Consider the following 144,179-nt stretch of genomic DNA (forward strand, 5'->3'; position numbering starts at 1 on the left):
AGGCAAATTATCCAAACTTTTTATCGGTCTGGATCTTCTTCGACAATTGATTTTATAATTATCCCCTTAAACTTTAAGAATTGTGTGAAGAATATATTGGTGCAGTTAACTGAATTTAGTGACCACGCTTTATTTCATTGCACCTTTTTTTTTTGCCCATATCCTTTTAAATCAAATACACTTTCTGTCCCTAAACCGCTTTTAATTTGACAAATGGCTGCACTTTAAAATGGTAAAAAAAAAATGATTCATATTCATTTCTCCCGTTGGTGGTAGTGGGAATGTCACAGGAGATTCAAACCTTTGTAGACCCACAAACAAGTAGTTCACAAGTGGTGGTTGCTTTTAGCAAGATTTTAACTTCCATAAAAACCGCACTTTTTCGACCAGTACCTCAAAAGATCCCACAGCCTAACAAATGGTTTGAGCTTAATTGCTCCCAGGCATCACGAAATTTGACAAAAGCCCTTAACATACATCCTAAAAATCAAATACTGATAAGAGATCTGAGGGCAAAATATAAATTGGCAATATAGGAGAGGAAGAGGCAATTACGGAAGGAGGCATGGGAAAGTCCAATTTTTTTTCTGCCAAAGCAGTCACAGTTTCTGAGTTAGTTGCAGGTGGTTGTGCGTTGCCCTTTCATTCTTTTCCACTCTCTGGTTTTCCTGACAAGTCCACTCAGTTTTGCTCTAAATCTGCACTGGATTCACAAGGGTACAATTTTAATATCAGAACTTCCCGTGCATAGCAGGATTGGCTGAAATCATAGCTATGCGTGTTCACTCAACTTGCACCTCACTTACTCCTGAGTATGATCAACATCGCAGGCAACCCTCAGGAGTAAGTGTGGTGGACACGCGCATTAGGAAGGTTTCTTAACACACACAATGGTAAGACATTGTGGGTAGCCACCAGTTTCCCAAAGAGCACCTTTTGGGGTCTGCTCTGAAAAAGACCGTTACCTCTCCTAGGGCCATATGTATCAAGCCAAATTGACTTCGCAAATGCAATTTGGACAAATGGTATGTATGAAGGAAATGTGTTTTGAAAATATGGAATCGCAAAATGTGCAATTCCTTATTTTGCGATTGCATTTAAGGAATCGCAAATTTTGAGATTCCTTAAATGCAATGTAAGAAGCCAAAAAATTCGCAAATTGCCCTTAAGGAATCGCAAATGACCACCAACTTCTAGTTGGTGGTAAGTTGCGAATTCCTTTCAAAATGCATATTTTTTCATTTTTCAAAGTGTCATGTTATTATTATTATTATTATTATTATTTATTTTTATAGAGCGCATAGTCACCCTGAAGTATCCCAGTGCTAGGAACCCTAACTCTACAGTTCAGCGGGCCAGGGGCAGAGGGAAGGGGAGGGAAGTGGGGAGGGGGGACAAGGTTCATGATAAGGAAAAAAAGCATAAAACATTAGGGGAAAAGATGAGTCTTTAGCTGCTTCCTGAAGCGCAGGTATTGTGATTCGAGTCGCAGGCCGCGGGGGAGCGAGTTCCAAAGGCGTGCAGCTTGGACCGAAAAACGTCTTCCTCCTGATCGGGCTTTCTTGAATCTGGGGGTGGTAATGAAATTTTCGGTATCTGAACGGAGGGATCTTGTAGCTTTATAGGGAGTGATGAATTTACTGAGGATTGGGGGGGCTTGATTTTGCAGCGTTTTGTGGACTAGGCATAAGGCCTTGAATTTGACTCGCTCCCTTATGGGGAGCCAATGGAGGAGTTTGAGAGCCGGTTTAGCTGAGGTTCTGGCGGGGGTGTTTGTGATAATCCGGGCCGCGGTATTCTGGATTCTCTGAAGCTTGTTGAGGGTCGCTTCGGGGGCGCCTAGATAGATCACATTACTGTAATCCAGCCTCGATATAATTAGGCCTTGGATTAGTAATTTTTGGGATCTGAAGGGTAAGAGGGGTAAGACTTTCCTCAAAGATTTCAGGAGGCCGAAGCAGGTACCGGCTACCTTCTTTGCCTGTACAGTGAATGAAAGGTCAGTGTCGATCCACACACCCAGACTTTTTACTTTGGCTTTTGGGTCGGGGGGGGCCCAGACAGGCTGGCCAGATGTTCGGGGAAAGTGGGATTCCTTTCGGGCCAAGAAGAAGGACTTCAGTTTTCGTCCCATTTAGTTTTAGGGCTGACCTATTCATCCAGTCGTGGACCTGCGTGAGGCAGTTGAATAGGTCAGCTGTTTGTTGTCTGGGATGGGACAGGGACACCACTAGTTGTGTGTCGTCAGCATAGCTGACGACGCTCACTCCGAATGGGGTGATGACTTCCTCCAATGTGGACATATAGATATTAAATAATGTGGGGCTCAGGGAGGAGCCCTGAGGCACACCACATTGGAGGGGCATTTCGGAGGAGCGGGCGTTCTTCTCCCAGATCTGGTAGGTCCGTTGGGCTAAAAAGGATGACAGCCAGGATAGGGCTGAGCCTTCCACACCAACTCTTTTGAGTCTTTTAATAAGGAGTTGATGGTTCACGGTATCGAACGCCGCGCTTAGGTCGAGGAGGATCACGTGACGTACATACATACCCTTAGGGCATGTATGTGCGCCACATGTGCACCCATGCAGATTTCAGGGGTGCAACAGGGTGTCCTTTGGACACCCCTGCACCCGTGAAAATATTCTCAATTTGCGATTAGCAAATTGCGAATCGCAAATTTCCCCTTCATTCCTGTGGGCCTCCTGGCCCATAGAAATGAATGGGAAATTACTCCTTAATAGCAATTAGTAATTTGCTAATCGCAATTAAGGAATTTTAAGAAATCGCTAAAAAGAAGCAAATTTCTACATACATACCATTTTGCGATTTCTAAATAGCGATTCCTTAAAAATCGCTATTTAGAAATCGCAAAATGGAATGTTGATACATATGGCCCCCAATCCTGTACTTACAACTGAGAAAAATCCTCAGTTGAAGCAGATTTTCACCAATGGTAAAATGTTGGGTGGGAAATTGTGCGCATCCATATACTTTGAACCAAGGTTATGTTTTTTCTGATAAGAAATGCTAGTTTGGGACGCTTTAGTGAAGTTTAAGTGCAGAAAATGTCTTATGAATCTGGCCTTTGGTGTTTTCAGGGTTGCGGGTGCTTTTCGCGTGGAGGGAGTCGAGGATCGCGAAGGTTGGATTGGTGGAGATGAGATGGCCTGGCTGGTGCATGGGAGGAGGGTTAGAACCTTTATTGACTTCTGCTGCAACGGTGGCTCTTTCACTGTCTGCCCTTCAGCAGGAAGGGCAGAGCTATTTAGCAGTACATGTGCAGTGATTGACAGTTGCTGCTGGCCGTCCGTTGATTAATGGTGTCTCTGTAGTAAGTTATTTAGAAGTATTGAGCTCTGGAGACCGCTCTCTTTGAGTTGTGGCTGCATAATTAGTCTGTTCTTGAAGACCTCCATACCTCTCTCTTCCTTCCTCCTTCCTGCCCTCCCATCCCTCCTTCTTCTCTATCTTTGAGGGATGCATTATTATATTATGTTATTTTCATACTGAAACATTCACTGGTACTTTTGGCCTTTTTATGTTGTCGGTGGCTGGCTGAGGTCTGTGATTTGTTGTTTTTCGCAATTAATGCCTTCTGTGGGTTAAAGGGCAGTCCACCCACCCCCGACTTTCTCCTGTCCTGAGTGAGTGTGGTTTGTGTTGTTGGTTGTTCCTGGGAAGTGTTACATCACTTGTGGTCCTCCACCTCATCTATGTCTGGTATAGCAGTCTGGTCCCTCATTAACCCCTTGCCTGCGGGGCTGATTCCCCCGCTGTGCTGGGGGGAGAGGGGCACGCACAGCGCACCTGTGCTCGTGACGAGCTCAGCTCCTCATGAGCCACGGTGGTCATGTGCTCATGACAAGCTGAGCTCGTCACGGCCACACTCGTTTCTGTAGAACGCTCGCACAGCAGGGGAATTAGCCCCGCGTGTGAGCGTTCTAACCGTTATGACGAGCTCAGCTTGTCATGAGCACACGGAAACCGTGGCTCAGGATGAGCTGAGCTCGTTTTGAGCATGGAAGGGGTTAAGGCCCTAAAAGCCCTCTGCATGGGCGACGGGTCTTGCCTTCCTCTATATAAACTACGTCAGAACATGTAAGCGTTAGGGAGGCATGACCTCCCTTCCCGTTTTTGGCAGGTTTGTCCCACATTTAGGTGGTCTATCTCAGTGCCCACTTTTAGCTGGTGTGGGACTCCGAAGGACTGCGTTTTAGCTGCTGATTGGCCAGTAGAAATGCTCCTCAGGAGGATTCAGGCTGCCTGTCGGGACACCGCGAGCAGCCTGTCGGGGCATAGTGCCCACACCATCATCCGCTCCCCCCTTGCATTTTATACACTTGCCCATATAATGATTACACAGGACACATTGTTATGGGTAAAGAACTGCTGCAGGTATATTTTCATACAACCAAAAGTATGACGTGTTAGTGGGTTATCTTACGGGCGATCCAGGGCAGGCAGCCCCTCGCCGCCCCGCCCGCCTTATGAGCCAGCCGGCACGGTGGGTCGATGCCTGGACAGTGCAGCCTTTGCTGATCCCCTTATGGATCACGTGATCATGTCTTATACTCTCGCCCCTTTCAGGGTGGAGCGTGGTATGGCACACCCCCGGTTGGTCAGGCCCCCCAACCGCCCGAAGGGCTAACGGGGCGCTGTCGCAGTTTACCTGGAACATCCCTGCGGCTCCAGGTCTTTGGCTCAGGCACCCTTACTGTGCCAGGCAGAGGTACCCTTACTGTACCCGTCTGCCGCAGAGGTACCCTTACTGTACCAGTCTGCCTCCAGATCGCCCTGTAACTCCGCCACTGCTCTGGAGGAGGCTGCCGTCGATGACAGAGCCCCCCACCTCAGAGTTCCCCACTTACATCCCGCAGCTTCCAGTGCCTCCCACACGACAAGGAGAAACATATCCATCCTGACCATGCCACATTGACCAGACACTTTCATAGTTATGTTCAAATTCTCCCTGACGCCCCTAACAATGGGGTCACAACAGGAATGAGGGAATAGTGCAAGGTTTTCCTCCTAAGACATTGCACATCTTGTGAAGTGCCAACCTACAGATGGCCGGACTCTGTATCCACCTGTGACCCTGGTTACTTATACCAGTACTGGAGTCGAACTACCAGATAGTGGGTCACATGTCTAGCTATAGCCCTTCCATGGTGGATTCACTGGGAACCCATCTATGTCCCTGCCAAAGCTGTTTCCCCCACTCCGGCCCTATCAGCCCTAGCCCGTCCCTAAAAGACACCTCACTGCCTGCTATCCCCCACTGCTTCGTGATGGGGTTTCGGGCCATGCACCCGATGTCTATGCTCCTAACATTTATGCACTTACAGGCTCCAGCTAGGGTGAGCAGCTGTCCCTAAACAGGCGAGGCGCACAATGGCCATCTCCCACCTTGGGGACTGTCCTGCCATTCTGGCTCTGGCGCAGGTGTTATTATCTGACTTGGGTTATCTTATGGGCGATGGGCTTGAGCATCCATTCCTCACTGAATGCTTGCAACCTTAATGTAAACCTTAGTTGTGTAAGCCCCTTCCTGGCAGCAAGCTTAGCTGGACCCCTGTTGAAATCACCTGCCTGTGCATGCCAACCAAGCTATCTCCCTTGGCGTCCTGCCCCGAGCTACAAGGCTTACCTCTCTAGGCATGTCACTAATTGTCCCCATCATGCGTTTAGGGCTCTTCTGAGATCTGCTTAGCCGATCTTCCTTCCCGTACCCTGTGCAGAGTGACTATTATGTCCGTCTCGAGACCAGTCACCCCTATTGGGCATACATTGGATCCCAGGCGGCTGTTTGACAAGCACCCTGTTCAGATGTAAAATCCAGTTGAGCAACTTGGGAAACTATTACTTTCCCACTATGCACTTTCGGGCATGTAAACACCGCTCAAGATCTCCCCACCCTAACCTGAATACCACTAAATAAATCTGACTCAGGCTGCACGCTTACTGGTGCACCTAGCCCAGGACCCTCCACTGCGTGTGAACCCTGCAGTTTGCATTAAGACTGTTGTTATTACCTGCCCACGTCTAGACATGGAGCACACATCTTCACCCAGTCCAACTGTTTGCTTACTGCATGCTTCTTAGTTGCATAAAATAAATAAGCTACCAAATAGCGCACACTCCCCTGGAGATCAGAGTGCTTTTGCTATCACACCAGTCGCATTATGGATAGATTTTTAATTTTGAGGCTTTCAACTAACTTGAACCTAGGTCCTCAGCTTCATATTCGGCCGCCCTAGCCATTAAGCTACCCTCGAAGAGTCAATAGCTTCCTTGCCTAGCTAACTGGGAGCTAGCCGCGCTGATCCATGTCCGCCCAGGTCTCAACTGCCCTGTGGACATTTCCATCCTTTCGGTGCATTATGAGTGACATTTTAAGGCTAAGAATGACACTTTATTGCTGGCAATAAAACAATGAGGATGCGGGAGACCCCTTACAGTAATCACTCCCATTTGACCAGCAAGAAACTCTAAGAAGACCATGGTTTGAGGCAGCTTTGTGAGATAACTCACCCTTGGTGGAGTGTGCCTCCCTGCAATACTTCACCTTGTGCCCTGTGTTCCCCCCATCATCACTGAAAGGTGTCTTTTGGATCAAGTCAAAAACCTCCTATATGCTGGTTGGTAGAGTCACTTACTAATTATAATACTATTGGTGAGCTGCTGCTGTGTTACCGCACAGCAAACAATCACCGAATATTCGGTGCAAACACATTTAGAAATTGAGGGTGTATGCCCATGGACTGTCAATAACTCTTGCCAGCGTGGGCATGAGAGAGCTGGCCTGTATCAAACCCAAGCTGCTCCAAACAGGGGGGGGCCCCAACTCAGTATTTACCAAGGGGAATTGATAGTCATACTCCCTGTGCCGCGGCACACGAGAATGCATCCCTACCCTCAAATCTTACAAAATGCAGCATAAGAACGTGCCAGGTCCCCCCAACATCCTGAAAGCGACTGTGCGCTATGGTATTTACTGATCTGCAGGGACTTTTAAAGCGTTTGTAATCGTGCAATTGTATTATGGCAATAGCTAAGTTAAACCTGCCTCAACGAATAACAAAAACCTATTCCAACCACTTCTTTAGGAATGAAAGAAGCACGACAATCCAGGAATTAATGCGGGGTACCTGACGACGTCCAATATTATTCAAATACTTAATGATCAATAACTTAAGACAAAGCAAAGTCCTGAAACAGTTTGAAGCAAAATTACAATGCCAATCGCTCTGTTAACATTTCCGTAAATAACCCATGTCGAGAGTTAAGAATATCCTTAGTAGTATGGCCTTAAGGTACCCCTATCAGTCCTCTGCTTCCTTCCAAAGCCCTTTATGAAAGATATTTAGCGAAATCTGGAATCCGCTGCATTAGGGCAATGGTCCATCCTAATTGCATGGAGCTCATTATGCTTTGCAATAACTTTTATTTCAGTCTAGAATTGTTTGAAATAGAGGGTAGGCCCACTGATCCTTGGTTCGTGCTCACTTGGATTACTAGTGTACCAACCTGTACAGGCATCAGTTCAAATTTGCAATCGCGGACACATTCAGTGCTGATTCGTTAAAGGTGTTGTGATGTATCTCGTCCTAAAATGTGTTTCCCACTGTGATATACATAAATGTACTAAAGTGTGCCTTATGCGCTAACACTCACGAAATAACCTAACATAGAACGACAAGTTTGCAATTTAATAAACAATAGGTAAACTAGCATTAAGGTGTGCAACAGCATTGCATTGGAGTTTGTAATATGCAACCATCCATCTCACCACCTAAACTGAAGATGTGTGTTCATGGCTCATAGAATTAGGTGCTAGTCCATTTTCCAAAAACGCAATCTTTGACAATCATTTATGGGCACATTTTTCACTGTACACACACGTGTCATTTGATAAATTGAGAAATCAAGTGGGTGAAAGGATATTTTGATGCATATTGCCTTAGATTGTCTCCACAGCCATCAGCCAAATGATTTTAGTCGACTCATAAGGTGTGGTTATAATATCTGTGCCCGCATTTACTTTTCTGGGTGTGTCTGGAGCAGGGGACACCTGATCACTGCTGTTAATCGTTGCCTTATTGGAGTCAATCTCTGCCAATTTTCTGGATATTCATTTGAAATAAATGTACTAAACGAACTATAGATGGAGCAGTGCACACAGCCAATGTTACTCGCAACGTCCGACTTGGGAAGGGCCACAGGCCCACTTTGGCCAATCAAGAACTATACGATAATATAATGTATACGTTTTTTTTTGTTTCAATATTTTAATAAAGCTCCTAGTGTAACCAGGCTGCCCTTTAGGGGCGCTGAAGATTATGTACAATATTGACAGGCCTACATAAAACCTCTACATATATTTGTAAGGCCTATGCTATAATTGTTTATAACGAATACACTTCCTGGTTGTGCACAATTTCCTCTGGGACAGTTAAGCACATACTGCACCCACTTTGCTCCATCCCAGCTCCGGTGTCGGAAGAAAGCTAATCCCACCTCAAGCCAAAATCTGCATTATGAAATGAGTGGCCAAGCCAAAGCTAAATGTTGGCATGACAGCAGCATCAAAGAGACAAATCATGGGGAAATGCAGGGCAAACCACCCGCTCCCTGACATCTTGGCGTCGGGGGGAGGGGGGCCACCCGTCCCTGGGATACTACGCGCAGCCCTGTTCATCCCGAGCATGTGCCCAGTTTTAGAACAAGAGCTGCTGACGCCCCAGGCAAGGAAGGATGAGATGAGGGAACCCATCCCTGTGCACTCTGGCCACGTTTTGCAGTCAAGGTTGCGTTTCTGCTGAGTGCATCACCAAACGACACCGCTGCATCTCTGCGTGGAAGGACTCAGAGCAGCTGAGGAGACCAAGGCTTGCTACCCTGGGCCCATGCACAATAATCGCTGTGCCGGAGCGAGCAGACCGTGACAAAGCCATCTGACTGTCATACATTCTGAACATTAATACGCGTCCCCTCGGTTAGAGGCGGCCGTGTGATGGTATGCGCCCGCCTTTCAATGGAACAATCGAGGGGAAAGAATGTGAGGGGCGCTCGGGCTGGTGGATAAGTATTGAAGTGGAAAAATTGTCCGGCGGCATACTTCACAAACTTCTCCTGCTTAAAACCGAATGCAAAGAATCCAAGGTAATAAAACTAAAATGAACGGCATTTATGGAGAAGGCAATGCAGCAGGAATAAACAATAAAGGCATCCCCCACAGCACCTACAACACAGCTTGCAGCACCGAAGAGCACGGCACCTCGCCAGCTCAACCCGTCTTCCACATAACTAAAAGCCCCTGGTGGCACTAGAGGTGTCAGAAGCCAACCCCTGCATCTTAAGTACCAGTTTTCTAAATTAAATTCCCTCTAAAACATTTCTTTCTCAAAGCACATCTAAGCCCCACACACCCAGGCCAAAGGCTAAGCCTCCTTTCCAGCTTCAAAACATGCCACCTTTAATACAACATAGAGGCCAATAGCTGCATATCCTTTGCAGTGGCGGTTCCTCCGCTGGAGTGTCGTCCCACTGCTTTTAGCAGTGGGAATGGGAATGCAGGAAAAATAAAATGATACTAACTCGAGGTCACTATAATTTTATTTATTCTTAGGTCTTTGTGGGGTGGGGCTGCTCTGCTCTCAGAGCAGAGGAAGGAATGGTGGGACACCGTTAATTGTACATGACTGTTTGACCGGCCCTTCCGGGCCCGCCACACAGTCATGTGCACTTTGCATTTGCAGCGTGCATGGAGAACATGCCCAGACCCCAATTCCCTATCTGAGCGCCAATCCACGATGCTCAGACTAATCACAACGTTTCATTGCAGCATTGTGATTGGTCAGGAGAGACTTGCTGCTTCCTCTTCCGACTAGAGTGGAGGGACGACAACGAGGGACGCTATGGAGAAACACAAGGAGGTAAGTTTTATTGTTTTTATCTCCATCCCACGCCCACTCCCCAACTCCTGATCCGTGCCAGCCGCTACTGCTAATAGGGAAAGTTGACACTTGCAGTTAAACAACTCTGAATGTGTTAATGAAAACCCTGCTGGGGCCGCTCCTGGGATATTCCTTTGATGGTCATTGCTTTAACCCCTTAAGCGCTGCCGTCGGCCAACGGTCGTCGCGTGCACTACCTTGCCAGTGCTGCGCACGACCGTTGGCCGACGCGGCCCCACCCGTTTTTCGAACGTTCCGCACTGGGCGCTGAACGTTCGACGCTCTAAACGGGTTAACAAAACATCATTCACACTGTGCATACATTGGCAGAGCATAGGGCAGTGGCCCTAGGAGAATATGTTATGTCCAAGATCAAACAATTTGGTAAATTTGGAGACCCTATATTGTAAATCAGTACTGCTTGTTCCAAAAGCAATTACATTACCACCATCTTACATTTTAGTGACTAGACCATGAGAATAGGCACTGTCTACCCACGCTCCCACAACGCAATATCAGTACAGTTGTTATTATTCACAAACGTGGGAAGAGTTTTTAGATTGATTCAAAATAATCCTGATCTTGGGCAAAAAATGGGAGGTGAGGAATAAGTTAAAAAGTTGATTGAGAAAGAGCACATCATTTTGGCCAAATGGTAATGTTAGAATTAAAAACCATGTCTCCTTTGTTCCAGTTTCCAGCAAGGCCACCAGGCCACAAGGAAGGAAGTGATTGTGATGGAAAGAGTCTATCCTTTCAAGTGATAAGTCACTCTACTATGTGCCTTGTCCGGTTTCTTAATGCAGTGTTTAGAAGAAGGACATTTAGGTAAAAATGTAATGCCAGAATTAGATGTCAAGGTTAGTGATGATGTCTGGCCACCCCAGAGACCCGCCTTGTTAGGAGTTCTGCCAAGGTGTTTATCTATAGAACTTCCAACTTATACTGTACCTATTAAAAAACACCTTCCCCAATATTTTCACGTAATGGGGAAAAGGAAGAAGTAGATTGTAAGTTCTTTTCTTTAGGTCTTAGGGCAGTCTATGGTTACTGAACAGTATCTGTGGTTGATACGATTGTTTACTATTAGTGCTTCGGGTCTTTCGACCTGGATGACAGTTATTCATGTTGTAAATGTGTTTCTCCAAACGTGCCAATAGGGACCAGTCAGGGCTTACTCCAGGAAGTGATACATGGATTGGAACTCAAATACAGTACGACACAGTAATCACACTCAATATGTTAAATCTTTTCAATGACCTAAATGCACTCTACAGCTTGTAGTCCCCCTATCCTCAAAACATTTCTTCTGATGTCTCTGCATGCTCAAAGTGTCTACACAAGTGAAAAGTGTCTCCACACAAGCACAGTGTCCTACAAAGTGATGTGGGAAAGTCAGGACCCTAGTAAGTGTCTTTGTTGAACTGGGCTTCATTTCTGAGAGTGTTTAAGTTTGTAACATAGATTTTGTTAGTGTCTGTTCTGCCATGTCTTCATTTTCCTCCTCTCATTTTCCTTAGGCCTAATGTGGTCTCGTCTCTTCCTGCACCCTGCCTGATGCAGCTCCTTTCTGAAAATATCCGTACTCAAGCCCCTTTGGTGTGTTTTCTTGAATTAGTTCTGCTATCTATCTTCCTAGATCTACTTCTTCCTCCATGCTCAGAGGCTGTTTGGTATAAATGACTCTGTCTGTGTATTTCTTTGTCCCCCCTCCCTATGCTCCGCCCGGTGTGTGGCCACGCCCGGGTATTGTAGCAGACCCGATGATGAAGCATGTCCCACACAGTGTGTGCGAGTGAGGGTAGTTTTTCATCACTCATGAGTGTGCCAATGCTTGCACACTTTTGTTGATTTTGTGTTCTTTTTTGTCGTCTCCACCCCTTTTGTGTGTATACTATAGTGACATAGGGGGTTCGGGGTGGAAGATTTGTATATAGACCCTCTCCCCTTTTGTGTGTGAGAATATAATGGTATAAATGACTCCCCATCCCCAGTGTCTTCCTCGCCCATCTGTTTCCACAGCCTGAGGCACTGCATGATCCATCCGTGACTCACTTGCGTACTTGAGTCCACGCCCTAGTGTCTTCCTAGCCCAAGGGTCTCCCCGTCCCCAGTGCCTCTCTCACAATGGTGTCCTTCTCGCTCCAGTTCCTTCTTTTAAAGATGATTTTGATATAATTAAATGTGTTTTTAACATTATGAAATTCTCTGTCCTTAACCAAAAGCACTGCACTTGTAAAACCGTCTTTTCTTGTGCTTGGCTAAACTAGGCAACAATTAGGCCTCACTTCCGTTTTGGAATTGAACACAGCCATGTTGTGTGTTTTCATTTCTCATTCTAGCACCGCATGCAGAAAGATGTGCACTGATGCTTTGTACTGACATGCTTGCTGATCTTGAAGAACTACCGAGGAAGCATGTTGCTACATTCAAGTCTCTTCCTGCATATGTAACTGTACGATTAGTCATTTAAGAGACTTCCATTGTTTTGTGTAACTAGATTTTTGCTGCCACATCTGATAACATGACGGGAGAATAGAATGAATTAATATTCATTTAGCGGATTGTGCCAGGATAGTGGCATTCGGTGACGTGTTATTCTGTATTGTTATTTCTTTAGCTTTGCTCACCTGCTCACATACAATCACTGAACGGTTTTCATTGACTTCTATTGTGAATGTTCTTATAGAAGATGGCACATTTTGGCGGTGAGCCAGTCTGGTTTGCACTGACTCTAGAGACTAAATCCTTATTGTTGTATTGTTTTGTCTCATGCTTTGGACTTAGAATACTTTTACTTTGACTTTATATCATTCTCTTGTTGCAATTAGCAGTATACTAATTCCCTATATTGATTTACTATGCACTTTGATCATTACCATTTTGTCTTCTGTATTGCACCTTCAAATATTTTTAAAAACCTTAATGGGTTACAGTTTACTACTGACTACAGGGGCTTATTTTCTCCAAATGATAATTATTCAATGTGTGTTTGGGTGCCATTTAGGGAAATATTGCCTCAGACATACTTGAGGTTCAACACCAAACCCAATCCTCCCTAGATGATTCATCTTGATTATATATGAAGATAGTGTCAAATCATACTAGTTCCTATGTGCTCCAGCCCCAGTGTCTTTCTGCCCCCTTGCCTCCCAGGCCCTAGGACCTCCCTGGCACCCCTGTATGCCTAGCCCCAGGGTCTTGCCAACCAAAAAGCCTCAATCGCACTATTGTCTTTAAGGACTGTTAGAACCGGCTGTCTCTAGTTGGCAGAGGTATACACTTCTGACAAATAGGGACACACCTTTTCCAGTCAGGGCAAGGGGATCACACCCTTTGATAACCCCTGCTCACCCCCTTGGTAGCTTGGCAGAGCAGACAGGCTTATCTCAGAGGCTGTGCGTTAAGCATTTATGACCACATACAGTAATAAAGTGAATACACTACAAATGGACACGACACAGTAGTATTATAAAAATATGTATTTTTATATAAGGCTTAGCACAAGACCAAATAACGACAAAAATATACACAATCTTAATAAATACTCTTGGAAGGGAAAATAATAGTTCAAATGCAGTTTCTTCTTTAGCACAAAGTCTTTCGTATCAAAATCAACTCTTCTTCCTGGAAACATAGTTCTTGGCAACAATGTAACCCACACGGGAGTCACACGACTTTGAGGCAAAGTTAATCCAAAGGGTTCGGCGTCGACCGCGAGGAGCGCTACGTCGAGCCCAGAGTCACACGGACCCCCAACGACACAGTACCTTAGGAAAATGAAGCACACGATGATCAGCGGCGTCGAGCAATCCGGCGTCGCGTCGTCGGTGTCGATCAGGCCTCAGTAGTCGTCGATGTCGATGATGCTGTTGCAAGAGTGAGCAGCGCTCACGGCGTCGAGAGGGCTTCGAAGTCGATGCGATCAGCAGCGGTGCAGACACGAGGTCCCTTGGAGCTGGAGCCGAACTCACTACTCACTGGCGTTGCTGCTGGCGTCGATCGGGCCTGGCGTCCGGCGTCGAGGAAGCGGGTCACTGGAGCCGTTACCCACTATGTCGAGCTGGATTCGGCGACGTCCGTTGGCGTCGAGATTGCTGGATTCTTTCAAAGGTGCTGGATTCACAGGTTCCAGCAAATAGCACTTTAAGCAGATGAAGTCCTTTAGCCCTGTGACTTCAACAGGAGACTGGCACTATTCTAGTCCTTGGAGATTTTCTTAGAAAAGTTTGAGAGTACAAACACAGTTCCTCTCTCCTGGTTCCTTGGCAAAAATAAAGAAGCAATGCAGGATTCCCCCCAGCAAACAGCACACTGGCAGAAGGGGTAGGCAAGTCCTTGGATCAGCAGGCTTTTTGTCCTTGGTTTCAGGGTTCCTTGTCAGAAGTGATCTAAATTCTTGGTTCAGGGGTCCATCTCTTATACCCCTTTTTGCTTTGATCCCTTTGTCCATGCAGGGGGATTTCCCAACATCCTGGGTCTGTTGTGGGTGGAGCCAGGCAGAGGCACCTGGCTTGTTCACTGAGCAGGGCTGGGTCCTCAGACGCCCAGCAGGAGGTGGAGCCAGCATTGTCACTGGCAGGAGCAGAGCTATCGGCCTCCTGGTAGGAGGTGGGGCCAGGATCGTCCATGGCAGGCACAGAGCCATCAGTCGCCTGGCAGGAGGTGGAGCCAGCATTGTATCAGGCAGGGCAGGCTATCAGCAACTACTCTCCCCTTACTCTCAACGCAAATGTCCCACTCATCCCACACTGACTCATCCAGACCTCTGGAGCCACCCAGCTCCTGTCACACACACGCCAAACCAGCAGAAACCAGAAATAGTTAGACAAGAAAATAGCCACTTTCTAAAAGTGCTATTTTCAAACCCAGAGTCCAAAAACCATCCACACCAACGGATGCGTAATTAAACCCCGAGTTCAGGGATACCAAACTCGACATTGCACCATGCTCCCCGAGCCAGCTAGGATTATAGCATTAATAATCCTGGCAGCCCATTCTAACTAATGGAGAGCAGGTTACCTCGCAATAGTGAAAAACGAATATGGCGGTGATTCACTATTAGGACATGCCAACTTGGTCAGGCCTGTCCTACCTTATACTTAAACGCACCCTGCCCGTGGGCCTACCATAGGGGTGACTAACGTGAAGTTAAGGGAAGGTTTAGGGACTGGCAAGTAGGTTTACCTGCGCAGTCAGCGTGACAATCCTAGACTGCACGTGGGCCTGGCAATGGCAGACCCTCAGACATACTTTTACTAGGCCGCTCTTGTGGGTGGCACAACATGTGCTGCAAGCCCACGAGCGGCATTTGTATTTACAAGCCCCGGCACCCCGGGTGCACTAGACTAGGGACTGACAGTAAACCAAATAAGCCAAACATGGAATTCAATCAATACAGTAATTTAACATAGGGAGCACTTGCACTGTGGCACTGATCAGCAGTGGCACAGTGCCCAAAGCATATACCAGCAAAAACATCGTAAACAGAGGAGGCAAACAGAAAAAAATGGAGGAGAGACTCAAGCCAATGATGTCAGGTCTAACAAGGACCCAACGCCTTCCTAGTCCCAGTGTTTCTCTGAACTTTGTGGCTCCCAAGCCCCATTGTCTCTCTAGTCTGAGGGCCAGTGTCTGCCTGGACACAGTTACTCTTCTGCTCAAACGAATTCCAGATTGAAGGGTTGTGTGGCATGGGATAGTGTGCTGTCCTTGCATCGTTTGATATAGTGTGATGTTGTGTATTGTGAGGTGGTGTAGGAGCTGTTTTGTTTTATGAAGAGGTGTGTTGAAGTATGGCGTGGTGTGTTGTTGCAGGGCATGATACGATGTGATTAAGTATGTTGCTGAGGTAAGTTGTCATTTGATGGTGTTCTAAGTGGTGATGTATCTTGATGCAATGTGGTGTTGGTTTGGTGAGGTGTGGTGTTGTATGGTGATTGTTTACGGTGGCTTATTCTGTGTGATGTGATATTAGGTTGTATAATGGGATGTTGTTTGACGTAATGTGATGAAGGCAATGTTTAATTTTTTGTTGAAGACTATTTTTCATCGTCAGAGCGATCGAGAGCAAGGGAGAGAAAGGTGAAAGAGTAGGAAAAAGGAGAAAAAGAAAAATAGAAAAACGCTGGCAATATTAAAGAACCAGAAAAATAAAGACTGCATCGAGATTTTCAAAGATGTCAGTTTCCCGTTCTAGGCTCTGTGATATCCGGTGATAAATGTGCTTACACCACGGGGATCCGCTGTGCTTCTGCCATTTAAATGTGAGAAGCTCTGTATACACCCTCCCCCGTTGTATCGCTAACAAATCTCAGTTACTAATGACCTGTCTTGTGGAGTTTTACTCTCATGTAATAGGATTTGTGCGAGGCTTGAAAAAGAATCAACCTTTTTATTTCGTATCGTTAGCTCCTTCCGTGCAATTGCTCCGCTATTACCCCCACTGGGACAGGCATATATCCTTTACGGTGTCTCTTTTCCAGCATGCTTTAGCTTTCTGAAACATCTGTCTTGCATAATTCTTGGAAACATATCTAGAGATTTGTATTTTTTTGAAACCCTCAGCCTCTCAAATCGATGGCTATTTGCATCATATTTCTTTCCTCCGGTACTTTAGGAAAGGGTTTATATGTCGCTGGAAAACAATTCCTCAACTAAATACTGTGTATCATGACAGATTGATTATGATAAATGTTTCATATGCAAATATCCACTTCCAGTTTCTCTTTAAACTGTATTTGCAAGCCCCGGCTCCCACACAGTGAGCGTCTCAATTTGGCATAGATAGACCTCCTCCCTTGTGCCACTACCAAAGAACGTTGGGCCATATTATCAAGAAAGGGCGATTTGCCGCTTTTATCAGCAGGAAACTGCCGCTATTGAGACGACAATGGGCTTGATAATATGCCCTTGTGAATTCCCATAGAAGCCCAGGTTAACACCAGAACTTGGGCTTCTATGGGAATTCACAAGGGCTTATTATCAATCTCATTAGCGCCGCTTTAGCGGCAGTTTCCTGCCGATAAAAGCGGCGATAATGTATCACCCTTTCTTGATAATATGGCCCCTTATCCGCACTGGATAGCGCCTTCCATAAAGAGCACTGCAGCGCTTTCTTAATGGGGATGCACTTTTTATACAGTTCTTGCATTTGCATCTATTGGTTTTGTTGCTTCCGGGTGCACTGTTAGTAGTGATGTGTTCAGTGTTTCCTTATCAATGGTTTGTGTTCTTTGAAGTGAAAGTAAAACAAGTCTGATAGGCCTTAGATCCTAAGTTGTGTTATCTGTGTGTAGGAGCGTGCTGAACGACTTTGAGCTGGGCGTCCTTTGCTGCTGTCTTTGGCCTATGCTGAGCTACAAAGCACTGCCTTGTAATGGTGCAGCCTGGAAGCTTTAAATTAAGAAGACAGACTTTGTTGTGGTGTTGACGGCAGACTTGATTCTGTAGTGCATATCTGAGCGTGGTCTCCCAGGGTCAGCTTAGAATCATGGAATTCCACACTTAAATAAACAAGTGAACATTGAAATCGGAAATATTCTAAACTACACATTAAAAGCATTGCTAGTCAAGAAAACAACTATGATGTAATCTGTCCATAAGGGTGTGGAAAGTAAAAGCTAACTTTTGGACTTGGCCATTTCAGCAGGGTCATCCCCAAACTTTTTGCTTTCACTCTCCTATTTTCTGGGCAGTTTTTGTTCGTATTTAGGACTCTGCACACTTAACCACTGCTAACCAGTGCTAAAGTGCTAGTGCTCTCTCCTTAAAACATGGTAAAATTTGCTTACACCTAATTGGCCTATTTAGTTTACTTGTAAATCCCTAGTAAAGTAGTACTACATGTGCCCGGGGAATATAAATAAAATGCCAGGACTAAACCTTCCTTTCTAATACAAATCAGTCACCCTAGGGTAGGCCCTGAACAGCCCAGCTGGCAAGGTGCAGTGTATTTAAAAAGAAGGTTATGTATTATTGAATTTTGCATGTCCTGGTAGTGAAAAACTCCTAACGTTGTTTTTCACTACTGTAAGGCCTGTCTCTCCCATAGGATAATATTGGAGTTACCTTATTACATTTGATACGCTGGCACTTCCATTTGGGAGCATGTAGTGAAGTTGGGTTTGGTATCTAGAGAATTGTAATTAAAAGCCCTCTTTAATGATGAAGACGGATTTTCAATCACAATTCTGAAAATTCCGCTTAAAGAAAGTTGGCTTTTTTGTCCTAACCAGACATCTCAGACAAGGGGACGTTAGGTGTTGGCAGGATAGGCCATTCTGAGTTACAGAGGGGGAGGAGCTATCACCTACCAAACTTGCACATCACAAAGGCTCTGCCTCCGATGCCCCACCCACTTTATTTTTCATATATGAGTTAGCCTGATGTGTCTAACCAATGATTTATTCATTTACGCATTTATGTTTGTACTCTCCATTTCATGATTCATTTATGCATGTACCCATGATTCTTTATGCATGTAACGATATCTAGTATTCTTACCTTAGCTTGTGTGCCACCATTTTGGGTGTTTCTCTCAGTGCGCGAGTCGCACTCGCTCATTCCCCCTCCCGTAGGAATAGAAAAACCCTGAACGCAGCAGTTTTCGTTTCTTAGCTAATTGTGACCGAAACTGGCAACAAAACTCTTATCTATAATGTTCGCAGGCTCTGGAGACGCTGAGGCCTGGCTCGGTGGCCATGGGCAGAGATAACCAAATGTTGCTATTGCAGGTGCAGATGCCTCTTGTATGAGGCCATTGTTCACCCTTTCCGGGGTCCAGTACTTTTCCAGTATGGGCGTGTTCTTCTCTGCTGTACCATGTTATAATGTATTGCTGTGGTGAGATGCGGCAGTCCTCTCGGCGCACTCTTAGGGTTGAGGTCAGACAGGGCCCTCTCATATGGGAGTTTGTGGCCTAATACATACTTTATTTCTTCTCCACTGTCCGGCTGACTTCTTACTTGGTAATTATAGGTCAGTGCGGTAAGTCACTCAGGTGGATTTGAGCCACGCTTATCAGATGGCGCCCGAACAGGAACCCCGCGATAAGGATCTTTCTCACCCGTAAGTGGGTAGCAGAAGGCTGGGGACCCGCTGATCGGCAAAGTGGATTCGGGTACCCACTTTGATGCCGAGCTTGGTTCTCGCAGCGCTGCCCCACCCTGCTGATCGCGAGAGGTCCCGGCTTATGATCCTGCGCTGGGGTCCAGAAGGCGAAACTTTGGAGCTGACCGTGTTGGTCCCAGCAGCCGGTGGTGGAAAACGGTAGAGGCCGGTACCGCGTACAGAAGGCGAGTGGTCCGACTGTTAATTGAAGGAGCTAGGGTGCTCCAGAGACCGGTGTGTCTCCAGTGATTAAGAGGCCGGTGTGTCTCCGAGACCGGTGTGTCTCCAGTGGTAAAGGAGCCGGTGCGCTCCTAGGGCTAGTGTGCTCCGGGGAACTCAGAGTGCGAGTGGTGCTCTGACAGACTTAACGGAGGTTGGGTGGACGTTTGTTTGTGGTCATCCGACCGGGTGGTACTGTGGTGGAGGCGTGGCTCATTGCGGGTAGGCTCCGGAACTCACCCCGAACCCCTAGGGTGGTGGTTCGGCGGGAGTGGGTCCTTGGTCTCCTGTGGTAAAGTGCGCAGCGATCTGTAGTGCCGCCCGGGTGGCGGATGTGTCCTCCAACCTCAGAACGGTTAGTGTACTGTTCGGTCTGCGGTAGAGTCCAGGTTCTCCAGGACTTGGTCGACGGGCCTTGTCCCATTTGTGGTAACACGTGTTTGGTAGGGATCTTGATACATAGGAAGCGTGAATGCATATGTGTGCGTGGGTTCTAGTAGTGATTGGGTGTTGGTGAAAAGATAAGCATGAATTTTGTGTTGGTGCGTGATTCAGCGTGAATTTTGTGTTGGTGCGTTATTGAGTGCGTAAAAGATGCCATGTTTCAGTAAGTTGCGGTGCCTCGGGTGCTGCTGCAACACTTCAGATACTAGATTGGCTGAGAGCCAACCCGCCCCGGTGGAGGGCTCACCGAATTTTGAAATGTATGTCAAACATGGATTGACTCCCATTTTGTTTAACACTTTGTGGCACAGATACACTAATGACAATGTAGATTTACAATGGCCATTGACTGGTTCTTTTGATGTGGCAAAACCCGATTATTTACAGGAAAGATTGTTTGCTAAGCGTAGCCGCCAAAGTATGTTTGATTCTTTGAGAGTGTGGCAAAAAGAAGTAAGGGAACGACAGATCAGAGAGGAGAAGTTGGCTCAGAAGAGGGCAGTGCAGACTATGGTGCAAAAGGCGAGAGAACATACTAAGAAAGAGAACGAACAACAGATTGAGCGCGCAGACAGACTCCACAGGTTGCAGGTAGATAAAAGCTATGTCATAAGAGAAGAGGAGCGAGACGAGATGGAGGACGTTTTGAATGCCCGACCCCCTCCCCCGTCTGCTCCACAACCGTTGTACCCTGTGCTGACCAATTCTGCTTCCCCTGCTTCCCCTGCGGTGGTTTCAGTTCCACAAACAGTTGATGCGCCCCTGCTCGACACCACCACTTCCTCTGTTTCGGCCCCTGTTTTGTTAAAAGATGTTGCATCAACATTGTCTTCCGCGGCTTCTTCCGTAACTGCGCCTCTGATTTCTTTCTTGACGGCGAGCCCGCCTGTGCCCTCAGGGATTTCTTCTGCGCTCCCCACTACTTCTGCTAGTGTTTCCCCCCAGAGTGAATTGATGACCCCAACTCGGGGTGCCGGAAGTGGGTTGCTTACACAAGTACGTAAATTGCTTACGCGCTCTACGGTTGGGTTGGTTGAAAAAACAATGGTGGCTAATCGGGCTTGTCAATGGGCTAGGAACCCTATTTATGTGTTGGAAGACATTTGGTCCACAATGAAGGATTATGAGCCCCTGATGCAGCAACATGCATTGTGGCATATGTCAACTACATTGATAATGTTGTGGGAACAGGGTTTTGGTGGAAAGGCACCTCGGGTTCTTTATGACATTAAGGACAGAGCCTATAGGGCTAATACCAGACTGAAGGATGTACTACAGAACTTACGGACTTTGTTGGAATATAGAGATGAATTGCCATCGGTGGGAGGGACCCCCTTTACTGGAGCGCACCCCATGCGGGAGGTGCACCCCATTTTTCATCCCGAAATACCTGCAGTGATAGACCCAGTGACCCAGAATGTGATAGCTAATTTTCAGGAACAGTGGGTATATACCCCTTGGAAACAGAGCGAGGTGTTGGCGCTGAAGGCACAGTTACCCGACTCTAGAAAAAACCCGACTGCTTATTACAAAGAATTGACGGAAGCTGCTTCCTCGACGGTTATGACTTTAGCTGACATAGAATTATTCTTTGGACTGTTAGTTCCGGCAGACGTGTGGAGGGAGGTGAAGGGTACAGATCATAAGGAGGAATTGGGAGGTACTTGGGAGGAATTTAGAGACTGGGATAAGGAACGGAAACCAGGAGACAAACCAAAGGCTGAGATCTTGGCATTACCAGGGCGAATATTAAAATTTATGCATTCCCTTATTCCTCCAAAGAAGGTGGATTGGGATAAGTTGACTGCATGCAAGCAGAAAAAGGATGAAGCGGTTTCAGATTTTTTCACTCGTTTTGAAGAAGCCTTCTTGGATTTTAGTGGTCAGGGTCTTTCTCAGGAAGGAGGCTTGTGACTTTTTGTGAACAGGTTTGTTACAAACTTGTTACCAGAAATAGCCACTAGATTGCAAGCATCGGAAAGTTTGTGGACGACGTCCACTCCCTCTGGTATTTTGAGTATGGCTCAGTATTATGAAAATAGGGAGAATGAAAATAAAGACAGACAGGAAAAGAAAGCAAAGGATTGAAGACGAGAGTGTTGTTGCAGCAGGTGTCGAGAGGACAGGGACGGGGAGCCCCACCTATGGTAGGAGGTTGAGGTGGAAGTAGCTATGGAAGGTGAGACAGAAGAGAAAGGCTGGGGCCGAATCAATGCGCGAACTGTAAAAAGGAGGGACATTGGTGGAAGGATTGCCCGGAGCTTAGGTCCAATGTTGGACAAGGTAGAGGCAGAGGTCATGGTGATTATCGTAGGGATGACAGGGACAGACATAGTAGTGAGGACAGGCGACCGGGAAGAAACCATTTTGATGAGGAGAGGGATCAACAGCATTTTCAGACTGAGGGTAGCCATGACAGTGACAGACAGTACTACAACCAGCGCTACAATGATGCATACAATATGGATGACATGACCGGCTTCTCCCATAATTAGGACAGCGTAGGACAGGGCATGGGACCAGTTTCTGTGGATGTCGATCAACGAGGACCCTATGTCACTGCGAACTTGTTGGGGTCTTCTCGGAAATTTTTGGTAGACACGGGTGCTATGAAAAGTTCTGTGGCACGTTCTGAGGTCCCAGGGGCGGCTCTGTCTGGAAGGAATAATATTTCCATTGGGTTCTCAGGTACTCCGGTAATTAGCCCGATTTCTAAACCATTACTGCTTACGATTGGCCCTTTCACCATTGACTCTCCTTTCCTCCTGACTTCCAATTGTGGTGAGAATCTGTTGGGTTTAGATTTGTTGAAGAGACTGCATGCTACAATTTACTGCTCCCCAGACGGTGTGTATGTTACTTTGGGTTCTCATGTAGCGTTAGCACAACAGTGCTTCTCAAAAGACGAGCCCCTCCCAGTTGAATTTGAGGGGATCCCAGAGACCTTGTGGGCCAGTAGTGATACTGATGTGGGGAAGGTGGATATTGATCCCGTGTCAATAAAGGTTAAAGTGGGAGCTCGATTGCCCAGAATACCGCAGTACAAAATATCAAAGGATGGGGAAACGGCTTTAATACAAATAATACAGGATTTGAAACGGTCAGGTGTGGTGGAAGAAACAGCCTCTAACATTTGCAATAGCCCCATTTTACCGATTCTTAAAAGACCCTCTGCCGATGCAGGTGATGGTGCACCTGACGTTTACCGTTTTCTGATTGATTTGCTACACATTAATAAAGTGGTTGAGCACCAATACCCAGTGGTTACTGATATCACAACAATTTTGACCATGATCACTCCCACCGCCAGATATTTCTCTGTTCTGGATCTGAAGAATGCTTTCTTCAGTATCCCGGTACACCCTGACAGCCGTCTTCTCTTCGGAATCTCATTGGCTGGCCGAAGTTTCAGATTTTGTAGAATTCCTCAAAGCTATACTGAGAGCCCCAGCATTTATAGTCAGGCTTTGAAGGCTCAATTGGATGATTTGGAACTTCCAGAGGGCAATGTTTTATTGCAATATGTGGACGATCTTTTGATAGCGTCTGACACGGAAGATGGGTGTCGAGATGCTACGGTTAAGTTGTTGCATCATCTGGCTCGGAATGGACATAAAGTGTCCCTTCCCAAGTTCCAATACTGTCGACAGGAGGTTACCTACTTAGGTCATCTCCTATCGAAGGAGGGGAGGAGGTTGACACCGGAGGGCATTAAGGCGATAACTAACATGGCTGTACCTAACACGCAGCGAGAGGTGCGCGCGTTTTTGGGCATAACTTCGTATTGTCGCCAGTGGATACCTAATTATGCTTTACTAACCAAACCCCTTCTATACCTGACTACTAAAGAGGTGCGCGAACCCCTACCCTGGACTCCAGCATGTCAAGAAGCTTTTGAGTCACTAAAAACTGCTTTGTGTTCTGCGCCTGTTTTGGGAACTCCTGACTACCAGAAGCCTTTCGTGCTTTATGTACATGAGGCGGAAGGTTGCGCGTTGTCTGTCGTAACTCAATGTTTCGGCGGAAAACAGAGACTCTGTGCTTATTTTTCCGCTATGCTTGACAATGTGGCGAGAGCGTTGCCGAGCTGTCTCAGAGCTACAGCGGCTGCTGCGGTCTCAATTAGACAATCGGCGGGGCTCGTGTTGGGTTCTGACCTCACAGTGATGGTACCGCACGCTGTGGACACTTTATTGAACAAAATGCAGACGCAGCACTTAACTACTGCTCGTCTCACTGGCTATGAGCTCACATTATTTGCACCCCATGTCACCATTAAAAGATGTGCTACTCTGAACCCAGCCACATTGCTACCCATCCCTTCAGATGAAAAGGACGATGAAGTCCATGATTGTTTGTTTCGGACAGAGGAGAAGACAAAGGGACAAATAGATTTGACGGACACTCCCCTAGGCGATCCTGACGGGGAACTGTATGTTGATGGTTCCTGCTTTAAACTTGCGGACGGGACCGCAACTGCAGCATACGCAATCACAACATTAAAGACAGTGGTGGAGACTTCTAGGGTCCCGTACCACTCAGCTCAAGCTGCAGAAATAATAGCATTGATGCGAGCGTGTGAATTGAGTGAAGGACTGGACGTGAACATTTACACTGACAGCCAATACGCCTTCGGTGTGGCTCATAGTTATGGGCGACTGTGGGCAGAGAGGGGGTTCTTGACATCACATGGACAAAAGATACAGAATGGCCCGTTGATACTACAATTATTGACAGCATTGACACTTCCTAGATGACTGGCTGTGATCAAATGTAGTTCACACAAAGCGGTGGTAGATGATGTAGGACAGGGCAATGTGTTTGCAGATCAGACAGCTAAGGAGACAGCTAGGACGAAACTCCCACAAATGTTTGTGGCAGGACCAGCTAGGTGGGTACCAGACGTTGACATGTTTGCGAATACTGTGCAAAGTGTGCGGAACATACAAGAAAAAGCGACTGAGGACGAGTTGAGAACATGGAAGGACGGCGGGGGACGGTTGGATGAGAATGAGTGTTGGACAGATGTGTCAGACAAAAGACGATGGTTACTCCCGGACGCATATGTCCTCCCAGTGGTGACAATGGCTCATAGACCAGCTCACATTAGTGCTAAAGGAATTTGTAAATTACTAGATCCAGTGTGGAGTAATAAGAACATTTCTAAGACGGCCACATATTTAGTGCAGCAGTGCATGGTTTGTTTGAGACATAATCCTGGAAAGGGAACACCTGTCCCGGATGGAAATTTTGCACCTCCTTCTTTCCCTTTTGAAGTGATCCAAATGGATTATATTGAGATGGAAAGAGTGAACAACCTCAAATACGTACTGGTGGTGGTGTGCTCTTTTAGCAGATGGGTGGAGGCTTTCCCAACTAAGGATTGTACAGCTAGCTCAACAGCCAAAATGTTGATAAAGGAGTACTTTTCTCGCTACAGATTACCTCTGGTGATCTGGAGCGACAATGGCACATCCTTTAATGCTAAATTGATGGAACTGATATGTAAGGAGCTACAGATAACGCAAAAATTCCACGCAGCACGACACCCCCAAGCTGCAGGTTTGGTAGAAAGGTTTAACGGAACGTTAAAATTGAAGATGGCCAAGATACAAGAGAGTACATGGTTACATTGGCCGGATGCACTTCCCCTTACTTTCCACTAGAGTGACAGTTAATTCCACGACAGGTGTCTCTCCCCATGAGGTTATTTTCGGACGTCCGGCCAACGTGTGGGGTGTCCCCAGACCTAAATGTTTTTCAGAAATAGAATACCCTCTGTTGATAGATTACCTGTATGCTTAGACTAAAGATCTCCGTTCTGTTCATCAGCAGGTAGCAGACACCCTGAAGCCACGGCCAGAGGGGGAAGGACACACCATACAACCCGGGGACTGGGTTGTCGTCAAGAAGTTCCAGCGGAAGTCTTGCCTGGATCCGAGGTGGTCGGAGCCGAGACAGGTGCTCCTCGCCACCCATACTGCACTCCGGATACAAGGTCGTAAGGCGTGGACTCATGCCTCTCATGTGAAGCGCGTCCCGCTACCACTGGCGTATGGCGAATGTGTGAGAAAAGGCATCGCTGATGATGAAAGTGGAGAAATCCCTCAATACATACCCTTCTCGGATGCTTTGTTGAAGGGTGAGGAGCCGGATCAGAAAGAAAAGAGGCCACTCCGACTACTGGTGGTGAGACCTCTCATGATCACAGAGAGCAAACATTGGCGGATAAGTCCCCTGCCATTGAGCCCCCCCATTCTGTTTACAGATCCAGAGGTGCAAGGGAGCACTCGTTATAATCTGCGGCCCAGGAAAGGAAGAAAGGAGAACTGAACACTGAAAGAAGGGCTGAGATAGGGATCTAGGAGAGAACTGTGTTGAAGGACAGTTAAGTGTGAGGGATGGACTGCTGTAAGAGCCCTGGTACACTGTCGAGACATTGTCAGATGGGACACTAGGACCACGCCTGAACCCTGATTAAGTGCTCCTGAGTTGCAAAAGCTGTGCGACTCCGTCGTGGGATTAGGGAATGAACAATAGAAGCCTGCCTGTGAGGCTTTAACGGACACAGGGAGAAGATCCCTTCTGAGGGTGAAGAACCCTTTTGGCCAGCTTCGGTGTGCCTGAGACTGTTTAATTTTTTTAGTTTAGCCTTGGACTTTTAGCTAGGGAATATGTACCCTTTTGGCCGTCCCATTCCTGAGGAGGAGCAGCCTTTTGCAGCTCCTCGTAGATTAGACCCGGACTCCCCATGGTTAGCTTTACCCCGAAAAGGAAAAATTGTGGCCATCGTGATATTAGTCATTGTGTTTTTAGTAATTCTTGGGATACTGTTTTTCTAGACAAAGCCTACCCTGTCCATATGTTTATTCCAACAACTTCTGCCCCTCCTGAGCACAATATGGTAACTGTTGAATATGGTGAACAATGTCTACGAAAAGGTTATAAAGATAATGTTTTTATCAAGACTCTACATCATGCCCATGCTGTGTATAATGTGACGGATTGTTGGGTTTGTGGGTTGTTACCTTCTGCAGCTTACAAAAAGGATTGATTACTGGCTCTTCCCCTAACACCTATAAATAGTTGTGTGGGATGGTACACATTAATTGGTATGGTGAAATTCTTTCAACAACCTGATTTTCTAAATCCTAGATTACCTAGTAGTGGCCCTACTTTGACTATGCGAGTATGCCCCATGCCCACCTCCTCTCTTGGACAGTTGTTTACTGACGGACGTTTTGATCAGACATTCCTGGATACATGTTCGAAGAAAGTGGGACGGTTTGTAACTCCTAATGATACTAACAAAGTTAGGGAGAGTTTCCTACAGTTAAATTCCTCTTTGGCCTACAGACACCCTCCTGCGACTAATAGTAGTAGTCGTTCTTTGGTGTCCCTGGCAGTCGTTGGACCTTCACTATTTTTCTGTATCATGTGGAGGGGCCCTATAAAGGTTGGGAATAGCTCCTGCAATGTGACCGCTTCAATTCGTTTGCTTTTCAGCCCTTCCTTGGTCACTCCTCCAAATATTTACTTTGTTTGTGGAGATAATGGATATCTGTGGTTGCCTGAGGGTTGGGGCGGGGTCTGTTACCTGGCTTACCTGCTTCCTTCTGTCTATGTAGCACCCTCAGACTATCATAAGACTCATCGTCGGTTTGCTATAATACCTGGACAGCGTAAAAGGAGGGCACTCCAAGTTGAGGATGTAGACCAAACTGATACTTCCTTGCAGCAATGGACAGATTTTTCTAAGGGTTTACTGCCGTTCTGGGGTCCCATATTTAACAGTAGGGCAATTAGGAGACTGTCCAGAGTAATGGAGAAAGTAGTAAATACTGAGGCAGACATTGCTGCTAATATGTCTGTTGAGATGCAGGCTATGAGATTATTTACGATCCAAAACAGAATGGTGCTTGACGTCATTCTTGCTGATAGGGGTGGAGCCTGTCGCGTCATCGGGACCTCTTGCTGTGTATATATTCCGGATTCGGCCCCTACTGTTAACTTAGCGGTACAAAAGCTTCATAGATTAGCGACTGAACTTCATCAGGACACTGGTACTTGGTCCCTACGGGCTTGGCTCTGGGGCATTTTCTCCTCCTGGGGCTGGAAGATTTTGATGGGTGTTGTAGGGATAGTAGGGGTGTTGCTCACTTGCTGTTTTTGTGTATATTGTCTTCCCTCTTGTTGCTCCATGTGTGCCAGTAATATGCCACGTACTAAAAGAACAACACGCCAGTACCCTGTTTCTAGTGATATAGAGCTCCCTGACATTGGTTGGTTGATGCTTATTGACAATGATGTTTTTGATTAATATGTTTCCCTGCCCGTAGTTTGGTGTGTAAAGACCCTACCTTTTGGCTAAAAAAAGGCTGCACTCGTGTTAGCCACATTCAGGCTAAAGGAGGGTCTGATAGGTTTCATTTTCCGATGCCCCACCCACTTTCTTTTTCATATATGAGTTAGCCTGATGTGTCTAACCAATGATTTATTCATTTACCCATTTATGTTTGTACTCTCCATTTCATGATTCATTTATGCATGTAACCATGATTCATTTATGCATGTAACGATATCTAGTATTCTTAGCTTAGCTTGTGTGCCACCATTTTGGGTGTTTCTCTCAGTGCCCGAGTCGCACTCGCTCATTCCCCCTCCCGTAGGAATAGAAAAACCCTGAACGCAGCAGTTTTCGTTTCTTAGCTAATTGTGACCGAAACTGGCAACAAAACTCTTATCTATAATGTTTGCAGGCTCTGGAGACGCTGAGGCCTGGCTCGGTGGCCTTGGGCAGAGATAACCAAATGTGGCTATTGCAGGTGCAGATGCCTCTTGTATGAGGCCATTGTTCACCCTTTCTAGGGTCCAGTACTTTTCCAGTATGGGCGTTCTCCACTCTGCTGTACCATGTTATAATGTATTGCTGTGGTGAGATGAGGCAGTCCTCTCGGCGCACTCTTAGGGGTGAGGTCGGAGAGGGCCCTCTCATATGGGAGTTTGTGGCCTAATAAATACTTTGTTATTTCTTCTCCACTGTCCGTCTGACTTCTTACTTGGTAATTATAGGTGAGTGTGGTAAGTCACTCGGGTGGATTTGAGCCACACTTATCAATAATATTGGAGTTACCTTATTACATTTGATACTCTGGCACTTCCATTTGGGAGCATGTAGTGAAGTTGGGTTTGGTATCTAGAGAATTGTAATTAAAAGCCCTCTTTAATGATGAAGACAGATTTTCAATCACAATTCTGAAAATTCCGCTTAAAGAAAGTTGGCTTTTTTGTCCTAACCAGACATCTCAGACAAGGGGACGTTAGGTGTTGGCAGGATAGGCCATTCTGAGTTAACGAGGGGGAGGAGCTATCACCTACCAAACTTGCACATCACAAAGGCTCTGCCTGACAACTCTCACACAGAGTATGACACTGGTCTATTGTGACCCCACACAATTGGGGCCAGGACATGGAAGATGGGGATTCCTGACACCTCAAGGGGGTGGAAAGCTCTAGAAGCATTCTCCACTTCAAAGTGGATTCCAGGTGTAAATGTTGGACCTCAGACCCCAACTCTTCAGTACACTTCTAGACCCGTGGACTCTGCCAGGAAGAAGGATTGCTGTTCTGCTGAAAGGACTGCCACTCTGCTGGAAGACTACTGTGAAGAACTGCTGCCCTGCTGTGCTGGCCTGCAGATCTGCTGTCTGCTGTCTTGCCTCCGTAAGAAGTACCCGACCTGCATTTATTGAACCCAGGTATCCAGAGTGACATTAAGGGTTAGTTGGCTGGCCTCCTTGTTAGAGCCTCAGGGACAGAAGACTCCAACAACCTTGAACCCAGTACCTGTACCATGCCATCTGAGAGTCCTACCCTCTCAAGTGGTGCCACCTGAGCGCTAGACTCTTAGAAGTGGGCCTGAAGGTGTTCTGCCAGCCCATCAGTAGTTTCAGCAGAAACAACACATCAGCCCAGCTGGCAAGGTGCAGTGTATTTTAAAAGAAGGTTATGTATTTTTGAGTTTTGCATGTCCTGGTAGTGAAAAACTCCTAACGTTGTTATTCACTACTGTAAGGCCTGTCTCTTCCATAGGATAATATTGGAGTTACCTTATTACATTTCATACGCTGGCACTTCCATTTGGGAGCAGGTAGTGAAGTTGGGTTTGGTATCTAGAGAATTGTAATTAAAAGCCCTCTTTAATGATGAAGACGGATTTTCAATCACAATTCAGAAAATTCCGCTTAAAGAAAGTTGGCTTTTTTGTCCTAACCAGACATCTCAGACAAGGGGACGTTAGGTGTTGGCAGGATAGGCCATTCTGAGTTAACGAGGGGGAGGAGCTATCACCTACCACACTTGCACATCATCACAAATTGTCTGCCTGACAACTCTCACACAGAGTATGACACTGGTCTATTGTGACCCCCCACAATTGGGGCCAGGACAGGGAAGATGGGGATTCCTGATACCTCAAGGGGGTGGAAAGCTCTTGAAGCATTCTCCACTTCAAAGTGGGTTCCAGGTGTAAATGTTGGACCTCAGACCCCAACGCTTCAGTACACTTCTAGACCAGTGGACTCTGCCAGAAAGAAGGATAGCTTCTCTGCTGAAAGGACTGCCACTCTGCTAGACTACTACTCTGAAGAACTGTTGCCCTGCTGTGCTGGCCTGCAGATCTCCTGTCTGCTGTCTTGCCTCGGTAAGAAGTACTGGACCTGCATTTATTTATAGAATGACATTAAGGGTTATTTGGCTGGCCTCCGTATTAGAGGTTCAGGGACAGAAGACTCCAACAACCTAGAACCCAGGACCTGTACCATGCCACCTGAGCGCTAGACTCTTAGAAGTGGGCCTGAAGGTGTTCTGCCAGCCTATCAGTAGTTTCAGCAGAAACAACACATTGCCTCTGCTGCAAGTACTCCCCCTAACTCAAGTACTTTGTATCACATGCCGCAGCATTTCAGAGAATACCACTTTGCATTGTATTCTCAACGCAGGCCTTCGCATCGCAAGCCCCTCATCAACGGTATCCTTGATGACGACACATATTTCCACATTACACATCCCCCCCAGCTTCCTCAGAACAAGCTGATGCACAGCGCATCTCAACGCAGACCTTCACATTGAAAGCACTTAATCAATGGCATCCTCAATGATGAAGTAGGACCTTGCATCACTGCTTTGGAGCTCCTAGGAATCAGTGCAGCACATGCTCAATGCGGGACTTCGCAAAGCTCTGCAACTAGGATTTTAGTTACTCTTGTTCAGTGGGACTAACTGGGTCCCTATAGCTAGCCTACGATCCAATGCAGTCTGCCTGAACTTGTGACTTTGTTCCGTCCAAGGCAACGAGCTTGCCACAGTTGGCGCTTTGTGCTTTTTGACGCTATTTTCACATAAATCTTTAAAGTTGGATATCTCTAGTTCTATAGTTCTACTGATTGGATTTTTGTCATTTTAGACACGCCAGTACCCTGTTTCTAGTGATATAGAGCTCCCTGACATTGGTCGGTTGATGCTTATTGACAATGATGTTTTTGATTAATATGTTTCCCTGCCCGTAGTTTGGTGTGTAAAGACCCTACCTTTTGGCTAATAAAGGCTGCACTCATGTTAGCCACAATCAGGCTAAAAGGAGGGTCTGATAGGTTTCATTTTCTGATGCCCCACCCACTTTCTTTTTCATATATGAGTTAGCCTGATGTGTCTAACCAATGATTTATTCATTTACGCATTTATGTTTGTACTCTCCATTTCATGATTCATTTATACATGTAACCATGATTCATTTATGCATGTAACGATATCTAGTATTCTTAGCTTAGCTTGTGTGCCACCATTTTGGGTGTTTCTCTCAGTGCACGAGTCGCACTCGCTCATTCCCCCTCCCGTAGGAATAGAAAAACCCTGAACGCAGCAGTTTTCGTTTCTTAGCTAATACTGACCGAAACTGGCAACAAAACTCTTATCTATAATGTTCACAGGCTCTGGAGACGCTGAGGCCTGGCTCGGTGGCCTTGGGCAGAGATAAGCAAATGTGGCTATTGCAGGTGCAGATGCCTCTTCTATGAGGCCATTGTTCACCCTTTCGGGGGTCCAGTACTTTTCCAGTATGGGCGTGTTCTACTCTGCTGTACCATGTTATAATGTATTGCTGTGGTGAGATGAGGCAGTCCTCTCGGTGCACTCATAGGGGTGAGGTCGGACAGGGCCCTCTCATATGGGAGTTTGTGGCCTAATAAATAATTTGTTATATCTTCTCCACTGTCCGGCTGACTTCTTACTTTGTAATTATACGTAAGTGCGGTAAGTCACTCGGGTGGATTTGAGCCACGCTTATCAATAATATTGGAGTTACCTTATTACATTTGATACGCTGGCACTTCCATTTGGGAGCATGTAGTGAAGTTGTTCTTGGTATCTAGAGAATTGTAATTAAAATCCCTCTTTAATGATGAAGACGGATTTTCAATCACAATTCTGAAAATTCCGCTTAAAGAAAGTTGGCTTTTTTGTCCTAACCAGACATCTCAGACAAGGGGACGTTAGGTGTTGGCCGGATAGGCCATTCTGAGTTAACGAGGGGGAGGAGCTATCACCTACCAAACTTGCACATCACAAAGGCTCTGCCTGACAACTCTCACACAGAGTATGCCACTGGTCTATTGTGACCCCACACAATTGGGGCCAGGACATGGAAGATGGGGATTCCTGACACCTCAAGGGGGTGGAAAGCTCTAGAAGCATTCTCCACTTCAAAGTGGGTTCCAGGTATAAATGTTGGACCTCAGACCCCAACTCTTCAGTACACTTCTAGACCAGTGGACTCTGCCAGGAAGAAGGATTGTTGTTCTGCTGAAAGGACTGCCACTCTGCTGGACTACTACTCTGAAGAACTGCTGCCCTGCTGTGCTGGCCTGCAGATCTGCTGTCTGCTGTCTTGCCTCGGTAAGAAGTACCCGACCTGCATTTATTGAACCCAGGTCTCCAGAGTGACATTAAGGGTTAGTTGGCTGGCCTCCTTATTAGAGCCTCAGGGACAGAAGACTCCAACAACCTTGAACCCAGTACCTGTACCATACCATCTGAGAGTCCTACCCTCTCAAGTGGTGCCACCTGAGCGCTCGACTCTTAGAAGTGGGCCTGAAGGTGTTCTGCCAGCCCATCAGTAGTTTCAGCAGAAACAACACATCAGCCCAGCTGGCAAGGTGCAGTGTATTTTAAAAGAAGGTTATGTATTTTTGAGTTTTGCATGTCCTGGTAGTGAAAAACTCCTAACGTTGTTATTCACTACTGTAAGGCCTGTCTCTTCCATAGGATAATATTGGAGTTACCTTATTACATTTGATACGCTGGCACTTCCATTTGGGAGCAGGTAGTGAAGTTGGGTTTGGTATCTAGAGAATTGTAATTAAAAGCCCTCTTTAATGATGAAGACGGATTTTCAATCACAATTCAGAAAATTCCGCTTAAAGAAAGTTGGCTTTTTTGTCCTAACCAGACATCTCAGACAAGGGGACGTTAGGTGTTGGCAGGATAGGCCATTCTGAGTTAACGAGGGGGAGGAGCTATCACCTACCACACTTGCACATCATCACAAAGGCTCTGCCTGACAACTCTCACACAGAGTATGACACTGGTCTATTGTGACCCCCCACAATTGGGGCCAGGACAGGGAAGATGGGGATTCCTGATACCTCAAGGGGGTGGAAAGCTCTTGAAGCATTCTCAACTTCAAAGTGGGTTCCAGGTGTAAATGTTGGACCTCAGACCCCAACGCTTCAGTACACTTCTAGACCAGTGGACTCTGCCAGGAAGAAGGATAGCTGCTCTGCTGAAAGGACTGCCACTCTGCTGGACTACTACTCTGAAGAACTGTTGCCCTGCTGTGCTGGCCTGCAGATCTCCTGTCTGCTGTCTTGCCTCGGTAAGAAGTACTGGACCTGCATTTATTTATAGAATGACATTAAGGGTTAGTTGGCTGGCCTCCGTATTAGAGCTTCAGGGACAGAAGACTCCAACAACCTAGAACCCAGGACCTGTACCATGCCACCTGAGCGCTAGACTCTTAGAAGTGGGCCTGTAGGTGTTCTGCCAGCCCATCAGTAGTTTCAACAGAAACAACACATCTCCTCTGCTGTGCAGTGCTACCCAATCAACCTTCACATCGCCTCTGCTGCAAGTATTCCCCCTAACTCAAGTACTTTGTATCACTTGCCGCAGCATTTCAGAGAATGCCACTTTGCATTGTATTCTCGACGCAGGCCTTCGCATCGCAAGCCCCTCATCAACGGTATCCTTGATGACGACACATAACTCCACATTACACATCCCCCCCAGCTTCCTCAGAACAAGCCGATGCACAGCGCATCTCAACGCAGACCTTCACATTGAAAGCACTTAATCAATGGCATCCTCAATGATGAAGTAGGACCTTGCATCACTGCTTTGGAGCTCCTAGGAATCAGTGCAGCACATCCTCAACGCGGGACTTCGCAAAGCACTGCAACTAGGATTTTAGTTACTCTTGTTCAGTGGGACTAACTGGGTCCCTATAGCTAGCCTACGATCCAATGCAGTCTGCCTGAACTTGTGACTTTGTTCCGTCCAAGTCAACGAGCTTGCCACAGTTGGCGCCTTGTGCTTTTTGACGCTATTTTCACATAAATCTTTAAAGTTGGATATCTCTAGTTCTATAGTTCTACTGATTGGATTTTTGTCATTTTAGACACGCCAGTACCCTGTTTCTAGTGATATAGAGCTCCCTGACATTGGTTGGTTGATGCTTATTGACAATGATGTTTTTGATTAATATGTTTCCCTGCCCGTAGTTTGGTGTGTAAAGACCCTACCTTTTGGCTAATAAAGGCTGCACTCATGTTAGCCACAATCAGGCTAAAAGGAGGGTCTGATAGGTTTCATTTTCTGATGCCCCACCCACTTTCTTTTTCATATATGAGTTAGCCTGATGTGTCTAACCAATGATTTATTCATTTACCCATTCATGTTTGTACTCTCCATTTCATGATTCATTTATGCATGTAACCATGATTCATTTATGCATGTAACGATATCTAGTATTCTTAGCTTAGCTTGTGTGCCACCATTTTGGGTGTTTCTCTCAGTGCCCGAGTCGCACTCGCTCATTCCCCCTCCCGTAGGAATAGAAAAACCCTGAATGCAGGAGTTTTTGTTTCTTAGCTAATACTGACCGAAACTGGCAACAAAACTCTTATCTATAATGTTCGCAGGCTCTGGAGAAGCTGAGGCCTGGCTCGGTGGCCTTGGGCAGAGATAAGCAAATGTGGCTATTGCAGGTGCAGATGCCTCTTCTATGAGGCCATTGTTCACCCTTTCTGGGGTCCAGTACTTTTCCAGTATGGGCGTGTTCTACTCTGCTGCACCATGTTATAATGTATTGCTGTGGTGAGATGAGGCAGTCCTCTCGGCGCACTCTTAGGGGTGAGGTCGGACAGGGCCCTCTCATATGGGAGTTTGTGGCCTAATAAATAATTTGTTATATCTTCTCCACTGTCCGGCTGACTTCTTACTTGGTAATTATACGTAAGTGCGGTAAGTCACTCGGTGGATTTGAGCCACGCTTATCAATAATATTGGAGTTACCTTATTACATTTGATACGCTGGCACTTCCATTTGGGAGCATGTAGTGAAGTTGGGTTTGGTATCTATAGAATTGTAATTAAAAGCCCTCTTTAATGATGAAGACGGATTTTCAATCACAATTCTGAAAATTCCGCGTAAAGAAAGTTGGCTTTTTTGTCCTAACCAGACATCTCAGACAAGGGGACGTTAGGTGTTGGCAGGATAGGCCATTCTGAGTTAACGAGGGGGAGGAGCTATCACCTACCACACTTGCACATCATCACAAAGGCTCTGCCTGACAACTCTCACACAGAGTATGACACTGGTCTATTGTGACCCCCCACAATTGGGGCCAGGACAGGGAAGATGGGGATTCCTGATACCTCAAGGGGGTGGAAAGCTCTTGAAGCATTCTCAACTTCAAAGTGGGTTCCAGGTGTAAATGTTGGACCTCAGACCCCAACGCTTCAGTACACTTCTAGACCAGTGGACTCTGCCAGGAAGAAGGATAGCTGCTCTGCTGAAAGGACTGCCACTCTGCTGGACTACTACTCTGAAGAACTGTTGCCCTGCTGTGCTGGCCTGCAGATCTCCTGTCTGCTGTCTTGCCTCGGTAAGAAGTACTGGACCTGCATTTATTTATAGAATGACATTAAGGGTTAGTTGGCTGGCCTCCGTATTAGAGCTTCAGGGACAGAAGACTCCAACAACCTAGAACCCAGGACCTGTACCATGCCACCTGAGCGCTAGACTCTTAGAAGTGGGCCTGTAGGTGTTCTGCCAGCCCATCAGTAGTTTCAACAGAAACAACACATCTCCTCTGCTGTGCAGTGCTACCCAATCAACCTTCACATCGCCTCTGCTGCAAGTATTCCCCCTAACTCAAGTACTTTGTATCACTTGCCGCAGCATTTCAGAGAATGCCACTTTGCATTGTATTCTCGACGCAGGCCTTCGCATCGCAAGCCCCTCATCAACGGTATCCTTGATGACGACACATAACTCCACATTACACATCCCCCCCAGCTTCTTCAGAACAAGCCGATGCACAGCGCATCTCAACGCAGACCTTCACATTGAAAGCACTTAATCAATGGCATCCTCAATGATGAAGTAGGACCTTGCATCACTGCTTTGTAGCTCCTAGGAATCAGTGCAGCACATCCTCAACGCGGGACTTCGCAAAGCACTGCAACTAGGATTTTAGTTACTCTTGTTCAGTGGGACTAACTGGGTCCCTATAGCTAGCCTACGATCCAATGCAGTCTGCCTGAACTTGTGACTTTGTTCCGTCCAAGTCAACGAGCTTGCCACAGTTGGCGCCTTGTGCTTTTTGACGCTATTTTCACATAAATCTTTAAAGTTGGATATCTCTAGTTCTATAGTTCTACTGATTGGATTTTTGTCATTTTAGACACGCCAGTACCCTGTTTCTAGTGATATAGAGCTCCCTGACATTGGTTGGTTGATGCTTATTGACAATGATGTTTTTGATTAATATGTTTCCCTGCCCGTAGTTTGGTGTGTAAAGACCCTACCTTTTGGCTAATAAAGGCTGCACTCATGTTAGCCACAATCAGGCTAAAAGGAGGGTCTGATAGGTTTCATTTTCTGATGCCCCACCCACTTTCTTTTTCATATATGAGTTAGCCTGATGTGTCTAACCAATGATTTATTCATTTACCCATTTATGTTTGTACTCTCCATTTCATGATTCATTTATGCATGTAACCATGATTCATTTATGCATGTAACGATATCTAGTATTCTTAGCTTAGCTTGTGTGCCACCATTTTGGGTGTTTCTCTCAGTGCCGGAGTCGCACTCGCTCATTCCCCCTCCCGTAGGAATAGAAAAACCCTGAATGCAGGAGTTTTCGTTTCTTAGCTAATACTGACCGAAACTGGCAACAAAACTCTTATCTATAATGTTCGCAGGCTCTGGAGACGCTGAGGCCTGGCTCGGTGGCCTTGGGCAGAGATAAGCAAATGTGGCTATTGCAGGTGCAGATGCCTCTTCTATGAGGCCATTGTTCACCCTTTCTGGGGTCCAGTACTTTTCCAGTATGGGCGTGTTCTACTCTGCTGCACCATGCTATAATGTATTGCTGTGGTGAGATGAGGCAGTCCTCTCGGCGCACTCTTAGGGGTGAGGTCGGAGAGGGCCCTCTCATATGGGAGTTTGTGGCCTAATAAATAATTTGTTATATCTTCTCCACTGTCCGGCTGACTTCTTACTTGGTAATTATACGTAAGTGCGGTAAGTCACTCGGTGGATTTGAGCCACGCTTATCAATAATATTGGAGTTACCTTATTACATTTGATACGCTGGCACTTCCATTTGGGAGCATGTAGTGAAGTTGGGTTTGGTATCTATAGAATTGTAATTAAAAGCCCTCTTTAATGATGAAGACGGATTTTCAATCACAATTCTGAAAATTCCGCTTAAAGAAAGTTGGCTTTTTTGTCCTAACCAGACATCTCAGACAAGGGGACGTTAGGTGTTGGCAGGATAGGCCATTCTGAGTTAACGAGGGGGAGGAGCTATCACCTACCAAACTTGCACATCACAAAGGCACTGCCTGACAACTCTCACACAGAGTATGACACTGGTCTATTGTGACCCCCCACAATTGGGGCCAGGACAGGGAAGATGGGGATTCCTGATACCTCAAGGGGGTGGAAAGCTCTTGAAGCATTCTCCACTTCAAAGTGGGTTCCAGGTGTAAATGTTGGACCTCAGACCCCAACGCTTCAGTACACTTCTAGACCAGTGGACTCTGCCAGGAAGAAGGATAGCTGCTCTGCTGAAAGGACTGCCACTCTGCTGGACTACTACTCTGAAGAACTGTTGCCCTGCTGTGCTGGCCTGCAGATCTCCTGTCTGCTGTCTTGCCTCGGTAAGAAGTACTGGACTGCATTTATTTATAGAATGACATTAAGGGTTAGTTGGCTGGCCTCCGTATTAGAGCTTCAGGGACAGAAGACTCCAACAACCTAGAACCCAGGACCTGTACCATGCCACCTGAGCGCTAGACTCTTAGAAGTGGGCCTGAAGGTGTTCTGCCAGCCCATCAGTAGTTTCAGCAGAAACAACACATCTCCTCTGCTGTGCAGTGCTACCCAATCAACCGGCACATCGCCTCTGCTGCAAGTATTCCCCCTAACTCAAGTACTTTGTATCACTTGCCGCAGCATTTCAGAGAATGCCACTTTGCATTGTATTCTCGACGCAGGCCTTCGCATCGCAAGCCCCTCATCAACGGTATCCTTGATGACGACACATAACTCCACATTACACATCCCCCCCAGCTTCCTCAGAACAAGCCGATGCACAGCGCATCTCAACGCAGACCTTCACATTGAAAGCACTTAATCAATGGCATCCTCAATGATGAAGTAGGACCTTGCATCACTGCTTTGGAGCTCCTAGGAATCAGTGCAGCACATCCTCAACGCGGGACTTCGCAAAGCACTGCAACTAGGATTTTAGTTACTCTTGTTCAGTGGGACTAACTGGGTCCCTATAGCTAGCCTACGATCCAATGCAGTCTGCCTGAACTTGTGACTTTGTTCCGTCCAAGGCAACGAGCTTGCCACAGTTGGCGCCTTGTGCTTTTTGACGCTATTTTCACATAAATCTTTAAAGTTGGATATCTCTAGTTCTATAGTTCTACTGATTGGATTTTTGTCATTTTAGACACGCCCGTACCCTGTTTCTAGTGATATAGAGCTCCCTGACATTGGTTGGTTGATGCTTATTGACAATGATGTTTTTGATTAATATGTTTCCCTGCCCGTAGTTTGGTGTGTAAAGACCCTACCTTTTGGCTAATAAAGGCTGCACTCATGTTAGCCACAATCAGGCTAAAAGGAGGGTCTGATAGGTTTCATTTTCTGATGCCCCACCCACTTTCTTTTTCATATATGAGTTAGCCTGATGTGTCTAACCAATGATTTATTCATTTACCCATTTATGTTTGTACTCTCCATTTCATGATTCATTTATGCATGTAACCATGATTCATTTATGCATGTAACGATATCTAGTATTCTTAGCTTAGCTTGTGTGCCACCATTTTGGGTGTTTCTCTCAGTGCCCGAGTCGTACTCGCTCATTCCCCCTCCCGTAGGAATAGAAAAACCCTGAACGCAGCAGTTTTCGTTTCTTAGCTAATACTGACCGAAACTGGCAACAAAACTCTTATCTATAATGTTCGCAGGCTCTGGAGACGCTGAGGCCTGGCTCGGTGGCCTTGGGCAGAGATAAGCAAATGTGGCTATTGCAGGTGCAGATGCCTCTTCTATGAGGCCATTGTTCACCCTTTCTGGGGTCCAGTACTTTTCCAGTATGGGCGTGTTCTACTCTGCTGCACCATGTTATAATGTATTGCTGTGGTGAGATGAGGCAGTCCTCTCGGCGCACTCTTAGGGGTGAGGTCGGACAGGGCCCTCTCATATGGGAGTTTGTGGCCTAATAAATAATTTGTTATATCTTCTCCACTGTCCGGCTGACTTCTTACTTGGTAATTATACGTAAGTGCGGTAAGTCACTCGGTGGATTTGAGCCACGCTTATCAATATTATTGGAGTTACCTTATTACATTTGATACGCTGGCACTTCCATTTGGGAGCATGTAGTGAAGTTGGGTTTGGTATCTATAGAATTGTAATTAAAAGCCCTCTTTAATGATGAAGACGGATTTTCAATCACAATTCTGAAAATTCCGCTTAAAGAAAGTTGGCTTTTTTGTCCTAACCAGACATCTCAGACAAGGGGACGTTAGGTGTTGGCAGGATAGGCCATTCTGAGTTAACGAGGGGGAGGAGCTATCACCTACCAAACTTGCACATCACAAAGGCTCTGCCTGACAACTCTCACACAGAGTATGACACTGGTCTATTGTGACCCCACACATTTGGGGCCAGGACATGGAAGATGGGGATTCCTGACACCTCAAGGGGGTGGAAAGCTCTAGAAGCATTCTCCACTTCAAAGTGGGTTCCAGGTATAAATGTTGGACCTCAGACCCCAACTCTTCAGTACACTTCTAGACCAGTGGACTCTGCCAGGAAGAAGGATTGCTGTTCTGCTGAAAGGACTGCCACTCTGCTGTACTACTACTCTGAAGACCTGCTGCCCTGCTGTGCTGGCCTGCAGATCTGCTGTCTGATGTCTTGCCTCGGTAAGAAGTACCCGACCTGCATTTATTGAACTCAGGTCTCCAGAGTGACATTAAGGGTTAGGTGGCTGGCCTCCTTATTAGAGCCTCAGGGACAGAAGACTCCAACAACCTTGAACCCAGTACCTGTACCATGCCATCTGAGAGTCCTACCCTCTCAAGTGGTGCCACCTGAGCGCTAGACTCTTAGAAGTGGGCCTGAAGGTGTTCTGCCAGCCCATCGGTAGTTTCAGCAGAAACAACACATCAGCCCAGCTGGCAAGGTGCAGTGTATTTTAAAAGAAGGTTATGTATTTTTGAGTTTTGCATGTCTTGGTAGTGAAAAACTCCTAACGTTGTTATTCACTACTGTAAGGCCTGTCTCTCCCATAGGATAATATTGAAGTTACCTTATTACATTTGATACGCTGGCACTTCCATTTGGGAGCAGGTAGTGAAGTTGGGTTTGGTATCTAGAGAATTGTAATTAAAAGCCCTCTTTAATGATGAAGACGAATTTTCAATCACAATTCAGAAAATTCCGCTTAAAGAACGTTGGCTTTTTTGTCCTAACCAGACATCTCAGACAAGGGGATGTTAGGTGTTGGCAGGATAGGCCATTCTGAGTTAACGAGGGGGAGGAGCTATCACCTACCACACTTGCACATCATCACAAAGGCTCTGCCTGACAACTCTCACACAGAGTATGACACTGGTCTATTGTGACCCCCCACAATTGGGGCCAGGACAGGGAAGATGGGGATTCCTGATACCTCAAGGGGGTGGAAAGCTCTAGAAGCATTCTCCACTTCAAAGTGGGTTCCAGGTGTAAATGTTGAACCTCAGACCCCAACGCTTCAGTACACTTCTAGACCAGTGGACTCTGCTAGGAAGAAGGATAGCTGCTCTGCTGAAAGGACTGCCACTCTGCTGGACTACTACTCTGAAGAACAGTTGCCCTGCTGTGCTGGCCTGCAGATCTCCTGTCTGCTGTCTTGCCTCGGTAAGAAGTACTGGACCTGCATTTATTTATAGAATGACATTAAGGGTTAGTTGGCTGGCCTCCGTATTAGAGATTCAGGGACAGAAGACTCCAACAACCTAGAACCCAGGACCTGTACCATGCCACCTGAGCGCTAGACTCTTAGAAGTGGGTCTGAAGGTGTTCTGCCAGCCCATCAGTAGTTTCAGCAGAAACAACACATCTCCTCTGCTGTGCAGTGCTACCCAATCAACCGCCACATCGCCTCTGCTGCAAGTATTCCCCCTAACTCAAGTACTTTGTATCACTTGCCGCAGCATTTCAGAGAATGCCACTTTGCATTGTATTCTCAACGCAGGCCTTCGCATCGCAAGCCCCTCATCAACGGTATCCTTGATGACGACACATAACTCCACATTACACATCCCCCCCAGCTTCCTCAGAACAAGCCGATGCACAGCGCATCTCAACGCAGACCTTCACATTGAAAGCACTTAATCAATGGCATCCTCAATGATGAAGTAGGACCTTGCATCACTGCTTTGGAGCTCCTAGGAATCAGTGCAGCACATCCTCAACGCGGGACTTCGCAAAGCTCTGCAACTAGGATTTTAGTTACGCTTGTTCAGTGGGACTAACTGGGTCCCTATAGCTAGCCACCGATCCAATGCAGTCTGCCTGAACTTGTGACTTTGTTCCGTCCAAGGCAACGAGCTTGCCACAGTTGGCGCTTTGTGCTTTTTTAAGCTATTTTCACATAAATCTTTAAAGTTGGATATCTCTAGTTCTATAGTTCTACTGATTGGATTTTTGTCATTTTAGACACGCCAGTACCCTGTTTCTAGTGATATAGAGCTCCCTGACATTGGTTGGTTGATGCTTATTGACAATGATGTTTTTGATTAATATGTTTCCCTGCCCGTAGTTTGGTGTGCAAAGACCCTACCTTTTGGCTAATAAAGGCTGCACTCATGTTAGCCACAATCAGGCTAAAAGGAGGGTCTGATAGGTTTCATTTTCTGATGCCCCACCCACTTTCTTTTTCATATATGAGTTAGCCTGATGTGTCTAACCAATGATTTATTCATTTACGCATTTATGTTTGTACTCTCCATTTCATGATTCATTTATACATGTAACCATGATTCATTTATGCATGTAACGATATCTAGTATTCTTAGCTTAGCTTGTGTGCCACCATTTTGGGTGTTTCTCTCAGTGCACGAGTCGCACTCGCTCATTCCCCCTCCCGTAGGAATAGAAAAAGCCTGAACGCAGCAGTTTTCGTTTCTTAGCTAATACTGACCGAAACTGGCAACAAAACTCTTATCTATAATGTTCGCAGGCTCTGGAGACGCTGAGGCCTGGCTCGGTGGCCTTGGGCAGAGATAAGCAAATGTGGCTATTGCAGGTGCAGATGCCTCTTCTATGAGGCCATTGTTCACCCTTTCTGGGGTCCAGTACTTTTCCAGTATGGGCGTGTTCTACTCTGCTGCACCATGTTATAATGTATTGCTGTGGTGAGATGAGGCAGTCCTCTTGGCGCACTCTTAGGGGTGAGGTCGGACAGGGCCCTCTCATATGGGAGTTTGTGGCCTAATAAATAATTTGTTATATCTTCTCCACTGTCCGGCTGACTTCTTACTTGGTAATTATACGTAAGTGCGGTAAGTCACTCGGTGGATTTGAGCCACGCTTATCAATAATATTGGAGTTACCTTATTACATTTGATACGCTGGCACTTCCATTTGGGAGCATGTAGTGAAGTTGGGTTTGGTATCTATAGAATTGTAATTAAAAGCCCTCTTTAATGATGAAGACGGATTTTCAATCACAATTCTGAAAATTCCGCTTAAAGAAAGTTGGCTTTTTTGTCCTAACCAGATATCTCAGCCAAGGGGACGTTAGGTGTTGGCAGGATAGGCCATTCTGAGTTAACGAGGGGGAGGAGCTATCACCTACCAAACTTGCACATCACAAAGGCTCTGCCTGACAACTCTCACACAGAGTATGACACTGGTCTATTGTGACCCCACACAATTGGGGCCAGGACATGGAAGATGGGGATTCCTGACACCTCAAGGGGGTGGAAAGCTCTAGAAGCATTCTCCACTTCAAAGTGGGTTCCAGGTATAAATGTTAGACCTCAGACCCCAACTCTTCAGTACACTTCTAGACCAGTGGACTCTGCCAGGAAGAAGGATTGCTGTTCTGCTGAAAGGACTGCCACTCTGCTGGACTACTACTCTGAAGACCTGCTGCCCTGCTGTGCTGGCCTGCAGATCTGCTGTCTGCTGTCTTGCCTCGGTAAGAAGTACCCGACCTGCATTTATTGAACTCAGGTCTCCAGAGTGACATTAAGGGTTAGTTGGCTGGCCTCCTTATTAGAGCCTCAGGGACAGAAGACTCCAACAACCTTGAACCCAGTACCTGTACCATGCCATCTGAGAGTCCTACCCTCTCAAGTGGTGCCACCTGAGCGCTAGACTCTTAGAAGTGGGCCTGAAGGTGTTCTGCCAGCCCATCAGTAGTTTCAGCAGAAACAACACATCAGCCCAGCTGGCAAGGTGCAGTGTATTTTAAAAGAAGGTTATGTATTTTTGAGTTTTGCATGTCCTGGTAGTGAAAAACTCCTAACGTTGTTATTCACTACTGTAAGGCCTGTCTCTTCCATAGGATAATATTGAAGTTACCTTATTACATTTGATACGCTGGCACTTCCATTTGGGAGCAGGTAGTGAAGTTGGGTTTGGTATCTAGAGAATTGTAATTAAAAGCCCTCTTTAATGATGAAGACGAATTTTCAATCACAATTCAGAAAATTCCGCTTAAAGAAAGTTGGCTTTTTTGTCCTAACCAGACATCTCAGACAAGGGGATGTTAGGTGTTGGCAGGATAGGCCATTCTGAGTTAACGAGGGGGAGGAGCTATCACCTACCACACTTGCACATCAATACAAAGGCTCTGCCTGACAACTCTCACACAGAGTATGACACTGGTCTATTGTGACCCCCCACAATTGGGGCCAGGACAGGGAAGATGGGGATTCCTGATACCTCAAGGGGGTGGAAAGCTCTAGAAGCATTCTCCACTTCAAAGTGGGTTCCAGGTGTAAATGTTGAACCTCAGACCCCAACGCTTCAGTACACTTCTAGACCAGTGGACTCTGCTAGGAAGAAGGATAGCTGCTCTGCTGAAAGGACTGCCACTCTGCTGGACTACTACTCTGAAGAACTGTTGCCCTGCTGTGCTGGCCTGCAGATCTCCTGTCTGCTGTCTTGCCTCAGTAAGAAGTACTGGACCTGCATTTATTTATAGAATGACATTAAGGGTTAGTTGGCTGGCCTCCGTATTAGAGCTTCAGGGACAGAAGACTCCAACAACCTAGAACCCAGGACCTGTACCATGCCACCTGAGCGCTAGACTCTTAGAAGTGGGCCTGAAGGTGTTCTGCAGCCCATCAGTAGTTTCAGCAGAAACAACACATCTCCTCTGCTGTGCAGTGCTACCCAATCAACCGGCACATCGCCTCTGCTGCAAGTATTCCCCCTAACTCAAGTACTTTGTATCACTTGCCGCAGCATTTCAGGGAATGCCACTTTGCATTGTATTCTCAACGCAGGCCTTCGCATCGCAAGCCCCTCATCAACGGTATCCTTGATGACGACACATAACTCCACATTACACATCCCCCCCAGCTTCCTCAGAACAAGCCGATGCACAGCGCATCTCAACGCAGACCTTCACATTGAAAGCACTTAATCAATGGCATCCTCAATGATGAAGTAGGACCTTGCATCACTGCTTTGGAGCTCCTAGGAATCAGTGCAGCACATCCTCAACGCGGGACTTCGCAAAGCTCTGCAACTAGGATTTTAGTTACTCTTGTTCAGTGGGACTAACTGGGTCCCTATAGCTAGCCACCGATCCAATGCAGTCTGCCTGAACTTGTGACTTTGTTCCGTCCAAGGCAACGAGCTTGCCACAGTTGGCGCTTTGTGCTTTTTGAAGCTATTTTCACATAAATCTTTAAAGTTGGATATCGCTAGTTCTATAGTTCTACTGATTGGATTTTTGTCATTTTAGACAAGCCAGTACCCTGTTTCTAGTGATATAGAGCTCCCTGACATTGGTTGGTTGATGCTTATTGACAATAATGTTTTTGATTAATATGTTTCCCTGCCCGTAGTTTGGTGTGTAAAGACCCTACCTTTTGGCTAATAAAGGCTGCACTCGTGTTAGCCACATTCAGGCTAAAGGAGGGTCTGATAGGTTTCATTTTCCCATGCCCCGCCCACTTTCTTTTTCATATATGAGTTAGCCTGATGTGTCTAACCAATGATTTATTCATTTACCCATTTATGTTTGTACTCTCCATTTCATGATTCATTTATACATGTAACCATAATTCATTTATGCATGTAACGATATCTAGTATTCTTAGCTTAGCTTGTGTGCCACCATTTTGGGTGTTTCTCTCAGTGCACGAGTCGCACTCGCTCATTCCCCCTCCCGTAGGAATAGAAAAAGCCTGAACGCAGCAGTTTTCGTTTCTTAGCTAATACTGACCGAAACTGGCAACAAAACTCTTATCTATAATGTTCGCAGGCTCTGGAGACGCTGAGGCCTGGCTCGGTGGCCTTGGGCAGAGATAAGCAAATGTGGCTATTGCAGGTGCAGATGCCTCTTCTATGAGGCCATAGTTCACCCTTTCTGGGGTCCAGTACTTTTCCAGTATGGGCGTGTTCTACTCTGCTGTACCATGTTATAATGTATTGCTGTGGTGAGATGAGGCAGTCCTCTCGGCGCACTCTTAGGGGTGAGGTCGGACAGGGCCCTCTCATATGGGAGTTTGTTACCTAATAAATAATTTGTTATATCTTCTCCACTGTCCGGCTGACTTCTCACTTGGTAATTATACGTAAGTGCGGTAAGTCACTCGGGTGGATTTGAGCCACGCTTATCAATAATATTGGAGTTACCTTATTACATTTGATACGCTGGCACTTCCATTTGGGAGCATGTAGTGAAGTTAGGTTTGGTATCTAGAGAATTGTAATTAAAATCCCTCTTTAATGATGAAGACGGATTTTCAATCACAATTCTGAAAATTCTGTTTAAAGAAAGTTGGCTTTTTTGTCCTAACCAGACATCTCAGACAAGGGGACGTTAGGTGTTGGCAGGATAGGCCATTCTGAGTTAACGAGGGGGAGGAGCTATCACCTACCAAACTTGCACATCACAAAGGCTCTGCCTGACAACTCTCACACAGAGTATGACACTGGTCTATTGTGACCCCACACAATTGGGGCCAGGACATGGAAGATGGGGATTCCTGACACCTCAAGGGGGTGGAAAGCTCTAGAAGCATTCTCCACTTCAAAGTGGGTTCCAGGTATAAATGTTGGACCTCAGACCCCAACTCTTCAGTACACTTCTAGACCAGTGGACTCTGCCAGGAAGAAGGATTGCTGTTCTGCTGAAAGGACTGCCACTCTGCTGGACTACTACTCTGAAGAACTGCTGCCCTGCTGTGCTGGCCTGCAGATCTGCTGTCTGCTGTCTTGCCTCGGTAAGAAGTACCCGACCTGCATTTATTGAACCCAGGTCTCCAGAGTGACATTAAGGGTTAGTTGGCTGGCCTCCTTATTAGAGCCTCAGGGACAGAAGACTCCAACAACCTTGAACCCAGTACCTGTACCATGCCATCTGAGAGTCCTACCCTCTCAAGTGGTGCCACCTGAGCGCTCGACTCTTAGAAGTGGGCCTGAAGGTGTTCTGCCAGCCCATCAGTAGTTTCAGCAGAAACAACACATCAGCCCAGCTGGCAAGGTGCAGTGTATTTTAAAAGAAGGTTATGTATTTTTGAGTTTTGCATGTCCTGGTAGTGAAAAACTCCTAACGTTGTTATTCACTACTGTGAGGCCTGTCTCTTCCATAGGATAATATTGGAGTTACCTTATTACATTTGATACGCTGGCACTTCCATTTGGGAGCAGGTAGTGAAGTTGGGTTTGGTATCTAGAGAATTGTAATTAAAAGCCCTCTTTAATGATGAAGACGGATTTTCAATCACAATTCAGAAAATTCCGCTTAAAGAAAGTTGGCTTTTTTGTCCTAACCAGACATCTCAGACAAGGGAACGTTAGGTGTTGGCAGGATAGGCCATTCTGAGTTAATGAGGGGGGGGAGCTATCACCTACCACACTTGCACATCATCACAAAGGCTCTGCCTGACAACTCTCACACAGAGTATGACACTGGTCTATTGTGACCCCCCACAATTGGGGCCAGGACAGGGAAGATGGGGATTCCTGATACCTCAAGGGGGTGGAAAGCTCTTGAAGCATTCTCCACTTCAAAGTGGGTTCCAGGTGTAAATGTTGGACCTCAGACCCCAACGCTTCAGTACACTTCTAGACCAGTGGACTCTGCCAGGAAGAAGGATAGCTGCTATGCTGAAAGGACTGCCACTCTGCTGGACTACTACTCTGAAGAACTATTGCCCTGCTGTGCTGGCCTGCAGATCTCCTGTCTGCTGTCTTGCCTCGGTAAGAAGTACTGGACCTGCATTTATTTATAGAATGACATTAAGGGTTAGTTGGCTGGCCTCTGTATTAGAGCTTCAGGGACAGAAGACTCCAACAACCTAGAACCCAGGACCTGTACCATGCCACCTGAGCGCTAGACTCTTAGAAGTGGGCCTGAAGGTGTTCTGCCAGCCCATCAGTAGTTTCAGCAGAAACAACACATCTCCTCTGCTGTGCAGTGCTACCCAATCAACCGGCACATCGCCTCTGCTGCAAGTATTCCCCCTAACTCAAGTACTTTGTATCACTTGCCGCAGCATTTCAGAGAATGCCACTTTGCATTGTATTCTCGACGCAGGCCTTCGCATCGCAAGCCCCTCATCAACGGTATCCTTGATGACGACACATGACTCCACATTACACATCCCCCCCAGCTTCCTCAGAACAAGCCGATGCACAGCGCATCTCAACGCAGACCTTCACATTGAAAGCACTTAATCAATGGCATCCTCAATGATGAAGTAGGACCTTGCATCACTGCTTTGGAGCTCCTAGGAATCAGTGCAGCACATCCTCAATGCGGGACTTCGCAAAGCTCTGCAACTAGAATTTTAGTTACTCTTGTTCAGTGGGACTAACTGGGTCCCTATAGCTAGCCTACGATCCAATGCAGTCTGCCTGAACTTGTGACTTTGTTCCGTCCAAGGCAACGAGCTTGCCACAGTTGGCGCTTTGTGCTTTTTGACGCTATTTTCACATAAATCTTTAAAGTTGGATATCTCCAGTTCTATAGTTCTACTGATTGGATTTTTGTCATTTTTGACTTGCTATATGTCTTTACTCCTTTTTCTAAGATGGTGTGTGAATTTCCTTGTATTGTTTTTTCATCTTATTACTGTTTGAAGATCTGTATAAATATTTACACATTGCCACTGAGTTAAGCATGACTGCTCTGTGCCTAGCTACCAGAGGTTTGAGCACAGAGTAATTTGGGGTCAATCAGGGTTTTCTCGTGACTTCACCCTGACAAGGATTGTAGTTGCTGCTTGAGTAGGGGTTTAAACCCCCATCCCCAACCAGTAACCCAATTTCTTACACTAACTTTATCTGACCGGTTCTAGGTTGCTGTGTTGTGGCAAGGCAATGTGCTATTGAGATGACAGTGATTTGACTAATAAATGGCGTGGAAGCCGTGTTGTGCACATTAGAGAGTCCTAGCATTGATTTTGATGCAAGCTATTATTGGGTGTTTGATGGCAGCTGATTATAACCAGTGCCACTGGAATTTTGAAATTCTGCTGCGTTTTACGCTTAGTTATGCATTTGTCGCATTTGCCACATAATCGATCATCTGAAGCATAATTTGCAAATTTTAATAAAATGTATTGTTTCTAGCTCAACTGAACAAAAAGTTACTAAAATGCAGCCATGTATGTTGGTGCATAGTAGAAAGGCCTTCGCAAAGTCTGACTGGTCACCTTTCAGTAGCTTTTGGCTGTATTTGAGTGCTAAAGTGGTACTAGATAGGTGAAACATTTGGTAAGACGTTCTTAACATAGGTAAAAATGACAAAATAGTAAAGTCTTTAAGGGTCATTAGGATGGCGGGCGGACTTTGCCCGCCCGCCATCCTTGTGGTAATAGGGACCGCCCTCCATAAGGGCGGGGTCCCGTGGGGGGTATTAGGATGTGCCCGCCACAGTGGCACCGCCTGCCACAATGCTAAAAATGCGTGTCAGCATTTGCATTTACAAAGCGGCAGGCACATTGCGGTGCCTGCCGCTTTGTAAATGCAAATGAAGGGCGGGTACCACAGGTATCCCCCCGTGTTCACCCCCCTACTCTCCTTCACTCTGGGGGCCCGCATGGGGCCCCTAGAGTGAAGTCCGCCTGCCATTCCGTGGCGGCATTGCCGGCACGGAAAAGCAACTGCAGACGCCCATCCAAATATGGCTGGCGGTGTCTGATAGACACTGCCACCATATGAACCCTTTTCCGCCCCGGCCGCAAGGCGACCGGGCGGAAAAGTGGCGGGCGGTGTTTGCCTCCACTGCGGACCCCCGCCATTGTAATGTGGGGGAAAAAGGGTGGCGGGCGGGCATTTATGTCGAACGGATCGCCACCGCCACCATGGCGGTGGCGATCCGCCCGACATCGTAATGGACCCCTTAGTGTCACAAAATGTGCTGTGTAAATTCCCTATACTTTCCATATAATTTCATCACCTCGGACACATAATTAGGTCCTCTTCTGCGGTATAAATCCAGTGGCCATGATGATAATATATAAGAAGTGTGGTTGGTGTTTGGAATGTTACTTTATGTTAATGATTGGTAGAGTGCCCAGTTACTCCAAGAGGCGTGGCTACTCAGTCCAGGCCTGTTACCAGTAGAGAAGAAGCAGACCTCAATGTGTGGGAAGGATTATTTCATTTGAATTTATCCCAAAGGTATAATCAAATTTAGCCAAGGGATTGTTGGCGCTGCGCGACTGGTGTTCCAGCTTCTTCCACTCCGCTTGGTCAGTCTAAGAGCATTTGAGTGTCAAGGGGCTGAGTGGTGCGTTTGATGACATAATTAGTATTAAGGGACTTCAATATCCATTTGCTAAAAGAGGTGACTGTCACTGAGATCTCCATCTGGTAGATTGAGGGAATGGCTTGGAGAGCCGAGGTCAGGTTAGTGGAATTAATCTTGGCCCAAGGTCTGGACCATATTGTGATTTTTATGATCAGCATAACTTTTAGGGCACGGGAAACATGTTGGGGAAAGGAACGGCTTAATGATCTGCCTATCCCAAAGGAATTGGGGGCTGGACAATAATGGAAAGCTAGGTAGAGAAAAGGGGATCAAGAAGGAGTCCGTTTCTGTGGGTGGGAGCTATGGTGAGAAGATGAAGCCCATACAACTCATAGCATCAGGCCTAGCGTTACTGCTAAAGGGGATGTTCAGGTCGCCCAGGATCAGAAAGTAGAAATATTTAAGAGTAAAATGAACTAACTAGGTGAGGAACTCAGTTGAGAAATTGCCTTTGGGCCCTGGTGGGCAATGAATTAATGCCCCTGAAAGTGAGACAGTAGTGATACTATTTAGTATAAAAGGAAGTATATATATTTCCTGCTGATTGTGTGTTGTGTGTTGTATCCTTCTAACCTGAATCATTCCTCCCACATTCCTCGGTCCGCATAATGTTCATTAGTAGTCCCTTTAATGCCTCTCCCTCCATTCCTGCTGCTCGTTTGCCCTTTCTTTCTCCTCCATTGGAAGTGAGCCCTCTCTCTTCCTGTCCCACCATTTTTCTTTTCTTCTTCCACCCCTCACCCACGCTTCTTTACTTACCTTTACTTCTGTTTTTTGTGTCCCTCATCTTCTGGCCCATTCTTCTCTGGTTGTGATCGAAATGGGAGATTTCAGTTACCCGCATTTTCTTTTTCACATTACCTATTCCTTTTTTTCGTTTTTTAAACGTATTCTTTCATCATATAATCGTTTAGTAACTGAAAATTGTACTTATTTTTTTTAACCTTATTCTGGATCCAATCTGGGTCTGGCATTTTTTTCCTGAACGAAATGATCTTCTGCCATTTTAGTAGTTCTCCAGAATGGAGATTACTTAGCCTATGGACTGGTTGGCGTTCTCCATTTTCGTAATTGGATAAAATGAGGTTTTTGAACTGTGTGATATTTGTACCACAGTGAAAACTGGCCAAGGGGAAAATCTATGGTGTTTAATTAGGTAGGCAGGAAGATAGAAGCGAACGAGACAAGCTGAGGTATGGCTAGGCTCATGGTGAGAGATGTAAAGTGAGGGAGAGAGAGAGGGGGAAATAATGGACTGGAAAGTGGTAGGATGGGAGAGGGAGAGAAAGAGAATGAATGAATAAGTGTGTTTGTGTACATGCTTTTGTGCGTGAGTGAATTAATTTGTCAGGTGACAGAATGCCCTCTCAGGGGATTAAACATTATAGGTAGTATACTAGAGACATACTAGGCCCAGGAGGCTCACGCCTCCTTCCCATCTGCCAGTGTCTGCACTCAAACCACTGCCATCTGCCCGGTGACCTCAGTCTCGGTTAAGGGTTTAGCGAGAATGCTGTCGTTTGCTCCTCAGATCTAGTAACGTGCGCGGTTGCTGCATGCAGAGGAGAGCCGCCCCCTTCCCAATAGGCAGCAGTTTGGGGACAGCAGACCCTCGGAACTAGGCCGCGACGGCCGGGCCAGGCTCAAGGCCGTGCTGCTACCTTAGAAGACCAGAGGCCTGGCCGCATATCGGGGACAGAAGGGCTTCAGTGACCACCTGTGGTCGGAGATAGTACCCTGCAAGCCGATTTATTACGACAGGCCTGGGACAGGGAAGTGCTGTCAGCCCCGGGAGACTTGATATCTAGGCCCACACCGGGGTCGGTGGGACTCCTTCGATTGCCAGTGAAGCACCTGAAAACGTCTCTCGATAACTGGTTCTGCCCCTGGATGGCGGGCCCATGAGAGGCCTGGTTGGTTACAATGACTAACCGGGGAGGGCCTGGTGCAGGGTAGAACTGTGGGCCTTGACAGGACAGACACTGCGGGCTTCCACAGCCGGCTGCAGACCGACGGTACATCCCTCCTGGCTTCCAGCTACCACTGCCCAGTTGTTGATTCACGCTACTCCCTCTGAGCAGCTGGTGAGAGTCTGAGCTGCAGCCTGGGAATGCCCAGGGTCTGGTCTGGCCCTGGAGACTGACAATTACCCTACTGGTGGTTTCGGCTGCGGATCCACGGAGGTGAGAAGGCCGAGGCAGACTTCAAGGGATACAGCAGTTCTCCTTGGACTGTGCTGGCCACTCAGGTGAGTACCCGGGTGCACCTGCCTGGGGGCACCAAAAAGTTACGCTGCAATGGCTTCCATTAAGGGGGCTGAGTAGGATGTTATTGCCATTTTTAAGGGGAGCTGACTTTCTTCCACCACTTTAGTGTACCTATGGCTGCCTTCGCAAGGAAGTGCCACTCAAAGAGGCACTCTCTTCACAGTCCTGGGCACTTCTCAGTTGACAGCATTACATTACCATCAAATTCATGGAGCTTCTCACATCCGTGCAGAGTTTGAAGATTATCAATGACTAATGCTAATTTACCATACTCTGCCCCAACACCCCCAACCAAACTGTGATAGCCTACTACTCAGTGCCACCGCACTGCACCTGCCACGACCATGCGAAGATGCCTTACCACACAAGACTACTGCACTGCATCTCCCCTACACCTCCTTCCCTCCTAAATCCTCATGGTCTGAACTCCTTCACTATCACCCTCCCCAACCTTTCTACCACAACAGCCAAAAACGTCAAACATAAACTGATTAAGCAACGTCCTGAAGTACTCATCACGGGGTTCCACCACAACGCCTATAAAGGTGCTAAGAGAACAGACCTCATCTTCTTCACCACCCGTCCTGTGAAATGGGCCGCAACACTAGCAAAACACCTACACATCACTAACACCCTACATGGACGCAAACTAACAATGTTTATTCACCCATGTTTAAAGGCCAGTGACGCCAACTTACGCACTTTTGAATCCATATTCCCCATGATAAAAAACGCCATATGAAGGCCGCACATCCATTCCCCCTTTGATCCATTTCCCTTACAGAACACAAAACAAAATAAAAAAACTCCTGAGCAACACCATGAACCCGCTCTCTCCCCTACACTCTCTCCTCACTCACTCTCTCCTCACTGAACCACTCACGACTTACACCACAAATTCAGCTCCCTCCCCCACAATGCACCTAAACGCCTCCCCAGGCGGGACAGAACCCAATTGAACAGGGAGGTCACTGGTCCGCATGACTACCCCTAGAGTGCAAAATATGGTGGACCCACCCACTAGCTTATATCACAACACCAGCCTAGGTCAGATCACCTCCGTCAATCCCCCCTCCCACCTCCCAGCCCTCCAACTCTTCTCTAACACACTCACCCTCACAGTCCTCACCCCCTTCCCCTCTCTCCCAGACCTCTCAGGGTGTAGGCAATGCTCCCTCAACCCCAACCCTCACTGCCTACCCCCTGCGCCCACCAATGCACTGAGGGACGGACACAACTCACCCACCAGTCCCAGTACTAATAACAAAGAACTAAGCAATACCTCCAACTGCTCCCCCACTGGCTCCCTGACTCCAGCTCACACCGGCATGCACTCAAGGACTCAAATCAACCCCACCTCTCACAACATAAAACAACTCTCCCATTCAGGGACTCAGACTAAAGACACCCCCCCACAACAAGCGACTCTCCGATTCTGGGACACAGACTAGAGACAGCATCCCCCCACACAAAAAGAAACAACCCACCTGCACTCCCTCCACGCAAAAGTCAATGCTCATGCAGAAACTAGATGAGAGACTAACGTGCATAGAGAAGCAGCTAGAAAGACTACTAAAAGTAAACTACACTATCACAAAAAATCTAAACTAATGTTCAATTCTCACCCAGCACCCTTATTCACAGCCAGGCAGCTGGACCACAGCACCTCTCAACAATAAAGCCCTAAGGCCTAAAAGAACAACCCTTTTGTTGTCACTGAGCGAGGCGGCGGAACTAGCCAAATCCTAAAGCTCAGCATTTGAGAGGCACAACCCCTAATCAAAAATCCAGGTTATCATGGGATTAGGAAGAAACCCCACACGACCCCAACGACCAGACCATCAGTGCACCTCGTCAACATCCCACTGACCTTCTCCCCCCAAAATCTGACTTACCCCAGACAGACAAAATGCATGCTCATAAACGGCAGATCGGCCACCAGACATGTAACAGAAATAGCAGAAACAATCTTAAATCACAACGTTGATATCGCATTCCTTACAGAAATATGGCTAAATGATGCCTCCAACCCGGTCATAGACATGCTAGTTCCACCAGGTTTTTTAAATCATCAGGAAAGACAGGAAGGGCCACAACGGAGCAGGCATCACCATTATCCATAAAAACAGCATCAACGTGAGTAAAACAGACACTTTCTACTACAATACATTCGAACATTCCAGCTCCACCATAAGAATGAAAGGCAACTCTTCAATGAACTGTCACCTCCTCTACCATTTACCGATCAACACACTATCCTTTGGCGAACACCTAACAAATTTGATTGCACACTGCTCACTCTCACATTTGCACAACATCATCCTAGGTGAACTCAACCTTCACTGGAATGATAAAAGCAACACCCTAATCCAATCCCTCAATTATCTATTACTCAGTAACAACCTCTTCCAGCATTGTAAAGGTAGCACCCACATTTAAGGCGCAACCCTGGACGCCATTATAACTCAGGAAGATATACTAACCATTGCCAAGATTCTCCCTGTCGACTGATCAGATCATCACCTCATCTCATTTCACTTCAACAAGGCATCTCCTCTCCCAACTCGGACGCAAAAAACTCTCCAATGGAAGAGAAACATCAGACTAATTCCTCTATAAGATCTTGAAAATAAATGGTGTCTCTACTGCACACTTCATCGGATAACCTCTCAATAACGGAATTCACCACCCACTACAACTCAACAATGTCCTCCATCCTGGACCAAGTAGCACCTCTGAAACTGAAAAAGGTGAGAAACACTTCTTTGCGATCTTGGTTCAGCAAATACCTCACATGGAAAGATGAGAGTACAGAGCACCTGAAAGACTCTGGTGAAGAAACTCTGGTGAAGAAACCCATCCTCAGGTCTCCTGGACCAGTTCAGGCGGGAATGCAGAAACTACAAAAAACACATAATGAATGAAAATGCCTCCTTCTTCTGCAACACCCTAGATAAGGTCAAAAAACGCCCAAAAAGCCTCCAAGCCAGCCATAAAGAAACCCTCAGATATACAAAAAAAATGTGAAAAATGTGCTACCTTCTTCAATGATAAAATCATGAAGATAACATAACGTGTATTTATAAAGCATACATTCACCTGTAGGTATCTTGCCACTCAATAACAGATGTTTACTGTTACCCCACTCAATGGTACTCATTTTATCGACCTCAGATGGATGAAAGGTTGAGTGGTCCCACCGGTATTGGAACCTTTGACAAGGAGGTCAAACACAGGCCCCTGCAGAGGATGCATTAGTCCACTAACCCTCAATCACAACCAGCCCTCAAGCGGGGACCCCACCCCCAGAAGGGAAGACAACAACCTCCCTTCTCACTCCACGCCCTCCTCAGCAATGATCGCCCCTCAGGACAACATCAAGAGCACCAAAACCCTTGGGTCCCACATAAACCAGAGAAGCTGGAAGACTTTAAACCCACTCATGGAGGAAGACATATCTTCTCTGCTGGCTACCTCCAAACTCTACTCCCACTTTGAGAACCCACTCCCAGTCTCCCTTGCAAAAAAACTCATCTACGCCCTAACACCCCTCTGGAATAAGATAATAAACAGCTCCCTAAAAATTTGCGTGATAGCATACTGTCTCAAACTCGGTCAAGTCACTCCAAGAATAAAAAAAAACGGGAGCAGACCTGAACGACCGTCGCTGCATCATTGTTCCTGCATTGTCAGTCTTGAATAGCTTCCGGGTTGTCCATAAGTGAAACAAACCCATGATGAGTGCCTTGGGATGAGTTCTCTCATGTGTAGTTTTTTAGGTCTCGCTTAGGCAGCGCTTCTGCTATCTCTTCAAGACATACTATATTCAGGTATGGACTTGAAGCTCCACCCATTTTCCACCGATATTTTCAATTGGCTCCTGTAACTGTCCTTTCTAAATGGTTGCTTTTGTTACTTGAATAGGCTTAGTAGTTCCTCCTTAGTACCACTTTTTCTCCTTTTATATTTACTTTTAGTAAGCAGTGCACCACATGCTGTGTGCTACACTGGTTACAAAAAAACAACAATATCTTTTTACTGGCGCGGTTAGCCAAATTATACTTTTAGAAGCCAGCGTGGCACAGGTGGCGTACTGCGCTGCTTACCAAAAAACGTACAATATTTTGAAAAGCAGTTTCCTGAGCCAGGCCTTTCTTTTCTTTGGCGCGGCTTGCCAAACTCAATTTTTTCAATTTTGAAAGTTTTTCGTAAGCAGCACAGCACACTGCCTGTGCCGCACTGGTTACTAAAACCATATAATATTGAACATTTTAAGCAATCTACTTTTTAGGATTGAGAGAAGAAAGAGACTTTTGGACGCTGGACAGATCATGACTGCTGCCCTGTATGTATTCCCAGAGATACTCTGAAAACCTGGCCAGTACTTACTGGGACAGAAGAGGGAGGGGGGAAGCATTTCTCGGTTTTACCCCTGCAGTGCTGGATTCCATCATGTTTGTTTTTTGGGAAGTAATACCTTCTAGCCCGTGTAAGAGATCCTTACACGGGTGAGCCTTTCATCATAACAGTGTAAAGATCACAGCACAGCGATTCGGTGGCGAAAGGAGTCAGAGAAAGGAGTCATTTAACTTTGTAAGTAGAGGCAGTAATAGCTTGTCTTGCAGCGTTACGAAAGGCTGCATTCGAGGTACGGAGTCCGAATTGCATCGTATTGGTATTTAGAACAAGGGAACCCGTATAGGTGGCAAAGGACCCCGGGTAGTACTAGTTTTTTAGTTTAACAATGGTCCTTTAGCTTGAAAAAATGGAACAGGAATAAGCACAGGCTAAAAATGAAGACTGTGTGTTTTCTTCAGTGTCCAGCCGGACAAGGAAGCATTTATTTAGAAGAATTAGAAAATTAGCACATTTGAGGTGAAACAAGTCACACAAAAATAATAACTGGGCACAAGCCTGTACCAAGTCAAGAAAGGACAATACATGGGGGAAAGTAACAGGCAAGCAAACAGGAGAAATGGCGGCTTACAATGCAATAAAATTATAAGTAAGCTCTATCCCACAATAACTGCAACATAAATCATAAATCGAAAAAGCAGCAGTATTATGTTAAAAAGTCGAAAAACGTTTCGATCCCTATCTCCAGTGGTTATACTGGGATCATCATCAGGACTAAATTAAATTGAGCTTTGCCTGATTAGTTGTATTTAGTAGGCTTAGAAGGCCATGCTCATGGGCGGCGGTGGGGTCCCGATAACCTTCTGTGAGGTTCAGCGTGATGGCTGGATCTGTCAAACAGATCCAGCCATCACGCTGAACCTCACAGGACCCATCGGCTGTCCTTGGACGCTAATTTTAGCGGCTCAAAATCCCACGCTTATATGCGGAATTCCAAACGGAACTAATGATACGCGATCCTGCATCCTGCTCAGAAGGTTATCGGGACCCCACCGCCGCCCATGAGCATGGCCTTCTAGGCCTACTAAATACAACTAATCAGGCAAAGCTCAATTTAATTTAGTCCTGATGATGATCCCAGTATAACTCCTGGAGATAGGGATCGAAACGTTCGTCGACTGTTTAACATAGTACTGCTGCTTTTTCGATTTATGATTTATGTTGCAGTTACTGTGGAATAGAGCTTACTTATAATTGTATTGCATTGTAAGCCTCCATTTCTCCTGTTTGTTTGCCTGTTACTTTCCCCCATGTATTGTCCTTTCTTGACTTGGTACAGGCTTGTGCCCAGTTATTATTTTTGTGTGACTTGTTTCACCTCAAATGTGCTATTTTTCTAATTCTTCTAAATAAATGCTTCCTTGTCCGGCTGGACACTGAAGAAAACACAGTCTTCATTTTTAGCCTGTGCTTATTCCTGTTCAATTTTTTCAAGCTAAAGGACCATTGTTAAACTAAAAAAAAAAAAATATCTGAATTGTATCGTAGCCATCTGACTTGCATTGACGATCAGACTCCTCCCCTTTCCCCGCTTTTAAAGCATGTCCTTTCACTTTAAAAGTAGCGTCTGTAGTACTCTGTTCAGGGTGAGCATTCAATGCAGATGCCGACTAGCTGCCAAGAAACCTGGTAGCTATGACAGGAGCGGCCTGTGCAGGTAAGAGCGGTAGGCCGGGTTGGGGGGATTCGACAGACGACCACAGATGAAGTAAATAAGCTTCACTCTTCATTTCCTTGTCTTGCATGATGCCATGCTGTATGTTTTCCGGTGCCAGCTACTTTCATACACAATGCCACAACGTGCATTTCACAGTTCTTCCCCTTTCCGCACATTATACCACACAACAATTCCTGGTCATTGCTGCTTTCTCATATAATGCTGTGTGCATTTCTCAGTCCTTACGGCTTCCCCACTTAATTTTTCACTGTTTGTCACTACCTGTTGATTAATAATACAATTCTGTATCAGCTGCTTCCTCAAATGATATATAAAGCAACGAGTAGTAAGAACTTCTCCACACGAAGCCAGACTATGCTTTTCTCAGTCCCTCTTGCTTCCTGCAGCACTATCAGGTAGATTCATCAAAGACCCGTTTTGCGAGTCTTTAATAGCGATTCATAAGGAATCGCTATTACAGACTTGCAAAACGGGATTCATGTAGGAATCGTAAAATAAATTGTGATTCCTACACATTCCTTATTTGCGATTAACAAATAGCTAATCGCAAATAAGGAATAACTCCCCATTCATTCCTATGGGCCTAAAGGCCCGTAGGAATGAATGGGGAGTATTCCTTATTTGCGATTAGCAATTAGCTATTCGCAAATAAGATAGCGATTTCAAGGGTGCCAGGGGTGTCCAAAGGACACCCTGTAGCACCCCTGAAATGCAAATTTACACAGGTGTTGCGCACACACATGTCCAAAGGACATGTGTGTGTGTAACATGCAACAGAGAAAAATGCACTAAAGTGCTTTTTTCTATTTTTTCGCTATTTACCACGAAGTCAGACATCGTGGTAAATAGCGACCAAAGATTGCAAATTCGCAATTACAAATTGGTTAATGAATTGCATTTAAGGAATCTCTAATAGAGATTCCTTAAATCCAATTCCTCGCAAATATGCGATTTCGCAAATAGCGATTTTTGCATTTGGGATGATGAATCCCAAATGCAAAAATTGCACTCGCAAAGGGCCAGATTCTCAGAAAATCTGGCCCTTTGCGAGCGCAATTTAGCTTCATGAATCGGGCTGTATGCTTTTTCTTAGTCATTGCTGCTTTCTGCTATACATCACACTGAGCTTTTTCTTTTAGTCCCTATTTCTTTGCTTTAAGCCACACTTTACTTTTCGTGGTCCATGCTGCTTCCTTATGTGATGGCACACTGTGTGCTTACAGGCCCCTATGTTTACTCACTTAATCCAACTCTGCCTATTACCAAGTCCTGCTGCTTCTGCGTGACACATTGCATTTTTCTAGGACCCTGCTGTTCCCTCACACTATATCGCACTGCGTATCTCATCCATGTTCCTTCCTCACATAATGCCACACTTAGTTTTTCAGTGCTTGCTGGTCCTCACAGGACTCCACGTTGTGTGATGTATTCGGAATTTAAAAAAGCTTTTACCGTTTTCTAATTCTGTCACCAATGTTCTTTGAACGGAAGCAAGCTATTCAGTAGTAAGCAGGCTTAATTGACAAACTGCCACTGGTGCACAACAGCAAGTGGCTGTCTTTTCTCCTGGTCTGAAAGAGAAATGTTTGTGAAGAGCTTTGTCTACATGGATCCCTGTAACCCATCTGTTGATTAATTGTTTTATTCTTGCATTCTTTTATCGGCTATGGTTTATATACATTCTGTACCCGACGGTTACCTTTCTTATTTTGCCTTCTTGTGATTTTTATTCTTAACTGCTGCTGCAAATTGCCTTCTGAGGTATAATTACTTGATTCCTCTCTGGTTTTAATCTTTCTGACATTCATTGGAATTTAGAAATTGTACAGTACGTTTTCATTTGCAGCTCCTTTTGATTTATGTATTTTTTACTACTTCGTTTCTTTCGTTTACTGTTGACACTAGTTTGAGCCTGGAATATGCTATTTAAAGTGGCAAATTACTTTTTGGTGGACTTCATAAGACAGTGCAATATCTTTATATATCCTCAGTTGCTTCAATTTCTTCTCGATTACTTTTGGACACAGAGGGGTGCAGTAGGTTTGCCCCTGTCAGATGAAAAATTATTCTTAGCTAGTCACGTATGAAGATCATGACCCTGTGCAGCAAATGCTGATCACAGCTGGTGGTATAGCCATGTTTTCACATAATAATAACTTAGCTGTACCAACTATGAAAGATGTAGCCACTCAAATGACACTGTATTTTATTTAAATACTGCAAAGTTGCATGGCCGCATATGTTCATTGTTTTTTTTTTTATTTGAACCGTTTTCATTACCTCTACAACTTTTAACAATTAATTGGTTATGTGTTGGCTATATGTAAGAGGTTAACTGAGTTCTGCTTCTTTTGTACAGTGTACCAATACCTATTGATTTGAGTTGAACTTTATAAATACAGGAAATAAATAACATATTTTACAGTTTTTTTTAATTATATAAAATCATCAGTAAAATGTTACACAACGCCTGTACATCAAGGGGGTCATTACGATGACGGGCGGTGTCTGCCGCTTTGATTATGCAAATGCAGGGGGGTACCACCGGTACCCCCGTGTGCACCCCCTACTCTCCTTCACTCTGGGGGCCCGCACGGAGCCCTCAGAGTGAAGTCCACCTGCCTTTCCGTGGCGGCATTGCCGCCACGGAAAGGCATTGCCTAAAGCACTTCATAATATGGCTGGCGGTGTCTGACAAGGCAAGGCAAGGCGACCGGGGCGGAAAAGTGGCGGGCGGTGTTTTGCTCCTCTGCGGTCCCCCCCCGCCATTGTTATATGGCGGGGGGGAATTCAGGGAAGGATGTCGGGCGGAGAGCCCCCGCCAGGCTAATGGCCCCCCAAGTCTTTTCAATAACCTCCTCACTGGGCCCACTCCCAAACTGCTGTGCATATCCTTCTTCTCATATGTTTTCCAATAAAATTTACCAACACATGTATGTCTTGTTTTCTTGTGGTATATGTTGGCCGCAGTTTATTTTGCATCACATGTACAACTTACTTTTGGTTACAGTACCGTGGCCATAGCCTGCTATGACCAGGCCATGAACCAAAGTTACGGGATGCCATAAATCATTTTGACAAGCTCAAAAATCATAGACATGACAGATTGTCAATCAATCCCCTAACAGTCATAAATCATTTTGACTGGCTCGTAAATCACGCGACAGGTCATAAATCACAATGTCTAACCGGTCGTAAATCATTTCTGACAAATCATAATCACGTTCTGTTGTCTGCCTACCATAGTTGTGACACCTTTTAGTTTGTTCAGGCCATTATACATGCCGTTTCATGGGGTCATAAAGTTCCATGTTAGTTTTCACACTGATTGTGTGGGGAGGTAGCCCCTCTCTGGAGTTAGGCCCCAGCTCGCAACCTTATTTGTCGATTTTTTGCCCTGCCATTCGGCGGGTCTGGGCTGCGAGTGCCATCTCCGCTTTGCTTCCCCTTCCGACCTACTCACCCTGCCGAAAGGCATCCCAAAGTGAGTGGTCTTCCTCCGGATGTATGACGGTATGATGCAGGCTATTACCACGCGTACCGTTACAGCGCGTGTTTTACAACGCAAGTCGTTACCGCGACTTGCGCTGTAGGGTGCGGACTTAGGAATAGTTTAATTTACTATTCCAACACCATTCCCCGTGGATAGTAGGGAAGGTGTTGGAATAGTAAATTAACTATTCCTTGTCCTTGAGCACCCTCCAGCGCAAGTCGTGGTTACGACTTGCGTTGTAAGAGACGCGTCGTAATGGTAGCGCGGGGTAACATCCACGTCGTAAAGGATGTTCCCCCCTCCTCCTGCAGCACGCCCTGCTGGTGGGCCTCCTTACCAACAAATGTACCCCTTCTGAGCCGCCCCTCATGTCGTCCAGCACTGCAACAATGCTATTGCTCAGTATGAGAGGGTGAGTCGCAAGAGTTGATCGGCGCACCACCCCCATCTTCGAAAAGGGACCTGTGCTGGGGTGGCAGTGGAATATAACCCCTCATTGTATCCTCCTGCGTGCGGCGGCATCTCCCCCTTGGGGGGGGGGGGAGTTTCAAAACGTCACCCGGCCACCTATTGGCCAGGTATTTTCGTGCCACCTTTGGGGTGCGCTCTTTCCCAGGGAAGGGGTAGAATCCCCTTTTGTTGTTGGGCACCATGCAGCTGCCCAAACCGTTTTTTCGGGTCCCTGGTGGCCGTTATGGTGCAGGCCTGTGAGGCCTCCTTCGGGGGCAGCCTCTGTTATAACTCCCACACTGGGCCTACTCCCAAACTGCTATGCATGACATTCTACACATAAATTTTTCAATAAAGATTGCCAACACCTGTGTGTTTTGTTTCTTTGTTTCCTGTGGTTGATGTTGGCCGCAGTTTATTTTGAATAACATGTATGAATTATTTTTGCATTACAGTACCGTGGGCAAATCCCGCTATGACCAGCCATGAATATCACAGGATGTCATATATGATGACAGTTCATTAATCACTACATTTCATAGTCATAAATCATTTTTGACAGGCTCATAAAAAAGTTGTTTAGTGCACCGACCCCCGCTTCCAAAAGTAACCTGTGCTGGCGATGTACTTATGGCCCACAAATTGTCCCCTCCTGGCATCCAGCGGTGTCCCTCCATTGGGGGCAGAGGGGCGGGTGTTGCAATCATCACTGTGGCCTCCTATTGACCAGGTATTCTCGCACCACCTTTGACTCGCACTCTTTCCCGTGGGGGATAGAGCCTTCCTATGCTGTTGGGCACACTAAGCTGCCCTTCAGGGGCGGCCTCTGCTAAAGACAATATAAAAGTTTTAAAAAGTGACCATTAGCATAATCAAAATCAATTTGTGTTAATTCAATTGACATCTAGAAACTAGACACATTGAGCATTGATCATTTTAAAGTGAAGTACAATTAAATAAAACATCTAAATATTTGTTTTATTGTTGAAAACAATATACATGGTAATGCGAAAACTATTGCATTGCAAGTGCCATGAGCCATGTGCAATGCAATAGCTATCGCATTACTGAAAGTTTGAGCTATTGACGTTGCGTTATTATTAGCAACAGCAAAAGCTCAAACTTTCAGTAATCTGAAACATATTGCATTGCAAATGCTTGTTCTAGCATTGCGACTGGGGATGTTTTCCTTACAGTATGTGGCATGTTTTGGTACTCTCACAAGAATTCGGATATGACCCATGCTATAGAACCACTGTCCATCTCTGCGGTTCATATTACTTCATTTACAGTTCACATACAGCTCTCTACCTCTCCATCGATCAACCTTTTTCTTAAGACAACATTGCCTTGTAATGCTTCAGCAAACACTTCCAGCATCTGTGTGACGTAGTGCAGCTGCAAATGAAATGCAAAAGGGGGGACCCAGGGAGAGCCAGGCGCGAGCTGGTCTTTCCCTGGGTGCGTTCGCGCGAGGGATCTGGGAACAGGTGGGGGTGATTAAGGGAGGGCATAAAGGGAAGTCAGGCGGCTGATTGGGGAAGTGCGTAGCGAGGCAGGGGAAGGGAGGTTTCGTTTTTGCTGCTCCTTTGCTGGCGTCGCGTTACCTTAGGGGGATATGGAGGAGGCGGCGGAGGTCCGACAGGCTGTCCAGACCCTGTGTGCGGCGGGACGAGAGGACCTGCTACGGCCGGGAGTGCCGGCGGAGGCGTGGGTAGGGTTGTCCCGCCCCCGCCTCGCAAGGCTTCGCTGGGCATGTCGCGGGCGGTGTCTGCTTGTCAGTCATCCGGCCCGGAGGTAGACGAGGACGACGACGGAGACGCTGCCATGCCGGCGGCGCAGCCCATGCCGGCCCTGGCCCCCGCAGTGTTGGAGCCCCTGCCGGTTGACCCGGGCGCCCACCAGCAGGTATGTCTTCAGCCTTTGCAGTGTGCTGGCTTGCGTGGGGCGCGCGGGGGGAGGCGGGGGCGCTCCGTGGGCCGGCAAACTCAGCGCTTGGGCGGGGCCCCCCTGGGGAAGGCTAGGAAGCCTTCGGTGGGGCCTGGTACTCGACGGGGGAGGAGTCTCGAACCTAGGAGCCTCCCCCGGGTCTATGCTCAGGCTGAGGTGTTGGGGGGCTCTCCCACCCCGGGTTCTGGGTTACTTGAGGGGGCCTCTCCCTGTTTATGGGTGAACGGCCAATGCTATTTGCTGTCCCCTGCGCCTGCTGGGTTGGGGCTGGCCCAACCCCCTTTGCCTGGTGGTGGGGCTTTAGGTTGCCCTGCTGTTGGGGCGCCCCATGCTGTTCCTCCCGACAGTGCCCCCTCCCGGGGGGCTCCTGAGGACCCCGGGGCTGTACTGCTCAATGATGTGCTTCCCCCCCCAACCCCCCGGTCCCCTGGGTCCACGACTCCCGGTCTTGCTGGCCCCCGCCCTGACCCGCAGCTGTCTCAGGTGTCTGGTGGGATGGATTCGGACCGTTGGGGGGTGTCCACTGCCCCCAGCCAGGTTCTGTACCCGGGTTCCCGAGTGATGCCCAGTGCTCCACTAGTTAGCTTGGCCTCCGGATTAGGTGATGCCCCCGGGTTTGCGTCGGTGGCTGGTTCTTTGGGGATGGTTTCACTTGGCTCCCTGGGGAGTGGCAGGCTTGCAGGTTCTTCACAATCTGGCTTGAGCGGCCGCAGTTTTCATGTTGCGTCTCCAGCTGGGCGGCTGTTGGCCGGTTCTGCGGGCTCGGGAACTGTCCCTACAGCTGTTTCCAGTAGCGGGATCACAGGAGAGTCATCTGGAGCGGATCTCTCTTCTGCAGCGTTGCGCGCGCGGAGCTTTCATGACACTGACTGGCAGTTTTATGATGGGGAATTGGTGATGGGGCGCTGCCAAGTGGCAGTGCAGAAGTTTCATTTTCTGGGGATGTTTCACATATGAATGTACAAGATGATGATTTGGAAGAAGGGGAATTGCGTGACAAGGAGGTTTGGCTTTTGGCAGCACGGGCCCAGAGGGGTGGGACGGGGCAACTCTCTGTTTCTCGTATTTTGCAGGAGTCATGTGCGGGCCATGCAGCGGTACGTGAGACAGCAAGGAGTCGACCTTCTCGAGGGGCTCATGTTGAAGTTCAGCAGAATTCGGCACCATTGCCAAGAGGTAAGGATAGTTGGTGGGCTGTGTGGCAACCAGGGGAGAGTCTCCCGGCGAAGCGTACCAGATCAATAGGTACGGGTGATGGGGTTGTTCATGAGCGAGTCGCTCTGGCACCAAGGCTTGAGCGGCCGGTGAGTCTGAATGTTTCTGATGTGCAAGTTACGGGGGAAGTTTCTAAGGAGGGGGATGGGGTGGCTGTTCCCAAGCCAGTTACGGAGGATAGTATCCTGCCGAAGAAGTTGCCTTATTCTGGAGTGGGGATGCCTTTGGGGTCTCATTTGTCTGAAAAAACCAAAACTCGCATCTGGAATGCTGAATTTGTGGATGTTTTTCGGCTTCTCCATAGAGATGTACAAGCTAAGGAGGGGTCGAAAGAGGAGGAGTTGGAGTTGGCTCGGAGGCCTCGAGTTCCGAGGTCTATTGAGAATTGGACTTCGGCCTTTTTAATTTATGCCAGCGTGTATAGCCAGCGTCATCCGAGTAAGGCAGTGGACATGTTCAAATTGGGGCAGAGGGCAGTCCTCCTCCTCTGGAGCGTGCTGGCATTTTAACAGGGGTTCGTGTACCCGGCCAGCATGCAGATATAAACATGAGTGTTCACAGTGCGGAGGCCGGCATGCTCTCACGCAGTGTTTTCCCGGACAGCGTTTTGGAGACCAGTGGAGGGGTTCAGGGGGCAGGGGACAACCTCAGCAATTTGTACATAAGGGCTCCTACTCCTATTAAACAGGACGTTTTGGATTTGTGGTTGGAGGACTACCCTGACGTTGAGGCTGCTAAGACTCTGTCCTGGGGTTTCAGAGTTGGGTTCCGGATTGGGTACCAGGGTCCTCGGGTGGGCCGGTGGTCTGACAATCTGAAGTCTGCGAAGGAGTGCCCTCAGGTTGTGCAGAAGAAGCTGGATGCTGAGCTTGCAGCGGGTCAGATTGCTGGTCCTTTTCTGGGTTGCCCCCTCCCTGATTTGATCGTCTCCCCGCTGCATGTGGTACCAAATAAGGCAGTTGGGGTATTTCGCCTTATACACCATCTGTCTTGGCCTGAGGGTGCATCCATCAACGATTTCATTGACCCAGCTGACTCAACCGTGACATATGCCTCAGTGGATGACGCCTTGCGGCTCGTTCGCACGGCAGGAGTTGGGGCTTTGCTGGCAAAGAGTGACATTCAGTCAGCTTTCCGGCTCCTGCCCATTCATCCTTGGGATTTTGGTCTCTTGGGCATGCATATTGGTGGCTGTTTTTATGTCGATAATGTGTTACCCATGGGCTGCTCGGTCTCATGTTCCCTCTTTGAGACCTTCAGTACATTCCTGCAGTGGCGATTCACTTTTGTCAGCGGCCATGTTCTGGTCTGCCATTACTTTGATGACTTTCTTTTCATTGGTGAAGGTCATTCTGGGCAGTGTCAGTCGGCTTTGGCAATTTTTCAGGCTATGACTTCGGAATTGGGCGTCCCTTTGGCGCCGGATAAAACAGAAGGTCCTTGTACATCCCTGACTTTCCTAGGGATTGAAATTGATACTACATCTATGATGGCGCGGTTGCCTGCTGCTAAAGTGCGGGAGATGTCTGATTTCCTCAGATGGGTGTTGGGTGAACGCAAATTAGAACTGCGTAAAGTCCAGAAGCTTTTGGGGTACCTCAATTTTGCTTGTCGGGTTGTACGGGCGGGTCGGACGTTTTGTCGACGTCTGGGCCTCTCGATGTCCGGCGCCAGCCTGCCTCATCATCGGGTGCGCATTACAACTGCTGTCTGTGCTGATTTGACTATCTGGTTGAGTTTCCTGCAAGATTTCAATGGCGTGTCCTTGTTTTTTGCGGATGAGGACATTGTGTGGCAGGTGCAGCTTTTCACGGATGCATCGGGAGCTCACGGCTTCGGCATTTTTTGGGAAGGTCGTTGGTGCGCGGCCGGCTGGCCAAAGCATTGGAAGGATCAGGGTCGCAGCATTGCGTTTTTGGAACTCTTCCCGTTGTTGGTTGCTCTGTTTATCTGGGGACAGGAATTTCAGAATCGCTCCGTATTGTTCCATGTGGACAACATGGCAGTAGTGGACTTGGTTAATAGACAGAGGGCCCGCGATTTGCGTGTATTGCGGCTCCTGCGCGCCTTCATGTTGCGGTGTCTACAACTGAATATTGTCTTTAAGGCTAGGCATGTTCCTGGGGCCACTAATTGCATCGCTGATTCTTTATCTCGCTTTCAGTGGTCCGAATTCCGCAAATTGGCTCCTGGGGCGGACCTGGAACCGACGGCGATCCCACAGTACGTATGGGACTTGGGGGATTGAGGGTACACCAGCTGGTTGAACATTCAGTGGCTGTCTCTACACGGCGGAGCTATTTGAAGGCCTGGCATGAGTTTTTGCAGTTTGGTGAGGAGATGGGGGGTACGGTCCGGGCTGGGTTATCTGATGAACAATTCTTATTGCAGTTTGTTTTGCATTTAGCGGACAGAGGCCTCTCTCACACGACCATTTCGGGCAAGTTAGCCGGGGTGTCTTTTTATGGTCAGCTTTGGTGGGGGAGGGATCCTGTTGGAGGGGTGTTGGTTCGTAAGGTTCTAAAAGGGTTGGGTAGGCTCCAAGCCGGTGGTCAAAAGCTACGGCAGCCGGTGACCTTTGATTTGCTTCAGCTGCTTGTATCGCAGTTGGAGGTGTGCTGCTATGATGCTTTTGAGTGCCACAAATTTCGTTTGTGTTTTGTTTGGTTATTCTTTGGTGCATTCCGGGCCTCTGAACTGCTGGGTTTGAGGGGTAGAGTGGGTATGACCAGTAGCGAGGTGGAGGTGGAGCATGACAGGGTGCGTTTGTGGCTAAGGATGTCCAAAACTGATCAGATGGGGAGGGGTAAGTGGGTGTTTCTGGGTAGGAGTAGTGTGTCTGCTTGCTGCCCTGTGGGGGAATGGGAGGTTTTTGTGTCTTCTCCGCATTTTTCCCCGGGGGCAATTTTTTGTCATGCTGATGGAAGCCCCATCCTTGTTTCTCAGTTGTTAGCTGTCCTCCGCAAGGTGTTGTTGGGCCTGGGGAGGGATCCTTCTCAGTTCGGCACTCATTCCTTCAGGATTGGGGCGGCGACAGAGGCCGCCAGGTTGGGGTGGGATTGGTCCCAGATTCGTCGCATTGGGCGCTGGCGCTCCAGATGTTGTGAGAAATATGTAAGAAAGTAGTCCTCCTTTGCTTTGCCTAACATTTCTTTTTCTCCTAGGTCCTTGGCCCTCAGTCGCCGGATGCAAACGGAGGGTGTGGATCCTGGTGCACTCTTTTGTTAAACGGGCCGCTGTGGCCGCTGCACGTCAGCTTTGTGGGAGATCCCTTGGTTTAAGCAGTCTGACGCACGAAGTCTCCTGGCATGGCACAGGGGGCATGCGCTGGGGCGGTCTCTTTCCCGCCTTGGCTTCTCTAATTTCAAAGGGTTTGGGGGGCCCTCCGGATCTACTGGTGTTGCATCTTGGGGAAAACAACTTAGTTTCTCTCTCTGGTTAATGAAACAAGATCTAGAAGTCATCAAGACCACATGGGTGAGCACCATGGTGATATGGACTGAGTTCGTTCCTCGATTACAATGGAATGGGGCGAGGAGCTATTCAGCCGTGGAGAAGGCAAGACGCAAAGTGAATAGAACAATGAGACTCTTTTGTAATCATTTATGTATATACAATTTGGCTCATCATCATTTGAAAGTTTCAGAGACTCATTTATTCTGTGAGGACGGGGTCCATCTGTCTACTTTAGGGATTTCTTTTTACCTTCTGGAGCTCAGAGATTTGATTGCTAAAGTTCTTCAGGTGCAGTTATGGTGTGCTCTTTCCCTTCCTCCTTTGGGTGGGGCAGGAAAACGCTAAAGGTTTTCCTGGGTGGCGGTTTTGCTAGTGGGGTGGGCAGCCTGGAGCGGGTTGGCCATCCTGAAGGGTAGTTCGTTGGGTAATCCTGGGGGTATTAGGCAAGAGTTAGTTTCGAGTTCTGTTAGGTAGGGAGTTTAGGCATACTGTGTAGATTGAAATTTCATGAAATAAATAAATAATGAATGTGTTCAAGAAATGTATTATGCACCTGTCTTAAATTAAAGTGGCCTTTCTTGCTCCTTGAAGAAGTGTGGACAGTGATTTCTTGCGCGAGGGGGAACCCAGGGAGAGCCAGGCGCGAGCTGGTCTTTCCCTGGGTGCGTTCGCGCGAGGGATCTGGGAACAGGTGGGGGTGATTAGGGGAGGGCATAAAGGGAAGGCAGGCGGCTGATTGGGGAAGTGCGTAGCGAGGCAGGGGAAGGGAGGTTTCCTTTTTGCCCCACCCACCCTCCCTGTATTCCTTTAGTTAGGCTTTACTTGCGGTGCTCTAGGCGCTGCTCTGGTCTTCTGGCTTTGCCACTGTTAAGACAGGTGTGTCTGTTCTTGTAGGAGGCGGTTTTGCTAGTGGGGTGGGCAGCCTGGAGCGGGTTGGCCATCCTGAAGGGTAGCTCGTTGGGTAATCCTGGGGGTATTAGGCAAGAGTTAGTTTCGGGTTCTGTTAGGTAGGGAGTTTAGGCATACTGTGTAGATTGAAATGTCATGAAATAAATAAATAATGAATGTGTTCAAGAAATGTATTATGCACCTGTCTTAAATTAAAGTGGCCTTTCTTGCTCCTTGAAGAAGTGTGGACAGTGATTTCTTGCGCGAGTGAGAATTTAAAGCTTCCGCTGCACTCCAACTGATTAGCGTGGTGCCTTTCACCTTGGTTATGGATTGATGCCTTTTAATGCCTTTTGGTGCGTGACTGTGACAATGAAGGTGCCTGTGAGGTCAGTTTGGGCAGAATTGCCCTAGGCTTAGATTTTAGTCACTGTTAGGTTCAGTTTAGACAGAGGACACAGTTGTCGGTGCTCAGTCCTTGGCAGTGCACATACTGTGTTGCCAGTGTCAAGCAGACAGACCGTTGGCTGCCCTTGGATGTTCAACAGCACTGTCGTTGTGTTCTGTGTTGTGAGGACCTGGAACTTTCAAGTGCAGAAATTGAGTAAACCTCTTCTGGATCGGACGAGATAGGTTCATCTGAGTCTTCAGGTTGTAGCCTCTCTCAGTTGTTAGACTCTGTGTCTCACTTGCGGGGCATGTAGATTCCCGGTACATCATTTTGCCGCAATAGCCACATGTTTTCTTTTGCCCTTTTTTGACTGTTGTCTGAATACAGTTGGTGCTTCTGCAGGGGGATCACTGAAATAATATCGACTGACAAAATATCGACTTGCCAAAATATCGTGGACAAAATATCGACAGTCAAAATATCGAGTTTGTATCTACAAACAGGTAAGTACAAAAATATCGAGTACAAAATATCGTTAACAAAAATATAGATGTAAAAAATATCGACTTTATTAAAAACAGTGTTAAATTAAATTAATATTAAATTTTAATTACTAAAATATACTTAAAACGACTTAAATTAAATTATAATAATTAAATAATAAATGAAAATAATAAAAATAATTTTTTTAAATCTTATTTGTCGACCCTGAACCCTAAAAATACCCCTTTACCCAAAAACCCAAAACTAACCCTGAACCCTAAAAATACCCCTTTACCCAAAAACCCAAAACTGACCTTGAACCCTAAAAATACCCCTTTACCCAAAAACTGAAAACTGACCCTGAACCCTAAAAATGCCCCTTTACCCAAAAACTGAAAACTGACCCTGAACCCTAAAAATACCCCTTTACCCATGAACTGAAAACTGACCCTGAACCCTAAAAATACCCCTTTACCCATGAACTGAAAACTGACCCTGAACCCTGAAAATACCCCTTTACCCATGAACTGAAAACTGACCCTGAACCCTAAAAATACCCCTTTACCCATGAACTGAAAACTGACCCTGAACCCTAAAAATACCCCTTTACCCATGAACTGAAAACTGACCCTGAACCCTAAAAATACCCCTTTACCCATGAACTGAAAACTGACCCTGAACCCTAAAAATACCCCTTTACCCATGAACTGAAAACTGACCCTGAACCCTAACAATGCTCCTTTACCCTAAATTTAACAATATTACTTAATTACCAATTAATTATTAATTAACAATAACAATAAAATAAATATATTAGAACATTAGGTGTAATTATTTTAATAATTAATATTATTATTTGAAAATTAATTACTTAAAAATAACACAAAATTATATATATTAAAAATGTACTCTAATTAATGTAATTAACTAATTACAATTAATTAATTAACAATTATTTACTAATACAAAATATATTCAAAATTATATTAATTAATTAACTAATTAATATTAATTAATTATCAATTAACTATTAATTAAAAATATTAACACACATATATTAATTAATTAATTATTATTAAATTACTTCCCACCCTATTCCCCTATAAACCCACAACCCGCTACAGAATTACATTACGCAATTATTAACAAAACAAAATTCATGTAATAAAATATTTTATAACATTAATACACACTATTCACACATATTATTACATAAAAATACACTATAAAATATTATATATTATTAAAAAATCGATATTTTTGCTATCTATATTTTATACAGTCGATATTACTTCACTTACCTGAAAAACGATATTTTTGTAGTCGATATTATGTCCAGTCGATATTTTGTCCAGTCTATATTTAAAACTCGATATTATGTCCAGTCGATATTTTGGAGTCGATATTTTGTCTCTATACCTCTGCAGGGGACTCTCTTGGCTCAGTTTTTTTTTCAGAACAAAGTTTTATTGTAGTACTGACAAAACAACAAGGGGGACACTGTCCCACATTACATCGCAGGACTAGTGAGCTCAGATATGAAAGAGGATAGACAGTCAGTACAAGCAAAAGTAAATTATGCACCCGCCCCCCCCCAACTCCCAACTCCCTGCCCCCCTCCCCGAATCCCACCCCTTTCCCTAATACAGTGTCTGCTAGTCTCAAGGCATAAAGCAAGAAAATACAATAATGTGCGTGTTCCTGGCCAGGGCCGGCTCTAGGCATGTGCAAGCTGTGCACCTGCACAGGGCCACCAAACCCCAGGGGCCACCACGCCAATACATATCCTTAATATATTAATCCTCTGAGGATGGATACATATTTGCATGGTGGCCCCGGCGGCCTCCGGCTCTGTTCCACTTCTAAACTCCCTGACCCCCTCCCCTCTTTACTGGCCTGCGCGCTCCGCCCCGCCCAGACCACCTCTTCCGGGCCCCCTACCTACGCTCCCTGCCCAGGGCCACCATGAGCCTAGAGCCGGCCCTGTCCTGGCCGCCCAGGGGTCAATTGTCAAAGATCTTCTCCAGTGTCTTGGGGCACCGGTGGCTCCAGCCACAGTCCTCTATAGTCCGCCCATCTTTTCCATATCTTAAAATGTTTCCTAGGGCATCCCCTGGTTCAAAGACAGGACGCTCCAGCCCCATGCAAAAGTCCAACCCCCGTCTCCAAACTTCCAGCAAGGGGGCCCTGGGGTCCTTCCAGGCCCTGGCTATATCTCGTTTAGCTACAGTGAGGCCCAAAACCAGTAGATGGCGTTTGTAGATGTTGCCCCCCACTTGTTCCATGACATGCAGGAGGCCGAGCTGCGGTGTTCGGGGAAGGTCCCTGCCCAAGACCTCAGCCAAGCAGTCCCAGACACCCCTCCAGTATCTCGCCAGGTTTGCACACGACCACACAGTGTGGACAAATGTCCCAAGCGCCCGTCCGCACCTCAGGCACTCAGGGGAGGCAATCAGGCCTGCTTTCCACAGTCGCTCTCTAGTAAAATAGGCCCTATGTAAGTACTTAAATTGAATAAAACGTAGCCACATCGCAATGGCCGCCCCCCTCGGGGCCTCCAGGGCCTCCCTTCAATCATCCTCTTCGAGGGCTCCCACTTCCTCTTCCCACGCGGAGCGTAGTCTATCCAGGGAGGAGGAGCAGTGTGTGACCAGGGTCTGATATATAGTCGAAATTTTTTTGGCCTCCAATTCCTCCATAAACACCTTAGCCTCCAGGGGGCTGAACTCGGGCAGGGACTCTAAGCCCACCAGAGAGGGGGACAATGCATGACGCAGTTGTAGGTATTTAAAGAATTGGGTTTTGGGCATGGCATATTCTGCACTCAAAGTCTGGAAGGATTTAAGGGTAGTACCCTTCATGATGTGACCTAGCGTGGAGATGCCGATTGCGTCCCAGCCCCTGAATCCCGGTAGGGATGCCAGCACCGGCAGTCGTCCGTTCTGCCACAGCGGGGTCTCCCTCGTCAACTTGTTCCATCATCCCATGCGGCGTAGAGCTGCCCGCCACACTCGGAAGACCACCTGGGTGACCATGGGGAGCCTCTTCCTGATAGTCGCCGAGTACAAAATGGTGTGCACCGTGTCCGGGTCCATCAGGTATCGTTCTAGGGCGTAGGTCGGATCGCTCCGATCCCCATACCACCAGTCATTAAGCACCAGTAAGTGCGCCGCCTGATGGTATGATAAAATATCGGAGGTGGCCAGACCCCCGCAGTACGTGGACAGGAAGCAAGTGCGGAGAGCCACCCTCGCCACTCCCCCGGCCCAGAGAAACTGGCTCAGCGCAGTGTTCACTTGACGAAACCACTGCGGTGCTATAGGGCATGGGTGGTTTTGCAGTTGGTATAGGAGGCGCGGGAGGGCCACCATTTTAAAGATCCGCGATTGGCCATAGATGTTCAGTGGCATTCTGGACCAAGTTCTCATGTCCGATCGTACTCTATCCCAAACGGGCACAACATTGTGCTCCCATGCCACATTCGGAACGTCTGTAATAAAGACGCCCAGGTATTTGAGCCCACCTGCCGCCGTCTGCAGCGTCGACGCCCATGCACCCAGTCCCTCGCTATCCCCCAGCACCCACAGCTTAGACTTCTGCACGTTTAGATGCAAGCCCGAAACTTCCCCGAAGATTCGCATTATCTCCAGGACTCAGGGCCCGGACCTATTGAGGGCCGTGAGGAAGAAGAGGACGTCATCGGCATACAATGCAATGCGATCCGACGGGCCCATCTCCCATTCTAGGCCCCATAGCTGCACGTCCATCCGCACCCACGTTGCCAGGGGTTCCATGGCCAATGCGAATAGGTAGGGTGAGAGAGGGCAACCCTGTCTGGTGCCCCGCCCAATGGGAAAGGGTTTTGACACCGCCCCGCTACTCTCACCGACGCTGTCAGGTCTGTATAGAGCAAGCTCAGATAAGAGAGGAAGACAGGCCCAAGATTGAGCCGGGGCAGTAGCGCCCGGAGGTACACCCATCTGAGAGAATCGAATGCCCTATCCATGTCCGCCAGAAGGAGTGCCGTCGGGATCCCAGCGGCACGGGCCGTCTCCACCACCACTTGCGCCCGGCGGATATTGTGTCTTGTCGCCCTATGGGGCATAAACCCCGCCTGATCCGGGTGAATCAAGTCGGTGATATGTGGTTGAGGCGGTTGGCCAGGGCCTTAGCCAAAATCTTCGCCTCAAAGTTTAAAAGGGAAATTGCCCTTTATGAGGAGTGATGTTCAGGGGGTCTCCCGGGCTTGCAAAAAACTACAATTTCGGCATGTCGCCAGTCCGCTGGGAGGCGACCGCACTCCCTGGCGGCCTCTAGTGCCTGTCTATAACGCCCCTCAAGCTGGAGATGAAAGGTTTTCATGAATTCACATGGGAATCCATTGGGTCCCGGGGCCTTACCAGTATTCAGTTCCCCAAGCGCAGTGCCCAGCTCCTCCAGGGACAGGGGGAGTTCCAGCTGATCGCGGCTCTCATCCGAGAGCGTACGCGTCGGGAGGTCCGCCAAGAATTTATCAACGTCCTCCACAGGGAGGATCTTCCGGGGGGCATATAGGTCCGCATAATACTGAGCGAAGCTGGCCGCTATGTCTTCAGGGACCGACACCTGATCCCCCCGTTCGTCCCGAATACCCGGCAGGGTCTGGGCCCGGAAGGTGTGTTGGCAGAGTCTGTAGAGCATGGTGCTGGACTTATCCCCCCATTGATATATCCTACTCTGTGTGGGCAGCCAGAGCTGGCACGCCTCACCGAGTACCAGGGATGAGTATTCTTGCTGCGCCATCAGGAGCCGCCCCACGACCTCATCTGTGTCGCCCACAATGCAGTCTCTCTCCAGGTCACGAACCCGTCCCGCCGCCTCCTCCACCTCCCTCCGACGGGTCCTGCGGGCCCCTGCACACCAAGCAATGTCCACCCCCCGGAGCACAGGCTTCAGCGCCTCCCATTGGGTGGCGGCGTCAACCTCCGGACCATCGTTCTCCGCCCAATAGTTAGAAATAGCTTCCCGTAGGTGTGCGCGATAGCCATCCTGCTGCAGGTGCCACGCCGACTGGCGCCACCGGAAGGGCTGTCGCCTCTTGTCTAACCGCAGATCTAAGGACACAGGGGAGTGGTCCGAGAGACCACGAGGATGCACAGCTGTGGAGGCGACCCTCGTCAGCCAGGGGAGCGGTACGAACAAGTAATCTAATCTGGAGAAGGACTTGTGTACTGCCGAGACATACGAATATTCGCGACTCAGAGGGTGTTGATATCGCCAGGAGTCAATCCAACCCATGCCCTGTGCTAGGCCATTAAGTTTCGTCTGTACTATCGCCTGGGGTTCCCTACCGGGCCTATAGCGATCCATCCGTCCATCCATCACGTCGTTCCAGTCACCTCCCACAATCGCCAGAACATCCGGGATATCGGCCCACACCTCAAACAACTTTTCAATAAGTGCCTCTTGCAACGGGGCGGAGCATACACACTGCCAAAGACCATCGGCTCATCCCCAACCATACCTTTAATAAACACATATCTACCATGGGCATCGATCCAGTGCTTCTCATGAACATAAGAGAGCCTGCGATGTACCAGTACCGCTACCCCCCGGAACCCCCTCGCAAAGCCCACATGAAATACTTGTTGATAGCCATACCTCTGCAAGCTGAGGTTCTTGGTGCCCTGGAGTTGCGTCTCCTGTAGGAGGAGAACGTCAGCCCCGTCCCTTTTCCCCAGCCGCAGCACCGCCCCACGCTTTATTTTATCTAGCATCCCACGGACATTCCAACTCACTACTCGTAACATCGCCTGTGGGAGGCCTGACCTTTGGGCGTCAACCATTGTCAATGGGGAGAAAGTGTAGAAGCCTGGGCTCTCGGAGCCACACACACAAACAATACACATGCCAAAGTAGCGCAGACACTGTTTCGACCTTACCTACCCCCCCTTCCCCTCCACCCACTCCCAACGGCCACCCCAACCTCCCCGCCATCCCCAGCCCCTGCCCCCACCCGACACCCAAACAAGTCCCTCAACTGCCTACCTTCCCCCCCCCCCCCCATACCTCATGGAACACTGAAGTATCTGTCGCGGCATGGGCAGCCTCGGGCCCAAAACAGAGCGCCCAAGGCCAACCATCCCAATGGATCCCAAACACCCACTAACCTAAGAACTCCCCCTGTCTCCCTAACATCTCCCACTCGCGTAGGAGGCAGGTAGCCCCTGTATCGGAGCACCCCGAACCCATTCCATATTTACAGCAATCATTGGAAGAACCAAACTGGTGTGACAGTTTACTCAGCGTTCAGATGTCCACATTGTAAAGCACAGGAGGATCTCTCCCTTCAGCTAGGGCAGCTGGTATCCGTAGGTGGGCAGGACCACCCATAGCCCCTCAGCCACCCCCACCCGAGTGGTCCGAATCAGTGGGTGCAGCAGTCCGAGACCCAGTGCTAGAGGCTGTACGCTTCAGAGATCTGGACTTCCTATTTCGTTTGCTTCGGACCTTTTGATCACTCCGGTTCTGCGATGAATCATTCGTGTGGCCTGGATCAAGGCCCGGTTGAGCGTGGGGCCTGACTCGCACTGTTTCATCCGTCCACCTGAAGACGTCCTCCGGCGTATCGAAAAAGTGAGTCCGGGATTGGAAGACTACTCGTAGGCGGGCCGGGTAGAGCAAGGAGTACTGAATCTTCAGGCCCCGAAGTTTCGCCTTGGCGGCCAGAAAGGAGTGCCTCTGCTGTTGTACCATCTTGGTGTAGTCGGGGAAGATCATGATCTTGTGGTTTTCAAATAACAGGGAATCCTTGACCCTCGACTCCAGCAGTATAGTGTCTCTATCGTGGAAGTTCAGGAGTCTGGCGATCACCGGCCTGGGCCGCTCTCCCACCGGCGGCTTCTGCGTCAGGGCCCGGTGGGCGCACTCAATCACAAAGCAGCGGGATAAGGTATCCGGGGGGAGCCAGCTCTCCAGCCATTGGGAAAGAAAGCGTTCCATGCCGCCCTTCTCACAGCCCTCTGGAAAACCTACGAAGCGGAGGTTGTTCCTGGGCGCCCGCCCTTCGGCATCCTCCACACGAAGCGCCAGACCCTTCTGAATGCTCTCCATCGCCGCCATTTTCTGCTTCAGGGTCCCGACATCATCTTCCACCACTGAGATCCTGGACTCGGTCTCTGTGATGCGCGCCACAGCGCTGCGGAGGTCCTGTCTCAGGAGGGTCACATCCGCCCCAACAGCCCCAATCTTGGCATCCAGCATGTCCCTGGATTGGGCTATCGTCGCCATGAGCGCCGCATTATCCGGCCCGAACCCTGACCGCCTTGTGCTCCGGGGCCGCCACTCTGTTCCGTGAACTTGTCGATGGGCCCCTGCCTAGCGGGCCCACCCCCCCCCCTCTGGTCATGGCCAAGTCCTGCTACGGTATCGCTGCCCCAAAAGCGTTAGCGGATCCTTTGGTGGGGTAGCCCACACCCCCAACTGCTGCCAAAGAAGGTTCACTGTCCAGGCCCTGCTACAGCTGATGCACGCCACACACACACCGCCGGCGTCTATTCCGGGTGGGGGGTGGAGGGCCACTCCACAGGTCCCGGCAGACCCCCGCAGGCCCAGCCCCAGCGTGTATGTGGCCTACCAGAGACACCTCACCCTACAGGTTCACCACCGCAGCCCGGGCGCGTCCACCTCAGGAGCCCCCGCGACAGTCCGGGGGTATCTCAGACCCGCAGTGAGGTCCAGCAGCCCGCCCAGGGTCCCAATGCAAGTCCAAGCCGGTCCCACCGGGTCCTTCCGCCCCTCTAGTCGGCACCACAATGCGAGGGGGGGGGGTTCCAGGAGGGAGGCACCCACTGTTCACCGGTCACCTCCACAGGGTCGGCGCCAGGGCTACACCAGGGCTGCAGGCACGTCCCTCTCGGCACGGACACGATCCACTCCGGTCCGTCCCACCGGCCCCCCAGTCCACTGCCCCGGCGTGAACAGCTACAGCGATCCCAGCGGACCGGTTCAGGCGCACCACTGACCTCGTTGCTCTCCGAGCCTCACTGCTTCCGCTCTCCCGTCCCGAGGACAGATGCTGGTGTCATCGGGCGGGTGCCACCAAACTCAAGGCCCCGGCTTCGCCAAGGCCAGGTAGGCCACTGCTCCTCCTCTGCGGCCCCCGGGCACCAGCCTCTGCCACCGCCACTACAAGTGCAGCCAGGGGTCTCCCCGGTGTGTCGCTGATACCAGGCAGTCCTGGGACCGAGCAGAGGGATGGCACCTCCGGCTCCCGCGCGAGCCCTCCGGTCCGGGTGCGCCAAACTCGAGGCCCCGGCTTTGTCATCCGGGACTAGGCCGCTCGCTGCTCCGGCCGGTGTCGCCGCCCCGGACGGTCCTGGAGCGCCGCTCCCAAGGTCGGATGGCCCCCAGCACTGTCCGCCACAATCGCCCCACAGGCAGTGTAATGTTCAGGTCCGGGGGCAAGGATAATAGGTCGGATAATCGCCGGGCCAGCGGGAGCTCTAGAGAGCCACGTCCGCCATCAACGCCCGCTAAGCCACAACTCCTCTTGGCTCAGTTTTGATTGGGTTGGAAACCACAGAAATCTCGAAAGGGGCATCTCTCGGGTCCGCTAGTTCATGGGCATGTCTTAACGCAAGCTTGGTGGCAAGTGGCATCTTGGCAATCTTCAGGATTTCTTGCAAAGGACAGAGGAACGGCATCATTGTATGATGTGAGTAGTAGTTCCTCTTCCATGTTAGTGAACTCACACATGCTCACTAGGCTACTGAGACATGCATAGAAGGCATAAGTTGTTTCTTGTAGACCTTGCTTTGCCGTACGCAGGACAAATCGTTCATAGTCATGGTTCTCCTGCGTGCTAAACTGGAGATTTTGTGCTGCTAAGGCAGCATCATAGCAGTCATCAGGGTCGATGTTTGGGAGTGTCACGGACTTCGGAGGGGTTACATTTAATATTCCTACTCCAGTCTAAGAAAAAGTAGGGAAAGAATTCGGATTTGAGGGGTTACATATACTATTCCTACTGTAGTCAGCGCAACAGTAGGGAAAATGTTGGACTTTGGATGGGTTACATTTATTATTCCCACTCCAAGCAGTGCAACAGTCGGGAAAGAGTTGGGCTTCGGAGTGGTTTAAATTACAATTCCCACTTCAGTCTAAGTAACAGTAGGGAAAGCGTTAGATTTTGAAAGGATTACATTTACTATTCCCACTCCAGTCAGTATAATAATAGGGAAAGTGTTGGACTTCAGAGTGGTTACATTTGCTATTCCCACTCCAGACATTGCAATAGTAGGGAATGTGTTGGAATTCAGAGGGATAAAATTAACTATTTCAACTCCAGTAAATTCAACAGCAGGGAGAGCGTTGGATTTCAGAGGGGTAAGATTTACTATTCCCAGTCCACTCTGTGCAACAGTATGGAAAGCGTAAGATTTTGAGGGGTTACATTTACGATTCCCACTCCAGTCAGCGTAACAAGAGTGAAAGTGTTGTACTCTGGAGGAGTTAAATTTACTATTTCCACTTCAAACAGCACAGCAGTAGAGAAAGTGTTGGACTTCTGTGGAGTTACATTTACTATTCCCACTCCAAATAGCGCAAGAGAAGAGAACAGGTAAAATTTAGATTAAGCAAAAATAGAGTAAAGCTTTGTACTTCGGAGGGGTTACATTTTCTGTTCCCACTCCAGACAGTGCAATCGTAGGGAAACTGTTGAAAATCGGAGGTGTTACATTTACTATACCTCTTCCGGATAGTGCAATAGTAGGAGAAGTGTTGGACTTCGGAAGTGTAAAATTTACTATTCCCACTCCAGTCTAAGCAACAGTAGGGAAAGTGCTAGATTTTTAATGGGTTACATTACTATTATCTCTCCGGCCAGCGTAACAGTAGGGAAAGTGTTGGACTTTGGAGGAGTTAACTTTACTATTGTCACTTGGGGAGCTTCACTCACTGCTGCCTGCGAGTTTTTTCTTCCTGCCTCCTTGCTCCTGGATACACAGCTTGGGTGGGAACTACAGCCCCCAGCTCCTCTAGAATGACAATAGAAGGTGTGGCATATCATCACCTGCGACGTTCTGGGCTAAGAGCGGGCCCATCTGCGCCCGTCCACTGCTGGACAAGGCTAGCCTGGGCCACGTCTCTTTGTAGAGTCTGTGACTGCCGGGCAAGTAGGTGAGTAGCCACCCACCTTTGGCTACTTCTGTTTCTATAAAAATTTGGAAGGGCTGTGTGGGGCCTAGGGTTTGGGGTAACTCTTATACATACATGCCCAGACACTGAGCCACCTGACAAAAGTAGCATATAGTATAGATCTGTTTTTGCTACATCCCTGAGCTCACTTGGCTGTGATTATGGGGAAATGGAGAGGCCAAGTGAGGATTCCATCACCTCAATTGAGAGGATGCTATAAAGAGCCATAGGGATGGTGGCCACAGAGATTGAGCTAACAGCGAGGCAACTCTCACTGAGTGTAAATGCCCCCTGCATTTCAATAGGCCACTACCGGATGCCTTACACAGCCCGAGCACTCTATGGATACTCTCCCGGCCACAGGACAGGTTGGGGCCCAAGATATACAGGATACCCCTACCAACAAACTATTGATGGACGAAAGGAGCAGACTGTCACACCTAGTTGCCAAAAAGAAAAATGGCTCACAAACGTCCCACAAATCCACTAAAAAGGTTGGCGAGGGTTTTCAAACTATACACCATATGGGTGATGACATTACCCCTGCATGCAATGAGCGGGAAGATGGGAAAGCCACACAGTCCTTTTGGATTTTGTGTTTAATAGGAGACCTTCTAGCTAAGGTCAAAACCATCCTTCTGGGCTATTTCCACCCCAAACAGAGCAATAGTAGGGAAAGTGATGGACTCTGAACAGGTAACATTTATTATTCATACTCTAGTCTATGAAACAGTAAGGACATCGTTGGAGTTTGGAGGGGTAAGAGTTGCTATTCCCTCTCCAGTCTGTGCAACAGTAAGGAAAGTGTCGGACTTTGGAGGGGTTACATTTACTATCTCCAATCCAGTCTAAGAGGCAGAAGGGAAAGTACTTACCTTAAGACACATTACATATTTGATAAACCGATTAATTAAAACATTTTTAACTCGTTATAAACATTATTAATTATCATTAAATCTATATATTACAAAAATAAAAAACAATTAAACAATTTGCATTATTAATAATCAATTAAATATTCATTTATGTTTATGTTTATGGGATTTGTAAAGCGCTTGTATACCAACGGTCTCATGGTGCTGTGAGGAGAGAGGAGCTGTCCTACGGGCTCTAACAGTAAGCTTGGGTGAATAACCATGTTTTAAGTTTTTTCCTAAATCTGGTATATTCTGAGGTTAGTCTGATTTCAATTGGAAGGGAATTACAAGGTGTGGGGCCCAATACCAAGAAGCGCGAGCCACCCATTCTCTTTTGTTTAAATCTTGGAGTAGTCAACATGTGCATTGTAGCTGATCTAAGATTCCGTATAAGCAAGTATCTTGAGATCTTGGTGGATATGAACTTGGGGCCTGTTTCGTGAAGTGCGTTAAAGATCATACAACCGGTCTTGAACATAGACCACTGTATCACAGGAAGCCAATGAAGCTGCTTCATCAACGGGTTAGTGTGGCAGTGTCTCGGTTTCTGAAAGACCAGCCTAGCCGCTTGATTTTGGATGAGCTGTAACCTAATGAGTTTGGTTGGCAGGGAGTCCTAGATAAATGGAATTGGCATAATCCAACCAGTATATTATTAGTGCAAGCAGAATAACTATGCTTGCCTCCCTGGAGAAAAATGTCCTGTTTTTCTTGAAAGTCTTCAATTGATACATGCAAGTGGATGAAATTTAAATGTAAAATGTAAATGTACAGGAATTTATATAGCGCAAATCACCAACTGGTTTCTAAGCGCTTGCTTAGGGAACCCGTCCTGGTATTCCCCTGTGAGATAACCCCGGCAGGGTATCCGCAAGGTGAAAGCCAGGCATCCCGCTGCGAGCGATTAAGTAAGCTATTGCCCAGAGTCGCAGAGTGTGCACCCGTGAATCAAGTAGGCACCGGAGTGAGAATTGTCGAGTCCATGGACATTTTAGGACTCAAGACCCCGCCAAGCCGGGAATTGAACCCTGGTCCCAGGCTGACCTCTGCTTCCAGGTTCCGCCTCCTCTAACCAGTGAGCCACACTTCTCCACATGATGAAACCAGGCTAATCTGTTCCTGCATGGAGAGATTAGCGTTTATCTTGATTCCCAGGCTTTTCACTGAATTGTTGGGTATTGAAAATAGCAATTGAAAATTATTATTTACTTAATTAACTTCCCACCCTGTACCCTTAAAAAGCTAGCAACCTCAACCTAAAATATAACTAAAATAAATCACTATGACATAATTTACGTAATTAACATCTATCACACAATTATTACAAAATTATGAATGAATTAATAATTAATTATTATTTAATCAGTTTCCCACCCTACTCCCCTACAAACCCATCAACCCACTGTGACACTATAAATTATTATTAACAATTAAAGAAAAATTCTAAATCATCTTAAAATTACCAACTATATTTTTAAAAAAGTAATAATTATATGAAAAGTAGTAAAACATAAAATGAATATATGAACTAAACACATTCAAATATTTAAATGCCAATATTATTTACAACTATATTGCTGAAAACGATAATTAAAACAATGATTTTCTTAAAAACAATGGGGTCTATTAAGATATGCGGGACCGTCCCACAAGGGTGCGGCAGTCCAGCACCTGCAATTAGGATGCCACCACCACCATGGCGGTGGCATCCCCCATTCCCATCATTGTGGCGGGCGGTGCTTACAGCACAGCCCGCCACAATGCTGGGAATGCACGTTATGCATTGGCATGCACAAGTTGACAGGCACCACGCTGTGCCTGCCACCTTGCCCATGCCAATGTAGGGGGTACCATAGGTACCCCCATGTGCAATCCCCACCTCCCCAACATCCTGGGGGCCCGCTACGGGCCCCCAACAGCAAAAACCGCATGCCTCTCCATGGCAAGGATGTTCTCCGCTGGCATCTTAATATGGATGGCGGTGTCTTGCAGACACCCCCACCATATTAAGACCCTTTTCCACCCGGTTGACTCGTTGACGCGGCGGAAAAGCAACGGACGGTCTTCCCATCCGCCGCAGACCCCCAGCCATCATATTATGGAGGGGGTCATTCAGGCATTGATGTCAGGCGGATTGCAAAACACAAGGAAGCCTGGGGGTCTAAAGTAAGAGTCAAATAAGTACTCTAAACTGGTAAGACTGAAAGCCACAAAAGTGTGCAAAGGAAACCCTACAGTCATATGCCAAGTAGGTAACTTAGCGCATCAGACCACTTGCAAAGGTAGGTGAAACCCAAAGTCCAGAGATGGATTCCCATCAAAGTCTTGTAGGTGATCAAATGTTATCATCTGGTCATCCAATGGTTGGGCTAGTGTGTCTCTTGATCACTGAGACTGCCTCTAGACCCACCGTATAGGACTGGGATCAAAGCCCACGATTGCTTGTAGACCATGCGTGTGATCACCCAATGGGATAGGTGGAGTACCAAACTAAAACAAAGTGAGTGTATGGAAAAGGTTAAAAATAGAATAAAGAACGAACAGCGAAATAACTTTAATAGCTGTAAGCCTTTTTCTGATTAAAAACATAGAACAGCGCAAAAAAACAGTGTAAACAAATAACTGCTTGTGGGGCGACTTGTTTCTGCCAAAACAGGGGGAAACCCTCCCAAGGCTTTCTTCAGGGCCTCTGTTCTAATAAAGATTTGTGCTACTGCTAGTGTGTGTTCCACGAAAAAATAATAACCATATAAACTGTGATTAAAGTAAAACATAAAGGATATGTGTTTCTATTCCTCCATGCCAAATGGTGTCTCATTCACCTAAAAAAATGCAAAATGGTATAAATGCAAAGGGTCACACTACTTGAAAAAATAAAATAAGTAAAATGAACAACAAGGAACACATTCCTTACTCACCCATAGTGGCAGGGGATAATACCTCACCTCGCCTGGACCAAGCTCCGGATGAAGGAGACCACGCTCTACAAGGGTAAGGATAGAAAGGGTACTCCCTTTGGGGGAGAAGGAATGGTGCTAATCCTCTCCATAACCAAAGGGAACCTATAGAGTCCTACCCTCAGAGCCCTTAAAAACCAATGACTCAAGGAAAGGCTCACCCACAACTCTCTGTTTAAGTAAAAAAGTAGTAGATTCAGTGAACTGAAAAGCAGTATAACTGTTACCCACATATCCACAACTCCTTACCTCTCCGTCGTTACCTCAGGCAGTTCCTAAGGTTGGGGGAGGCAATGGTTGAGAGGCGGGAGTTGTTTTATAAGGGGCTGGACTGGAGACTCAGTTGCCTGATTATCCAATCGGCTCGACTAGACGGTAAAGCTGTAGCCTGTCAGGTACTAGAATATTAAGAATCCCTTGTTTATTGTTTTAATCCCGAAGGATAATGTCAAATATTGAAGATGTGTCAGCCCACACCCTCTGATATAGAAATATAGAAATATATGGAAGAAACCATAACGCTGGCGAGGGAAAGAAAACCTTTCGTTGTGTTCATATTCGCCGCGTATAGAAAAAACTACAAAGATGGCGCTGTTTGTAAACTTCACGTGATACTCTAACACAAACAGTCCTCACAATGATCACACACTGAGAATAAACTGAGTCCTTTCCACTGTCAGAGGGTGTAAAAATGTGCATGGTAGGAAGGTACTGGGGTTAGCAAGGGATTGCCCCGCTGGTGGTGGCTACTGCCGGCGCAGCGGGGGGCGATCCGCCCACCATCCAAACAGACCCCTTAATTACTTAGCTAAAAAAATGATATTCTTGACAACAATATTTACAACTCGATATTTTGTCTAAACACCATGCTTACAGGGGTCAACATACAACAGTGTCCTCTTTTTCTTTCCTCCTTTCAGGCCAACCGAGGAAAATTAGAAGAAAAGTGAAAGAAAGGCCAAGGGAAAGAGGAAGATTATGAAGTTCCATACAAGAGCTGGCACTACCTGCTGCAGTAGTTAACCCAAATTATTAGGCCTCGTCTGCATGAGCATAGCTCAGGTTGTAGTGGGAACAGTAAATCTCCCCCCAGCCCCTTAGTGCAATACTTTCCCTACTGTTGCCTACCTCCGAGTGAGAATACTAAATTTAACCTCTCCACAGTTCAACACGTTCCCTAAAGTTGCTCAGATTGGAGTGGGCATCGTAAATCTGACCCCTGCAATGTCCAACACTTTCCGTACTATTACGGACGTGAGAATAGTACATCTAATGCCTCCAAAGTGAAACATTTTCCATTAAGATGGTCAAGTTGAAGTAGAATTAGTTGATTTGGCCTCTGCAAGTTAAATATTTTTAAATCTATTTTTTAGATTATTTTAACACATTTTTTTTAAACGTTAATTTAATGTAAATTAATTTTTATTTTTTCTATTTTTTTTAACCAATTTAGATTTTATTTTAATGTTATTGTATACATTTTTAGAAAAATAATATCTATTATTTGTAATTTTTGTAATTTAATATGTTGAAATAATAATTTTAATTTCAAAATATATTTTTTGTTTTTTCCCAAATACTTTTATGTATACATTTTCATTTTAGGTTTGTTTAATACACATGTTTTCTATATTTTTTAATAAAAAACATTTTTTTAAATATAGAATTATTTTCAAACTTAATTTATATTTTAAAGTTCATATAGTAAGTAATGGTTAAAATTCGATATACTTATCTATTTTATGATGATTTTGTTGTCTTCTATATTTTTTGGTGTCAATATTTGTGTCCTCGATATTTTGTTTGCAATATTTTTGTCACTGATATTTTTGTGAACAATTTTCTATCATACTACCGTATCATAACTTTTGAAACTTGTAAGCACCAACCCTATACAGCCTTCAGCCACAGGCTGCCACCCCACTAACAAACCATTATAGACAAAAATGGGCGACAAACCTAGAGGGCATAGATGGGCATATCTCTGCCAGGACATAACACAAAAATCTAGTAGCAACCTGGGAAGGGTGGGCGTGCTATAAAGCAGTGCATGACTGGTACCTGTGAAACTGAACAAATCCTACCCCACTATAAGTGCTCTATGCTGAAAGGGCTGTGATCATGTGTGGGATGTCAAACACAAATGGTGGGATTGTCCTCACATTAACCCCTTCTGGGTGAAAGTCTTGGTGTCCATGAAGACGATGCTGGGATAACCTATCCTGCTGATATGGCTTTGTGCAGCTGAGCTTCCACTCATCTCTCTGATCTGACTAGAGTTGACCACATCCATGTGTGGAACTGCCAAGGAGCCGCAAATACGACATCACCACGTTAACTGTGAATTGAAAATGAAAAGTACCGGGCTTGGTCTCGGCGCCAATCCAAGATGGTGTGACCACGGAGAGCTCTGACAGACAGGGGAGCCTTATTGGAACCGGAGGCTGCTTCAGTGCTCGCCGAGGGAAGAGACTACTCAGTGCCTCCCCCTCATGTCGCAGTGAGTTGCGGGTGCGAATCTAAAATGTTACATTGCTGTGTTTACACCGCGACACTGTTACAACGCAGGCATTACAACGCAAGTCATTACAACGACCTGCGCTAAGGGCGTTGGACTTACTATTCCAACTCCAGGCTACGTACAGTAGCGAAGGTGTTGGAATAGTAAATCATACTATTCCTTAGGTTAGAGCGCCATGCAGCGCAAGTCATTGTAATGACTTGCGTATTACAGTGTAAACACCGCGATGTAACCGATGGAGCCCTCTATAACTTTCACTTTTGCTTTTCAGCGCCATAATGGCCCTGGGGGTTTCCCATCAGGATACGGTTGTGCACAATATTTTGAAAGGCAAACGTGCTTCCTTTTTGACTTCTAGCATTATCTATGCCGTTTTCCACATTATTTACATCTCCAAATGGCCTTTGGTGTTAACTCTTGTCCTGTTTCACCTAACGAGGACACTTTTATTGCTTTTTTGAAAGTTTTTGCTCTCTTCAATATCTCATTCCTGTGAAGCATTTTCTTCTACCTCATGACAGATGTTATTGGTTGTTACAATATGGATGCTTTTCCATGTATATTGAGCCCTCATTGCTATTGGTGATAAAGGAGGTCGACCCTACGATTGCTTCTGTGTTTCTGGATGTTTTTTGACTGCGGCTCTCTCCTCCTCACTGTATGACTGAAATTGTTTTTCATTTTTAGGAGTCTCTACCCATGGTCTGCAGCTTGTGCAGTTCTTTTACTATATATGGGGAGATTACGGAATCTTAAACTCTCAGCTGCAACCAAGCATATTGTAAACAGGGATTCCATTTATAACGACATGGAAGATACTACTACTCATAAATCTGACCCTATACCAGGTGTCATTCCAAAATCGCAACTTTCAGGCAGATGCCTGTGGGACCTTCTAAGAGACCAAAGAAATACCCCCCATCTCCAGTACACACCTCGTCAACCTCCATAGATATGATTCTTGAAGAAATTTGTCCACTAAAACTTTGCATGGAAGAAACTACAAAAATACTACAAGTTTTGAATGACAAATGGCCTTCTTTGGAATCATGTGTGTTGGTTGTTGAGCAAAAGACGGAATCTCTTCACTGTACTTGTTCTCGCATCTCTGTTTTGGAGTCTGAGATATCTCTTCGTAAGAAACACACTGAGGATTTAGAAAATCGGAATCAAAGAAATAACCTCTGCATTTACGGACTTCCTGAAAATAAGAAGGGCTCCTATCCGACAGTTTTCTTTCAGACTTTCTTGCCTAAGCTTCTGGATATGTCTACTACTGCCCCTCTCAACATACAACCGGCTCAGAGACTCGGTCCTAAGGTCTCAACAAAACCACGTGGCATTATTATGTTCTTTATGCAATATACGGATGTACTACAAGTCCTGTCTGCAGTTAAATCCCCAAAAATATTTTTGGGAGGGGCATAGACTGTTTTTCTCTCAAGATGTTGCAAAAACCACTGCAGATGGTCGTAAGAAATTTCTGGATCTTCGACTTCAGCTTAGAACCATAAATGACAGATGGTTTAATACACCCTTGCCTCTTTAAAGTCACCTACAAGGAGAAGACTTTAAAGAGCCGGCTGCTCTACATGAATGTCTTCAGCAACATGGAGCGGATGTCATGGACACTTCAAAGTCTACTTGATTGTCATTTTGTTTGTCTATTTGGGTGTTCCCCTCTTGTATAATTCTTTGATTGTTGTCTCTTTCTTGATTCACTTTTACAATGCTTTTCCTTAGGCCTTCTTTTTCTCCTTTTTTCTCTTTTTCTTCTCCTTTTAAAAAAAAAAGATTTTTATTTGTCAACAAAACGGCACAAGCAACAAACAGAGGAGTAAAACTGCATATATCCTATATAACATAAAAGCAAAACAATAAAACTGCTCATTAATCACAAAGAAAAAAAATGGTTCTCTAATACCATCAATCCTGGTTCTTGTATGATATACATAAGAAACGAAGCCCCCATATAGATAATTTGATCAGAGATTGAATACCCCTCACATTTGCCAAAACATATTCCATTGCGTAGATTTCCTTAATCAACATCCACCGATCACTTATAAGTGGGGGCTCGGACTGATCCAAACTCGAACAATTACCAATCTAGCTATTACCAACAAAATCAAAAGTAACCGGTTCTGACTTTAATTCAGATTTTCAGGACCCAACATAATATCTTTATCAGTAAGGGAAAGATCTATCCCCAACTTTTGAGAACATATCTGGCCCACCTGCTGCCAAAAGCTATCTAGTTTAAGACAGGTTACAAACATATGTGTGATATTTGCTGCAAAGAGATCGCATCTGGGGCATTTTGCTCGAGTGCTACCAGAGCCTGCAGAAGCCCACTTAGCTATTCTCTCGGGTGTATATCAGATAAGACAGACAGTATGAAGCTGTTGCATTCATAAGTTAGTAGCATATACAGATTTCTTAACTACACTTAAACTTCATTCTATATTGTTTACCGTGACCACCCCTCCCAATATTTGACTCGGCTAGTTTGTTACCATCCCCTTTTCTGTAACTAGTGAAGATTTTATACATATGACTTATCATAGATTTAACTTTATCCTGATAAAGATTGTCCCATATCTCTGACTTTGTTATTTTCGTTAGTTTTAGATGTGTCAGAAAGTAGTTCTTGATCTGTAAATATTTAAAAAGCAGATGCCCCGGTAATTTGAACAAAAGTTGTATATTCTCAAAGGAGACAAAACCACTATAATCATACAAATCACCAAGTGTTGTAATGTTAAAATTAGCCCATCGTTTACGCGTGATATCTTGAAAGATCTCCGGGAAGATTGGATTGGCCCACAAAGGAAGTTTATCACTATAACATGATAAGTCACATCTAATTAGGATAGCCTTCCAAAAAAACGTAGTATCCCATAGGGTCTTAAATTTAACCCGCTTAAAATAATTCGGATCATTGATGTTATACAAATACATAGAGCTATTTTCTCCCAGCATTAATTGGTGGAAAAAGGTAGTATATGAGGGATTTAATAGGCTTCAAAAACAACCTGCAAATCCAGACCAAAAATACATCTTAAAATCTGAGAAATCTATGCCACAGTGATCGAAGGGGCATTTGAGTAAGTCGATTGTTCTCCGTGCCTTCTTCTAACCCCAGATAAAGCTACTCAAGAGACCTTCCAATCTTTTAAAGAAAATATTAGTAACCGGCAAAGGGATAGATCTAAAGAGATACAAGAATTTCAGCAGTATTAAAATTTTTATAATATTAGCCTGGCCAATAATGCCAATTGGAAGTTCATGCCATTTTCTCAGCAAAATGGCTGTGTATTTAATTAAAAGTTCATAGGTCAAAGAAAATATCAAAATAATCTGTGAGGATAATCTAACCGCCAAGTATACAGTAAAGGGGAGAGGAGCAAGATGGCGGATTGACGCCGCCAGGGAACACAGGCATCCAGAGCAGCTCCAGTAAACGTCTTGCACTGGTAAAACGGACTGTCTAAAATGCCGAACTGATGAGGTGAGATGAAACGAAGCGTGAAGACTCTACGTTTGGCACAAAGTAACGAAAAGCTGTCTACAACTTAGCTGAACACCAGGATACTTGCAACATATTCTGGCGATTACACTCTGCGGTGTTTCCAGACAGCTACACAAACACCGGCTGCCCCGCCTCCTGAGCTAGGTAATCGTCTGGAAATCCTTAGCCCGGGATACTGCCACCAGATCCTCGATGACTCCACCGAAGGTACCAGCACGTGCCACGCATGCAGGTAGGCAATCACCTCCCGCTGTTACTGGAGAGGTTGATGAGACTGAAGAAGCCGATGCAGCTATAGTGCTACCGAGATCCCGGGTTGATAGCTCTAAAGTCCGTAAGCCTATTCTTCAATTGATTCAGTCAGGGAGGGCAGCAGAATTGTTTGCTTTAAATACGTCTATTGAGTCTGCCAGCAGCCATGATATCGCAGGGATTGTACCGGAGACTATCCCATGGCAGCAAACTTGTAAAGAAAAAACTATTGGGGTGCAGAGGAAGGGTGGAACTGTTCCAGAGCACTGATCAGAGTCTGGCGCCCAACAAACAAATACTGTTGACTGTCCTATGAACGAAAGGGGGACGTCAGAAGGCGTAATATTAGCACAGAGAGCAGCGGATAAGTCAAATAAAGAAAATAGAGAGCTGACTAATAGGGAGCCGCGTGAGGCTAATCTTCAGGCTAATTCACAGGCAGAGATGTGTGTTGGCAATGTGGCTAAAACAACTGATAGAGCTAACATGGTTAACACGGATGATAGTGCTGATGGTGTTTCTGTGAATCAACAGCTGATTAGGCAGCCACAAAGGGTGGGTGATAGCCACCCAGATATTTTGACCCCATTATCTACTTTGGTACATTCTAATGACTGTGCGATTGGACTCGCAATCTCACTCAAGCACAAGCTCATCGGAGGAAGGAGAGATACATGGATGTAAACCAAAGGCAAAGAAAGTGGAAATAACGGTTATAAAAACACCAAAGACTGTGGCTAAGAAGAGAAATACAAAAAACACATATTTAAGGGGTAACAAGAAAGCACCGACTAACTCTGATCAACAAGGTACAGCTGTGTCAAGCAATAAAGAGATACTTAATGACACTTCCCTCCGTCGCTGGGTCCAAACGAAAGGCGGGGTGAAGTCATTCGTTTCTCGACTATAAGGGAGTAGTCCAACAGAAACATCTCAGAATAAAGAAGCTATATTGGGTGACATGGGTAAAGGCATATGTACTGTGTCTGCTCCATCTGATATGACAGGAGCTTCTGGAACTAGTTTACCTCTGAACCAGCTACCTAATTCTGACTCAATATCAACTGAACAGTTTGCTGATCACTCAGAACCATCACTTGCTTCGATTCTTCAAGCTTTAAAGGATCAGAGGCAAGAAGCTCAGGAGCATTTTGCGCAGCTCAAAACTGATAACCAAGGTATCCAAAAGGCTTTACAGGCAGCAACACTTAAGGTTGATACTTTTGTAAAAGATATTGTAGACCTCTAGCAGCGAGTGGCAGACACTGAGGATGCTATGTCACAGACGATGGATTCGACGCACACTCATGATACTTCCATTATAGCATTGCAACTCAAGGTGTAGGACTCGGAGAATTGCCAACGCCGGCACAACCTCAGACTATTTGGTTTTCCAGAGGGAAAAGAAGGGACAGATCCTCGTGCTTATCTGGTATTGTTATTCCAGAAGGCCTCCCCAGATCTGGGTGATTGGGATTGGGACTGTCAGATTCAGCGCGCACACAGACCCTCTGGGGCCTCAAAGACAGGGGTCTCGTTTTCCAAGGCCTTTGTTAATATATTTTGGTAACTTTCTGTTGGCGCAGGCTGTATATTTAAATGCCCGCCCGAGCTCTCCTATAACAATAGACTCCATTAGCTTTTTTGTATGACCAGATCTGTGTAAAGCATCAATGGATAGGAGATGGCAAATGTGACAGCTAATTGAACCGATGAAATCTTTAAACGCACAAGTGTTTTTATAAGAACCAGCACGTTTGAAAGTCTTGAGGGGTGGCCAAATGTATTTTTTTTCAATTATTAATGAGGCAAAAGAAGCGATCAGTAAATGGCAAATTGAGAAGGGTAGGAAAAGCTTACATTGATATAATTTAAGTGATCAGGTACTGGTTTCTAAACTTCTCTGGCTTTGGGTGCGGGGTTTTGTGTAGGGGGTGTTCTGGGTGACCTGTTTTCCTTTAACTGCCTTGGTAGCAGCTTTTTCAAGGGGGTAATTCTCCTCTAGGACATGGGGTGGGTTGGGGAGTTTGGCAGGGGGACAATTGGAAAATTGGAAAATAAAATCAGCAAGACGGCTCATAGAGAAACCAAGTACAAGTTTGTTTATAGTAGGGGGGAAATAAGAATAAATACTGTGAGGAGGAAAGTAATTGTAACAATGGCAACAGTTCATACGAAGGGAAAAAGACAACTGGATCATGTATAAGATTAAGTGTATAGCTTGGAACGTTGCTGGACTAAATAGTAAACTTAAGAGGCAGTTGGTATGGGAAGAGTTAAAAATGCATAACCCTCAGTTGGTCTTTTTAACAGAAACACATCTTTCTTATAAAGATCGTAAGCTTCTATTACAATGGGGCTATGAAACTTTTGTTTGCACTTCTCAGTCTTGCTCTATCAGATGAGTGGCAATATTGAAACAGAAGGGGTTTTCTTGTGTGACACAGAGAACTATGACAGATCACGCTGGGAGATGGGAAATTGCACAGGTTGAAATACGATACAAAAATTACACCTTATCTGCTATATTTGTTTCCAATGTGGATGACTCATCAATTTTTGCAGCCTTCAACATGTAATTATTAAACTGGGAGGGAGAAACAGTGATAATGGGCGACTTTAACTGTATTATGAATGATAGTATAGATACAACTAGACAAACGTCCACTCATAGAATGTGTAAGACAAGAGCTGCAATAGAGGAACTTGGTATCACTTCAGATCACAAACCCATTATGGTAACATTTCAAGTTATAGCAGTAGACAAAATACAACGACCCTTTACTTTTTCAAAATATTTGTTTACAGATGAAACATATATAGAGAATACTAGGAAGCAACTAGAACCATTTTTTCAAGAAAATGTAGGTTCAGCTTCTCCAGTTATAATTTGAGACACTGTAGTGACTCCGACACAGGTAGAGTAGATTAATGCTTTATTGAAGAAGATGTAAAGCAGTAGGTATAAAAGGTGCTGCCAGCTTGAAGGAGAATTCAGGACTGACCAGCACTCTAAACAGCATACATATGACATGTGAACATTCTGAGATGACATAGAAGAATTCTAATAACCATTCTACAGCACATGCCAACACACTACAAAGAATAAACATCACTACACATCCCCCTCCTTAAATATACAAAATAATCGAAAGACAATAGAATAAAAGAAACACAAATAAAAACAGGAAAATAATTATTTGCAAACATAATCCTTTAAGAATTTAGGAGCCACAATTTTCCTCCCACTTCTGGTGGAAGTTTGGAATTGTAACTCCTTATCAATAGAGAAATCAACATTACTGGAAACCTGTGCAAGGTCAGCACAAGAATTTGAAAGAGTGTGGGGAGAAGAAGAGTGAGGATATGTAAGTAATGACTCAGATGAATCTGCCAGGACCTCAGAGTCACCATGTGGAACCATAGGTTGACAACCCATACCGTTAAGAGAAACATCACAGTTGGAAGAAATAGAACCTGAGTCAGAAAGCACAACTGGAGACAACCACCAAAATTCACCAACATCACCCACATCCTCCTTCTTTATTTTAATAGGATCAGACACCCTGGCCAAAGCAATCTCACTTAAATGATGAATGGATCCATCATCCAACATAACAGTGTTACGCATAACTTTAGTTATGGTTCTAGGATCCGAAAAACGAGGCTGCAGTTTACCAACCTTTCTAGTCAACACCAACATGAGTTTCCTTAGTCCCATGTTTTTTATCATAGTAAGATTTACTCTTGTTCTGAGATTTGCAGATGTTATCAATAACCTTGTCAGCATTCCAAATATATTCTCTACTTCTGCCCATCCACACAGGATTCAACTTGGAATAAGGAAATCTGCCTCTCATCAAACCAAAAGGGCTTTCACCACAAGTCTCATGAACAGTGATTCTGTACGACCACAACATTTTATCTAATTCATTGTACAAGTCTTTTCTATTCTTACTGGCAAGTTGCAAAGTGCCCTTAATGACTCTGTTAACTCTCTCGACAACAGAATTACCTTGAGGATGGCATACCGCTGAAAATCTTTGTTTAATGCCTGTAGAATCCATAAAGACTTTCATAGCGTCTGACTTGAACTGAACACTGTTGTCAGTTAATATAGAAGCAGGAAGACCTTCCCTGATAAAACACTCATCTAAAAAAGTTATAACTGTGTCAGTGTTTACTCTATCAACAACCTTCAATTCAATCCACCTCAAGAATAAATCAACTAAAACCAGAATATGCTTGACAGAATCATCTTGCCACATGATTGGCCCCATAATGTCTAAAGCCAACTCCTCCCAGGGTAATTTAGGACAATTAAGAGATGACATTGGGGGATTGAGTGTTTTTTTACTTTTGTCAGAACACTCACACTGAACACAATCACGAACTGACCTCTCAATCTCCATGTCAATCCCAGGCCACCAGTACAAAGCTTTTACATTCTTTTTGGTTCTGGATATACCCGGGTGTCCTTCATGCCCTAGAGATATAATCTTCTGACGCACACCTAAAGGTGGCACAAGTTTATCACCACGACATAAGAAATCACCATCAACACTGAGTTCATCTTTGACTTCCCAGAATGGCTTATATTGGACATCGGCTTTAGATTGGACGAACCAACCTTGGTTGATTTTGGTCTTGATTGCTTCTAGTGTTACATCTTTGATAGATTCGGATTCCCACTCTTCTTTTGATAGACCCTGAGAACTAGAAAAAACTCCTACAACACAACAATCATTCCATGAATTTAGATCAATTTCTTTCATGGGTAAAGGTAGCCTACTTAAGAAATTAGCCACCACATTCTTTGCCCCAGGCACATATTGTATGGTATACATATAATCCTGAAGCCTCATTGACAGCCTTGCAATCCTGGCTGACGCCCTGCTCAAACCTTCTGTAGTAAGAAGCTTAGTTAAGGGTTTGTGGTCAGAGTGTAAGATGAATTGTTTACCCCAAATAAATTTGCAAAAATGTTCCATTGACCACACAACAGCCAAGGTTTCACGCTCGATCACAGAGTATTTTTCTTCACAAGGCGATAAAGAACGAGAAGCGAAAGCTATGACAACTTCATTGCCTTGCTCAGAAACCTGTTACAGACACTACCCAAACCAATCCCGCTAGCGTCAGTGGTCAGATAAGTCTTTGCAAAGGGATCAAATCCTTGCAGCATAGGTGCAATAATTATTGCAGATTTAATTTCTTTAAACGCAACTTTACACTTTTCATCCCACAAAAAAGGTGATTTGTTCTTCATTAGAACACGCATATGAAAGGTTTTCTGTGAAAACTGGTTAACAAATTTTGAGTAAAACTCAGCTAATCCCAAAAATGATCTGAGCTCATCCTTGGACTTAGGTTCTGGCGAGTTAACAATGGCCTCCACTAACTTTGCTTTGGGTTTAATACCACCATCACAAATTTAATGTCCGAGGTACGTAACAGACCTCTCAGAAAATTTACATTCGCTAAATTCCCCAACTAATCCATTATCAGCTAGAATTTTAAAAACTTTTCTCAGGAGATTGTCATGGTGAGTCTTATCCTTCCCCATGATCAAAATATCGTCCTGAAAGAAAATCACCCCTTTGATGTGTCCAAAAAGATTAGCCATTAACCTTTGAAATACTGCGCGGCAGAGTCTAAGCCAAAAGGCATTCTTTTAAACCTAAAGCAACCAAACGGAGTGGTAAACGAAGTTAGATGTCTACTCTCAGGGTCAAGGACTACCTGATGATAGGCTGCAGATAGGTCTAAAGTGGAAAATACCTTGGCATCTTTGGTGAGGGACAGCATTTCGTCTATACGTGGAAGTGGATATTCATCAACCAAGATCTGGCTGTTCAAGTATCTCAAATCCACACACAAACGGGCCTTTCCGTTGGCCTTGCGTGCGACGACCAACGGAGAAACCCACTCAGCAGCTTCTACAGTTTCAATAATGTTGGAATTTAGTAATTTATCCAATTCAGACTTGACCTCATCTTTAATAATGATAGGAATATTCCTAGCTTTATGAATTTTAGGAACTGCATTATCCTTTAATCTGATTTGGTGTGTAAAACCTTTCAGTTTACCCATGTTCCCTGTAAACACAGACGGAAATTCATCCATTACCCACTTTTTAGTGTCCTCACTCGTGCAAGAAACCAAAACTTGTTCTTTGCTGTTTGGATCCAGAATTATATGTAAACTCCTCTGATCCCTCCAACCAAGAACAGATGGCCAACTTTAGAGACATATAATTTACAAGTAGCATGCCTCCCTTTGAATCTAAAAATTAAGACTCTAAAACCTAAAATATCAATAGTGTTGTCTGTGTAGCTCACAGGTGAAATATCAGAAGGTTCTAACCAATTTCCAATTTGGTTAATAAATTTCTCCTCCCATACATGCTTATTAACTATAGTATAGGGTGAACCTGAATCTGCAGCCAGTTGTGTTAGAGTTCCACCTAAAGAAACTTGACAAAAAGGTTTGCTTGAATCAACATCAGAAATATTCAAAACAACCTTCTTTTTAACTATGTTCTGTACCTGTAACACCTCATCATCAGATGATGAACTAACATCATGTTCACTTTCTTGAATACATGCAATTTTGCTTTTGAAATTCTTATACATTTTCTTTTTACAAACCTTTGCAAAATGCCCCATAACACCACAAACTAAACACTTAGTATTTTTGGCTGGACATTTAGGATAATGAGCAAGATGAGAATGACTCCCACATCTGTAACAAACAGGATCAGGACTTTTTCTTGAATCAAAGGTTTCCCTTTTCATACTCCCTGATTTGAAATCTTTGTTATGTTTAACAAAAGTTTTACCCTCAGAAATTTTTTTAACAGTTTCAGTTTCTTTTTTGTCATTGGAAAGAGAAGCTTTAGCACAGCGTTCAGAAAGTTCTGCCTTTTGGACCATGGCAATAATTTCTTTCAATGTTCCATCACCTTCAACCCACAACTTGTTTTGTATGGTTTTGGTTTTAGTGTACATGACAATTTGATCACGAATAAGATCATCATGAAGTTGGGCAAATTTGCATTTGACAGCTAATTTTCTTAAAGCAGAAACTTAACTGATTCATTTTTCTCTTGCTTGTGTTGGAAAAAAGAATGTCTGGTGACAGCAATGCAGACACAAGGAGAGAAATAATCATCCATATCCAATAGTGCTGCACTGAACTCATCAACATCTCCAGAAGATCTATCTGTTTTTTCCAGTTGGTTATAGATTCTTAATCCTTCAGGACCAAGACCTAATAATAAAATTCTTTTCTTCCTTTCTGGTGTAAAAGAACGACTAACATCCTCAAGATTGGCTACGTAATTTAGAAAATACTCCTTCCAGTCTAGCCAAGCAACAGGAGGATCACCAGGAATAATCAAAAATTCTCTGGGAGGATTTAAATTCAATCCATGAATAGACCTTTCTCCACTTGCAGTACTTTCATTAGTATCAGGCATAATGAAGCATTTTAAACTGTATAATGTAGCGTATGGAAATGTATTGAAGTTCTTGAGGGGAGAGAAAAATAATTGCAGGCAGCACCTTTACTTTATCGAAAATTAAGAATAAAAGAACAGAAAATAAAAGCAATAATCGAAATGATAATATAATGAAAATACCGTGAAAAGTAGTTCCAAAACTCCGACTCCCTTCGTGTTGAGATTGCGGTGAAATTGATTTAAAAAAAAAAATGTCATCAAAGATGGCCGCCGACGTGACCTTACGTCGGGTCGTACCCACAATGCACCAGCGCACCCACAATGCACTCGTAGTGACGCACAATGCACAGGCAGTGACGCGGATAAACAAAGAAAGTTCCGAGGAAGATGCCGCGTCTTTTGAAATGTGCGTTGCTGAAGGATGGCACCGGAGCGGTTGGTAAACGGGCACGATTCAAAGGATGCAGAGGTAATAAACGTATGGCAAATAAACAAAACACACAAGTTTGAGAATGGGTTCTCACCGCAAATGATGTAACGGAGTTCCGAAGGAGTTCCGATGCAAGTCGAAATTGAAGGCGGAGTTATTAATAAAATTGAAGTTGTTCGGTTGAATGAAAGTCAAAAAATTAGATTAAATCCAATTAAGTTGTAGATGAGGATTTCCAAATAAGTTGAAAGGTTTTCCTCGTCGCCAAATCTGTAGTGACTCCGACACAGGTAGAGTAGATTAATGCTTTATTGCAGAAGATGTAAAGCAGTAGGTATAAAAGGTGCTGCCAGCTTGAAGGAGAATTCAGGACTGACCAGCACTCTAAACATCATACATATGACATGTGAACATTCTGAGATGACATACAAGAATTCTAATAACCATTCTACAGCACATGCCAACACACTACAAAGAATAAACATCACTACAGACATGTGGAAAGCAGTCATTCGAGGAACGACCCAACAATATATACTACAGCAAAACAAAAAAATGCAAAACATAATTGAGGAAGGTATCCTTGCCATAGGACAGGCTGAAATAGAGCATATGAAGGCAGTCCGGTCGGGATCATCTAATCAGGATAAATTACTATTTGACTTAATTGATTTGAGGGTGGATACTAAAAAGGTATTTAGGGAAAGAATTGCTGCAAGGTTTAATAAATATCGTACCTCACAATACGAATTTGGTGAACAAATGAGAAAAGTCCTTGCCTATAAGGTAGCTGGTAATCGGGCTAAAACTTATATTAAAGAAATCAAAGCAGCAAATGGTATACTGTACATAGAACCAAAAGAGATTTCAAAATAATTTTCTGTTTATTATCAAGAAATATATACCTCTGAAACTTTAACAAATGAGGAAGATATACAACAATATTTGCGATATATACTCTTACCGAAGCTAAAAGAGGAAGATATCAACACAGTAGGAAATGACATTAGCAAAGAGGAGATACTCCTAGCAATATCTGAACTTCCTTTGGGAAAGGCGACAGGGGAGGATTCCTTGCCTGTGGAATTTTACAAACTGTTTAAGGAACAGTTAATTTAACCTTTTAGAGGGGTCATACAATATATTGGAAATGCTGTTGTAAAACCCCTGCTTAAAAAGCCTTCTCTGGACCCCGGGGTGTTAAAGAACTTTCGCCCCATTTCACTGCTCCCGGCTCCCGCAAAGATGCTCGAAGCCTATCTAAATAAACATCTGGCTGCATTTGTGGAGAGCTCGGGCTGTCTGGATCTTTCCCAGCATGGGTTCAGGAGGGAACATAGCACCGAGTCTGCCCTCACCATAGTGCTGGATACCATTCGCACCAGAGTTGATGAGGGTCAGACCTCCCTCCTGATCCTTTTAGACCTCACTGCGGCCTTCGACACCCTTTCTCCTGCGGTATTAACATCTCGCCTAAGGGAAATTGGGGTCTGCGGGCCCGCTCTGGGACTTCTTTCCTCTTTTCTCGACCACAGAGAACAAAGGATAATGCTGGGCTCATTCCTATCTCCATCCCTGTCTGTGCAATGTGGGGTCCCCCAAGGGTCAGCGCTTAGCCCTACCCTTTTTAATATCTACGTGACCCCCCTTGCCAGACTTATTAGATCTTTTGGGATGGAGGTAGTGTCCTATGCGGACGACACCCAGATCCTAGTCTCTCTCTCCCAGCCAGCTACGTCAACTGCCGCAAATTTTAGATCCTGCATGGAGGCAGTTGGCCAGTGGATGATCCACAATTCACTAAAGCTGAACGGGGAGAAGACGGAGGTGATGGTTTTTGGTGGAAAGGAATCGATCTGGTCGGCGGAGTGGTGGCCAGATTCGCTGGGTGCATGTCCCGAGCCCACCCTGTCAGCTAAAAACCTGGGAGTTATGATCGACCCCAACCTCAGTATGTGCCTACAGGTCAACAGGACTGTTTCGACCTGCTGGGGGATCATCCACACACTGAGGAAAATCAGGCATTTCCTGTCACCCCAGGCAAGAAAGCAAATTGCTGTCGCTTTTCTGGGCTCGCGTCTTGATTACTGCAATGCGCTGTATGCAGGGTTGAACAAGAGTCATCTACAGCGCTTGCAGGTGGTCCAGAACGCGGCAGCGAGATTTGCTCTTGACCTACCTAAGCGTGCCTCTGCCACTGAAGCCCGAAAACAACTCCACTGGCTCCCCGTTGAATACCGGATCCGTTTCAAATCTTTGTGCCTGGTGTATAAAGCTCTTGCTAAACCCAACCTTACAAGTATGGGATCCATTCTTTCTCGGCACAACCCTAGTAGAAATCTTCGCTCCGGCCACAAACTCCTCCTTTCTGTACCTCGTGTCAGAAGAGTAAGATGGGGAGGTAAGGCTTTTTCCTTCTTGGCACCCAGGTGGTGGAATGCCCTCCCTCTCGAAGTAAAATCTAGCCCCTCTCTGCAAACTTTTAGATCTGCGCTCAAGACCCATCTTTTCATACTTGCATACCCCTAGTGGCATTCTGCATTAGTGGCATTATATATTCTGTATATTTTCTGTTTACTGATATTGATTTTGATAGGCGCCTTGATACCTTCGGGTTTAGTCTGCGCAATACAAATTGCTTAATAAATAAATAAATAAATAAACTATGGCACAGTGCCCGACTCCTGGAATTTAACACATATAGTGTTCTTCTTAAAAAAAACTAGCCTCCTGATGAGTGTGACTCGTATAGGCCTATTTCGCTCATCAACTCAGACGCAAAAATATTTGCAAAAATGCTTGCTACCCGGTTGGCACCAGCTATGTCAGACCTTGTTTCTGTCCATCACATGGTTTTATACAAGGAAGGGAGACTACTGCTCATATTAATACTGCCATCTGTGTGTTAAATCTTGCAGAAAAAACTGACACTACCCTAGGTACGCTGCTTTTAGACGCAGAAAAAGCGTTTGGTAGGGTAGATTGGAAGTTCCTATGGGCTGTTCTGGCATAAATAGGGATAAAGAACATTTTTAAACAGTGGATTCAGGCCCTATATGACAAACCGCAAGCAAAATTTATGTATTTAGGGATACAATCAGATGTCTTTCCAATTTTTCGTGGTACGCGACAAGGCTGTCCGCTTTCTCCACTTTTATTTGCCCTTTATATCAAACCATTTATTTATTCACTGCATTCTAACCTTCAAATCACACCATTACGACAGGGTGCAATGTCACTCAAAGTTATCGCCTATGCAGACGATATAGCGGTTTTCACAGCCAAACCAGTAAGAGCAATGAAACAAATCGAAGACAAAGCAGCTGTGTTTGGCTCTATGGCTGGATATAAATTTAATACTAATAAAACTCAAATACTTTTACATTTTAAACCTAGGAAATTTATATGTGGTGTATGTTTCTTCTCCTTCTTATAAACGTTTAAATTCATAATATCTTTCTTTTTCTTTAATACAGGTACATTTTCATCCCCCATCTCCTCTATTGTTTCCTTCACTGTTGATATCCTTATCCACCCAAGGTTACCCTGACATCCGACTCATGTGCTGTCAATGTTGTCTCCTGATGTCGCCTTTCCCATATCGCCTTTGTATTTTGTAGGTATGTTTTTCAGTCGTCATTCGTATGACTTGTACTGTCTTTTTGTTTCTTGATTCTTTTCCCCTTCGTTAGGGTTTTTCTATGTGACTCTTTTTGATAAATTTCTTTTCTGTAAGGCTCATCACAGTATTCTCTTTCATCTTCCTTTTCTTTTTAAATAAATGCTCTATTTATATCTTTTTTAATTTTCATATTTGACTAATTCTCATCCTAATATCGTTACCGTAAGCATATTGAATGTTCATGTTTTTATCATTACGTTACCTTCCGGGTTACTACTTGGAATGTCAAAGGACTAGGTAACCCTATTAAAAGACAGAGGGGGTTATCTCACCTAGCCAAGTTAAAAACTGATATTGGACTATTGCAAGAATCTCATCTGCCTGAACCTGAAGCTTCCAAACTGAAGAGAAGTTGGGTGGGTCATGTGTTCAATTCTCCTGCTTTAGGTAACAAAAATGGAGTGCTGATTCTTTGTCCTAAAAAATGTCATGTTTCAGTTATCCATCAAGAATCGGATACCGAAGGCCGATGGGTTAGTATTAAACTTCTTATTGATAAGATACCTTTAGTTATTTTATGGTTTGACTCTGTTTTATTGTTGTATTCAAGACAAAACAGCAAAATGACGAAAAGACAATAAAGGCTAAAGGTACTGTCAACGAACAGTAGGCTGTCTTCGTGGGGTATGCAGAGCCCCTTCGTTAAGACATATATACAACAAATGTAAAGTAAAAAGAAACGAGACCCCAACCCCTCCCTCCCCCACCCCTCCTTAAATCAACCCAGCCTCGATTCAAGTACACATTCAAACAGCACACCTCAAGATTAAACCAGAGCTGGTGGTGCCCCATCTTTTGGCAATCGCAGCAGGAGTAGGTATTTAGGGCATGTGATCTCACGGAACTCCTGCGTCAGTAGAGTTAGGAAAGGAAGCCATGCGTCTCAAAAGTCTGTGCCTATGCCAGTGAGTGTAAGTGTTATGTTTTCCATGCCCAAAATGTGCCAAAGGTTTGTCAACCATCCGGTTAGTGTGGAAGCCTTTGAGGTCCCCCAATGTGAAAGAACATTCTGCATGGCTGCACCCAGCGCCATCCCTATCAGAAGGCCCCTCTTAGACTTCAGCGGGTATGCCAGTGGGTCTGGTACTCCCAGTAAGATGTGTGCAGGAAAGCAGAGAATTTTCATCTCCAAGTGTTTATCAATATCATCCAATACTTGGGACCAGTAACTTTGAACATGGGGCAGTTCCATAGTAAGTGGAGCAGTGTGCCTATTTCCCCACAGTTCCTCGAGCAGAGAGTTCTAGCTGTTGGATTGATCTTATGTACCCGTTCTGGCACATAGTACCAGTACATGGTCACTTTTGTAAGTGTATCAGTCAGCACCATGTTGCTGTCTGTGTGATGCACCCTGTAGCAGATGTCCTCCCACTATTTGTTGCTAAGAGATCTCCTAATATCCTTTTCCCATCTATCTCGTCCAGCATGCTATACGTGTGTGTCGGGCATTCAGCAGCTTGTATAAGTCGGAGACTATTCCTTTGTCTGAGGACTTCGACAAGAGCCAACACTCGTAAGTAGTGAGGTGTCAACCAGCCGCCTCTCAATTATGCGGCTGTAAATCCCAATGTTTAAACTGAATGTATCGCATGTGCTCTGCCTCAGGGATACCAAAGTGTGCTTTAATTAGTGGAAACAGAAGGACACCCTGAACATCGAAGAATTAGCCCATTGAGCGGCATTAGGACTGACGCCATGCTTAAAAGGTTGTTTCCCCTAGCCCTGGCTCAAACGCAGGATTGCTGAACAGTGGAGTCATGGGAGATGGGAACGTCGTAGGTTTGTGGAAGAGGTTAGTCTGGGCACATGTCGAAATAGTAGTCCTAGTGATGTCAGAGACATAAAGACTACGGGCCTTTGGGATTTCTTTAAAAATTGGATCTTCATCAGCTAGGTGCCTGCCACTGCTGTGTCCTGGAACTACCAATTCTCTGATTCGGCTCGGTTCCATTCCACTAGGTGTCTTAATTGTGCCATTTGGAAGTACAGCTGGAGGTTAGGTATTCCTAATCTGCCTATGTCAGGCGGGAGGAAGCTGAGCTGAGACTCCTCTTCATTCTAGGTTTGCAGCCCTGTCATATAAAGGTCATGATTTCAGCTTGCAATTTGGGGATCACACCTGGGGGTGGACGCAGAGGGAGTGTCTGAAACAGGTACAAAATTTTAGGAGGATCGTCATCTTAGTGGCTGCTATCCTACCTAACCAGGAAATCGGGTGATGTTTCCATCTGAGTATGTTGGAGCGCATTTGCTTATTTATTTATTTATTTATATATAAAGTTTTATATAGCGCAAACATGATCCCGAAGGATATCAGAGCGCTTCACAATTAAGGATGGTCTGGCAGACATCAAATACAAAATACAAAATAAAGGAAAAAGTTACAAAGACTACAACAAAGCAGTGCAATAGTTGAAGAAACAAAAACATATATATACATATATATATATATATATATATATATATATATATATATATATATATATATATATATATATATATACATATATATATATATATATTGCTGGAACTGGGAGGAGAAGAAAAGATTAGGTCAGGGGATATAAAACATCAGTACAAGAGATGAGGGTATAAGTCCAGTATCTTCAAGCAAATTAAAAGAAAGTTCCAAACACATCACATTGGTATGTTATGTTACCTGGATTTGTAAAGCCTGATTTATCATCTGAGGGGTATCCAGGCGCTGGAGCAGGTGTGAAGGTTGTCTGCTGCGTATTGGTTGAAGTAAATTACAAAAAAGGTGATGCCAAGATATTTACTACAAAAAAGTTAATTCTGAGAACAAAAACGGTCAATTATTTGTCTCTTCACAACCTAAGTTTTTTTGATATATATCTCTCATTTGTTAAGACGTTCATCCAATGGTTATTACCAAAACACAAATACAAATAAATAAAGACAAAAACACACAACAAAACAGTAATATAGTTTGTGAATTATTTTAAAGATACTTTTTCTTTTTTTACATTCTAGATATAAATCAGTCGACCAAACAATATTTAATCTTGTAAGGATTGACGTGTGAAATTCCAAAAAACAAAGTTAGTAATCTAAATCCAGGAGGTCCAAATGTCTTATTGTTGTGGACCCTTGATCCAAAGTTTATGTAAAAAGCCCGTGGTTTATTTACAAGGAAAACATGGCATTGTCTTTTCTTCGGCCTTATTTCCTTTTTCTGACACCAAATTAACAAGAAGCAAAGGAAGCCCAATTGATTTTTTTGGCTTCAACAATCAATGATGTTCCTGGGAAATCTATCCATTCAGTTTCCAAATCAAAATCAGGTGCCGAAATTAATAATAACTGTCGACGCGTTTCGGCCTTTCAATTATTTTAAGGCCTCATCAGGACAAAGGGCAACAAAATATATTTAAATAATCCAAATGTTATTATCCAAATAACAGAAAGCATAGGGATAAGGTCGTCCAATGGTTCCCACGTATCACACACGTCAGGACGAACTTCTTATATGGCACACCAGTACTTGCCCAGATTTCATAAGAGCCCGTGATTGAATCACCGGCAACCGCAGGGTATCAGACTCCAACTCCTATCTACGAGGCGAGCCAGAGTCTCCTGTTTCTCAGCCAGGTCTTCAGCTTCTTGCAGAATTCCAGAAGCGAGGAGGATGCCCTTCTGAGTAGAGGGCGGTCATTCCAAGTTTTGGGTGCGATGTAGGAAATGTCTATGCCACCTGAGTAAGTGTGTGTAATTCATATCGGCCATGGCATGTGCTGTGGCAGCTAATCGCACTCCCAGATAGGGGATGGAGTCCGGAGACCATTAGAATGGGTATTCTCCCTTAAGTCGTTCTACCGTCTTGGGGGGAAGTGCGAGACTAAGGGCCACTGATTTCCCTAAGTTAATTTTAAACCCGGACACTTTGCCAAAATCCTCCAATTCCTGTAGAAAAGAGCCCAGTGAAGTCTCAGGGTCCTTAAGAGTCACTATCACATCATCAGCATAAAGAATTATCGTATGTTTGTCTCCTGCGAAGAGAACTCCCCAGATCTGCGGGTTCGTTCGAACTCTATGAGCTAGGGGCTCCATGTACAGCGCAAAGAGTAGGGGCGATAACGGACACCCCTGTTGTGTACTCTGCACTATTGGAAGTGGGTGCGACCCAAATCAGTTGACTTTCACAGTGGCCGAAGGAAAGCGATAACAATTTAAGATTTGCATGTGGAAGTGTTCCCCAAAACCAAAGTGAGACAGTACCTGTTCCAGATATGGCCTGTGCACCCTATCAAACGCTTTCTCGGCGTTGATGGCCATGAGCATGTAGTTACCAGGAAACCTAGAGGCCTTATCTATAATGTGGAGGATCCTTCTGGTGCTGGCGCTAGTCTGCCTTTGGGGTATAAAGCCCACCTGGTCGGGGTCAATTAATGCTGGCATGTATGGCCCCAATCTCTGCGCTAAGATACCCCTGTACAGTTGTATATCAATACTGAGCAGTGAGATGGGCCTGTATGCGCTGCAGTTCATTTTATCTTTCCCCTGCTTGGGGATGACTGTTATAGCTGCCTCCAGCATGGTGGCCGAGATAGCACAAATAGAAGCAAAAGAGTTAAACAACCTTGTCAGAAGAGGAGCTAGTTCGGGGCAGAAGGTTTTGTAGTAGGCGGCCGTGAAGCCGTCCGGGCCCGGGGCTTTGGCTAACTTCAACCGAAAGATGGCTGAGATTACTTCTTCAATACGGATATCCTCCTCCAGGACTTCAGCTTGCTCTGGTGTCAGCCTAGTTGTCTGCACCCCCTGAAAAAAGTTGATACTGTCATCTCCACCCAGAGATTGACTTGAATAAAGCCTCTCATAAAAGTCCCTGAAGGCCTCTGCTGTCGCATCATCGTCTGACACCAGCTGTCCCTTTGCATCCCTAATCGTCTGAACACTCTGTCACTGTTGCTCTTCCCAAATCTATTCGCCAATAGCCGTCTGCATTTGTCCCCCCCCACATAGAAGGCGTGTCTCAGACGGAGAGCTGCATATTCCGCTCGATCTAAATCTAAAGCCGCCAGCTGAGAGCGCGCGACTGTAAGCTGACGCCACACTCTAGGGGCACCAGTCCTTTGATGTATGCTTTCTAATTCTCTGACCTGTAAGGAGAGGCTATCCCTCTATTCCTTACTCAGTCTGTTGTCTGCCGCGGAGATCACTATAAGAGCACCACAGATCACTGCTCAAAACGCCCCCCATACGCTGGATATATTAGTCTCAGGGATGTCATTATGGGAGAGATAATCCCCTATGGTTTGTTTTATTTCATCCACAACCTCCTGACGCTGGAGGAGCGTGTCCCTCAATATCCACTGACTACGGGTGGCCTCGAGGGTGGGAGTGACACTACAGTCACCACAGCTGCGTGGTCCGAGAGGGCAGCCGTGAGAATTTCCAGGCTGGGCGTTAACGAGTAAAGTTCCTTGGTGCCCAGGTTTTGTGGGCATTGGAATAGTAGGAATATTCCCGGCCGTGTGGGTGGGTAGCCCTCCCAAAATCTAAAAGGCCTAGTTCTTGCAGTCGGGAAAGCCCGGCTTTAGATAGTCCACCTACTTGCCTAGATCGTTGAGCTGACCTGTCTGCATTGTTATCAAAAATTACATTGAAGTCACCCCCCAGAAGAAGACATTGTTTGTCAGTAGATACATCCTCTTTAAGTGCGCTGTGTAAAAAGCTCTACTGCCCCTCATTTGCAGCATAGATCGTGCCTACCACTAACCCCTGGCCTCCAATGTCAAGGCGGCTGCTTCTTTTTGGACCACTTTCCCTCAAAAGGCCCATGAAACTAAGAAGGTCTCCCCACCGTTTTGGTTGTGTTAGAGGAGAACATCTACATAGGGAAGTACTTGGATTTGTGTCTACCCCAATCCCTGGCCAGAAGGTGAGTTTCTTACAACAGGCAGATATCTGGCTGGGACCGTTCCAGGAATGAAAGTACGGCTCGGCGTTTAACCGGGTTATTGAGTCCTCTCACATTAAGTGAGAGGATACTAACGTTGGGGGGTTGCACACTCGATGTCATTATGTAACCACTCGACTGACAGACTCAGTGCCAGCTGCGTACAGAGCTCTACGTTCTTCCGCCCTGGTGTCTCTGTGCATGTGCGTGATGTGATGGGTGAAAGAGTTGCAAGGTAGATGGAGGACCACGACATTACCCCAAGAACATATGCAAAACATAAAAACGGATCTTACAAACAGTAATTCAAAATGAATGGCAACATATTTACCCAGCTTTAAGTCTGGAAATAGTCCAACAACCCTGCAGGACCATTCGGAAACGGAAGTGGGGTCCATAGTGTGGCCCAGTTCTCGCTCATCCCCCTCCCTCGACCCGCCTCATAAAGGATCCCAGAGTTACCCAGGAGTGTTCAGCTGCTTGCAGCCTTTGCCAATGTAGAAGGGATAGTTTCCAGTGCCTCTTGCTGTCCTCTTGCGATTTTGGCAGAGATGGGCCTAGTCACATTGCGGCAGCATCCCTGTCGCTGCCATTGAGGCCGCTGCTCCCCACTAGGCAGGGGTCCTTGATTGTCGTCCTCTTGGTCTCTGTGTGACTCTAGTCCCAGCAGTTGGCATGTCTCTTGCAAGCACCTCGTCTGTCGGAGCTTCCCTTCCCAGCGAAAGATAATTCTAAAAGGATGACCACAGAAGTAGGCTATCTTCTGGTTCCTCAGGTGGGAAGTAACTGGGCGGAACTCTGTGCGCTTAGGTCCTGGAAGATGGTGGGGGTGTGATCATGGAAGGTCAGGGGGTGCATCATTTATGCTTTGCATACGATTTCCTCCTTTGTTTTGAAATTGTGCATACAGACTAGAATGTCTGCTGTCAGAGCACGGAGCCCCCACTCTGTGTGCTCTATCTATCTTGAGGGCAGTGTTTTGTGCGTTGCCTAAAATATGATTGAAGAGGTCTCCCAAATACATCACTCCCTTCGGCTTTCCCTGCTACACCCCTAATGCGGTCGTTATGCCTCTGAAAACGGTTCTCAAGGTCTTCCAGGCGAGCGGGTAAATCGGCGTGTTGTTCTTGAAGGCGTATAATCTCTTGTCTCCTCGACGCTGCCTCTTCTTCCTGTGAATCTCCTTTGTCCTCCAGTTTCGTCACTGTTTCGCAAGGGCATCAGTGTCTCGTGTGCTCTCCTTAATTTCTGAGGTCAAATCTTTTCTGATCGCCTGTAGGTCTCCCTTAAGTGCTGGGAAAAGAGATTCGAGAAAGGCCCTAGTCACTGGTTCCTCCATCGTTGCGGTCGTTAAAGCAGGTGAAGGACCCTCAGCAGCTAGCTGTTCTGGCATAGCGCCGCCCGTAGGCTTTGTGAGCATGTCTTTGAGAGTGAGTTTTTTCTTCCCTCGTCCCTCAGCCATTGCTTCCAGCTCCCGGCCTAACCCGACCTGGGGGTACCCTGGTGTTCTGCCATCCAGTGTCCAATTCAAACACCAAGACGGGCTGCACTCGCTCCAGCAACTCTCTCCTGGGGCTTTATAGCGAGACCACACCTACACTGAGGTGCCTACCTTCAGACTCAGAGTTGTTTCTCCTGTGTAATGTAATGTAATTTGTACTTGTAAAGGGCATTAATACCCCAACAGGGGTGTCCTGGCGCTGTAACGCATACAGCTGTGGAACCCTTCCTGGCTTTTCCCTGTGAAATGTCCACTCCTGGGCACCCCCAAGGTAAAGCCAGGCATCCCAGCGCTGTTGGGGCCGTTGTGGAGATTAGGCAAGCTATTGCCCAGAGTTGCAGAGTAGGACCCATGATTTGAATAGGCACCAAGGCGAGAATTATCAGGTCCGAGGAAATTGAGCCCAAGACCCGCCAAGGCGGGAATTGAACCCTGGTCCCGGGCCAGACCTCTGCATCAGGGTCTGCCGCTCTAACTATTGAGCCACACTTCTCCACTCTCTGTGCTGCAATGCGTTTGGAGCAGGATCTCGGCCTGCAGATGTGTGACAGAGGCAGGCCTCCACCGTCAACTCCATCCACCCAGCGCCGTAGAGCTGCTCCTCGTTCCTCCTTGCAGTTAATCCGGGCATGGCCCAGTCATCTACTACCAGCCTCTGGGCTGGCGCCCAACACTGTCTCAATAGGCGCAGGCTCATCTCCACTGTCTCCACTGTCTCTGCATGGAATGTCTGACATAATATCGACAGACAGAATATCGAACTACAAAAATATCGGAACAAAAATATCGACATCAAAAATATCGGAATCCTATCTTCATAAAGGTAAGTACAAAAATATCGAGAGAAAAAATATCGTAGTACAAAAATATCGGAATTAAAAATATCGTTTTTTTAAATGTATTAATAATAATGTAAAAATAATTTTAAAATACATATAATTTTACAAATATTAAATAAAAATATTAAAACAAAATTAAAACTAATACATATACATTTAAAATAAATAAAACACTTAATAATTTAATGTAATTTAATTTTTTTTAATGTTATTTAATTGATTTAATGTAATATTTTTTTGTTTTTACCCTGTATGCCTGTACCCCAAAAACCCAAAACTGACCCTGAACCCTAAAAATATCCCTGTACCCCAAAAACCCAAAACTGACCCTGAACCCTAAAAATACCCCTTTACCCAAAAACTGAAAACTGAACCTGAACCCTAAAAATACCCCTTTACCCATGAACTGAAAACTGACCCTTATCCCTAAAAATACCCCTTTACCCAAAAACTGAAAACTGACCCTGAACCCTAAAAATACCCCTTTACCCATGAACTGAAAACTGACCCTTATCCCTAAAAATACCCCTTTACCCAAAAACTGAAAACTGACCCTGAACCCTAAACATACCCCTTTACCCAAAAACTGAAAACTGACCCAGAACCCTAAAAATACCCCTTTACCCAAGAACTGAAAACTGACCCTGAACCCTAAAAATACCCCTTTACCCAAAAACTGAAAACTGACCCTGAACCCTAAAAATACTCCTTTACCCAAAATTAATTATTATTATTTAATTACCAATTAATTATTAATTAACAATAACAATAAAGTAAATATATTAGCACATTAGCTGTAATTAATTTAATTTAATAATTAATATTATTTTTCCCAATTAATGAATTAAGAATAACAAAAAATTAGATATTAGATACTATAATTAATGTAATTAACTAATTCATATTAATTAATTACCAACTAATTAATAATTAAAAATATGTACAAAATTATATTAATTAATTAACTAATTAATATAAATTAATTACCAATTAATTATTAATTAAAATATGTACAAACATATATTAATTAATTAATTATTATTAAATTACTTCCCACCCTATTCCCCTATAAACCCATAACCCGCTACAGAACATATTTATCAATTAATCAATTAATTAAAATTAAGTAAAAATTATTTCTCAATTAATTAATTAATAATTCCTACTAATTAATAATTAATTTAACATAATTAAATTACTTCCCACCCTATTCCCCTATAACCCACAACCCGCTACAGTAGTAAAAGACAATATTTAATTAAATTACATTAAAAATAAATAATAAAACATAATAAATACAATATAATATACACTACATTTATTTAAAAATTGATATTAGTAACATCGAAGTTATTTATTTCGATATTATTGACATCGATATTTAAAACTTCGATATTACTGATATCATACTAATATCGATATTAAGACTGTCGATATTACTTACCTTCGATATTTTGTCCCATCGATATTTAAACTTCGATATTATTGTATATCGATATTTAAAACTCGATATTTTGTCTGTGTACCCTCTGCATGTTCCCACCAAGTTTCTCTTGATGCGTGCAGGCCTCGCCCGGCACTCTGCTAGTGTATGTCCTGGGGCCGTCAAGTCTTCAGGCTACTCCATGCCTCTCGCGCCAGTGTGGCAGAGTTCAGTCCTCCGGCACCAGGCCGCACCCGTCTGTATGTTCAGGAGGGCACAAGACTGGGCCAAGTCCTCCTCTATGCCTCTTAGCCGTATTGCTCTGATTGAACTGAGGCCGTAGGGGAATGAGTGATCATCCCTCAGATATCGCCCCCTCAGCCTCGGGACCAGACACCTAACCCGGACTGTGCAATCATTTGTGCACCCCGTCAACGGGACGCTCGGGACAGTGGCATCTCAAATTGGTGATCCTGCAGGCCTGTGTCTTTGCCTTAGACCCCGCCAGTCTGGAATTGTGCCTCTCCTCCTCCGGGCGCATCTACCCCTTGTGCCACCACTGGAGAGATTCTCCGCTGATCAGTGCGGTTACGTAGCCCCTGTCTGCTGCTCGCGGATTCTTCACTTGGCCGCAGCCTGCGTCTACGCCAGCCGCGGATTCACGCACTATGGTCACCGTCTGCGGATCGAAGGCAAAGTCCTGCAGTCCTCGGCTCACGGCCCACAGCTCGTTGCTTGCACTTACGGCACTTCTGAGCACTGTCTCTGGGCTCTCTGCGCTCCCAGGAGGTTGCGCCATGCAGGCTACCTTGTCCCCGGCTGTTTTAGGGCGAAGAGGGGCCGAAAAACAGTACTTTGGATGGCGGTTGGTGGAAGAGGTAGCCTGAAGCATCCTACCTCGCCGCCATCTTGGCCACGCCCCCCACCTTTAGTTATTTTTAATGTATAGGGCCCTGTCTCTGTTGACAAGGTTTTTTGACAAAGATTTCTGACAAACTGCTTTTACTTGATGATGATGATTACATTATATTTGGTGGTGACTGTAACCAAATCCTTGATCCCATATTTGATAGACTGTTAAATTTCACCCCAATAAAATGCACCCACAATTTACTTCCACTATTCGCCGTAAATCGTTAGTTTATATATGGCGACTCTGTCACCCAGACCTTTGAAAATACAGTTTTTAGTCAGCATCACACTATTCACAACCTTACATTGATTATCTTTTTCTGAGTAAACCTTTAGCACAACATGCTCTTCAAGCTGAGATAGGATCAATTTTAATAACAGTTCGCGATCCAGTACCTGTGGATTTAGACCTTCTCCCTTTTTCCCCATACTCAGACACATGGCGCTTTAATAATTCTTTACTCTTAAATCCTAATTTTAGCCAACAATTTAGTTCCTTTATCTCTGAATTCTTTGATATCAATTCAACCCCAGAGTCATCTTTCGCAATGATATGAGATTCCTTCAAAGCAGCTGCCAGGGGTTTTATAATACATTTTGTCTCACAAAAGAAAGGATGCCTAGATGCCCAATACTCTCAACTTCTTAATAAAATCAAACAGGTTGAGTATACTTACTACCACTCCAATAATGAATCTTCTTTGAAAAATCTTATTGATGCTAAACTTACTTTTAAAAGACTATCAACGGACGCTGCCTCTTCTTATTTATTGAAAAGCAGCACTCGTTACTAAGGGGGGCAGAACAACATGGGGAAATTATTAGCTAATTATTTAAAAATAAAAAAGGATATAACTAGGATATAATCTTTACAGGGCCCTGCAGGGAATCTTCTTTTTAAGGATAATGATATTTTAAATGAATTTGTTTCTTTTTTTAAAAGCTTATATTTTCCAGAAATGCAACCAACACAATCTGACGTCCCTACGTATTTTCAGTCCATTCCTTCCCCTCCTGCTCATCACATTGATCTTGACTCGTTAGAAACTGATATTTCTTAAGATGAAATCTTTCATGCAGTCTCAGTGTGACGTGGAGGAAAAGCCCCAAGGCCTGCCGGCTTTACAGTTGAATTTTATGATCATTTTGCAAAACATCTCCTACCCAATCTTTTATTCCTATTTAAGTAATTTATACATAAAGGTATATCTCAAGGGACTTTCCAAGAAGCCATGATTTGTTTAATTCCAAAATAAAATGAAGATCCCTCTCTCTGTAAGAATTATTGTCCTATTTCTTTAGTCAATACTGACTATAAGATTTTTGCCAAGATTCTAGCTTTGCGCATTGACCCCATCCTGCCTGATCTGATAGGCCCAGATCAATATGGCTTCGTGATAATGCTTAAGTCTTTTTCTATGTTGATAGCAAGGCCTCATCTTTGGATCACCCCATAGCTGCCATTGCTTTAAACGCAGAAAAAGATTTTGACAGGATTGGATGGGACTTTATGTTCCATGCATTAAGATCAGTTTTCCACCTAAACTGATTTCTCTAATCTCCCTATTATACTCTAGTCCCTCAGCTTCAATTTTTGTTAATGGTAAAACCCCAAATTATTTTCCTTTGCTAAGAGGGGTTCGTCAAGGGTGTCCATTATCACCCCTATTATGTGTCAAGGCATTAGAACCCTTTCCAACTAAAATCAGACAGGATACTCGTATCTCAGGCTTTCAATTTGGTCCCCATCAGGTTAAAATGTCGGATTACACTGATGACATTCTCTTATATTGTTCTAATCCTGTAACCTCTCTCACCCCTTTTTTCAGTAAGTTAATACTTTCTCCCTATTCTCAGGTTATCGACTTAACACTGATAAATGTGAGGTCCTCCCGTTAAATGTTCTATGTCAAAAACATATTTTTGACCACTCTGGCTTCTCTTGGCAACCCTCTAAAATAAAATATCTGGGCTTGTGGTTCTCTTCAACAATTCCTGAAACACTAAAATAAAATTGTAATCACAAATGGATTCAATTAAAATGACGCTCACTCCTTTGATTTTATATATTATTTCTATGATTCCGGTTCGCATTCCTGGATATTATTTTAAGAAAATTGACTCTCTCTTAACAAAATGTCTATAGAAAAACAAACCCCCTCATATTGCTTTAATTTCCTTGAAAAAGGATACATCCAATAGAGGTCCCTAGATTCCCTGATTTCAAAACATATCATTCTGCTCTCTCTCTAAAATAAGCTACCCGATGGAACTCTTTGGAACTCCAAACTTTTTCTCCCTTGCATGGGTACAAATAGAGAAATCTTTTAGCTTCCACTTTTATTTTCAAGAGATTCTTGCTTTCACTACTAATTCATCATTATTTCGTTCTCCAACTATATCACACTCTCATAAACTATTGGCGCCTCTCCTACCATCATCTTATCCCTCTCTTGATTCTTATCAACGACAACCCATTTGGCACAATAAATCATTACGAATCAACAATCCCACCATTTATTGGAAAAAATGGCATTCTAAGGGTCTGCGATGAATCTCTCAACTTTTACTTGACAATCAACCCCTTTCATTTACTGACCTTCAAAAAAAAATCTTTACCAATTAATTTTAAATCACAATACGATCTTTTATATCCCTCCCTTAACCAATATCTGCTTACATTACCAAATACCCCTGCAAAATGTACTTCTCTTTTTCCACTGTTGGATACCTCCCCTTCTGCCTGTACTATTTACAAAACTTTACTATCAAAGAGCGAATTAGCATGGGAAAAGGATTTTTCACAATGTTGCCCAACTGAAGCATGGGATAGGTTATGGTCTAAACTTCCTAAAACATCTCGAGCTGCTAACACCACACAACCCTTTATTTTGTTTATCAATGAGTGTTATTTTCTCCAATGACTTTAGCGTCTTTCTCATCAAACACTCCTTCTACTTGTTGGTCCTGTCACCGCCCCATTGTTGATTTAAAGCACATGTTATTTGAATGTCCACCTATTTATCAGTTTTGACAATTGGTTTGGACACACATTAAGAAGATTTTCAAAGTCAATATTTCCTTTTCTTTAACCAAAATATTCCTAGGCTCTTTGTCACCCCAATGGCTGCAGTCACCATCAAATTTTAAGCTCCGAGATCTATTGTTAGCTGTTGCTTTTCATTTAATAACTTCAAATTGGAAACAAACTAATAAAGTTGCTTTTAGATCCTGGTGGAACGCTGTATGTTTTCATCATAGATTAGACACAATGGGGGTCATTATGATTGCGGATTTTCCGCATCCTCGGGGCCGGCGGAAGCCACCGCCGGCCCCGAGGATGCGGAAAATCCGCAGTGGACTGACCAAAGACCCACCGCCAGATTAGGATGGCTGGTGGGTCCTGGTTTCCGTCCGCAGCTTTTCCGCCGCGGTCGGATTCCAACCGCGGCGGAAAAGCTCTAATATGGTGACGGTGTCTTCCAGACACCGTCCACCATATTAGGATGGCCAGTAAAGTATGCTTTTCCGCGGCAGGTTTTCCGCCGCGGAAAAGCATACGGAACTTCACTACGGGGGCCCGTTGCGGGCCCCCTAGGTGAAGGGGGTTGGGGGGTGCACATGGGGGGTACCTATGGTACCCCCCTGCATTTGCATGCAGAAAGCGGCAGGCACCGCGCGGTGCCTGCCTCTTTCTGCATGCAAATGCAATGCGTGCATTTTTAACATTGCCGCGGGTGCAGCTTGAAGCTGCACCCGCGGCAATGTTAAAAATAGAGGATGTGACCGCCAGGGTGGCGGTCACATCCTAATTGCACAGGAGGGAACTCCGCATGCCATGCGGAGGTTCCCTCCTGCTCTGGGGTCGCGGACGGACGCAAGTCCGTCCGTGATCCTAATCGACCCCTAATTACGTTTTCCTCATATCTCCAGAGATTACAAGAGATCTCTTATGGCTTCCTGTAACCGTGTACTTATCTTTATCTGCCTCTTCTGCTACTAAAAGTATTACTACATCAGATGATGTACGAAAACCACCTTAACCTCACCCTTTGTCTTTTTTCCAAATAATTAGTAGATATTTGTGAACTTATATTTCTATTAAGTCTTTTAGTTTTTTCCTGATTGTTATGCTTACAGTGTAAATCATCTGTTATTCATGTTTTACTTTAATATCATAGAGTAATTATATACTGATCTCCACCCCTATATTCCTTTCCCCTCCTTTTTTGTGTATATAGGACATATATTTTTTGTTTATATACAGCTTGATAGTTAAAATCTTTACATATTCTTCTTCCCTTACAATTACTATGTTAAATAGGACTTACTGTATGTACTGTCTTGCCTAGTCTTTTTCTTGGTATCCCCAATAAAATCAAACAAAAAAAAAATGAAAAGAACCACCAACTATCTTCCATTGGTACAAATGGCTATGGAACATTATTGTAATGAAAAGGTTTTCAAGAGCACTTTTTGACCACAATAAGGACTTTGAGGCAATATGGAGCCCACTGTTGCCCTACCTTTCAACAGTTCTTCCAACCCTCGTATGCCCACCCAGGCTAATATCTCTAAACTTCCTCACTTATAAACGCCCCAAATGAGACTGAGACCTTGCTTACTGAGAGGGGATGATAACCCCAACATATCGTAAGCGCTTTCCTATACAAGATGATGAAATTCCCACAACATTGACCAAATCTGCAATACATAATGCTGACTGATACCATTATTGATGTATCAGGGGTTAAAAGGCTCAAAAGATAGTACTGTCTATTATGCAAGCATTACTTTTTGCAAAATGCAATGTCATATATCTTTCGTCTTGAAAATTCAATAAAAATGATTCACTTAAAAAAAAGGCCTGACAATGACACATTCACATCAACCTGATTTAAAATTTTAAGAATTTGGAGGTTATAGGCTAGAGTGGTAGTGATCTAAAATCATGACCCACACTTGATGTGCTCTTGGAGACGATCTCTGATGATGGAGCTTTTGGCAGGCTGGGTGTCCAATATTTGATCAAGGAATTGCTTGTGAAAATAACTTGTCCGCCATAGTCGCTATTAATCCAGTCATAACACAATTAAAGTCAGACATTGGCTGTTAAGAAAGGTTATACAGGCAATTTGAACACAAATAAATACAATAATCATGTCTCCTGTTTCCTACATGCATATTAGTTGTCTGCCTCTTACATTTCTTAAGAACATTTTACAAGGTTTTAACTAGCTGAATAAAAATCTGCTATGAAGCAAATATTAGAAACTTGTATTGTCTTTAAAGGTACTTATGGTTCCTTACTCTAATGATTAGAAGAAAACATCAAGCCTTTTTATGTAGCGCACTAGTGGCCTTATTTAGAGTTGGGCCAACTGGGTACTCCGCCACAAACATGGCGGAGTACTCAGCCCACCAAAGTGACAATCCTCCTGCTCTATTTAGAATCAGAAGGACCATCCTGTTTCTTCCCCGTAGTGCCTGTCTGCTATGGAGTACAGGCAGTTAGTCAAGTACCTCAGACTCGCTATACTATTTAGAGTGGACAATCCAATGCAATACTTGTCCTTTTCGGGATCGCTAGGAAATGCTAGGAGGTTCTGAAGAGAAAAATAAAAAATGGCCCCACACCCTGGTAGAAAACCTGCAAGGTGTCAGGGCTATAGTTCTCACACACTTTGGGAGTTTGTTTTTAAAAATAAAAATAAAAATAAAAGTTTGCTGAGGGGCCACCTGAAACATGGCGGCTGTTCAGCAAACTTACAAAGCCTTCAGAGGATCTGTCATGGTGAAGGCTCCCCTGAAGTCACAAAGATCTCTGCCTGGTGTGCAGAGAACTCTCAATATGGTGAACTCTAGATCAGCAGGGCAGTAGACTACATACCTCCATTACCTTGGCGCCACAGTGTACAGCTCGCCAAATTCCAAATGAGGCACTAATTCCTAGATCACAGGATAAAGCTCTAAAATGCCAAAATGCCAGAGCATGTACATATTGAACAGCACTAAATGGGAAACGTATTCTTTTCTGGGGCTCGGAGGGAGCTTCCCTTATGGTCATGAAATATCAGACAACAGAGCAGAGATTCAGTGTACCGATATAGAGGAGGAGGCAATGGTATACACCAGGGAAGAGCAAGCACAAACAAGGTTGGGAACAGCTCAGAGAAGGCAAAGAAATCCTAAAATGTAGAAGCAGGGAAAGAAACTAATAACTGGATAAACACACTGGTTTATCACCAGGGTTACACATTGCAGGGCTGAGGGATATCTGGCAGCAGGGTGCGCTGGAACAGGGCAAAGATTCTGGTAGAAGAAAAGAAGGAATTGGTCATCAAATAGATATTAATAATTCTGGTACCAAAAGGATCAATTGCCAATACATGAACAATGAGCTTTAAGCAATGGCAGTTTATAAGCTATTTTAGGCAGCATGAAGCTCAGGATGGAGTCACATGATTGGGTTGCACCATACTAGCCCAGGTTCAACGAGGTGGGGTGTCTGTGTGTGCATGAGAGAGATCCCTTCATCTCAAAAGATTTTTTAACATGTTCAAACGTAATCATAAAAATCCTCTGACACCTTTTAATCTGCCAGAACTGTTCCTTTTGTTAATGTCCTTCAGTTTATGTATATACATTTAGGGTCCAATTACGATGCTGGGCGGAAACTTTCGGCCCCATACCGACTCGGAATCGGGACCGACTAACTCGCGGTCAGTTCTGCCCGCCCAATTACAGTGTGACCGAAAACTGTTCGGTCGAATTCCCATTGTTTCCCATGAGATCTTGTGTTCTGCCCAACAACTGGCCGCAACACAGGATTCTATGGGGAAATGGGTTGTGTGTGGAAAACCCTGCACCCTGCCGTGGGCACCCCACGGTGCCTGCCATACAGTGCAGGGTTTTACAAGGGGATACCTCAGGTACCTCCTCGGCCCCCAAATGGAGGCTGCAGGATGAAGAGGGCCCTGCTAGGGGACCCCAAAGTCACTTTCCAACCGCCTTTTTCGTGTCATTCAGGCCGACGTTGGAAATCGACATCGTAATCCCGAGGGCGGAAATGCTGTTTATTGGGGTGTACACTGCGGGTCCGACCAACTTGAATTCTCCGTGAGCGGGTCGGAACCGATTCGAAATGACTGCGCTGTTTACCTTCCGACCGCGAACATCGTAATTGGTTTGGTCAATTGTAAACCGACCGAGTTGGCCATAAGGGCTCTGACACGGTCGAGGAGAATCCGACTGTTGGGAGGAGCCTTCCCACCCAACATCGTAATCGGCCCCATAGGTAAGCCTTTAACAGGTTAGAGACATAGGGGCCCATTAGGATGGCGGGCGGATTGCCCCAGCCGGGCTGGCGGTAGCCACCGCCGGTCTGGCGGGGGCAATCCGCCCGCCATCCGCACCTGAATTTCCCCGCCATATTAGTATGGTGGGGGGACAAGGCGGACGGAAAGACCGTCCGCCGCTTTTCTGCCCTGTCGCCTTGCGACCGGGGCGGAAAAGGATTAATTTGGTGGCGGTGTCTAATAGACACCGCCACCATATTAATCCTTTTCAATATTACAATGGGCTTGGTTAGATGCCTTTCCGTGGAGGCATGCGGTCTTCACTATGGGGGCCCCCTGCGGTCCCCCATAGTGAAGGAGAGGTGGGAGGTGCACACGGGGGGTACCTGTGGTACCCCCCAGGCATTTGCATACAGGAAGCACCAGGGACCGCGCTGAGCCTGCCGCTTCGTGTATGCAAATGCATACATGCATTTTTCGCATTGTGGCAGGCGGTACAGAGAGCGCCGCCCGCCACAATGTTAAAAATTAGGGATGCGCCCGCCACTGTGGCGGGCGCATCCTAATCCCCACCACAGGACCCCCACCCTTATGGTGGGCGGTCCCAATCCCCGTGAGGATGGCGGGCGGGCAAAGTCCGCCCGCCATCCTAATGACCTCCATAGTGTACAGGGCTGCTATGTGTGGATATTGGAATATGGCTTCCGAGGTTGAAAGAGGCATGAGCCAGTTGGCTTACACTAATGAGTCCAACAATATGTAAGCTCTCTTAAACCCAGGATCTGTCGCACTTATTTTAGGGAACCAAAGGACTTCCAATGGTCTAGAAGCTAGCAGCTAAACAACCTGATCTAGAACACACAACAGAGCCAGGTGGATTCTTTTGTGTAATGTTGCAAAGTGTCTTCTTGTGTGTGTGAAGTGTTTTTTGTTACAGATGTGACTTGCAAATGAACATGGGTTAACAAACATGTGGTACTGAATTCACTGTTTCATATAGAGTCTGATTGGTATGTACAGAGATGGCATGAGCTAACAAAAACATGTTCCCTCTGTAGTTCTTTTATTGAAAGGAATTGAGGGCCATAATCACAAATATCAAAATAGTTTAACGTTGATGGGTCAAAAAGCCAAATTATGTAATATTGTAATATTGAGCTCATAATCGTTGATTTTCTTTAACACGCCTCTTCTTTAGACTTAGAGATTTTTCAGTGAATGCTTGGAGCTGAGTGAGGTGTTATAGGAAAACATTTTTGGTCTGAGTATGCCATTTTTAAGTTACCCGCTGAGGGAACTTAAAAATATCCATTCAGGAATTCTGTTATGAGGTTTAGGGGTGCATTCCTTAGTCAAATTCAAATTCAAACTTTATTTCACATTAAAATGCATGAGTACGTACAATTTCATTTCTTGCAAGTGTTTTTCTCTATAATTCAGTACCCATGCAATTTCTACCACAATAAAAATATAAATAAAACATAATTTGCAACAATTACTTCTGATTCAAATATACCAAGGATCTTTAAAAACTTCCTAAAAAAACCTATACAGCATGACGTAACCAGATGTCATTTACAGTTGAAATAAATGGCCGAAATACACCCTTTTACATAAAAGAAGAGTGTGCTATATAGATGTGTTAACTAATTAGCCAAACAGCAATTTATTCACAAACCCTTAAATACATAAGAAATAAGCTACACATATATCCACGGGCTATCAGTTAACTGTGTCTCACTAAGCTATCTTTGTAGTGACAGCCATTCTTGTCTTTACTGCAGCCTGTAAAAATGAAGCAGTCATAAAACATACAAATGGCGAGTCCAATTGTTGTAGTACCAAAAGTACTAAGACATAGGAATGTATGCTACATTTTTGCAATAATGGTACAGTAAACTTTTTCCTCTCTACTTTATATTGAGAACAACAAAATAAGATGTGAGAGATAGATTGTTTTGATTTATCGTCGCAAGGGCATAAGGGCATACAGAGAGCTGGTTTGATGAGTGTGCATAAAAGGGATAACCCAGCATCAAAAGGATGTAGTTTAATCTAAATCTTATCAATATAAATCGATGATGGGTGTTGTCTATAAAGGAGAGGTAGGAAGAATGCCCAAACAGCACGGGGGCAATGCGTGATATGTTATTACTGAACATTTTGCTAAATTTCTTGACTATCTATTTTGTCTACTTTTGGCTATTGAAAGTTCCTTTAATCTAGATTTGGAGAAGGTTACATGACTAATCGGAGATTCATAAAGATCCTCCAAACCCAGAGAAATAAAAGACTGCCTCATGTAAGTTAGCCAAGGGATAGTTAAGGCTTGATCAAGCTTCATAATATTTTTTAAATGAGCTGGTTTAGTTGGACAGAATTCCTTTCCTTTTCCATTTTTCAGTCAAATCTCGTTTAGCTTGTTGTTCTATAGTGATAATAAAAATGGGGCAAGAACGCAACCCTTTCTAATACCTTTTTCAAGTTTAAAGGGTTTGGTGCATTCCCCTTGTTTCCCATAGCGGACCATCGCCCCTGCCTCTGTGTATAGCTGTCTTACAAATATAATTATTGCAGGGTCCACACCCATAGTTTCCATGATGGACCACAATTTACTGTGGGACACAAAATTGAAGTCCACTGACAAATCCATGAAGGCCATATAGAATTGGCCCTTCTTTGCAATGGCGTATTTGGCTGCTACTAGGGCTAGATTAAGACACTGATCCAGCGTCCCCCTATCCTTCCTAACACCATATTGTACTTCAGCAAGAATAATATTTTTCATTGCACATTCCTCCATCCTATTAAGTAATAGTCTTTCCATTAATTTGGCTGTGCTATCTATTAAATCAAAAGGGCGGTAGTTTGCTGGATTTGATCCCTCACCCTTCTTATAGATTGGGATAATTAAAGATTGCTTCAAAGATAACAAGGGCCTATTGCATTCAAAATTATATTCAGGAGTGGCACCCAGCGTGGTTTATTGGCGAGGAAAATATCCAGCAGGACTCCATGTGGGCCTGCGGCTTTCAGGGTAGAAGATTATGACATTTTAAACACCAAAACAGAGCTATTACATTGGGGTGCGTCTGCTGCCTCCAAATTAATATTTCCTGTCTATTAAAATAAGTGCATTAACCATGTTCCTTCATCTATACTGCAGTCCAGGGATGGTCTGCCCTTCCCCTGTAAAAAGGGAGAATTAACCCTGTTATTTGAGGCTTGCCTTAGCTTCTCCCGGGACTCTACTCGTAACAGTTCTTTTTCTTTTTTACCTAGCTTTTTTGTATATAGCCCTGAGATTTCTGATAAGGTTTTTATTTCTGGGCTTCTGCTTCATTTTTAGTGCTTTACGGAGGTTAGCTAAAGCTTGGGAGCAGTTCTTCTCAAACCAACGGTTAGGAGTCTCATGTTGGCTAAGATCTTTCCAAATGCTTCTGTTATGATAATGAATCCAATACACAAGTAAATCTTGAAGTAGGTTTATTCCTCAGAGAAAGATCCTAAACAGCTTCTTGCCAGACACAGCTGGACCAACTGATAACAGTGCCACAGTGGTGACATCATATTAGAATCTCTAGAGCATCATAAGGATGCACCATTCCAAGCAATAACAAATGTGTAAAATGCAAGCCAGCATTATAGAAACATAACACATCTCCACTGCTCCTTATCATACCTACCGTCCAAATGTTCTATGTGTTTGGAGTCACCCCTTTGATATAAAGCAACCCGCCTGAGATTCCAAACTTGACCATTAGTCAATCTCACCCAATTGCTGCCCACAGTTTTCACCTTGAAAGGTCCTCTGAACCTGTTGACAAAATTATTATGCCCACCAGGCTTCACTTTCACAAGATCTCCCACATTAAAGTACCGTTTGCCATTCACATTCAACCACCCAGATTGTGATTCTGCCCCTCTTGTTTTCTCCCTCATCCATGAAGGAAGTAACTTTGAGCCAGCCTCTCTTCCTCGCATCATTCCAAATGGGCTCTTACCTAAGTCACCATTCACTGTTGTGCGATACGCCCACAGCATCTCACTCACTGACTCAAGTACAGGTAGACCAGAACCATCCTCATCCTCGACATCCCACGAAACAGCCACATCTCCGGACATCTGAGAGACCTGCATTGGCTCCCCGTCAACAAAAGAATCACCTTCCGTCTCCTCACCCACGCACACAAAGCCCTACACGATCAAGGCCCGAGCTACCTCAACAACCGCATCAACTTCTACGCTCCCAAATGCCACCTCCGATCAGCCAGTCACGCCCTCGCCGCCGTCCCCCGCATCCGAAGAACGACAACAGGAGGAAGGTCCTTCTCCTACCGGGCCGCCAAGACCTGGAACTCCCTCCCTCCCGACCTGCGCCTGACCCAAGACCACCTCTCCTTCAGGAAGAAGCTCAAGACCTGGCTGTTCGAGCAGTAGCACCCCCCCCCCAAGCGCCTTGAGACCCTCCGGGTAAGTAGTGCGCTCTACAAATGTCTTTGATTGATTGATTGATTGAACCATGAGCCAATTGCATGGTACCCTTGACCATGCGGTTGATGCGCTCCACGAGTCCGTTCCCTTGTGGATTATATAGAGAACAACACACATGCTTTACACCAACAGAATCTAAGAAGCACTTCATTTCTGTAGAGGTCAATTGTGTTCCATTGTCAGTCAACAAAACTTCTGGAAATCCTTCCCTCTTAAAAATTTCTGACAAAACAGCAATGGTAGCTTTGGTCGTTATACTGCTCATAAACGCAACCTCCACCCATTTCGATTTTGCATCCACCAAAACAACCGCAAACCTCTCATTCTCTTTTAAGAAAGTAAATGGCCCGACAAAGTCTAGACACACCTTTTCCCAAACCTTGTCAGCCACAGAAACAGGCTGGGGCTCTTTGCTCGATCCAATGCCAACCCTTAACCTTTTCTCAGACTCCTTGCATGCCACACACCTCTCTACCCACTCTCTCACCTGCTGATCCATAGCGGGCCACCAGTACAATTCTTTCAATCTCTTTATGGTCATTGTTTGACCCATATGGCCTTGATGTGCTAACCCAATCAATCTGCCCCGCAAACCCTGTGGCGGTATAAACTTATCCTGACGCATTAACACCCCATTATCTGTAACAGATAATTGATCTACAACTTTCAAATAAGGCCGAACACCAAGTGGAACAGAACTTTCCCTCCTGGTAACACCCTTCATCATCCTGCGGACACCAATCAAAGTTGCATCCTCTTCCATCTGCTCAATCCAGGTCTTCTTCTGAATAGCTGCATCATCAATACTTGCTACCACTTCCTCCGTAGAAAGATCCACAACCACAGCTTTCTCATCCGGCAACCTTGACAAACAGTCAGCGACTTTATTGCGCCAACCTGGAACATACTCCACTTTACAGTCAAAATCTTGCAGCTTTACTGCCAATCTTGCTAACCTACCAGAACAATTGCTTATCCCTCCTGGACCCAAAATTTTCAACAACGGTTTATGATCAGTGCGCAACCGAAAATGACTGCCCCACAAAAATACTCTAAAATGACTTGTAGCCCAGGCCGCCGCCAATGCCTCTCTCTCTATAACAGAGTAATTGCATTCACACTCAGACAAAGAGCAAGAAGCAAATGCTATAGTCCTTTCCACACCCCCACGCACTTGTGCCAAAACAGCACCTATGCCCACGGCACTTGCATCCACAGTAAGGATATTATCCAAACCACTTTGAAATGGAGTCAAAACACCTGCATGAACTATTTCCTTTTTAATCACATCAAACGCAGATTGTTGCGTTTTCCCCCAGCTAAACTACTTACCCTTCCTTAAAAGCTCCCTCAATGCTTCCGTCTTGTGTGAAAAATTTAGCACAAACTTCGAATAGTATTCCACTAAGCCCATGAAGGAACGTAAAGAGTCCCTATCATGAGGCGCACATGCGTTTGCAATGGCACTAACCAGGTTCTCCTTTGGTCTTATGCCTTCCTCAGTAGCCAGATGCCCCAAATATTCCACTTCCTGTGTCTTGAACTTGCACTTTTCTCTCTTTAAGGTCATGCCAGCCTTTGCAATCCTATCCAACACCTTAGCAAGAGCTTGATTGTGTTCCTTTTCATCTTTTCCAAACACAAGTATGTCATCCTGAAACACTACTGCTTTATCAATTTCACCCAAAATAGAATTCATCAAATGCTGGAAGACACTAGCAGCGGAACACAGCCCAAACGGGAGTCTGCAAAATTGGAAAGTGCCCTCCGCAGTAATAAAAGACGTTAGAGATTTAGATTCCGCACTAAGTTCTACCTGATGGTATGCACTGCGTATATCCAGTTTACTGAAAACCTTTGCATCATCAAGCAAGAGGACCAATTCATTTATGTTTGGCAAAGGGAACCTGTCTGATATTACATTTTCATTCAGACTTCTCAGATCCACACAGAATCTGAGAGAGCCATCCTGTTGTTCGTGATACCGACCGGACTTAACCCTTCAACAGCTTCCACTGGTTCGATGACATTGTCGTCCAAAAGCTGTTAAATTATTTCCTTCACCTTTCCTCTAGCTGCTAATGGAACCCTTCTAGCTGCATGTTGGACCGGAATCGAGTCTTTTTTCAATTTGATGACATGCTGATAATTCCTAAATTTTCCCAGTCTAGGCTCAAATACACCACTAAATTTATCCAATAAGTCATTCATACTATCCACATTACCAGCATCAACAATCATGACCGGTATATCAGCTGTGGGATCTACCTTGATCCCCAAGTCATATTGGTGTGGCCAACCTAGTATTGGCGGTCCCTCTTCAGCCACATACATTTTTCCATGAGTCTCTCTCCCCCCAAACACTATCTTTGCATCCATGTATCCAACCACTTTAATTTCGTTCCCTTGATAAGATTTCAAAGCAACATCAGATCTGGATAAAACATCACTCTTCCATATTTCATCATACATAGCTTGAGGTATAATAGTGTACAGTGATCCTGTATCAACCATCAAGGATAATGGCTTACCATTTACTTCAAAATCAGCTCTCGGTCTTGTCCTTCTCTTTTCCAAACCCTCCACCTCTGCCACATCAACATCCCCATTAACAACCACAACCCTGTAAGAGGCTGTAGCATCATTAACACATGCAACTTTATCATTTTGTTGCTTGCACATACGTGCCAAATGTCCTCTTTTCCCACACTTTAAACAATCTTTCCCTACTGCATAGCACTGTTTTGAGTCCGCCATATGGTATGTGCTCCCACATCTAAGACAGTGCTTTGCTGCAATCTTGCCAGATGACTTATTAAAGTTTTTTTGAAATGTATTTTTACTATTAAAGTTATTTTGACTCTTGTTTCTGATGGCACAAATACTCTCCGAATCGTCTTCCAGAACTGCAACTTCCCTATCTTTGTTGTTGCTAGGACTTATTTTCATTTCCCGCATGCACTTCTCCGATTCCTCGACCACCTTTGCAATAGCTATAGCATCTTTCAATGTTGGATTACTTGAGGCCCACAACCTCTTTTGAGTCTTTTTGCAATGACATTGCACAATTAACTGGTCACGAATCATCTCTTCTTGCATTGCTCCGAATTGACATTTGGCTGACAATTCTCTCAATCTGGCTACAAATTCATCAATGCTCTCACTTTGTCGTTGAGGTTGTGTATAAAATTTGTGCCTCCTCATGACTACATTGACATGCTTTGCGAACCTTTTTTCTAGTTTCATCTTTGCATCCTTGTAAACATCCTCTATTTCTTCGCCTGAAGGAAGATATTTAAACACATGCTGTCCCTCTTTTCCTAGACAACCCAACAGTAAGGCTTTCTTTCTCACAGCTGGAAATGTTGTCCCATCAAGAGCTACTATATAATTCTCAAAACAGTCTATCCAGTCCTCCCATTCGATAGGGGGCTCTCCTGGAGACATTAGGAATGCTGGAGGAATCACAATTGCAGTGCTCACATCCATTTTTGTTTGCAGTACCAGTTACCACCTCACGATGGCAGCGTAACTTGCAGCTTGGATTGTACTCTCCTATAAATGAAACGCTCTTAACCAATGAGCTCTCAGTTTACAGAATCTTCTTTCCTTCTATGTTCAGACCCATAAAAAGAGCAATTCGAGAAGCGTCAAGTACTGCTGCACTGTTAAGTACACATTTATCTATTTACTTTATCCTACTGCTCACAATAACTGTCATCTGTTGAAGCTTTCCAAAACATCATCTCTGATGTAACATGTTAAGGTGTTATAATCTTTTTAGCCAAAGACTTTGTGGAAAACGTTTTTATTTAACACTCCAGGCTTCTCACACAGCTTTATTGTGATACCTCTTCCATCAGCTTACTTCCACTAAACATCGTGTTTAGGTAATCACAATTCGTCACATCCTATGAAAAACAAGGTTTATGTTTCAACTAACAGCCGCACCTGAGCTTTCCTTCCGTTTTCGTTTTTATTTTTTAATATTTTCAGGCATGCGACAGTAATTAAACACAGCTGTGAACTCCTTTGTTCATTTATAGAGGATGGCACTTGATTACCTCGCCGTGTTTACTTTGAAAGATAGAAAGGTAGCACGCAACTGGTAGCACGCAACTGTCTATATTTTATGAGCAGACGTTATATAATTAAGTAACAAAATGAAGTTGATATCTCTTACCAGCTGGCAGCTTTTCATTGAAAAAAAATATTGTCAACTTAAATATATTCTTTGTTGTCAGTTTCAACTCCATTACAGCAGAAAGGTCATCTTATTCAACGAGTTGGGTTCTTTTCCTTTTAGTTTAGGATAATCTATCTTCCTCCAACCAGGGTACTCCTCCTCTTGTCTGGTCAAGAAGTAAACCTCGCCAAATGTGTTATGATAATGAATCCAATACACAAGTAAATCTTGAAGTAGGTTTATTCCTCAGAGAAAGATCCTAAACAGCTTCTTGCCAGACACAGCTGGACCAACTGATAACAGTGCCACAGCAGTGACATCATATTAGAATCTCTAGAGCATCATAAGGATGCACCATTCCAAGCAATAACAAATGTGTAAAATGCAAGCCAGCATTATAGAAACATAACACATCTCCACTGCTCCTTATCATACCTACCGTCCAAATGTTCTATGTGTTTGGAGTCACCCCTTTGATATAAAGCAACCCGCCTGAGATTCCAAAATTGACCATTAGTCAATCTCACCCAATTGCTGCCCACAGTTTTCACCTTGAAAGGTCCTCTGAACCTGTTGACAACATTATTATGCCCACCAGGCTTCACTTTCACAAGATCTCCCACATTAAAGTACCGTTTGCCATTCACATTCAACCACCCAGATTGTGATTCTGCCCCTCTTGTTTTCTCCCTCATCCATGAAGGAAGTAACTTTGAGCCAGCCTCTCTTCCTCGCATCATTCCAAATGGGCTCTTACCTAAGTCACCATTCACTGTTGTGCGATACGCCCACAGCGGATGTACCATGTTGCTCCGCATACTATTACTCCGCATACCGTTACAACGCGACTTTTACAACGCATACCATTACAACGCATAGCGCTTTGAGGTGCTGGATAGTGGTAAGTATAATTTACTATTCTAACTCCAGTCCCCGTGGACCCTAGGGAAGGTGTTGGATAGTAAATTATACTTATTCCCTATCCTAGAGCGCCCCCCAGCGCAATGCGTTGTAATGGTATGCGTTGTAAAAGTCGCGTTGTAATGGTAGTGCGGAGTAAAAGATGCGTTGTAACGGGTGTATACCGCCCACAGCATCTCACTCACTGACTCAAGTACAGGTAGACCAGAACCATCTTCATCCTCGACATCCCACGAAACAGCCACATCTCCGGACATCTGAGAGACCTACATTGGCTCCCCGTCAACAAAAGAATCACCTTCCGTCTCCTCACCCACACACACAAAGCCCTACACGATCAAGGCCCGAGCTACCTCAACAACCGCATCAACTTCTACACTCCCAAACGCCACCTCCGATCAGCCAGTCACGCCCTCGCCGCCGTCCCCCGCATCCGAAGAACGACAACAGGAGGAAGGTCCTTCTCCTACCTGGCCGCAAAGACCTGGAACTCCCTCCCTCCCGACCTGCGCCTGACCCAAGACCACCTCTCCTTCAGGAAGAAGCTCAAGACCTGGCTGTTCGAGCAGTAGCAGCACCCCCCACCCCCCCCCCCCCCCCCAAGCGCCTTGTGACCCTCCGGGTAAGTAGTGCGCTCTACAATTGTCTTTGATTGATTGATTGATTGATTGAACCATGAGCCAATTGCATGGTACCCTTGACCATGCGGTTGATGCGCTCCACGAGTCCGTTCCCTTGTGGATTATATAGAGAACAACACACATGCTTTACACCAACAGAATCTAAGAAGCACTTCATTTCTGTAGAGGTCAATTGTGTTCCATTGTCAGTCAACAAAACTTCTGGAAATCCTTCCCTCTTAAAAATTTCTGACAAAACAGCAATGGTAGCTTTGGTCGTTATACTGCTCATAAACGCAACCTCCACCCATTTCGATTTTGCATCCACCAAAACAACCGCAAACCTCTCATTCTCTTTTAAGAAAGTAAATGGCCCGACAAAGTCTAGACACACCTTTTCCCAAACCTTGTCAGCAACAGAAACAGGCTGGGGCTCTTTGCTCGATCCAATGCCAACCCTTAACCTTTTCTCAGACTCCTTGCATGCCACACACCTCTCTACCCACTCTCTCACCTGCTGATCCATAGCGGGCCACCAGTACAATTCTTTCAACCTCTTTATGGTCATTGTTTGACCCATATGGCCTTGATGTGCTAACCCAATCAATCTGCCCCGCAAACCCTGTGGCGGTATAAACTTATCCTGACGCATTAACACCCCATTATCTGTAACAGATAATTGATCTACAACTTTCAAATAAGGCCGAACACCAAGTGGAACAGAACTTTCCCTCCTGGTAACACCCTTCATCATCCTGCGGACACCAATCAAAGTTGCATCCTCTTCCATCTGCTCAATCCAGGTCTTCTTCTGAATAGCTGCATCATCAATACTTGCTACCACTTCCTCCGTAGAAAGATCCATTACCACAGCTTTCTCAAAGTCAAAGTCAAAAAGTACTTTATTCGGCTAAAAAGGTATAACCATAAAAGCAACAGCAGTCATATTTCATTTACATTGCACAGTATTACATCAATGTAGGAGGATATTAAAAACAATACATAGTGTTTACACTATTACAGTTCATTCAAGCGAAGCGACTTCCTAAATTTAAAAACCAGTTTAAAATACTCAATTAATGAAGCCACAGTAAAAACATTGTCCATTTTTTGCAGTACTAAATATGCTAGGCGACATCTGTTCACATTCATTTCCTTTAAAATGGGGACAATCAGTTTTCTACGAGGCAGCGTATAGAATTTACAAAAAAATAGAACATGTATATTCGATTGCATAGATATTTCATCACAGGGACATAAAGGGAGTTCTTTGGCCCATGAATTCATTACAGGGAAAGTAAATAATCTAAAAACAATGTTAGCTCTAAAACGTGTTAAAAGTAATCTATCAAAATTACACATATATAAACTTAAGTATGGCTGTAATTTGTCGCTTATTAAAATTAATTGATGAGAAGTGACAGTATTTTTATTCGATTCATCAAGCTGTCTTCTATTTCTGAGGAATTCCATACATAGTGTCTTCAGGTCTTTTCTAGGAATATTTGCCATGGAAGGCGGATCATTGTAATAGAGTGAACGGTCTATTTCATTAAGAAACGTTTTGATGTAATTTAGCCATTCAACAACATTTGCTCTCCCCATTTTTAAGACATCCTGTATTATGGCTCGATTTAATACACATTCGTTCACTGTCCATACTCTGTGCCATAGTAAGATGGGTTGTACTCTAATTGTGTCCGTTATATAGGGGATCCCCAACTCATCATGGCATATAGAGTTCGCTATACTCTCTGGAAGTGATAGGATGTTCTTTAAAAATTTATTTTCGACTATCTGAAGTGACTTTATATTGGTATAACCCCAGAGGCCAGCTCCATACAGTGCCACAGATACACACGTCGCATTGTACACAGTTAAAATTTCCCTGATTGGTTTCGTTCCTAATTTACGTGTAAAACTTTTTAATGCCATGATTGTCTTAGAGAACAAGAGCGTTCGTACCTTCACCGCACTTGACCAAGTACCAGTTTCGTGAAACAAAATTCCAAGATATGGGAAGGTAGATGTTCTTTCTAGGGGGCATTATTTATGTACATTGTTTTCATTTGTTTTTTGGTGCGCGAACCACAGTTCATTGAAAAAGTCTTACTACAGTTTATTTTTAAATTAAGATCGAGCATAAACTGGTTAAAAGATGTTAACATTTTTTGTAGGGCAATGGGGGTGCGCGCCATCAAAACAGCATCATCTGCATACAGGAGTGTGGGAATAAATCTCTTTCCGATCTTAGGCATATCCACACACTCTTGCAGCAGGCACTTTTCCAGACCATTTATATAAATAAGAAATAGGAAGGGCGCCAGTACGCACCCCTGGCGCACTCCACGGCCTATTCCGAAAGATCTGGTACATTCCCCCTTCTTGCCAAAACGTACAACAGCTGATGCTCCTGCATATAGGTCCCTTAAGAATTGGATTATCGGCTTTTCCACGCCCAATTGTGACATCACGTCCCATAATTTACTATGGGACACACAATCGAAAGCTGATGTAAGATCAACAAATGCACAATATAGGCGCTCCCTTTTTATCACAGTATGTTTCTGCTGAATCAGGAACAAATTTAATCCCTGCTCTATTGTTCCTATGCCTTTTTGGAATCCAAATTGTAAATCACTAATTACCCCCGCCTCCTCCGCCCAGTTTTGCAATTTAACTAAAATCACTCTACTGAGGATCTTTATTGACGAATCCAGAAGAGAAATTGGCCTATAGCAGGCACAATCTTGTCTGTTTCCCTTCTTGTAAATGGGTACAATAATTGATGTGAACCAGGAAGTGTTCAATCCCCTTACAAGAGCTGCATTAAAGAGTTGTACAAGTATCGGGCCCCATAGTTCGATATTTGACTTGTACAAATCCGCTGGGATTCCATCTGGGCCCGCCGCTTTTCCGCCCTTGGTAGCTCCCAGGCTTTCCACAATCTCTGGTAGTGTTACTTTAAGTTCACTTTCCTCCTCAACTGATTCGCCTTCTGTGTTTACCCCAGTATTTCTTAACTCATCTACTGACGTATACAAGGTGGAAAAATGCGTGACCCAGCTATCCTCATTAATCGCAATTTCCAACCGTGCTTTGGTATTTTCGTATGGTAGGGGGGCGTTTACCACCCTCCAGAAGGCGGATGCATCCCTTGTTTGTGAGGCTGTGCAAAGTTCATCCCATACTCCTTTTTTAATTGCTTCTCTTCTATTTTTTAGGGCCTCATTATACTCCTTCCTTAAGGTTCTTATCTCTACAGCATCACGCGGATCCTTATGTAATGCATGTTTAAGATCTGTTAGAGCCCTAGTACAGGTTTTATCAAACCATCTTGTACCCTTCGTTAAACCATTTTTTAATACTAAAAGTAGGTTCTCTTTGATAGTGGAAGCAATAATATTAAAATTAACTAATATACTTTCACTATCGGAATCCTCATTTAAACAGATCTCAAAATTTTCTGGGCAGCTAATTAACAATTTTTTAAGAAAGTCTTCAGGTACCACCTTACTCCACTTGAGGGTGTACCCATTCTGTCTGCCTAATGTAATGTCTGGGACAACCTGTATTTGCTCATTATAGGAGGCCAAGAAAAGGTTCTCCATCTCAATTTTTTGCGGTAGGTGGTCACTGAGTGGTGCATCCATTATTTTATAACTAACTAATTTATGACCATAACCATTAGACCAAAGGCTAAAGTCTATCGTGGTGGATGCTCCCCTCCCAATAAAAGTTGGGTGAAATGGTATTGACTGCTCAGTTAATTCATTAGCAAATCCCAGATCATAATCAAATAATAATTCGTTCAACATATCCCCGGTCTTTGTGTGTTTAAAATGTGGTAAATTAACATCCTGCTCCAACATTATACCACAAATTCCTTTAGAGCCTTTTGTGCATAATGGACAGTTAAAATCACCCCCCCACAAAATCATTACCTCCTTTCCATTGCTATCAGACTCACACTGTAGGTCGATCGCTAACATTTTCAAAATATCACGTGAAATATTAACTGGAATATTATTATAAAAGTTTATAATTACAAAACGCAATCCAGTTTTGGTGTCTATTGCTAATTTGTGGTAGAACTCACACTTAGAATAAAAGCGTACCCTCTCATATACTAAGCTATTCGACAAGTACGTTATCAAGCCACCCTTTGGTCTCCCATGTCTAGCCCCAATCGCTGGTGTACAAAACGTTCTATAACCATTCAAATGTATCTGGTCAGTGGCCCATGTTTCCTGGAGGGCCATGATTTCTATGTCTTTTATCACTCCCTCCCACTCCGGATTGGTGATTTTTGTTTTAAGTCCTGCCACATTCCAGAACATTAAGGAACATGTATCTTTTTTCCGATGCGTACTTTCAACACTTCTGGTGTCCATTTCTTTGGAATTTTCAACCTCATTTCCCAAGATATTGGCCACATTTAATACATCAATTGCAGGTATTAAGTTCTTTCCAGATTCCTGCCTTGGGGTCACAGCAAGTGGAAGAGTCAGCCCGGGACTATCCAATGGGTTACTTAGGGTGGGTAAAAACACAGGGGATTTTACTACCTGGATATCAAACTGTCAATCTACAGCCTCCAAGTTGCTGAATCGATTGAAACAAGGAGTAGGGAACGGAGCTTGTTGGAAGTCCCTCCATTCATTATGTCGGTATTGGTCTGAATAGTTTATTCCCCCTCTCCTTCGTTTAACTATAGACCAACCATCATTTCCCTCTTCTCCCCAAGCATTACGAACTGAGTCATGTCGTGTTTTGTTTCCCCATCCTCCCTGTGCAGAGTTCGAGCCCCTCATCCAGCTCCATCTATTATCCATGTGCTGCACAGGCATGTAAAAGAAAGAAAGCGGCCTTGCCACAATTGTTGCCCCATTTTGACCCTTAGACCTTTCACAAATATATTCCACTGATCTCGGGTTATCAAAAGTTATCACCACACAGTCCCCTTGTAGTCTTTTTGTACTTTTCCCCACCCAAGGGACACGCTCCACCATCTTTAAGTTACTATACAAGTTAGGTGGGAGGGGGTGGTTTGAGTTCAACCAATAAAACACTTTATTTTTGAGTGCCCAGAATGATTCTTTCATTTGAGTAGCTAGTTCAGGGACACCCGTTAAAATGACTACATATGGGCAGGCATCTGGTGGTAAATCAATCACTCTACGTTTCTCCTGTCTTTCTTGGATGGGTTTTTCGACAGAACTAGTTGGAATAGTTGATTTATTTACCTCTACAGCTGGAGTAGGTTTAATTAAATTTTTACTAATCACTGGAATACACGGTTTTGGTGCAGGTGCTTTTAAAGCAGGATTAGTTACTTCTGCTATAGTTATTGTTGTTAATGGTAAATTATTTTGAGGAAGGGTTGGCTGTATGGGATTTTTGGTTGTAGTTGAACACAGGGCTATTATACCCGTGTGCATTGCTTTTAATTGTAATTCCATAGCCTGGAGCTTAATTTCCAAAGGGCACAACAGGGCTTTAATTAAGTTTTTTAATGTTATTATGAAGGGGTCCTCCCTCTCTTTATTGGGATCTTCCCTGTCTAAATTTGCAACAGTGCCATTAGAAGACGAACTGTTATTAAATATATCCGCCAGTGTGTCATCTAGGGTAGAGTCCATGATGGTCATAGGCATTATTAGTGGACCAACTGCTCCTTCCCTAGCGACCTCTCCAGAAATACCACTTACTCGTTCTGTACTTTGTACAGGTCCTATTCTATGTACAGATGTCACAGTTGTCTTATTTTGATTAGGAATTTGTTGAGTATGCCTTTTTTTTGGGATTGCTCCCTCCCTTACCCCTTGTGAATCAACAATCAAATTTTCTGCCTGGGTATCTATTTGTGGGGAAATCAAAATATTACCGGAAGGTGCCAATTTCTGAGAATCAATTTGAACAGAGTCCCGAAGCTCGGGTTGAGTAATCATATTATTGTGGACCTCAACAAAAGTCAGCTCAGAAGTAGTCTGGGCCGCGGGACGTCCTGGAGTACGTGCCTGCGCAATGTGGCCCATAGAGGACCTCTTTGCTAACGCCAGATCCTGGGACACCCTCCTCTCCATTAGGACTATTCCCTGATCTATCAACGTATGTGTACGGACAATAAAATCGTCAAGTGTGCCAATCAACTTGGCCCCGCCCGCAGCTGCCTTACTTCTAGTTTCACTAGGCATGATTGTGACAGACCAGAAGCAATAATCCAATATTCAGGCACTTGCTTAACAGTCAAAGGTAGTAAAGAAAATCAGGATCCCTACCAGTCCGAAAACCACATGGGGGACAGCAAATAGACCAAAGTTTTGGGCCCAGCCCGGCCTCCTCCGACCTCGGACGGCCACAGACGGCCCGCCCTCTGCCCGGGCTCCGCCCGGCGCCGCCCGCGCGCGTCCCGCGGCACGGAGGAAGCCTCTCGCTGATGTAGCGGCGATACCGGAAGTCCCCCGCTAGGCTCCCTGGGAGCTGTAGTCTCCAGCCACGGGCCGCAAGATGGAGCAATGCGGCGCGGCGAGACTGCAGCGGTAGCAACCCAGGAGCCTTGTCTGCAAGCGTGTGGCTGGTGGCTGGTGGCAGGTAGCGTGCAGCGTTTTCTCCTCCTTCCTCTGCGCCTCTGTGTTACGAGTGCCTCTCCCCGCTTCCACCGAGGAAGCCTCCCGCTGATGTAGCGGCGATACCGGAAGTCCCCCGCTAGGCTCACTGGGAGCTGTAGTCTCCAGCCGCGGGCCGCAAGATGGAGCAATGCGGCGCGGCGAGACTGCAGCGGTAGCAACCCAGGAGCCTTGTCTGCAAGCGTGTGGCTGGTGGCTGGTGGCAGGTAGCGTGCAGCGTTTTCTCCTCCTTCCTCTGCGCCTCTGTGTTACGAGTGCCTCTCCCCGCTTCCACCGAGGAAGCCTCCCGCTGATGTAGCGGCGATACCGGAAGTCCCCCGCTAGGCTCTCTGGGAGCTGTAGTCTCCAGCCGCGGGCCGCAAGATGGAGCAATGCGGCGCGGCGAGACTGCAGCGGTAGCAACCCAGGAGCCTTGTCTGCAAGCGTGTGGCTGGTGGCTGGTGGCAGGTAGCGTGCAGCGTTTTCTCCTCCTTCCTCTGCGCCTCTGTGTTACGAGTGCCTCTCCCCGCTTCCACCGAGGAAGCCTCCCGCTGATGTAGCGGCGATACCGGAAGTCCCCCGCTAGGCTCCCTGGGAGCTGTAGTCTCCAGCCGCGGGCCGCAAGATGGAGCAATGCGGCGCGGCGAGACTGCAGCGGTAGCAACCCAGGAGCCTTGTCTGCAAGCGTGTGGCTGGTGGCTGGTGGCAGGTAGCGTGCAGCGTTTTCTCCTCCTTCCTCTGCGCCTCTGTGTTACGAGTGCCTCTCCCCCACAGCTTTCTCATCCGGCAACCTTGACAAACAGTCAGCGACTTTATTGCGCCAACCTGGAACATACTCCACTTTACAGTCAAAATCTTGCAGCTTTACTGCCAATCTTGCTAACCTACCAGAACAATTGCTTATCCCTCCTGGACCCAAAACTTTCAACAACGGTTTATGATCAGTGCGCAACCGAAAATGACTGCCCCACAAAAAATTCTAAAATGACTTGTAGCCCAGGCCGCCGCCAATGCCTCTCTCTTTATAACAGAGTAATTGCGTTCACACTCAGACAAAGAGCAAGAAGCAAATGCTACAGTCCTTTCCACACCCCCACGCACTTGTGCCAAAACAGCACCTATGCCCACGGCACTTGCATCCACAGTAAGGATATTATCCAAACCACTTTGAAATGGAGTCAAAACACCTGCATGAACTATTTCCTTTTTAATCACATCAAACGCAGATTGTTGCGTTTTCCCCCAGCTAATCTTCTTACCCTTCCTTAAAAGCTCCCTCAATGCTTCCGTCTTGTGTGAAAAATTTAGCACAAACTTCGAATAGTATTCCACTAAGCCCATGAAGGAACGTAAAGAGTCCCTATCATGAGGCGCACATGCGTTTGCAATGGCACTAACCAGGTTCTCCTTTGGTCTTATGCCTTCCTCAGTAGCCAGATGCCCCAAATATTCCACTTCCTGTGTCTTGAACTTGCACTTTTCTCTCTTTAAGGTCATGCCAGCCTTTGCAATCCTATCCAACACCTTAGCAAGAGCTTGATTGTGTTCCTTTTCATCTTTTCCAAACACAAGTATGTCATCCTGAAACACTACTGCTTTATCAATTCCACCCAAAATAGAATTCATCAAATGCTGGAAGACACTAGCAGCGGAACACAGCCCAAACGGGAGTCTGCAAAATTGGAAAGTGCCCTCCGCAGTAATAAAAGACGTTAGAGATTTAGATTCCGCACTAAGTTCTACCTGATGGTATGCACTGCGCATATCCAGTTTACTGAAAACCTGTGCATCATCAAGCAAGAGGACCAATTCATTTATGTTTGGCAAAGGGAACCTGTCTGATATTACATTTTCATTCAGACTTCTCAGATCCACACAGAATCTGAGAGAGCCATCCTGTTGTTCGTGATTCCGACCGGACTTAACCATTCAACAGCTTCCACTGGTTCGATGACATTGTCGTCCAAAAGCTGTTGAATTATTTCCTTCACCTTTCCTCTTGCTGCTATTGGAACCCTTCTAGCTGCATGTTGGACCGGAATCGAGTCTTTTTTCAATTTGATGACATGCTGATAATTCCTAAATTTTCCCAGTCTAGGCTCAAATACACCACTAAATTTATCCAATAAGTCATTCATACTATCCACATTACCAGCATCAACAATCATGACCGGTATATCAGCTGTGGGATCTACCTTGATCCCCAAGTCATATTGGTGTGGCCAACCTAGTATTGGCGGTCCCTCTTCAGCCACATACATTTTTCCATGAGTCTCTCTCCCCCCAAACACTATCTTTGCATCCATGTATCCAACCACTTTAATTTCGTTCCCTTGATAAGATTTCAAAGCAACATCAGATCTGGATAAAACATCACTCTTCCATATTTCATCATACATAGCTTGAGGTATAATAGTGTACAGTGATCCTGTATCAACCATCAAGGATAATGGCTTACCATTTACTTCAAAATCAGCTCTCGGTCTTGTCCTTCTCTTTTCCAAACCCTCCACCTCTGCCACATCAACATCCCCATTAACAACCACAACCCTGTAAGAGGCTGTAGCATCATTAACACATGCAACTTTATCATTTTGTTGCTTGCACATACGTGCCAAATGTCCTCTTTTCCCACACTTTAAACAATCTTTCCCTACTGCATAGCACTGTTTTGAGTCCGCCATATGGTATGTGCTCCCACATCTAAGACAGTGCTTTGCTGCAATCTTGCCAGATGACTTATTAAAGTTTTTTTGAAATGTATTTTTACTATTAAAGTTATTTTGACTCTTGTTTCTGATGGCACAAATACTCTCCGAATCGTCTTCCAGAACTGCAACTTCCCTATCTTTGTTGTTGCTAGGACTTATTTTCATTTCCCGCATGCACTTCTCCGATTCCTCGACCACCTTTGCAATAGCTATAGCATCTTTCAATGTTGGATTACTTGAGGCCCACAACCTCTTTTGAGTCTTTTTGCAATGACATTGCACAATTAACTGGTCACGAATCATCTCTTCTTGCATTGCTCCGAATTGACATTTGGCTGACAATTCTCTCAATCTGGCTACAAATTCATCAATGCTCTCACTTTGTCGTTGAGGTTGTGTATACAATTTGTGCCTCCTCATGACTACATTGATATGCTTTGCGAACCTTTTTTCTAGTTTCATCTTTGCATCCTTGTAAACATCCTCTATTTCTTCGCCTGAAGGAAGATATTTAAACACATGCTGTCCCTCTTTTCCTAGACAACCCAACAGTAAGGCTTTCTTTCTCACAGCTGGAAATGTTGTCCCATCAAGAGCTACTATATAATTCTCAAAACAGTCTATCCAGTCCTCCCATTCGATAGGGGGCTCTCCTGGAGACATTAGGAATGCTGGAGGAATCACAATTGCAGTGCTCACATCCATTTTTGTTTGCAGTACCAGTTACCACCTCACGATGGCAGCGTAACTGGCAGCTTGGATTGTACTCTCCTATAAATGAAACGCTCTTAACCAATGAGCTCTCAGTTTACAGAATCTTCTTTCCTTCTATGTTCAGACCCATGAAAAGAGCAATTCGAGAAGCGTCAAGTACTGCTGCACTGTTAAGTACACATTTATCTATTTACTTTATCCTACTGCTCACAATAACTGTCATCTGTTGAAGCTTTCCAAAACATCATCTCTGATGTAACATGTTAAGGTGTTATAATCTTTTTAGCCAAAGACTTTGTGGAAAACGTTTTTATTTAACACTCCAGGCTTCTCACACAGCTTTATTGTGATACCTCTTCCATCAGCTTACTTCCACTAAACATCGTGTTTAGGTAATCACAATTCATCACATCCTATGAAAAACAAGGTTTATGTTTCAACTAACAGCCGCACCTGAGCTTTCCTTCCGTTTTCGTTTTTATTTTTTAATATTTTCAGGCATGTGACAGTAATTAAACACAGCTGTGAACTCCTTTGTTCATTTATAGAGGATGGCACTTGATTACCTCGCCGTGTTTACTTTGAAAGGAAGAAAGGTAGCACGCAACTGGTAGCACGCAACTGTCTATATTTTATGAGCAGACGTTATATAATTAAGTAACAAAATGAAGTTGATATCTCTTACCAGCTGGCAGCTTTTCATTGAAAAAAAATAATGTCAACTTAAATATATTCTTTGTTGTCAGTTTCAACTCCATTACAGCAGAAAGGTCATCTTATTCAACGAGTTGGGTTCTTTTCCTTTTAGTTTAGGATAATCTATCTTCCTCCAACCAGGGTACTCCTCCTCTTGTCTGGTCAAGAAGTAAACCTCGCCAAATGTGTTATGATAATGAATCCAATACACAAGTAAATCTTGAAGTAGGTTTATTCCTCAGAGAAAGATCCTAAACAGCTTCTTGCCAGACACAGCTGGACCAACTGATAACAGTGCCACAGCAGTGACATCATATTAGAATCTCTAGAGCATCATAAGGATGCACCATTCCAAGCAATAACAAATGTGTAAAATGCAAGCCAGCATTATAGAAACATAACAGCTTCAATTACCTGATATTATTTAGTTTGAGGGTCTTAACATAGGCAAAATTCCTTATAGTTGATCGTTATAATCTCAATGAGTAGTGTGTTTGCCTCAACTTTCTCCCATTTTAAGATATATCCATTTTTCCTTGTAAGGATCGGTTTTGGGGCAGATTTGACCCACGTTTTCTGAGGGGCTCTCCATGAAAAAGTATATAAAATTATTGCATGACCAATAAGCTCCGTCGTCTTAACCTTAAACTTCTTCTGATTACTGCTGAAATTATCAGAGAGGAGGATCCTGCCCGATATAAGGTGGGATCCATTTGTGCTATTGATAAATGTATTGCATTTATGATTTCTAACTGCCAAGACATCAGTAAGTTGTTTAAAGCATTTCCATAAGTTGTGTGGTTAAAATGACTGATTTGATCCCCATTGTGATCTGTTACCCCACATAATCGAGAATCAGCTCTCATACAGCTATTTATATTAAAATCACCTGCCCAGATAATATGTAAAGGTTTATGATGTTGATATATTTGATCCTCCATGGTTCTCCCTAAGTCTTGTTCCACTAATGCTGGGTTCACAAAGTCATTATTGTAATAGTTTATTATCAATAAGTCCTCCCTATTGTGACCCTTTGTCACTAAGATATGAAAGTGGGGCAAATTATTCAGGAAAGACACATTTTAAAATGTAATAGTATTAGCTATGAATGTTAGATTCCCCCCCCCCCTATAGCTCTACCCATCCTAGATGGAAGTGCTGGGTTTGAAAATGAACGATAGCCATTTAAGTAAATGGTACCCACCTCCCATGTTTCCTGAATACATATGATCTCACAGTTTAACAATTCTCTATGACATTCGATGTTATTCTTTTTGTTATTGTAACCTGCTATATTCATGCACTATAAGCAAGCAAGAGAAAACAAGCATAGATCTCTTGTCTTTATGGGGCCATGTGTTTCTAATTCACCTCGGCTCCCGGTGTGCACCAACATCACGGAGCTAGCGGTGCCATCAATCCTGCTTCAACCGGCTGGGCGCGATCCTCAGCACTCGGGGGACACGGCGGCGGACCAGCGGAGGTGCTAGGGCTCAACCCTGCTGCTCGGAAAAGCAGAGTTTGACATCGGGAGCAGAAGGTCGGAGCCCCGTAAAATAGCAGCCGTAGCGGAGAAATGACGGAGCAGCCCCAGAAGGTATACGGCCCCTGCGGCAGCCCCAGAGGAGAACATTAGGGCATACTCCGATCTCTGACTCCAGCAAACCCCGTTGGAGGGACGCGGCTCACTAGGCAGGGTCAGATTGAGGTGCACCCTCGCACCGCCGGAGCCCTCAAAATGGCCGATAAGAGACTCACCGCCGCATAGGGGATGCTACATCAGAGCACCCTCTTCGGGAGCTGCGAGAACTACACCGCAGCTGGAGACCCCTGACATCCGCCAATGAGAGAGTTGAAAAGAGGGGGCTGGTGGCGCAGGGCAGCTGGCACTACTTCCCACACTACAAGTAAGTGAGAGGGAAAGAAGGAGAGGCCGTGTGGAGCTCATATTGAGGGCGGAGACATCACTGGCCTGGAGAGAGCTACCAGCCCACATGGCTCCTCACCCTAAGAAGGATCAATTGGATGTGCCTGACGTTAACATGGCCGGCGGTGTTTCAGCATTTTCATACAGATCACAAAAGTGATTCCGAGGTGTCCCCCCTCTTGGGTCCCTGCTCATCAACA

This window comes from Lissotriton vulgaris, chromosome 5, assembly GCF_964263255.1.
Source record: "Lissotriton vulgaris chromosome 5, aLisVul1.2, whole genome shotgun sequence".
Classification (NCBI taxonomy): Eukaryota; Metazoa; Chordata; class Amphibia; order Caudata; family Salamandridae; genus Lissotriton; species Lissotriton vulgaris.